The sequence below is a fragment of the Oryzias latipes genome, chromosome 9 (assembly GCF_002234675.1).
Source record: "Oryzias latipes chromosome 9, ASM223467v1".
NCBI lineage: Eukaryota > Metazoa > Chordata > Actinopteri > Beloniformes > Adrianichthyidae > Oryzias > Oryzias latipes.
Genome location: NC_019867.2, coordinates 7,190,137 through 7,311,218, shown reverse-complemented (window position 1 = coordinate 7,311,218; position 121,082 = coordinate 7,190,137). Strand labels below are relative to the sequence as shown.

Here is a 121,082-nt window from a genome sequence, read left to right as displayed (position 1 = left end):
TCTCCAAGGCATTAATGCACTCCTTTTGTGTTAGCGCTGTCATCAAGTAATGATTATTTTTGCCCAGGGCACTGCAACATCCCTACACTATGACAGAGCCTGACGCTTTTTCCTTTTCTTTTGCTGCATCTAAATAATCTCTCCAAGCCTAATGCCTGACCTGCGACCCAAATAGAGGTGGCAACATTGACTAAAAACTGCTGAGGATTCTGTCAAGAAGCACAAAGAAAGCCCCATTATGTCCAAATACTAAACTTAGATGTAAAGGTAGTCATGTTCTTTTTCTGTTTTGTATCCTTTTTGTTGCAGCTTTCTTTTAGTTCTAAACAGAGTTATGAGTGGAAAACTTTTCCTAGTGCTGCTTTTCTTAACACTCGCGCATTGGTACAGCTTCTTTTACTGCTTTCATCTGCAGGAGAGAGGCGGGAGGCGAAATGTGAAATGTCAAAAGCACAGGAAATTGCATGTTACAAAAAAATGATGCCATATACCTGAGAAAGGTAATTGCAATATGTTCAGGGTCTTTTCGGGCCAGAACATGGCTGGGAATAGCTTGTAAGACATCACAGAAGCTGGCGGAGTGAGCTGAGGGTTTCTGTAACGTTGGGAAAAGAAAAGTTTATACCAAGTTCTGGAGGTTAGAGAGAAGACAGGCTAGTATGTGAGCAGCAGTCGTTTAGTCAGGAAAAAAGCCTGGATAAGAACTCAACTGAATCCCTGAAGAATTGCTGTGTTATGCCTGCTGTGTGTCCATGTCTGGGCTGTGACGGTTGCTTCATTTCAACCTCTTCCACTGAGTCTTAATGCGCCTGGGACAACTTTAGCAAGATAAGTGAGATAAGCCACGACACGAGCATATTTCCAGAGTTCAAACTAACTGGGTTGCATTTTGCACACCACTGAGCCGGAACTACGACCCTGCATGCCGCCCACAATGCAAAGCAGTTTTACTGCAGGAATGTTTGTAAGAGCAATGAAGAGTAAATATCTGCAAATACAATAAAAAATAAAAATCAAACAAAACACATTTTTTGTTGTAGAAGTGTGGCACGGTTCATGGTAAGTAAACACTGACTGCCTTTGAAACAATGCTGTATTAAACATGTCAAAATTTAGAGAGCATAATTTTAACTGTAAGTAAATTGCCTTAAAATTCAGACAGAGAAAATGTCTAAAATCAATAACTGATCAATAAATTAATCTATAATTGTTAAATTAAATAAAGCACAAGAATTAATGTTAGTAGTTTGTATTGGCAGCTGTAAAACAGTGACTCATCAGTAATTCTTATTCTCTACTATCCATGATGTATAAATATTTTGCTTTTTGATAGAATTTCGGGATGTTTAAGATTTCAGAACAATTTCTAAACATGCTAATTACTGAAAAGATAAGAAAAAAACACAAACTTCAAAAGGAAAACAAAAGAGTCTGAATCACGAAATGACCTGTAAATGTTCTGGCAGTGAAATGACAACCTCCAAAAAAAAGCAACAGCGTTGTTTTTGTGAATGGTATCAGACATCAGATGCCCGAACTGACAAAAGAGACACTGACATTTTTTGTTTTGGTGTGCCTGTCAATAAATTGTTTCAATAAAATGTTACATATTGTTACAATTTTCAATGATTTCCCTGTGAAGATGAATGTCAGACTTTTCTGAGTCAACGTTCATTCCCAACCAAACCCAACATGACCTAGAAGAAAATCTGATGATTTTGCTCAGTATTATGGAAATTTAAAATAAAGCTCACTCAACCTTTGATTCATTCTGTGCCCAAACACATTTTGTACTTCAAAGACCCCCTCCAAGGAAAATTATGTTTTTCATATGTTTTTGTGACATTTATTTTTGATGATGGGAAACATTTATAAAGAAAATTCAGATTTAAATTTCATTTCTGGGTATTTTTTCATTCAAATTGTTGTGAATTAAAAGCAATTGGAAAAAAAACGCAGCTTAACTTCAAATCGACTCGTTACGTAGAAAATACGCTTGGCGGGCCAAAAGCTCCCTGCTCCCTAATGCATCCACTGTAAAGGACTTGATCCATGTTATTCTCTTACTCATTCTTGCAGTGAATAGGGTCATTTACTTTTTCATTGTTTTTTTCCTCGTTTTTTTCTCCTTTTTAAAAAAAAGGTTTTTGGAGCTTTGGTCTTACACTTTCAAGAGGGATTGTTTGCCTAAAATATATTCCAAATTTGAACAGAAAAAAAAGAAAAAAATTGTTTGTGGTGTGATGCTTTCTTCTTTACCATGAGCGTCTATGAGCTTTGCTTTGTTGAGAGAAGTGTTGAAAGGTGGGAGTAGGTTAATAAATTTTGAACAACCACTAGCCTAACTGTGGACTCTTATGGCTTTGTTCTGCAGAGGTAGCAATTTACCACAGTGCAGCAGTACAAGACAGCAACAGAACCCTCTTCTTAGGAGCACAATTACATCCAAGCCCACCCCTGTAAGCACTTACATACACCTGATTATGACTGATAATAATATAGTGAGCCCTAACATGTGATTTAAGAAGCCCATGTGCTGGCAGTGAAACAGCCTGTTGTGTGGTTGCATATCGGAAATCATGTGCAACTGCTACGCTGTGTTAAGTTGGGGAACTCTGCTGTTGTGTTGTTTTGGCTTGTTTGGCTGTGAAAAAGACACAAAGTACGTGGAGCATGCATCACTGACATCAGTTCACATGTGCCAATAATTTCAGCAACAACTTTTTGAACTTTTTCAAATGTTTTCAGAGTTCAGCTGTTGGACCAGATGGTGGGAGGAAGACCAAATAAAATAAAGGCTCATTTCAAAATTCCTACAAAAGGCTAAACGTTTCTGTGCCGTGCGCGCCATCCCGGGACTAGAAGGGACCACCAGGGAGGAGAGGGCGCACAGGAGGACCCGTTGCGCATCCAGGTTACATCGGTGCATGAGGGTTAGCGCGAAAGACCCGCCTCTTCAGCGACCCTATGTTCACTGTAACACTTCAAAAGCCAACAAAGCATTTTGTTTGAATTCCAAGAAACGTGTTATGCCGCGAAACGACTCTTATAACATCACATTTTATTCGTTTTTCCCCCTTTCCGACGTGCATTCTTTTGACATGCCGCAGCGTAAAAATAGTAAGTCAGTTGTACATAACTGGATCCATTGACACAATAGCTCCTGTTCCACATAGCTCCTCCCTGCATGTGTGAGCGTGTATGTGTGTGTGTGTCGGCTGGGTGACAGCTGGTCTCGCTGCGCTCCGCTCCAGTCTGGTAAGAAGCTTCATCTCCAAATAGGATGACCGTCGGCTTTTGTGGAAGTGACTACGCACAGCTCCGTAGCTTCCCGTTGGTTTCCGAGTGTTTAGTTGACCTGAGAGGAATCTAAGAACTGAAACATCGCCTTTTCTCTGTCCCAGTGTGGATTTCCGATGGATATTCCGATTTGATGAGGTGTGATTTAAGCGCGGCATGTGACAAAAAAGCGCAAAGAGAAAAGTATCGCTCGCATTGTTTTTCCAGTACGAGCACTTGACTCAACTGATTTCAGGACAAGATCTAATGGATTACTAAAACGCTGACTCAAAGAATCACTTCAAGGCGTATCCATTCATGAGCTGAAGGTAAGATTTCTTTGTTTATCTTAAACTTCACGCGCGTGTGTCTCTGTACCAGTCTGTCTCCAGCACCAGGCGGCTTAGATCCATGCAGCCAGCCAGGCTCAGGCGACAAGTGCACACAAGCTTCACGGCGCCTACTTTGTTGGCTTAACGCTCTTTTTTACGCATTTTGAGGACTTTGTAAAACTTGCAAATAGCTGGCATTTTCCACTGAATTCTCCGTCGTGCGTAATCCTTTTTTTTTTGTTTGTTTACTCGCATGGAGCACATACGTGCTGGTCTCCCAGGAGAGGTTCTGGATCACATTGATATCAAGCCTTCTCAAAAATGTGGTCATCATTTCAGAATCACGCATACATTTGGTAAACTGTACAGTTAAAGGAACTTTAACGAGATACACTGAATGGACTGTGAATAACAGTGATGTATGAATGAAGTGTTTTGTGTTCATACGAACTCTGAAACATCAGAAATCAGCCCCGCATTTGACCAGTTATTAATACGTAATTACGACTAATACGACTAAATACGACTAATTAATGCATTATTTAGTTTGAAAGTGAGCAACACATAATCATAGTAAATGTTATGAGCACCCCCCACCCCCCCCAAAAAAAGACATTTTCTTGATAGGGCTTATGATGCTGCTCACTAAAGTAGGTGTAGTGTTTTGTATATTTTTATTTATTCACAAATTCCAATTATTTTTATATATTTTTTAATGGACTCATAGTTTTACCCTCTCTGCTCACGCACTCTCGAGTCTAGGGTGTGTTCTGGGGGTCTTAAGCCACCAGGGGGTGGTGGTCGTGGTGGTGGTGGTGGTGGAGGGGGTCAGAATTGCTCACAGAGCCAAAAAAAAAAAAAAGATCAATGAAATGTTTGGACCAGGTACTCTAGCTTTTAGTAAAAGGTTTGTCATTCTAAAAAAAATTGCTCCTGAATGTTTTTTTTTTTTTTTTACAAGCAAGAGAACATGCAGAGGCCTCACAAACCATTTTAGCAGCCCCACTGCCAACACCCACTCCATGGTTCCTCTCTTCTCACAATATGCGAAAAAAATGGATTAGGAAACTCTAAATATAAGTTACAGATTATGAAATGTGCAAAGGAGACAATAGAAATCTGTAGCAAATGACAGGTGCTTGTCTTTTTCTAAACCAAATATGTTTAAATATGCATAAAAGACAAAGACGTGTAGTTTTTCACAACAACTTTTAAAGAAAGGGCAGCCACTCTTTTGTTCTTCTTGCTTAATAAAGCTGAAGTGTTTGGTCCTCCTGTGCACATGCACCTCATGCATCTATGCAGGCTGTGCGGGGAAGAATAAGGAAGAAGGATAAAACAGTGTGGCTGACTTAAAAAAAAAAAACACTTTGCCATTATTCTCTCTGTACTCTCCATCTGAACCCCAAAGTTTCATTAAGGCTACAAACCAGAGGGGATTCATACAATCAACACCTGAGATCTTATGGGCTGATACAGCGCAATTACCTTTGCCACAACAGCCTGCCTGATGTTCTCCTGGCGAAGCAGAACACAGAACTACGACCTGACTTGATGCTTGTATTTGGAGCAATGCTCCGCGGAGCGTTTGATCCGCCGATCCCCTAACAGCAGCAATGGGAACGCCAGTGTGTGTGACTGATGAGAATTTGTCACACTGTGTGTGTATGCATGTACAAGTGTGAGGGACGGAGAAGAATAAAAAGAAGCCGAGGGATTTCATATTTACCTTTTCCATTTAACGTCACATGTCTGAATAATTGATAAATGGTTTTGCTGCTGTTTAAATGAATTGGCCCTCTATTTTAAACAATGAGACCATTCGAACCAATCTGTTAACCACTGCTCCTCATTCAGTCAGTGTCAATACCCAGCATTCAGCGCTGTGTATTTATGCATAATTTATAAAAGCCATGTTTAATTGATGCGTGTCCCTGGTGTGTGGGTTGTTTTTGAGACAATTATAGTACAAAAAACATCAAACGCTTCTTACTCATCTGTCTGTGATTTATTGATGTTTAACCTGCTTTCCAGTTTCCGTATCTCTGTAAATTACTTCTTCTTCAGTTATGCTGCCTTAATGCAAAATGACAAACCTCCTCTTCAGGCAAAGAAATGATAGTCATGACTCTTTATATAGGATTTAGCACACATTTGTCATGTGGAAATACAGGTTAGCCTATCAGAAACTAAACTTTCCCTTTAAGGGCGTTAGCTCATTTGTTTCGCTTAGTTTTGTTTCATTTGGCAGAGATTTCTTTTCTTTTAAAAAAACAGTGTTTTGATTCAGAACGTGAAAAAAGAAACAGGAAGGTATTCTAACCTACTTTCAACCATGACGTAACTCCCCTTCTGCGCAGACATTTTTCCATTTAACCTTCTGCTGCTTTCTCCATCTCATTCATTTAATGCGACTATGAGTTCTAATGGCCTCTAATGCTGAGCTAATATTTTGATGAATTATTTTCATTTAAATCTTCCTAATAATAACATTACGGAGATGAGAGAAGACCAGTCATTGGTAGATTTAGAGTTTTCTTTGAATAGTGTATATTTTCTCCTCCATCCTCCTTACTTAAACTGGACCTTTTTGTTCACTGTCCATAGATATTGGCAACCAATGTATCATAAAGCAGAAGAGTTTAGCATGCTGTATCCACAGCATGGCTCATTGAGAGTGTAATCAGTCTTTAATCACTTGCTTTGACTTGTTGTACCTGTTCTTCCGTGCACACACACACACAAACACAGCCATGGATATTCAGTGCAGTTTTTCCCATGTTTCCAAGTGTTTCTACTCTTTCCTACTTAGCCTTAACTCTTATGAGCCCATGAAATGACTGTTTATTGAATCACCCTTTCATGTCTTCAGCTCTCTTCATTCTTAATAGATTAGCATAATTGATTTAGTTTTTTTTTTTAAATGTGTTTGCCAGAAAAACCCACAGCATTAGGAATCAAGAGAGCTGTTGTTGATTCTTGGCAAGCCTTTGTTGTTAGAAATTAAGTAAATTAAAAAGTGGTAGCCAGTACATCTCTGCTGTAGGAGTGGACGAGAGAAAAACACACTTTTTCTGCACGCCAAACAAACCGTATATACAATCAGATTATACCGCAGTTGAAGTCCTTTATTTCTTTCCATTTATTGAACATTAGCATCTGGTAATACCTTTGTCACAGCTCACTTTGGTGGCCTGTCATTACTCAAATGGAAAGCAAATGCATTTGAGGGGATAATCCAAAAGCAGCAGGGCTTTGTGAAAATGCCCGAGAAATGGATGAATGACTGGCCTTAAAAAGACCCCGTTTTTGCACACCACATCAGATGATGTAAATCACAGCGCACTGTGTTAAAATATGATGTCCCAGTTCTCCGTCCTGCTGTTGCTTTGCTTTTACAGGTGCAGACTTGAGCTGTGAGTCACAGGAACAGGCACTTTGTGCGTGGACTCATGAGCGCCAGATCCGCTTCTGTGTCTGTGGTTACTTTTTATATGTTGGAGACCAGTGCGAGGATGAACGCGCTGTTGATGTTTAGCGTCAAACTACCGCCGTGACATTTGGCTCTTAAGCCATGACACTGCTGATAACGTCAGACCTCTTCCTTTTTTCTGTGTGTACGGTACCACAAAGCATGGAGGGTGGCTAATGGTGGGGGAGGAAAGAGTGTGTGCGTGTGTGAAGTGACTGTGTGTTCTTTCTGCGATGATGTGTGCGTGTTTGTGTGGCGTTGTTTGAGTGCATCTGTCCCTCCTCCCAGGCCCCAGCGATTGGCACTGCATCTCTCATCTATTAATCATAGAGAGAGCTTGCTCTCTCATTCTGTTGCCATAGTTTCAGGACCTGAGACTGTGTTGGGGTGCCTCGCTGGTTACAGTGAGGAATAGTGACGGGAGGCATAGGTGGAAAGGAAAAGAAATGAGGGAAACTGTGGAGGAACTGTAACTGCAGAGACAGGGAGGAAAAAGCTATGAAGAAGTGTTGGGCGCAGTTAAGTGAAGGAAAGAGGGGAAGTGAATGACAGAGAAAAGGCAGCCAAACACACTGTGCAGGTTCTCACACTGAGGATTTGAGTGATTCAAGAACCAAAATGGATTCCATTTTTATCTCAGCATTGAATCTTGTTGCTCCTCCTGAGAGTGCATCTTATCAATTTTTCCCTCACACACTAGTGTGTGAACCATTTCCATTTTCCTGCTCTTTGCTTCCTAAAGAGAAGAGAAGAATATTTTCACAGTGGGTATCGTTTTGAGACATGGGTTTGGTGCATCTTGGGTTTTCACAGGACATTGAATTGCTGTTATTTCGCCTTACATTAAAATTGAAATGTTTTCCCTGAGCTGAAATGGAAGATTGGGCTCGGGCCTCCTGTTTCATGCTCAGTTGGAGGGTTTGATGGTAATGCATGGTGAATTAGGCATTATTGTACTGCAATTCACTGATAGATTACAGTACTTAAATAAAAAATTCCAGAGGCAGAATCTTGAGAAAACAAAAACACCTGCATCTCTGTTTTATTTTCTCCACATGCAGATTTTTTGTTCAGTTAAAATAATGGAAAATTAAGCCTTATGATCAGAGAAATGCTTCTTGTTATGGCTGCAGACTTGGTACCTCCCATATGACCTCATAATCTCATTTGGGTCTTTTAGTGGCCAACCTTGCACTAATGTGGTGGTGGTATTATCGCCTTGTCTTTTCACATCATACCCAGCCTGTAAGTATTTCCAGCGGGAGCTTTTGCAGTGCAGGCGGCTGTAATCATGGGCTCCTCAGTAGACACAGCCACCTTTCACTCAATCGAGAGTACACAAATAGACTCACTCAAACACACATCCAAAACATTTTTAAGTGCACTCAAATTCAAGCAGGAGGGCACTTTCTTTCATGTCAGTAAGATTAAAGAGGAATAAGAAAGCTTGTCATTTTTACTGTGATGCGTGCAATGGGCGCCACTGGGCAGAAACCAAAGAATTACCTGATTGTGGAGTACACAGTGTAATTCTCCCCTCTCTGTGCTTGGACTTTCTGCAGGGGAATTGCCGTTATGAGACAGAGGGACAAAGGGAAAAGTGAGAGGGTGCGTTTGTGCTCTCTGCTGATGGACATGAAGTGCTTTTGTGCCTTTGAAGTGATGGGATTGCGGGTGACATCATGGGGGCAGCATTCTCAGGTGCAGCAGGTGAATTAATCCAGGTGGAGGATGGGGGGGTAATAGTGCATGTGTGTGAGTCCAAATCTGTAATGCTCTTGAGTATCTATGGAGGCAGGAATGCATGTGTGTGGGGTGTGTGTCAGTCATCAAAGCGGAGGAAAGCCTGTGTGTGTAAGGTGATCTGTATGCTCATGAAGGAGCAGCAGTCATCTGCTCCCAGAGGCTATAAGCTTCACTGAATGTGGAAGAAGCAGCTTCTTCTCCTAAGCTTTGCTGCTGGTTTCAATCTTGAAGCCAAAAGAGGCCAGACAGATTTATGACCTAGTTTCTAGATTTTCTCCACAGCCAAGTTTCTATTATCTTTCTGGGGGATAAAGTATCACATAATCTAATATTGCTTCCTACATCATGATAGAGACGTCTATGAGCTGCCCCTAAGGACAGTCGGGCAAGCTTAGCTCAAACACTGGCCAACCGATATCCTGGAGACAACGGGCAATTATTGAAGCATGCATTTGTAGCTCTTCTGATGATGATGATCAGTTTTGTAATTGGCCTAAGGTGAATATTGATTATTTCCATTTAACCTAATGCTTTAAAGTCCCACTCCAATCATCTTTTGACCTATTTTAAAAGAGTTTCCAGTGGTCTTTTAATCATGATTATACATTTTTTAGGCAAAATCAAAAAGCTTGTGTTATTTTTTAGGACATAGTTTCTGCAGAACGGCTGTAGTTCATTAGAAATTCGCCTCTGAGTTGTGGGATTGTTGGCGCAGAGTAAGGCCACCCCCATCCTCATCATCTATCTGTTTACATCTTCTTCTGCTAGCGCACAGCCCTTCACAGCCCAACTAACATTACCGGTGAAGCATAAATGGAGACTAATATCAGAGTTAGCCGTATAGCTTTGGCCCAGTGCCGGCTCAAATACATAACTACACAGACATTTAACAAAGACTATAGAGACAAGACTAAATACAAAACTTGGTCTCTTGGTGGAAAAGAAAAATCATCAAAAGTGGAACAAAATGAATAATGACCAATAAAAGCAAAACAAATAAACATTAAATAAGTCCATTGGTTTCTCCCTTTGGAGGCTTCTATAGATGGCGCCTGCCCAATTGCCTGACTGGAGCATTGAAAGGCTGTGAAGACTTGACTTCCTCTTTTGCCAGTCCCGACAGCACAGCTCCAGGAGCAGAACCTCAGCCACAGCCGTAGCAACCAGTAGCACCCTCAGCACTGGCAACATTTTGTTTGTGGGTGTGGCAGGGTTTGCTGGCATCACAGTCAGAAACACAATTTTAACCTTCATTTTCTTTATATGTGCCCCCCATCATGAGAAAAATGCCACTAGAACATGATATAATAACACCAAAACCACATCTTTCATTGGAGTAGGTCTTAAAAAGCACATTAACACCAAATTAATTAAAGTTTCTATTCAAAGTGGAAAGCAAAAAATAAAGAATAACCATGCTTCGGTTGGTTTTCCCCCAGTCCTTGTTAAGAAATTCTCCCGGTCACAGTGGCTGGCAGACTACAAGTGATTCCCCGGAGGGTCCTCTATTTCACAATCCAATCAGGCAGAACTCTGAACAATATTACTTCTGTGTGTGTGTGTACATTTATTACAAAGCTAATGAACAAATTGCAGCCATGTGGCATGGTCTGGTGGCACGGCTGTTGAAAAAACGGAACGCACACATGCATACACGCACCCCGGTCCCCAGCCGCTGCCTTCCTTCTTCTCTTTTTTTACCACAATGCACACACACACATACACACACACATGCCCAACCACAAGGCTCCCAGTGTTCCTGGCCTGTCTGTCCATCAGCTCATGCAGAGCGCTGGGCTGGGAGTGCTTATCATCACTCTGCTGAGTGGAGGCCTCACAAAGGCCCACTCACATCACACATGCGCGCACACACACACACACACACACACACACATGCATGCTCACAGTCCAGTCAGCGCAGGGACACCGCTCACAGTAGCTGATTAAATGTATGAATGTGCAGGGTGACAGCAGTCTGAGCTTACACTGAGAGGAAGAAAGCCCTGTATGCAAATTTGGAGGCATTCTACATGAAAAAAGAAAAATTTTGAGATACTTGGAATGCACTTCTGGTATGTACTCAGTTTCACAAACTTGGCAGACTGCATAAAAAGGCACAGAGATAAAGTAAAGGTTAAGACACAAACATTAACTATTCGGTAGTTAACGTGTAACAAGCACAAGGAAACCATAAAACTTTATGAACTTGCCTCTGTCGGTCAGTTAAATTAAATTTTTGCTATTCAACTTGTTGAAAATAAGTAAGAGAATGTCCTTTTTAAATACCAACTCCAATGAAAATCGTGTTTTTGGTGTTTTTAACGTGTTATTATGGCATTTTTACTAACGATAGAGTATATATTTTTTAAGATTGTTAAGCCTAAAATTGCGTTTCTGAGTATTTCTTTATCCACTTCAGGGTGAATCAGGAGCAGACAAGTAATGTAGTTGGAAAAAGCTTGTAGCAGAGATGTAGGTGCTCTCCATTTAATTTTTTGCACTGGTAATGTTAGGTTGGGGTCGTGAGGTGCTGCAAGCTAGCAGGAGAACGTGTGAACAGATGGAAGACGGGAAATGGGGGCAGGCTTACTCCCTGCTAACAGTCACTCCCACAACTCAAGTGTGTTTTTAATAAACTCCTGCCACTCTGCAGAAACTATGTCCCAGAAAACTACACAGGTTTTTAGATTTTGCTAAAAACGATGTAATGGTAATAAAAAGACCACTGGGATCATTTTTAAAATAGATTAAAAAAAATGATTGGAGTGGGTCTTTAAATGTTTTGGGGAAAGGCTTCTAACTGATGTCTTTTGCTACCAGCAAGTCTTTTGAAGAACTAATATTTCATTGAAATAAAAAAATATACTAAAATTAGAATAAAATATGCTGAGAACAGAGGGAAATTCCTGGAAGGATATAACTGGCAAGTCACTTGGTTATTTCTGACATGCGTGCTGGGATTGAGTAGGTTAAAGCCGTAGAGAAATGTCCAGCCTCACAGAGTTAACTAGGATATTTAATAAGACATGCAGAGCAAACAGCCTGCAGAGAGGCTGGTAAAAAAGGGAGAAGACAGGCAAGACAGCTTTGAATTTCACAGCAAAAATAAAGTAAATTCATTTTGTTTCCAAAAGGACAGGGAAACGATTTTCTTTGCTTTATTCGTCTTGCTTTAATTGGGACTAAAGGTGCTCTGTATGTGGGCAGATAATCAGGCAAGCAGGTTGATAGGTAAGAAGACAGACAATCTGAGAGACAGGAAGAGTGGGGTTGTGCCCCGCATGATAATGTAGTTGTTCACAGTGACTCTGATCGAGTTCACAGCATGCTTGAGTTGATTCATTCATCTCAGCCTACTGGGGGCCTTTTTTCCCGTTATTTTTTAAAAAGGCTTGCTACTTTTCTAAACCTACTTAGTTTTGCTCACTGAATTATTCCAGCCTTCTTGTAGATTTCTAAATGTGTGCCTTGTTTATGTGGATTACATGGGAGCAAAGAAGCTGGGAAATTTTAACTGTTGGTCTGTTTGGTTAAATTTAACTGTGGTGCGGACACACGCTGTCTTTTCATCTTCCCTACTTAACAACTCTCATAAAATTCCGAGGCGTGTTTATTCTGTTTGTATCCATGTTTAATTTTAGTCCAATAATACAACAAATAGCGGTTATTGATTGTAGAATTACAGAGGAATAAAACCCCTGATTAATAAATTGAATTTAGAATCTGAGCGAGGAAGCCTGGCTGTTCGCCCATCTCCTCCGAAGGCAGTTTAATGAGTCAAAACTGCTCAGACATCATCACAGTACATTAGCCTTGTTATTCGGATGTGTCTGTTTTCCCACCATCAAATCCTGTTTGCACAAAGGCTTTAAAACCGCTATCCAACAGGTAGGAAAAGTAGAGGCGAGCCAATCCATTAGTCCCCAGTCTCAATTCCTCCCTTCCTGCTCGTCATTCCCTTCTCTGAGGCTTTGTGTCATCCTGATGCGCAGGTCAGCTACCTCTGTGTGCATGAGATCCACTAGTCTGGTAACCAGATAAGAACATTGAATTGTATCTGAATCTCTCTGAGCCCTTTAATCATTTACATGTCACAGTTTTACTCTGACACTATATCTCTTTTTACAACACGGTACTACTCATTTTAATTGGAAAACAGTTTCAGTGTAGACTGTCTCAACATTTACAGACCAACTCCAATGAGAATTGTGTTTTTAACATGTCCTTGTGGCATTATTCTGATAATGCAGGACATATGTAAAGAAAATTAAGCTTAAAATTGCATTTCTGACTATTTCTGTATTCAAATAATTGTGAATCAGGAGCAGAAAAAAACAATGCCATTGAAAAAAGCTTCTAGCAGTGACGTAGATGCTGCAATCGGCAGGTCACAGCTCCCTACTCTGCTGTTTTCCAATGCATTCACTCGCAGATTAATAGATCCATCTACGTCTGTTTTCCTCATCTGAGATGGCTTCTGGCCTTACAGCTGGATAGCTATTTCTGTTTCACCAGTAATGTTATGTTAGGGTTGTGAGGGGCTGTAAGCTAGAGGAGAAAGTGGAAAGGGATGAAAGGGAATGTGGGAGGACTAAATCCACACCAACCAAGAGGTGAGTTTCTGATGAACTACTGCCGCTCTGCAGAAACGATGTCCTAGAAAAAGACAAAGTTTTGGATTTTGGCTAAACATGGCATACTGGTAAAAAAAAAAGATCACTAGGAACGCTTTTTTACTATAGTTCAAAAGATTATCGGAGTAGCACTTTAAGTTGGTTTTAACTGTGATTTCAGAGATTAAATAAAATTATGTTCTTAACATTCTTTTCAGAGTGTGAGGATGCTACAGAACCTGGTCTCCATCTTGAGTTTACACTGCAAAATTACAGTACATTACATCAGCAAACACCGCAACAAAGACATCAAGTAGCAAGCAAAAGAGGTGGGATAACTGTTTGGAGGTTCAGCTCTGACCTAGATAAGACTGGGAGTTTGGAGCATTAAGCTGATCCTGTGGTGTAGGCCTATTGTTGTCATTCAGCCTGTAACTGGCTTTGATCTTCATCTTTCCTGTATGCTGGGCTGAACTTGCTTTTCTGTGCAGTCATCTTGGTCCAGCCAAATTCCCCTAAGAAAACTGGTTGATTGTGGCAGACTCTGTGTAGAACAAAAAGCCTTTCATGGAGCTGGCTGATAAGATGGGACACGGTGGTGCGCGGAGTCTGGCGCCACTGCAGCAGTCATTTGTTTCACACATTAACAGGTAAAGGACTTTGCAAGCGTGTTGGTCTTTGCATGAGTGCTTTGTGCAATTCTTGGTGACTCAGAGTGCCATAAATGAGCAGTCACAGTCAAAACAAAAGACAAAAGATGTCTGGTTGACACGGAAAAGAATGAGGACGTGGTTGTTGGCAGCAGATCTTTTTTACAAAGATCCACCTGTCTTCACACCTCAACATGCCTCATAGCTCATGCATTTTAGCAGGAGTGTACAAATACTTGATTTAAAAATACATGACTTTACGCCGAAAGCCTGTGACAAAGCAACCTTTTTTAACCCATGTATAAGACTTCATGAGTTGCACGTTTACGAAAATGTTACATTTAAAGTCCCATGTTGATCTTCTTTTGATCTGTTGCAAAACCGTTCCCAGTGGTCTTTCAATTATGGTCATGCCGTTTGTAGCAAAAATCAAGAAACCACTGTCATTTTCTAGAACAGTTTCTGCAGAACAGCAGTTTTTCTTTAGAAATTAGACCCTGAGTTGTGAGTAGGACTGTTGGCATGGAATAAGCTCGCCCCCTTCCCATTTTCCATCTTTCTACCTAACATTAGCGGTGTGCAAAAAAAATGGCGAGCAATGGAGCTACCCAGTTCTGATCCAGATGCCAGCTAAAACGAGGAAACTGAAGACATACATGGATCTAGTCGTCAACAAGAGGATGCATCAGAATGGAGCAGAGCAAGGAGCTTGTGGCCCGCCCTGTGTGTTTTCTAAGTCACAAAATGCTTTTGATTTTTATTTTTCTGCTCTTGATTCACAAAAATCTGGATAAAGAAATACTCAGAAACTCAATTTTCTTTAGATATGACTTCCATCATAAGAAATACAGCACAAGAACATGTTAAAAACAACACCAAAAACATCATTTTCTTTGTAATGAGTCTTTAGCCTCTATAACCCTTCATGCGTCGACTTACTAAAACTTTGACGCAATAAATGCTATTTTAGAGCTATTGGTGTCACGGGGAGCGGATGAGGGAGTACCCAGGTGCAGAGAAGGAGAGGAGGCAGGAGGTTGCAGGGGAACGGGGGCTTTAATAAACAAAACTAAAGACACAAAACCAAAACCACTGCATACGGCAGGCTAGAAACTTGAAACACTAAACACTCGAAAGACTCGAAACAGGGAGAGCAGACTTACATACTATGGACCAGCCCAGGAGGAAGGGAATGACAAGACTTAAATACATACAGACAAACGAGACACAGGTGGAAACACTCAGGAAGGATGGGGACCAAAGTAAAACTCAAAACTACAACAAACCAGGAAACACTACAAAATAAAACAGGAAGTTAAACTCAAAACATCACAGAACAAAAAGGAAACTAGGCACAAGGGCAAAGAAACAGAAACCGTTACATTTGGTGTATTTCATGCTTACTCCATCTCACAATTGAGCTTTAGGCTTCATGTCACTTTAGTCTCATGTATATGAATTGAAAGCAGGGGCTATATGGCTATAATTATCTGCTGAAGACCTAACTGTAATAAGCTGTGACTTTCTGTTTCACTGCTTGTCCCTCCCTGGGGGCAGTCAGATAGTTCCTCCCTCATCACGGTGATTTTCATACTTGTAACACTGAGCTAATTACTACAGTAAATAGTGTCTGGGCTGTGACAGCATCAACTAAATGGAAAGGATGGGCTTACAGGAGATGCTTTAATTAATTAATTGCTATTTGGAATCCCTTATTGGAGTTAGTGTGACGCAACAGACAGCTGGTTGCTATTTTTATTCTCTTTTTTCTTTTGTGTCTGAGTCGCTGTGGACTAGTTTCTGCTGTGCAGCCTGTGGATAAGATGTAGTGGCCTAGCTTTAGTTAATTTAGGTGGCAATAAATAAATTGAAAGTGCTTGTCTACACTGACTGGGTAATTTTTCATCTGCTTTTTTTCTTTAATCCCTTGTACTACCATATTAAGATTAAAGTAAGATTGTGGTTGGGGGAAATATTGATTTTAGTGGCTAGAATGTTAGCTGATTCTCAAGAGCTTTTTATAGCCATTTGGAATGGTAATTCATTCCCTTGGATGCCTTGTGTTACATCTAAGGAGGTCGCACAAGCTGATGGTGAGATTGTGATCAATAGAAGCATTAATGCTCTCTTTTCCTCTCTTTCTCCCTTGTTTTCAAAGATCACTGGTGTCTTCCTCTTTTACGGGAAAAAAACTGCTCCTGTCATGAGTTCAGCTCATGGTTCTGATCTGCATGAAAATAATCATATGATGTGGTCATAAGAGTGCGGCCGAAAAACCGTGCTGGGAAGTTTGCTGACTACAGTGAGCCTGCCATATGGTTCAAGTAAACAGAGCTAAGGGAGACATTATTCACTGTGGGATTTAATGCAGAGAAAAAAGGGGAGGGAGTGATTAGGAAAGAGGTTTTAGTTACCCTTTTAACTGATAGCTATCTCTCAAACGGACAGAAAGAGAGGCGCACCTGTACTGCAGCCATTTGACAGAGAACAAATAGTGGATTTTATTACCTTGCAGTTGATGGAACTTTATCCAGCTCCAAGGGGTTTTATGGTTGTGCATAATGGACAATTATGTCTATGAGATAAAAAGCTGCTGGCAGAAGTACCGAAGATTGAACGTTACACATTCCAGATGTATTAAATCAAATTCTACATGCAGTCAAGTGTGTTGGTGAGTGAACAGAGGAAAACAACTTGTGGATAAAATCACTCAGAAGCACAAGTTTCCTGAGTTTGAAGACATCCTATGGGTTTTGTATGGACTCCACACTGGTGTCTGCTGTTACGGATTTGGGCTGAATTCTGTGTATCAAGTATCGGTGAGTCGGACATGTGCTGGGAGTCAGATGACTTTGTGGTGAGATGAAGATCTGATCCGTGAGAAGCCGGATTCTCTGACTCAGGTTTTCTTTGTTTTGCAGACGTCGGGTACCTGCTGGACAACATGGTTTAATGAGGGGTCAGCTGGGATCTATGGACAAGGACTGAAGTAATTAATGATTTAATTTGGTGGGTGACCCACTCAAATTTAATTAATACGTTTCTTGTTTAATTTATTGAGTCATTCCAGCCAAAAAGAAATTTGTTGGATAAAGAAAAACAGAAATTTAAGGGTTCTTTTGTCTGATGCACTTTGGCTCGATTGATACCTATTTTTAAACTAGGAAAAATAAAACAAGTGTTGTTACAATTCATAAATAAATCACTTTGTAACCCCATAAGCTTTCATTTAAAATGTTTGTAAAAATCTGAGTGTTGAGTCACGTTTTTTTTTTCAATTTGAGAATTCCCCCTTTTATGATATTAAAATAAAGCCCAGAACTAAACGAAATTGCTTTGTTTCACTAAGTGAGGCTTAGAGCTATGTCAAGTCAGATTGTTTTCCCACATGTTTCACAGGCCAAGGATGAAAGCATGAGCAACAGTTGTTCACATAGAGCCGGTTGAACAAACATCCCCTAACAAACAGATCAAACGTAAAGATAAGACAAACAAACTTAAGTTAGGCGCCTGATGAAATCAGGCGATACTTCCTGCTTTTGTGTTTTGAGTCAGCTCGGCAGCAAGGTTGTTTTTCAAGGTATAAGGACATGGATAGTCAAGTCACAAGAGAAGCGGATATATCAGTCAGGTTTTAGAATTTGAGGATTACAGCCATGGCTTGAACTTATGCTTGACAGGTGAACTTGGTGACTAAAGTTTTCTAAGGAAAGTAGTAAACTATATTCACTTTCCTTCCCAGACCTGCTCTTTTTGTAACTGCAAAGAGTTTCTAAGCTGGTTCATACTTGAGAAAATCAACGAAAATGTTCTTGTAGGCAATACTGCAAGAACAAAGAACATGTTGCACTTTAAATGAAGTTTGAACTTCAGAAAAGTCCTACAAGGGCTCTTCAACAAAATGCCACTGGTACAGCAACACTTCATCGCTGAGATGCGAGAAGAAGAATCCCTAGTTTGAAGCAGACGACAGTTTTTGCTTGATGGATGAGAAATGGATGATCTATCAAGAGCAAGTTTGAAGAACCAAAATAGTGTCATTTTGTATATATATATGCACAATTCTGGCTCCACATTTCTTTTTTTCTGCAACCGATTTTGGGCTCTACATACACAATTTGCGTCCAATCAGGGTCTCAGCTTTGGTAGTGACATTTGGATGGCGTCCCTTTTAATTCACGGAAGTGTCAACTGTTTGAAAATTGATCATGGAGAAGAAATAAATGTATGCAGTTTGTGCCTGAATTATAGGACACCATATCAGAAAAGAGATGTGGAAGAAAACGCCTGGAGCAAGATTTGCGGGGGATTTGTACTGCTTTGACATTTCACATCAAGCCTCTTCCTGTTGGTGGTGGACATGCTCTGGTATTGGGCAGCGACAGTCCAGTGAGAACAATGCGTGTTCAAGTGTGAATGATGGATTAGAGGTTTCTATTGCTGACATGTTTGAAACACTGAAGTATTTTTGAGAAGAAGTTATGTATGCAGATATGAGAAACGCTGTTGATGTATCCTCAGCAGTTGACCTCTCAGCAACACAGCAGGGTGTCGTTATAGTTCAAAGTGTATGCGTGTTTTCTCAGTAAAAATCTCTGCACATCAAAGTTTTTGCTTGATACTTTTTTTTTTCTCTGTGGCAATGCCCACCCATGCTGTGAGCTTGTACACACATGCCTAGAAATGTGTCTGTGTAGATATGTTGACCTCTCATAAAGTGAACCTTGCAAGGCTGGGAAAGCAGATCATGCTGGAAGCAGCCATGCAAACCTCTTCTTTATAACACATTAATAACATAGGGCAGCCTGAGGCCAAAGAAGGTCTCTCAAGGTAGTTCATCGCGCTTTAGGAAGTGGGTCGTTGATATGGTAATAGTTGCTGAAGCAGGTTTCCTCAAAGCCCATTTGTTTTACTGACGTTGTATTCACTCGCTGAAGGTGGCTGGATGGAATGTGACAGGGTGCACTGCTGTTAGGTTACTGTAGCTTAATTGACCCTGAGAAAGCTGAGTTAAGGTGGGAGGAGGGTTAGAGCTGAAGGGAGTGGAGAACAAAACTAGGCTGGAAGAAACATCCTTTGCAGCAGGGGGGGAAACTATAAAAGAAAACACACAGAGAAACAATAAAAAGGGAGGATGCTTAACTTTTCCACTCTGTGGGATCTGTATAGTCTTCTTGATGATTACCGGTACTCTGCACAATGAGATTGAGGTTCCTCAAAAGTTCTCCTTCTAATGAGCTGGGTTGTCAGGAATCATCATCGTTGCAATTATTTACTTTACTTCTATTTAAGGTTGCATTTTTAGTTTCCCTGTTTACTTAATGCTAATGCGCTGATTTATTTTATGGGTCAAGGAATCGCTGAGTCTTTTCTTATCAAGCTGCCTCTATATAATATTTAAAAACATGTTGTGACTAGAAATCCTTTTTTCTTTTTTCATTGTTTGCAAAAATCAGTATTTTTTTCACTTTTATGTTTTGATGTTCTATATATAGTCAGGTAGGAAGAACGTCAGCATCCTCCTGGGACGTTTTGGTTTAGAGAAGACAATCAATAATGGCAAAGAGAAGAATGCAGCAACGAATAAAACACAGCTTTAGATTCAGAAATGATGTTTTGAGGAAAGGTAGATGCACTGATGCAGGGAAGAACCTAAACAGCTTTTTTCAAAAAATCTTTCTCATCTGAGAAAAAAAAAAGAAATGTTTAGGTCAATCCACAAAATAACTCCATATGGTAAATTTGGCATTGACAAATGCTGGATAAGCATTTGGTTAACTGGTGAAAAAATCACTGCTAAATTGCCACTTCTGATATCATTTTCAACTGTTTGTGTCCCTTCTGATGTTATTCAACAAACATCAATGATGGATGTTGGTACCTGTCAGTCAAATCCTGTTAAAAACCCAGATACATCTCATTTTTTCAAAAGAGATAATGTCACATGCTTCTGCCATGCTCAAAGAAATTACCTGTCAGACCACACGAAGGAAACAATATGAGATACGATATTGTTTTATCTGCTGCATTATTTCTTTCTATGAAACACAAGTCTGATCATTCTTCACCGGTCAAAGGTTTTGAGGTGATTTCTTCTTGTAGAGCAGAAAGTTTTAAGTGGACAGTGATGTATGTCTGTGTGGGCAGGTTTGTGAGTGTTTGACTGGCTCACATTCCCCAGAAGCCATTACTTGTTTGCTCTAAACTGACAGGTTTGATGGATGACACTGATGTGCCACACGCTCTCTATACACATCCCTGGATTTTTTTTGTGGGTGCTTGTGCCACCTTAAACCCTGATCTCTTCTTAAGATCAGGAGTTCACATCAGTCTAGCAAGGTGGCAGGTAGAGACAGGGTGAGCCATCTCTCAGTTTTCTGTCTTCTCAGTCTGAAAACCCTTTTTTGTTTGTGCTCCCTCTGACAGGACCAGAGTTATTACAAAAGGATGACACAGAAGTAGACCTCGGTGAGTCTCGCTATTATTTTGGTTAAAGATGTGCTGCAACTGGAGGAGCTATTTTAAGACCCCAGCTGCTGCTTTCCCTGTATGTTCTATATCTCTCCACGGGAACTGAGAGTCATTGATCTATTGCCTAGCAGCACCTCATCCTCCCCCCCGTCACATACAGATACACACCTCCACAGCACTGAAAAAGGCAAAAACCATCAGAACCCTGCAGGTTTCACCTTAAGATGGCATACCATCGCTATCACAAGATTAAAAAAAGATGCTTCAATAAAAGAAGATCATTTAGAAATGCTTTCAGTGACACCCTGGCAGGGGGATGACCTACATCAGGGGTGTTTGCTTTCTACCAGGTGGTTAGCTGTAGTTCATGGATTACAAACCTGGAGACCCCTCGCCCCCTCGTAACATTTTGGAATTGAAAAGTTTTACTCAGGTATGTGGAGTGAAACAAAGATAAAAGGTGGCCCAACGCTCCAGTCAAGCGTTAAATAGCTTGTTGGAGTTGTATTTTGTTGATGGTGAAAAAAAAGCCTATGTGCTTCTCTTGGGAAGACGATCATTTTTGAAAATGTTTCCTTGCAATGCTGCCTATGGGAGGTCTCAATTCTTTATTTTGAAAAACAAAAGTAGATTATTCAACTTAAGAGTGACTTTACAGAAACGTATTGTCCCACTCCAATCATCCTTTGATCTGTTTTAAAATAGTTACCAGTGTTCTTTTAATTATGATTATGCCATTTTTAGGCAAAATCCAAAAACCTGTCATATTCTAGGACATAGTTTCTGCAGAGCGAGTCAGAAATTCACCTCTGAGTTGTGGGCGGGACTGTAGTGGGGGCGTAAGCCTGTTTACATTTCCCATCATCCCTTTGTTTACACCCTCCCTGCTATCTTACAGCCCGTCACAAGCCCAACATAACATTAGCTGTCTGCAAGTGGATGCATCAGAATGGAGCAGACCAGGAAGCTTGTGGCCTGCTGATCATTGCTTGTATGAAACCACTACAAGCTTTATCCAACTACAGTTTTTTGTTTGATCCTGATTCACAATGATTTCAGCAAACAAATACTCAGGAATGCAGTTTTAATCTTAATTTTCTTTATATGTGTCCTTCATCATGTGAAAAATCCAACAAGAACATGTTAAAAAACACCATCTTCATTGGAGGGGGTATTTAATGATAAGCTCACCTGTATACTTTACACTTTTTGTTGATTTATGGCTAATTTTTTAATTCAGGTTCATTCGTTTAACCGTGTAAACGTCAGGTTAGTTTTTGAGTAGAAAGCTCAAATCTTTGCATTTTAAAGGAAAGGTTAGGTGTGAAATTTAAATGAATTAATAAATGAAATTGGTGTAATGTCCTGTAAAGTTGCTTGTGTGTTTGTATTAATTAAAGTTTCCAAATGTCAATAGAAACTCAAAGGATTTTTCCAAGAGACAAGAAGACAACACAAATATTTAAGCCTGAGAGTGTTAGGACAAGAAATTCATTCTTAAGTCTGAATCAAGATGTAATGACTGTGTATAATTTTGAGTCATGAAAGCGAAATAGGCGCCGAGACAAATTAGCCTTCATTTCAGGTATTGGAATGAATATTATGAGACTGCTTTTAAAAGCTCATTTCCGTCTCTCAATATCTAGTGCCTATTGACAGCAGAGAAGAGGGGCTGGTTTTGGTAATAATACAACTATTGAGACGTCTCGTCACTTTGACATGTGTTTCGGTTCACTAGCAATCGGGTTCTTTATTCAATAGATCCCCCAGCGTCTGTTCAATCCCCACTTTAGTTTACATAGGCTGTCCCTCCGTCTTGAGTTCGTGCCGCAGACTCTCCTGCTATGTCTTTGTTTATTTTGGTAATGGATTCCAAGTTGCTATTGTTGCTTGTGTCATTTGGTGATTGATGGGAAAAACTCAACTTCTCCCAAGCCCGCTCTCCTCCCCTCCCAAAGCCACAGTTGAACACAGCTTGGAGAAACAAGTACCATCCTCTTCTTTTGACAAAGTGACTCACTGGCATCCGGATGCTCATTTTTTGGACCAACGGGCCGTGCCTTTAAATCAAGGAGACTTTGGTGAAAACAAGGTTGGATCTGTGTGCCTATGACTCCAAAAAGGGAGGCTGAGATTACATGCGTGGACGGTTTGGGGGTCCCTCTATTCATCGGCCATGTCGCCCCATGGGGGAGGACTAATTGGTGGCCCCAAAGAGCCCCCTGTTTTGTGCTCATCCCTCACAAAGCATTGGGGTGCGGTTGCGTATAGGATGGGGGTGAAGCAATTGGCATTGGTGATGAGCAGGTTTCCCATAGAATGGCTGGCTGGGATCAACTCTAACTTGGGGGGGGGGTCTTGCCTTTAGGTTGCAATGGAACATGACACACTCATTCTCTCATCCACTCACTCATTCACAAGCTTGCCCATATACACACATTTAGTGGGGGATTCTGGTGTCGGTTGCTGGCCTCCTCCTATACAAATGATCCAAAGCTGACCCATATAGTCAGCCATGTGTGAGGCTTCCCTTTATCCCTGGAGCCCGTTTGAAACGTTGAGTTATGGGTGTTCGCTGGTGCTCCCTGCCTTCACGGCTGAAACTGCACAGGGGCCTCATGTGGGGCGACATTGTTCACTGCGACCCAAGGACAATGACGTTTTTTGGCTTGATGAGGAGAAAGGGAAGGGAAAAGATGGACAGGGCAGAAATGGAATGGGACGGGAAGAGTAAATGATTGAGAAAGTATGGAATGTTTTTGGAACGAAATATGACATTTGAAACTGTTGATAACAAAAGTGAGGTTCAAATGAGAAAATGATGTAAGGATAAAGGACAAAAAAAGAAGGAATAAGAGATTAAAAAGCAAAAGGCAGAAAGACAGCAGGCAAAAGGCTGAGCCATTTTAAGTCAGTATTGATTTCTGTGTGTGCTGGGTGTCTTCAGCTGTCTTAGCTGGATTCAGATTGAGGTCGTTAGTGTCTGTGAAGCATGGAGCCACAGACATTACTGGCTCTTTAACAAACTCTGTATTGATTAGGATTTAGAAGGAAACTTGCATGTTTTCTAAGAGATAATGTCCTGATGTAATTAGCACCATGGCTCTGATGATGACGTTGCACAGGACGAAAGAGTTGGACCGAAGGTGGAAACGATCATTTCTGATAACAGAAATGTTTCCCCTTTTCTGTGCTCTTTAAATCAAAAGCTTCATTTTTTTCTCAGCAGTTTTTATGAGCCTTTTAGCCTTTATGACCTCACCAATACTAAATCTTCAATCGGTAGCCGAAGAGGCTAAAATGAATAGTTTATCTTAAAGACATAAAGAACATAAACCATACAACTGAGACAGCAAAGGTCTTAGAAAACCTCTTCTCTCTCCATTTCCCCCTCACCGCTTGGTCAAGATAAGTGGCTAGTTTGCCTTCTCAAAGAGACTAATTTAATTGACAAAATTACGCCAAAGCTCATCAAGTGATTGCAGTGTTAATGACTAGGAGAGTGTGTTGTCTAAAAGGCAATCGTGGACCCAGTGCACACAAGTATAGGGTGCTTATTTTTGAGGCAAGTGCTATTTGGTTGGAAAATCCAGGTTTAGCGAAGCACATATTCATGCACGCCTACTAACATGCTGACAGCCGCGCATACTTGCAGGATAAGATTACCCAGGACAAACAAATTCATCTGCCTCATCCTGGAAGTAGTCTTTCAATTTGTTTTGACATTGGGATCTATACAGTAGATTCAGATGAAAGATGCTGTTTAATCAAATGATGAAAGCTTCTTAGAGCGGTTCAGATGTGTTGTTTTTCTGGGAGAGTTGAAAAACTGTAGAAACCATATCTTTGAAAAAACTTTGCCATAAAAGACTGCAAGTTATTTATTAGATCGCCAAATTGTAATTCCTTAATAGTTTTGTGTGTGTGTGTTTTTTTGTCTATGGGGAATATTTTATGTGCTTTTTCATTTAGGTTATTTCAGTTTCAGCTGTTCTTTCTGCTTCTCACAGCGTATCAACACCAAGAACTTTTTCATTCTGGCTAAAACTGTATTTCCAAGCACTCATAAAGCTCCCCACAGAAAACCAGCAGAGCCCTGTCAGAAGCTGAGATGTGAGAGTTGATGTCGGGGCAGAACTGGCTTCTGGAACTCATTTCAGAGAGGGATGAAACCACAAAAGAAGAAGGTCTACCCCCTATCTTTGAACCCATTCCTCATTCACTGTTTTTTTTTATATCCCTTCGCCTCTTAAGAAGATTGGACAACTTTACTAGATCGTATAATCAGAGAAGTGAACCACAGATGAAAATGCTTCGCCAAATATATTTTGAAGGCTCCAAAAGGAGGGAGACATATGCAGGTCATTATGCTTTTTCCTCAAAGACAGCTGCTGCAGCTGGATCTCAGGACTTGCTGAAAGTCACTGACATAAATGGAAGGTAATTACCATATCAGAGATCAAGACTCTGGGTTCTGACACCACTTTTTCAATTACTCAGGAAGGTGGTTAAGATGCAAATTCAACAAAATGGCTCAAACCCCTGGAGAAGGATAACGTTTCACACCGAAAGCTGCTTCTTAAGTTTCTTTGCTCATCACATTCTGACAAAGAGTGAGGGAGAGGTGGAGGTTGGGTAGGATGATGCAGGTAATCTATAATTCAGTCTATTCATCAGCATGACAACCCATGCAGCATCCCTTCTAAGAACAAACTCCCCTCCCCTAGCATGGTTCTGGAAGTAAATTTTCATCTGAAATAGCCCTATTCACCAGGGATTCAGCTGTAATTTGGACTGACATCTTGCACAGAGGTCTCAATCCTAAATCATGAACCCTTACTTTCTTTTAGAAAAGATAATGCTTTTTCATTAAATATTGAGTATCTTTAGCTTTTCCTCAAAGGTTTTTTTTTTTAAAGACGCCTCTAACAATGTTTCCCTACCGCAGAGCACAGTGTCATCACATTTGAGCTTCACTTCTTTTTTAATAAGAACTAATGTTGGTTTTCTTTGTTGTTATCTCATAAAGATTAATTATTCAGCAGCAGAAATAAAGATGTTCTTGCCATAGTTCTGCAAATCTGTGTTTATGCTTGTAGCACAGACAAAAGAGAGGATCACTGATAGAAAAACAAGTCATTCGCTTCATTGTATGCTTTTACTTTGGTGAACATTGCGCAACAATAAAATACAATTAATGCATTTTTAAACATTCATTGTCAAGATTTTATTTTATTTTTTTGGCGTCAGACAGACTTTTGAGGTACAAACATCCTGGAGTTAAGACTGCACAGATGATCAAATGTTATGCTGTAAACCAAGGTCCTTGCAAAAAGGGAGGGCTGCCCTATCTCTACAGTGTTTTAAAATACACTGTTTTAGCTTTAGTGGCTCTTTCTTCCAAAATGATGACACAGTTTGTGAGCTTTTAGCTCAGAAGCAGCATTTGACCCATGCACCTTTGTGTGCTGTTTCCTCTGCAATCTAACTTCCTCTTCTTTGATCCAGAATGACTATATTTTTACTCACTCAAATCAACATGGAGTTCAGTCTTTTTTCTCCCCTACATTATTTAATTACTAAGAATCTAATTTGAAGCTTACTTAGCATCAAGAGGAGTCAAAGTACCTTGTGGTTTAATCACAGCATGAGTTTTTTGTTATCAATTTGTACTTCCTTTTGATTAAATCCTTATTTAGATACACCTTTTAAAAGTTTATTTGAGGTTACAAATGTTTTTCATCTGTAGAATAATATTAATAAATGACTAAGATAAACTTAGATATTTTCACTGTAGTGAAATGCTCACAAGAACATGTGGAGTGAAGTGGAGCATCATCCATTCATTGGAAATTATCTTTTGTTTTGTGGAAAAAAACAAAGAAAATGATTTTCCAAAACCAGCCTATTCGATTTTCTTTGTGTTGCCTCTGTTATAGAGCTGCTACTAAGTTTGTCAATTTGCAACTTTTAGTTGTAAAGTTTGACAATCTAGTTGGTATAAGACAAGTAACTTTCTGTGCATTTCTGAAACTTGTTTAATTTTGTTTTACGGGACATTAACTTGGGGTGCATGGTGGCGCAGTGGTTAGCACACTCGCTTTACAGTGAAATGGCTGTAGTTCAAATGCCAGCTGGGACCTTTCTGTGTGGAGTTTACATGTTCTCTGTAAAACACAAAAACAAAGCCCACCTTGATTTAACACTACTTACATGAAGTATTTCTGTGAACACATATTGTTTTAAGACTTTAGCAAGAAAACTAGTGAAAACAACCTGACTCCTATTTTAGAAAAAACTAAATGATAAAAAATGATGACAGCTCGCTTTAGACCATTTTTACAGTTTGTTACCTTTTCTTCCAGCTGTAAATGATAGTGCTTTGTTTTAATTTGTTAAACAGTGAAACATCATGTGCTTGTGAGATGATTCCCCCATCCCATGTCTGTGCACAGATCTGAACAGAAACTGTAAAGCAGGAGATAAGGGAAGAAAATCCACCGAGTGATGAGGAGGAGCAGTGTGGGTTAGCTGGTGCCAGGAACGCTGGGAACAGGGGGTGTGCGTGTCAGTATGAGTGCCTGGGTCTGGTGAAGGGGAGTCTCTCTGAGGTCATGCCACACAGGCCTTTCTTATGGGGACCACACAGCCTTGCAGCCAACAGCACACATTTACTGGGGCCTGCGCCAGATAGAGCGCTGAGGAGACTGAGTGACTCCGCTCCATGAATAGCTGTCTCTCAACTGTGCATCCCTCATCAAGATGGCCTCACTATGATGCAGCTGAATTGTTTTGGGTTGAATGTGTGTGTGAAAGGGAATAAGAAAGAAAGTGACAGGCAGAGTGACATGACGGCCCTCATGTGTGCTCATGTAAACATGTGTGGCATTCAGCGTATGTCTGTATAATCAGGGCTTACGCTTTTTTTTTACCGGACTGCGGAATAGTGGATGAGAAGGATGCTTTCTCTGTGACTCTGCGGTCCTGCAATGCGTTGCAGAAGAGACCGACTCCCCCGCAGTTTCTAGGAAAGTGCTAAGGGGCTCATGAAATATTTCATTAGAACTCCAGATTACACACATACACACAAAGTTTGCTTTCCTTCCATTGTTGCTTTCAAGCCTCATTTTCCCCCTTGATGGTCTATGCAGAGAATTCATGCATAATGCAAATCTCACAAGAGGACCAGTTTACTGTGTAAGAGAAGAAAGGGAAGTAGGACTCTGTGGTGAATTAGGATAATACCAACACAACACACTTTTACACACTCACAGGGTAAAGAGAAATATAATGATCGGAGTGTAGTGTGTTTTTAACTTCTCCCTCGTCTCCTTCAATGCATCTCAGGCAGTATCTTGGAGTTCATAAAAACACTTTGGTGACCACAGGGAATTTATTAGCATTTCTATGCCCTGCCTTTTCTCTGCCACACTTTCTTTGTTTTTTTTGGTAAAGATGCATGTGTCCCGAATGTAGAAGTTTCTCTTACCTCACCACTATCTTTTATTTTCTATTAGTAAAATACCCATTAAAACTTTTTAAAAAAATATACACATAGTTCTCAAGCTTTGTTTGTGTACAACTCTGATCATCTATCTGCCTTTTGTGGTGAACCCAAATGCACTATTTGAATCATCGAAACTGAAAAAGGATATATCGGATGCCATGTATGTCAGTAAGGCCTTCAGTGAATCAGGGCAGCTCTGCATTGTTGAGGAGCTATTTTAACAACACCTGACCTCCCTTGACTTTAGACTTCAAGAGTTTTAAGTCATGTGACATGGCGATGTTGTAAAAACAAACATCTAGTACATTTGTACAGAAACTCTGCATGCAAAGTCAGATTTATAAATCTCACTTTAAATTCTGAGTTAATTTAAAGATTCAATATAATGTAAAATCTCTAACATGAGTAGACACATACATTTTACTGGGATTTGTTCCAAAATCCACAATCATTTTTGCTTTTTCAAGGTAAAAGGGTTTGCCATGCAGCATGCAAAACCTACCAAGAATTCATGCAGTCTGGCCTTCACTAAATAAACTATTCATGCATTTGCTACAAAGACTGTTACGCATGAGACATATTACCACAGAGCTTCAGTATTTACAGCGATCTGTTGCACAAGTTACATGTTAAGTTTTTGAATGTAAAAAAAGTACAGAATAGAACCTACAGTAACATGGAAGTACCTGTTTAATGTCTTGTGTTGTTTGTTACAAAAACATTACAAAACTCTGCAATTATCACTACCTGGGTTTTTTTAGGATGCTATTTCTGCTCTTTCTTCCCCTTAGAAGCAACCTCATCTGGTAGTGGTTGCGTATATCGCTCACATCTCTTCACTTTGCTGCTCCTTGTGGACAGAACCACCACGGCCTCGTTTCCTCCATTCACTCATTGGTGCCATTTCTGCAACACCATAATAACCAACGGCAGTCCTCCCAGTATACCCTGTGTTTTCATTACAGCCTCAGCTCAGTTCCCCAAACAGACATCACTGATTGTTGCCGGAGCAGCTCCTTATGAGATTGTGTTGGTCCCCTGTTGGGGGAAAAAGACAAAAGCGACTGCAGATCTGTGAAGAGGAGGACTGAGGTGGGAAAGATGAAGAGAGCACTCAACCGAAGATAAATTTGTTCAGGGAAGTGCTGAGACAGAGAGATAAACAATTAGAAGTAGAAACGTGATCTCACACTGAGCTTAAAAGCACCAACTGGCTTTCAGAGCGAGCCAGCGATAGACGTCACCTCTGCTTTTAAAATAGTTAATCTGTTCCTGGAGGGACAATGACTGCTTTAAGTCCCTGTCCCCTCTCCCTCTCTCTTCTAAGTCCCTCCCCCTCAGCTAAACCCCACTGAGGCGCATTGCTGGGATTAGCCTGAGTTGTTGTTGCATCCATACATCTCTTCAGCACGGGCTCTAGTTGCTCATATAAGTCATTCAGTATCATGTAAGATGCTTATCTGTGCGTGGAGTTGGAGAGGGGTGGGACATGTGTAATCTGATGATGAGTTGCACACAGCAGAAAGGCTCTACCGATTCAATATATGTTTATGTATTATTGTGTATTATTACCATGTTTATTCTTTCTTTTCGTACTTGTAAAGAACAACAGGAAAATTGCAGCTGCGATTCATTTTGTGGATTTATCTCACTTAAATCTGTGAAGCTCTCTGAATGAGCAAGTTCCCTTTTAGTATTTGGCTAAAACGGAAAAGTCAAAATGAAAAATGTTCATTGCTCTTGTTTACTTGGTTGTCATTCAAATAACTGAAAATGCTTGGAAATAATGGATCAACTTGTTCTGATAGATGTCAAACTGTATCTGATGATTATCTCATCCGTTTTTTTTGGATAAACATTAAACACTTAGAGGATTTTAATGATCCTGACATTCACTTATCAGATTGCATGAAGGGATGTTGCAGGAACCATACGGGTAGGGCTAAACTTAATTGGTCCTCAGACGTCCTTGTCATTTACAAATTACATGTACAAACAGCTAATTTGTTTTCCAAGTACAAAGCAAGGTAATTGCTGAATGGATTATGGTCCTAGGCATGTATCCCTGTTGACAATGCCCCCATATACTTCAAAAACAAGAAGAAATTGCTCTGAAATGTTGTTTTAATGAAAAAAAGCAATATATAAATTCACTTCATGTGGGACTTTCTCTGCTGCACTTTACTATAAACCTGTCACTCATTATCTCTGACCCCATCCGGCTATTCTCCACTTTGTTTGCCCTCGTGGTACACTCTGATGCTGAAGCTTGAAGGGATTAGCTGCTGCTGTCTTCTGCTGTTGCCCTGTCCACTCTCTTTAACCAGCAAACAAACACTAGAAACACAACTGTGCATTTGTTGTGAAGCAATCCAAAAGTGCGGTTTTACTCAGCGCTTTAGCTTTGACAGCACTTCAGCTGTCATCCAGCGTTTTAACAGCAGTAGGAAAGCAGTCAACATGTCGGATACTCAGTTCAACAGAACTGACTTGGATTTAACATGAAACTGTCATTTAGTGCTCTGCAAAGAAAACAGGGACTTCTGGCTGCAAAAATGTTTCACTCACCATAATTTCTGATTAAGTTTATCTTTTACTTTAATCACAAAACCCTTGCATGAAATATGCTTTTTGGAAAATATTTGATTTTAGTGCTCCCAGCCAATCCTGTTGTTTCACATTCACTTATTTAAATTCACATTAATGTGCCCCAGTGATCTGGAGCTTTGGCGTATCATTTCACAGATGGCTTGGAGAAGAATGGAAAGGAAAATGTTCAAGGCGCTGATCTGCCAGATACATGAGACTAAAAATTACCATCCTGAGCTAAGAAAAGAAAAAAACGCAATGACAATCAGACGTGGAGTTTATAAATGTGATTTACATCTGCTGTTCTACTTCATTTGCTGCAGTTACAGATCATATTGCTCATAAAAAGAGAAAGCTATTAAATTATGTACATTTCTAGTTAAGGGAGCCTTAGTTTTGCTAGTTTAATTGTAGGATCTGCTCTTGTATACATGATGGGTTAAATACAGATTTCAGCCCATTTAGGAGGTTGACATTTTATTTTTAATATTGAATGCACAACTCTTGACCAGTAAACAAAGCATTTACTTTTTTGTTTTAATGCACTGACTTCTGAGGTGGAAATCTGGAGGATTTGAGCTTTTCTTTGTTTTTTAAACTTCAGCAAACCAGGTCATAGCAGTAATGTATATTGCTCTGGTGCCTGGTCTGTTTCATTTTTAGGTAGTTGGACACAAATGAACTTCAAGGTCCAATATTATCCGGATGGTACTCCATTTTAACAGCAGGTTGGCTTTAGCGTTAATGCGAATCAGTGTGTAGATTGGTAATTGTCCCAAGAGGCATTATCCTTCCTTTATAGATTTAGCATCATTTAAGTTTTAAGGCAATCAACAATAATCCGCCTTAAAAGGTGCATCCGGACAACTGAGCTCTATCTGTTAAGCTAACCGTATGAGAAAAATGAAGTTTGTTTTCACGTTGGAGGCCGACTCTTGTGTTTTGACTTTGGGGAAAAAAGGTTTATGTTGTTTAAGTATCCTCTGCTAGTATTCTTGTATTCCAGCTCGACTGGGCTCTTAAGCTCCTTCACTGATTGAGGAGATAACTGCTTTGCGATGTTTCCCTTCATGAATTTCCTGTCACTTGCAATCAAAAGCACAAACAGTTACATGGTTCAGTTGCCGGATGAGCAACTTTATCCTCTTATGTCTTTATGGTTGCTAACTTTGCCAAAAAAAACAAAACAACCCAGCTTTTATTGTTGCAGACTCCAGCCTGTTGTGTTGCAGGATTTCTCAGAGATTGGGTGCAGGTGAAGGTGCCTTGCACCAGCGTGGGCTTGTTGTATAAAGCTAGAAGCTTTGTCCTTGGATTAGAGATGGAGGTGCTGCTGGTGGTAATAGTCTGGATGGGATCCTATCTGGGTGGATGAAAGGAGAATTTGATTGAGCGATGGATGAAAGGGAGGGGCAGGCTACTCTAGGGACTCATCATAGGAAGACAGAATGAGGGAAACAAGAAGAAAGAAAAAGCACATGGCCTATTATTTTTCTCCTCCCTGAGTGTGGCAGCACCTGAGGTCTGCTTATTGTTGCTGATTTTCAGCTGAATTAATGTTTGAACCCTGGACAGCCATGTCCCTATCCTCATCAGCTTCTTCACTCCTGCTTCTCTTCACTCTTTTATTTTGGGTCTCCTAATCTATTAAGTTGATTTATTCAGACAAACTCATTAATCACAGTCCCCTCTGGACATAATCTGCTTGTGAATTTGAACCCAGGCAAGGCTAATAAGGGGAAAATACAAAAAAATGCTTTGGTATAAAAAAAGAAGCACACAATTTGTTTATGACTGAACAGCCAGTGCAGCTAACCGCTTTCTGCTCATCTTTATAGATATATTGTCTTAGTGAGGAAAACCAAGATAGTATTTATCCCAAGAGCCACACGGAGAGAAGGAGTGAGGAGCTCAGAAGGGAGAGGAAAAAACACACACACTTGGGAACGCCAGAAAATTAAGAATAAAGAGACAAACTAAAAACAAAAAGAAGGAGATGTGGTGTTGAGGGAGGCTCCGGTCACAGCCTTTTAGCTGATGATGATGAATTACTTTGACAGAGACAATCAGGATGAAACGTTAAGGTGAGCGTGCCAGCGGGCACAGACACAGCCGGGCCAAGTCCTCCTAAGGAAATGAGATGGTTAGTATGTATGCTGTAGCTGTATGTTGCTGCAGCTGCTGCAAGGAATATAATATATATAAAAGTGTGGCACTCCTAAAATTTGCTGACATGTTGGAGAGGGTTTGTTGGGATGTTTGCATTTGGCACTTTTAGGATTTAAAAAAACACTGCAAAGTTGTTCATGTACGTTATCTTTTGTTATTATTCATGTTAGATAGAAAAAAAGTATTTGTAAAGTCTCCTGCAGTTTTAACAAATAAACAAAGGGATTAAACTAAACCTTGTCTCAGCTCACTCAACAAACTTCCATTCATAGTTATCTATAGTTTAAAATACTTTCATTTGCAGATAAAAATGTGTGTTTCTAACAATTTTAGTTTACAGACCCACTCCGATCATCTATTGATTTTTTGAAAGAGTTCCCAGTGATCTTTTAATTATGATTATGCCGTTTTTAGCCAAAATCAAAATACCTGTGTTGTTGACATTGTTTGTGTAGAGCAGCAGTAGTATATTAGAAATCCACCTCTAAGTTGTAAGCGGGACTGTTGGTGAAGAGCAACCCCACGCCCTCTTCCCGTCACCCATGACTGAACTATGTGTTAACACGCTCTCGCGTGTACCTACAGTCCCTCATACCTGCCCCTGTGGCCTGCCCGTGATTTTTCTATGTCGCTAAAACACTCTTTTTCGTGTGTTCCTGTTCACGACCTGAAAAAAGAAATACTCAGAAATGCAACCCTCAAAGCACAAATTCTGATGATAACAAACTGATCTTTTAGTCTAATTAGGCTTAAACTTAATGCTCACATTTACTTATAAATCCTCCATTTAATATCAATGAATATTGTGTCCCACATGTTGGGTTGAAAAAAGGAGTTTAAGAATGCATTAGGAGGAGGAGAGGAATAACCATGAAAAGTAGAGTGGAAATTTTGATGGAAATGAATTCATTTTTCCAAGGTTAATATTAGTTTTAATGGGCTTGCAAAGACTCATAATGTCCTCAAACAGTTCACATCACAATCTGAAAATGTGAGTACTTCCAGATCCAGCAGAAACCCTACAGCCATTCAACTTTTGTGTCTACAGTTACATTTTGTGACAAATGTAAAAAATATTTTTGAAGACTAAAATTTATAGTGTATTTGACCTTAAGAGTGATAAACATTAGAATTTTAATTGTTTAGTTGTTTGTTTGTCTCATGGAGCATGCTTGTTTACTTAGTGGGCCACTAAAAAACACAATTTAAATTCAATTTAAAGAAAATAATTTGTCATGGAGCCTAAGTAACTTTCCTTTGCAATAAAATCTAAAAAACTCGTTCAATTTTTTTAAATACACCAGACTGTCAGTCACAAAGTACATTTTTGAGATTGACTGAGGCATCTGAGATACTGCTGAAGGCGTGTAGCGATGAATCTGAATCTCAGTCATTCAGAATTCATAGTGCATTGTTGTTCTTTTGTCTCTCATTCCTCTTGATTCATTGAACCTCAGTGAAAAGAGGATTGATGTGGAAGATGTGCCTTTTTTCCTCGTTCTTTTTGTCCTTCCCAACAATCCAGCATCTGCAAACTTCTGCTGAAACGTTTCACTTCCGTCTGCAGGTCCTGAATGTGTAAAATTAACAGAAACAGCTTCATCAGACAGAGATTTGTTTGCTGGCAGGCACTCAGGCAGACAGAGCTGCAGACAAAGAGAGTAGGCAGACAATGAAGCAGCTAGATGTTTTCATAGTACTGATTGAAAGGAGGCAGTAATCTTGGCATTAGCTTAACATAACAGTGGGCAGGCTTGTCTGCTCCAGGTTCCCTGTAATTCTACAGGTAGGTGCACGCCCACCATCTGACAGACTGTAACACAACACCTCCAAACACAGAACCACGCTGCACATGCTCTTGCAGCAGCCCATCATTATGGTCTCACTCCACAGTCTCTTCACACTCCATCCTTCATTATCACTCAAACTGAGAACAATAGTTCAAGGTTGCGGCTTTCACCACTTTCAGGCTGGTTCAAATCGCTTTATTTCCCTTCTTGTCTGCCCTTACGATAGGAGGAAGTCATAAATGCAGATCCTTAGATGTCGCCCCACTGGGGCAATGGAAGAGGTTAGAAGGTTATAGATGAAAGGCGGGTAATCGTTTGAGGTTTTCAGGCAAAGTCCGACTCAAAGTCACAGCATTTTTATGTAGACTCTGTCTGCTGAAGGTTCTAATAGTGAGCTGTTCAAATAGTTCAAATATAGAGTGTAAACTTAGTAAAAATAATGTGGTAAAAACAAAGAAATATAATATTACTGAAGTTGTATCATTTTCAGATGATAACATTTCAGGAAATATATAAATCTGCTTGAGGTCCTGGTCCAGCTCACTGCACACACGCAGCTTTTATACTCTTGATAAAGGGCCCCAGCCTGGACATTAATGCAATATATCCATTAGAAAATTTCTTGACACAGCTGATATAATATGTTCGTGATCACGCAGGCACTGTGACATTGCATGGAAGATTGCTCATTGGAGAACCGTCATTTGTGTTTTGTGAAACCTGTAATGGACAGAACAAACAACTCATGTAATGTGCTTGTCCCACAGCAAAGACAGAGGTGCTGAAAGAGCTTCTCTTTCTCATCACTCTGATAAAAATTGTGTTTTTGGTGTTTGTAGTATGTTCTTGCAGCTTTTGTCTTTGTTGTGATTCAGGGACAGACAAAGAATGGAGTATGAAAAAGATTGTATTTGTGATGTAGAAAATACAGTGGGCAGGGGACATGCTCCCTGCTCCTCACAGCACCCACAACTCAGAGGCAAATTTCTACTGCTACCCTGCAGAAACTACGATTTAGAAAACCACAGTTTAAAAGATATACATATTTTTAATTATTAACTGCATAATCATAATTTAAAAAAACACTGGGAATTGATTTTGAAAATAGTTTAAAGGATGATCTGAGTGGGCCTTTAAAGGCAGTTACTCGGTCTATGGGCTTTTGCATTATAAGTTTAGTCATTTTAAAGTGTGCAGTAATAGTGTTCATTTTTCCATGGGCTGTTATTACTACACTAGATAATTTTAGACAAGAAACAATGAACAGATTTTTTTAAATGACCCAATTGTAGATTACCATCCAAAATGTGTTCTAATTTTCACCTTTTTTATGAGCTATTTCTTAATATTGCTGTAAAAAGTAATGCCAGCTTCTCTTTATTAATTATTGGGTGTTTGTGGGAAGAGTGCACTTTTGGCTTCATTACGTGAATTGCGTATTCGGTGTTTATTAATTCTGCTCTCTGAGCATGATAAAAAGTGTTAATTGTCATTACGTGGCATCTCTAATGCTGGAGCAGTAAAGGGCACATAAGAGTTAACTGAGGTTAATCAATAGTCTGATGCACAGTTTGTGTGCAAACCTTAAGGGATCTAGTGTGCAGGCGTGCTGATTCTGTGGACACAGTCTGAGCCGTCTGTTGTTTACTCAAAAAGTAAAATGTGTTATTTAAACCATTTTTGACACAGGTTCAATGTGACAAGAATGACATTTAACTGGTCAGCACATAAGAATTAATTAATTTTATAAGTGCTGTTTCTAATATGCTTGTCTGTTCGTGCTGCCTTTAAGTGCGTCCTCCAGAAAACATGTTTGAGCACACCACTCTGTGGCACTACAGGGTACACTGACACACTAATTGCGATGATCGGCTTGCCACTAATCATGTTTAGTGACAGAGACACTAGTTTCCTGGCAGCCAAGGTCCTTTAATCACTTCTCTTTGAATGCTCTGTTTTTAAGCTGCCCTATTTTTGAGTTTTCATTCTTTTCCACAGCAGTTTGTTGTGAGACAAAGAAGAACCAGACTTTAAATGTCTCTTCCATGTCAGGGCAAATCACTGCACTTATTGTATTGTGTTACCTCATCCCATGACATAATAATGTAATGACATTCAGCAGCACCCTACTTCAAACTGACAACATGCAATTTGCAGTGCATTGTGTATCAGGTTTTCTTTCCATGCATCCTCCTCTGCATACTGATTTTGATGACGGCTTTTTAGCTGTCTTGTCATTCATTCATTCCGAGGTGTCTGCGAGCTGCATTGCTGCTTCAATGTGGGATTTAGCGATAACAACATTCAGATTGCAGCGCTCATTCTGCACAATGGCAGTACAGCTGTGGTACAGTGTGTTTTCTTGTAGTGACTTTGGCTTTGTGTTGCAGCGGGATTGAATGTCGTACTTTATCTCAGATGATTCATGAAGCTATTGGAAATGATGCACTAACAGAAAACAAGATACTCTGTTATCACTATCACGATATCACAGGCCAACACAGACCGTAATTGTGTTGAGTTTATTCCATTCTCCAATTTAAACTATGCTTCCTGTCACGGGGAGAAAACCCAGTCTGTGGGATGAGGTTTTCTTTGAAGATGTAATCCCCGTTCATGAGCAAACAAATGCAATAGAGCTGAGAAAAGGAGGCTAAAATGTAGTGAAGAGAGACTCTTAAGTGAAAAGGCAGCAGAGAGAAAAGCGAACACGGTCTATGCAGTCCCATGGCCACCTTAACAGAGCTTAGCATCATGCTAAGTCAGATCTGATGGGTCTGTTGCTGAGGAACAGAAGGCCAGTTAGCCAGTTATCAGTGAGGACACAGGCTCAGTCACTTAGCATAATGGACGCTACATCAAATAAACTGAGAGCTCCAACAAAAAAGGAGCCATTAATTGAGTTAAAATGATTTTCTCTGACCAGCAAATTTAATCAGGGTGACTTTGCAGTCTTGCTGACTAAAACAGTTGCATCTGATGTGACTAAGTGGATAGTTTTCCACCTAAAATCATTTTTGCTTTTTTTGTGTACCAAACCAGGATTTTTTTTTGCTTTTTTTGACAAAAAATCCCCAAATTCTCCAGAGAATGCTGAAAAACAACAATGATAATTGCATTAAAACACGATGAGGCACAGAAAGAGGTTGAATCACACCTTGCGCGACTCCAAAGCACACCTTTTATGTAGAAACAGGAGGCTTGGAGATGTGAAAACTGCACCAGATGGATACAACAACAAAAGCATCACACCTCCCTGCATGTCACCTGCTTTTATCTTATATCCTGTTTCTGCTTTTCCAGCTTTGCTTCAGGGAGAGGAAAAGAACAAACCAAAAACATCTGCAGCTGAGTGTTAAAACAGATTAGATTAGGACTTTAGCTTTGTCTTGGCACACTAGCACTTTTTTTTACTTCTCATTTTATCTTTGGTTATGTTGAAGTTCAAGGTTTAGTAAAACTGCCAGACTTAGACGCCCTTAACTTTCACAGTATTAAAGTGCATTGAGGTTTTTCTTTAAGTCTTGTCATGACCAATGCAATTTTATTTATTGCTCCACTAAAGTCCAATAAGGACAAAAACCCATATCTTCTCCAAATCTCCTTCAGCTTTTCATATCAACTCAAAACTGTAAACATTTAGTTCTTGGTCTAGAAATACTGAAAGAATTTTATGGACAAATTGTTGCATTTTATGTATGGGAAAACCTACAAAATCTGAGGATCAAAACATCTTTCAGCTTGTCCCTTAAACCAAGAATCCTTTCTGCCTTTAGCGTAAAAACTTTCTGGAGATTGTTTTGGTTTCTCCTGTCCTAGTTGGTGAACCATATTTATTCCTTTTATGACATTTCATGCACAAAATAGGTTCAGTGCTCATGCATTTTTGATGAAATACGTTAGTGGAGACCCACAGAAGTAGATTTGTCCATCATACTTTCTTGCTGTTGGCTTCAGTGGTTTTACCACAAACCGGAGGGCAGAGACTGGATTTTGGACAGATTTTCCTGAACATATTGTCATTTTTTTTTTAGCCGCAGGCAGCTTAGATTGAAGTATTACTCTACTCACCACCCTTACAGGCTGGAGCTCCCTGGTCCACATCATGACTAAGCATAGCATGAAATTGCGCAGGACTGCCTGAAGGCGTCCTGCAGTTGGCTTTAAAGTGAGTTTCCACATGTAAAATGTGCCGTTTGCTGTGTGACAGTCTCAGCGCTCCCATTGCTGCTCCATGGGGCGCTGCTTCAGTCATGTCAGCGTCTGTTTCTGTGGAGTTAATGATCCGTTTATCTTAGTCACATTTAGACATTTTTTCCTATATTTCAGGAGCTGCAAAGTTTGAACTTGAAATGCTTAAATGTTTTTGATTTAGTTGGAAGGGAAAAGTTGGTGATTCGCACCACACACAAGAGACATGAACTTTACTGTAAATAACCGACTAGTAAATCAAGTTTGCCCTGATATGTAGAGAGTGAAGGGGCTATATGACAATCAGAGTTGAGTCAGACTTGAGAGATAACTGGATCAAAAGGCAGACAGGGAAGGCCGTGTGCCATCAAACATGTCCTTATCGGTGGTAATTTTCTCCGCTTTGCCAACAGCGCTCTGTATCAGCAGCGTCCAGATTGATTGAGCTGCTAATACCATCACAGGCAGTGACTGGCAGCCCTGGAAAAGGTTCTGGTATTTGAATGTGCAAGCCTATCCTTTTTATGTCTTTTGGGGTCAATCTCTTAATCATTAGTTTTTTTGTGTTGGGCTGTATGTGTGTCATGGGTGGGGGGGCTTGTTTTGATTCATAAAGGCTTTTCCCAGACAAAGCAAACAGGAACCAGCATCACATTTACCTTTTTTTCTGACCTAACTTTCTAACAAAGATGAAAAGACACCAAAAGGATAACAGATTGAAGAGATAAGGATGGTTTAAACAGGAAAAGCTGTTGTAAAACCCCATTGGTGCCTCATTTTATTTAAAAAAAACACCGGTAAGCCTGAAAAAGTGTGTTTTCCTGTTAGTTATTTTATCAATTTGTCTTTTTGTTTTGTGTCCTGCATCATGTCACACTTTGGTCTTTTCTTAGACTTGATATCAATTTAACAGTGAGCAACTGAAAGATTCCCACCCACCAGGCACAAGATGTCTATTAGATAACTGATATAAATCTATTGTAGATTCCTACTGAACATCTCAGATAACTGCTCTTTTAGAAACCTACTAATAGTGTTCTGAAAGATATCTAACTATAGTCCACCTATACTCCTACACAATTGCACAATAGTACAATTAGTTTAATTTGAGATTTTGTTCACAGAGAACTACTAATCACAAAATTCTACATTCCAAGAAGTAGCAAACATCCTGTCTTCTGTTGCATTATTTCATTCATTCATTATCTATACCGTTTTTTTCCCTTTCGGGGTCACGGGGCTGCCGGAGCCTATCCCGGCCACTTGTGGGCGAAGGCAGGGGACACCCTGGACGGGTCGCCAGTCTGTCGCAGCTGTTGGATTATTGAAAGTTGAAAGATGGCCTCTAAAGCTCTTAAAACAACCACTAATGCAACTTCTAGATGATCGTTTATATTATTTAATAACCCTAACCTCCTCAAGGAAAAGATTCAAGATTCAAAATGTTCATTGTCATATGCAACGGTACAAGGAAATTCTTACTTTGTCATCTACACTATGCTGATGTATATAAATAAATGCACAAAGAACACAAGTAAAAGAAAAAGAAAAAGAAAAGTAAAAATACACAAAATCGAGTATAAAAAACAATAAATGGGATACATTAAAATGCAAAATAGAATACAAGCAGAACAAGTAAATCTGGTGTTTTAAAGTGTCTGATTGTTTTCAATATGCAAGGCCTGATGAGACCACGATGCAATTAGGTATGGGAAAGTTGTCTGTAAGACATCATTACGGTGATGTGCAATAGGCCTCTATGAATCGATGTCCATCGGATGCAAAATGCATATCTATAGCTTTGCGCTAGGAGATAGCAGTGATACTGTACCTAGTAGGCATGTGAAAAGCACCCTTGTGAAACAGCAAAGAAGCACTTCCTTTTGTGTCTCCATAACTTTTTCCATGTCTGCATTCATCATTGGCATCACCAGCATTTTGTAGACCTGATTTCTGTCCATATGTGTGCCTGAAAATCCTAAACACTCAAAACTGAAAGAAAACCCAAATGTAGTTCTGGGTCTCAGAGAATGTTGGTAGCCCACGCTGTGCTGCACCAGTGAATGCACATTTAAAAAAAAGACAGGACGTTGGGGGAGAAGGGTGTGAAAGGACTGAGAACATACACAGATGGCAGAAAAGTTGGAAAGAGAAAAAAATGCAGAATGTTCGTTTATGCAGTGATTCCTGTTAACCACTGAAGACTAAGCAATTTCATGAGATGTTATCATCATTGTACCAGAAATTTGGTTTTCAACTATTTAGTATTCACCAGCAGTAGTTCTAAATGTGTGGAGATTTTGAACAATGTGTCAACTTTTCATATTGTTTTGTTAAACAACAGACATCTAAATCTAGGCTTTTTAAGTGAGGATTTTTCCCTGTTGTGCTTTCATGGTTTCAACCTAATTTAAATGCCTAGCTCATAGATTTAGGAGCATTTTTGTGAACAAATGTCTGCATCAACTACACTCCTGACCTACTTTTAAACACTATGTAGGGTGTTGAGTTATTAGCCCTCATCCTTTGAATTTTCCTTGCTGGTGAGGTTGGTAAAAATTACTTTACCTTGGATCTTTCTGAGACTGCGGAAAAAAAAGAGAGGCTTTTTCTCCCCTTTGGATTTCAGAATATATTTTGCTCATTTTGATACTTGTGTGAATTTGCTATACAGAGTCTAGTCATTCCTTCCTGAAAAAAGATATATAATACATTACACCGGGTAATTCCCTTTAATGACTAAGAATCACAGAGGCATGTCCAGGCTTAATGGTTTTTAGATCACAGAAACAGTATTATAAAGATAGCTTATCATCAGTCTTAGAATGTCTTCGTTAGGTTGCTGTTGTTCCAAGTTGGCGCTTTGCCATTATTCCCTTGATGTTCTTGTGTCTTTCTTCTCCCTTTTTTGTCTTCTTCTTTTTGCCTTCATTGTTGTTGGCCTGCCTCCAGAATCAATCCGTCAACTCTCGTACTTCGGCTTCTGATTCAGTAACTGGCCTGCATCGACGGGGTGCCTCATTCATGTCCACTTCCTTGTCTTTTAATAATCAAACCATGATGGATTGCCTGCACCCAGATATTCAATTGAAAGCAACATCTGAGTGCTGAAAATCAGGGAAAGAAAAGGAAACACACATGCACACTTCTCGTGAACTGGAGGCGGGGTCTTTTTTCGGCTGGTCTCCCTGTTTCTTCTTCTTATCATGGCTTCACATGTTCAAGGCAGACAGCTCCTCCTGCCTTTTCTCTTGATTTATCAGGCCAGAACTGACAAGTTTAAACACCTGCCAGGCTAACCTCCCCCATTTGGGAGCTGTAGGTGGTTGGATGTGGCCCATTTTCTATCCCCTTTTGATGGATTCGGTACATTATTCTCACCTTGACTTTGTCTCTTCAGCCTTTTCTGTGTGGTCTAATTCTCTTTTACTTTCACAAATCAGTCCAAGCATGTTTTCCTTCAACAAGTGTCATAAGTGAGGGTGGACACAGGTCCTGTAGCTGCATGGCTTTTGTAGCTGTGACAGATGCTGTTTTGGTTAGGAATGTATTCATATCTTTGTGTGTTTGTGTTAAATGTGACTGCTTTAATTGTGAAGCTGTTATTCAGCCACTTCTTTGTAAGTATAGCATCTGTGAAAAGTACAAACTATTCATCTCTGTTATACAGACAATTTAGAGGATCACTTTCAGTACTTGAGAACTCACATCTGTTTGATCTCAGTTTTGGATTCGGTTTTTTCTTCCTCCGTCTAAAATTTGCAGAGAATGACAAGCTAAAAATTGAATAACTCAAATGTTTTAAGGACACTTTCCAAAAAGTTGTTCTTTTCTGTTTTACAGAGCAACAAATTATATACCTGTTTTATCAAATTCCAGTACACAGATTGCAGAACTTCTTTGCAAACCACAGATCAAGGCCATTAAGCTGCTCCATCTCTGCCACTTCCTGTAAAACCCCTTTCACAAATCTACCCAGAATAATGCTTTCACATTAAAACTTTTTAGAGGTTTAGGCTTTTACAAATGGTGTTGCTTTAAAATAAAATATAAATGGCTTCTTCTAGATTTCACCAGGATCCAAACGGATACAAAAATTTAAGTAATGACAGTCAACCTTGTGGCCCATCTGTAAAGTCATGTTTGTAAAGTCACCATTATAGTGGTTCAAAAACATGCCAAGTTTCTACTTACCACACGAAGAGATCTTAAAACCTGTCATGAGGTCATGTCATGACAAAAACAAATTATAATGTATTCGTTCTTGATTCATTCATATTTTTTTACTTGCTTGATTCTGATCTGAGTGTCTGCTGCATCCTGACTTCAGTGTCATTAAGTAGGAGGCAGGAGCTTCACTGCAGGGCCTCACACATGTGCACACACGCACACACACCTAAGGAGAAAATGAATGTCCTAAGTTGCATGTTTTTGACTGTAGGAGGTTTTACCACCTAATTAAAAAATAAAGGAAAAAATGACGTAACTGTTTGTGTAGAACCAGTTTGGAAAAGGACTATCCATCATCAGCCTCTTTATTTGCAGGTGATCAAGTGACCGTCTTTCACTTGTAGCACTGGAAGAGCGGAGGCTTAAAAATTCAACTGGAACGTTCTCAAAATGTTTTTTCCTGGTTTGTTTTTGCTTTTCCCTAAACTGTCGGAGAACATTTCCTCACCTGAAGGCCTCTGGGTTAAGCTGGAGGTCATAATGTATGTGTGGCATCATAAGTATGTTGAAGCTCCAAGCGCTCTTAACTAAGGTGTTGATGCAAGAGCAGCAATAACATCATTAGGCCAACCAATGTGTTTATTGTTAGAGCTAATGTAACTTGGCACTGCTGACCCCCAGGGTGCTCTATGTGCAGCTCTGTGTGTTTGTGATAAATGCTTGTAGCTTCAAATCACACATGCTTTGGGAATGCTGCTGAGAGCAATTTTGAGTTGATTTAGAATGTATAGGTGTTCGTATGTGGGTGTGGTTTGCGGATGGATCTTAGGGTGGGTGTAGTGTTTATGACTAAAGGTAGGCCGCTCTGCCAGCCTTATTAGGTTCTCTTTTACCTTCTTTTCTGGATTTCTACTTTTTCACTTGGATTGCGTGGGAGGTGTTATGAAATAGCACTTAATGTTCTCAAAAATAGTATTGTCTGTCAAAAGGCTGTGCAGCAGGTACAAAGATCTACTTTTTATGTTCTTTTTTGGATGGTTTTCTATCTCAAAAAGAAGATTTCCTCATATTTTCAAGTGTTCATTGGTCCTCTGTGGTAGCAAGTAATTTTATCCTGAACTATATTTCAACTTTGAGCTCCAAGCTTGTGTGTTTAAACAGTATTGTACAGAATTTTAGATGAGAGTTTAACATACTCATTCATGCTCTCTCACACACACAGAAACAATTTGCTCCTCCATCCAAAGGCTGTAATTCTGTTAGGGCCGACTGTGTCTTTCTCTATGCTCTTACTCATGCGTGGCAGCTGGTAATGAAAGGGCCACAGCAAGGCTCATGGGTTTCACTTAAGTCCTTTGGTGTTGAATGTATTTTGCGTATCACAGGTGGCAGAAAGAGATGGCTTTTAGTATCCATTTAAAAGCCTGCAGATGTAAATGAAAGATGTGCTTCACCTCCAGCCCCCACTGGGTAGAAGCACCTGACATTCAATTTAAACCATGAAAATAAATGCCAAAAAGTGAGACAACCTGTCAAAATATACTCTGAATTTGGTGTCGTTACAAACAAAAAGATAGTGTCTAAAAAGTACAGTTTGAGAAAGTCCTTCTGGCTAAGTCAGATATTGCTCCATTGGTCAGAACGGTCTCTATCCATCAATCACCATTTTCCTTTGCTTCCGGGCAAACCTCTCTTATTCTGCTGCCTTCTCATCCATCAGTCTATTATGGCAGAATTTCTGGGTCAAGGTTCAGATCAGAAACAAAATGTAACCCTCCATAGCAAAGAGGTTTACACTACCATATGGGAAAATTCAATAACCTTTTAACATTCTGACAAGCTTTAGCATTCGGTTGAGCTCAGTGAACCGTTGAAGTGGGATAGAGAGTAATATGGATAAGGAAAACCTATTTTTGTGTATTTTCCTACAGACCATACAGTAGAATGTGGTACAAAGAAGACAAAATATAGAGTAAGAGGCCAAGGAGTGAGAAAGAAGGAAGAGGATGCGAGAAGCTTTTGAGATCAAGGTCGTATCCAGGCTTTGGTATTGGTATTCTCCTCAGTGGTAAAATGAATCTACTAGTGAATAGTGTTTTCATTCCACTCCTGAATGAGATTCACAGAAGCATGGAGAGAAAAAGAAGGAGGGGGGAAGAGAGAAACATGACAGAGAAAAGAGAAAAGTAACCTCCCCTCCTCCCGAGTCCTTCTTGTTGGTTCTCTCCTCGGATATACAATGGAGGGAAAATACAGCGTGGGATAAACAACTTTTATCATAGTGGAGCAAATAAAATTCACTATTCAATTCCTCAACCCTTAAATATCCCCTGCTCTATACCCGCCTAGCTACATTTCATCCTTACAGCTTCAGCAGAAAAAAGAGAAGCTTCTTGATGCAAATTAAATGCTTTATTTGATTAGATTAGAGATGCAATAATTGTGGAGGATGATTTATGGTGGCTGGAAACTGCAGTGGGAAAAGTTCATTTGCCGTGGTTTGTGTTATGAAAACAGTAAGTTAATGTAGTGCTCAAAAGTCCATTACTACATGGAAGGTGCCATTAGCAAATTAGATGTTTGACCACTATTATAATTAAAAATACAGTTTTTAAAGATTATTGGATACTCCAAGCACAAGCTAAGCTTTTTTTATGTTTAGATTTTAAAATTGTGTGGATTGATCACTTGGTTTGGATTTTTAGTGAGGTTTCCTTAGTTCTTGACATGTGTTAGAAGTTGACCATTCTTACCAGGTTATTGTTGATTATCCACAGCTGTTTTCATTTAGTTAATTACCCCTTGTGTATAAGTGTCTGCTTTTGTCATGTCATCAGCTTTGTCAAATCTTTTCTTTTTTCATGGAATTTTTTGTTTTGGTCTACTGTACATTGGGCGCAACGCCGCCACTCCCTGACAAAAATTTCTTCTATGATTTTATGAAACCCTTTTCTTACCTTCAGTTTGTACCCATCATACTTTGCTGTTTTGTTTTTTATTTTCATTTCAAACTATGACAAACTATCAATTTTAGACTGATATCATCCGTAGATTGTGGATAAAAATAACATAATTACTGAAAAACAGTAAAAACATGTTTGTATCGACAGTGTTCAGTGACCAGTTCATAAAAGGATATTAATTTAATGTGAGAACTTTTTGCTTTATCTCCTTAAAGACGAGTTAAAGATAAATGTGCTCTTATTTTCATTCCTCTATGGTGCAAATTTTCAAGAATGTGTTGAATGGGGGATTTTTTATGATCCTTTCTTATGTAATGTTCACACAGGTCTGTCACCACCCAATACTAGTGCATGTACGCACAGTTTGAAGAGACTTTGTGGGAAATGTACAGGTTTTTTTCTTTCACTGCTCTATTTTGGTAAATGAAAGACTTGGTGTCATAATTCTGTCTGGGCACCAATCGCAAATATTAGTTTATTTTTCACGATTCATTTCCAAAGGTATTGAAAAGGATGCCAGCCATACGTCACTACTAAAGCCGGGCCCCTGATTGGTCAAAGTTGAAGTGGTTTAATCTTCAATAGCCGCTCGTTTTGTACGTATAGCCTGCAAGCTAACTTAAAAACGTTGGAGTTTTTGAACACGGATATCCAAAATGTGCGTGTGCACATGTTTACATAGACTTTTTATTGAAGGCCGGGTGTGAACGTAACTTTAGAATGAAAATGAAGGTTGGGAGACCTTGTTTTGAAGGTAGACGAAATTAATGAATGCAGATCGTCTTGACATTTTGCAGCTTTGTCATGTTTACTGGGGAACAATGAGTCGGTGCAAAGACACCAGAAGATAAGACCTTAAGGTGTCTCCTCAATCACTGTTGGGGTTTTGACTTGTGGTCTTGACTTGTGTTCTGCTTTTGCCAGTGTTTGTCACTCATTTGTATGTGTTTGACAACAAGATTACTATTCTTTTAAGAGAATTCCCTAGACAGCAGTAGGGAACCTACTGTGCAATCTATCCCTATCTCCGATCACCACTGATACTCAACAGCCAGTTAATCTCAGAAAAGCCCTCCTACTTCTCTAAGACCTTGTCACACACTGACATAGAGGGCCAGAGAGAAGCTTTTCAGCCTGACATCGATCTATGACGCATATTACAACCCTAATCCAATTAATTCTGCTCTGGGTCCACTGTGGCTTACTTGAGTCATCGAAAATGCATGTAAATATATCTCTGACAAAGAAACAGGTTGTACAAAATGCATAAACAACTAATACAGGTGGAATTATATAGCATCTCCCTGGTTGTATTTCAGAAATGCAGGAATTCGTGTTGTAAAAAACTAATTGTTAAATCTAATTTTCCAATTTTCTGTCTTTGTGTCCACAGGTTGAGTAAACTTTGTAGCAGAGGACCAGCAGCAGCAGCGGCAGCAGTGTTGGTGCGACCATGAGGTCGGAGGCCTTGTTACTCTACTTTACGCTTCTGCAAATAGCCGGGGCGGGTTTCCCCGAAGACAGCGAGCCTATAAGCATCTCACACGGCAACTGTAAGTATATCATTTTTAAATGTCTCCACTTGTGTGAACACTCCTTTTTTCCTGAGCACTGAGTCTCGTCTTTGTCCTTTACAATAAAAGTTATCTTTGCAGTATTCCTTTCACGTCTTTTATCCTTTTTCCCCTCTATGTCCTCTTATAATTATGCAACCCTCACTTTTCCGAAACTGAACCCGTTCTGAAGGAAAGGAGTGCAAATTGGTGTCCAAGGATAGGTTCTCCACACAGCCTAAAACGAAAGACTTAAGGCAGCATTTGAAAGCTGAGCCCACCTCACATCAAAGGGATAATCCCTTATTTTTCTGTCAAGTTCCTAATGCTGTTGGTGATGGAGTAAGAGCTTTGAAAAGCTCCAAGGATACGGTCATTGTGTTCTTTGGTTTTACCTGCTTCTACCTTTGTCGTGCTCTGGTGTCTGTGGGTGTACTGCTGTACGTTTTGGCCTCCAGAGCAGAGGAACAAGCCAGTCTCAAGTAAACCTGTGCTCCTCTATAGGGTCGTTTATTCAAACCGAGTGCTTTCATCTAAAGCCTCTGACAAAGAGACAATTGCATGGTGCTGTGCAGCATATTTATAGCCAACAATTTATGGTTGCAGTGGGAGCCTAACCCACAATTGTGGAAATGTCTCCTCATCTCACCAGGAAACACAGGTCGAAATTAAACTTAAACCAGAAAGACGCCAATGAAATTTACTGCTGCCTGATGTCAGGATTTTTCTCCTTATAGATACAAAACAGTATCCAGCATTTGTGGGCCATAAACCTGGAAGAAACAACACGCAGAGGCACAAACTGGACATCCAGCTCATCTTGATCATGAACAGGACGTTATACGTTGCTGCCAGGTTAGTGTTGATTTTTTTTAGTCTGACATTTTTTTCTCTTCTCTACATTATTATCTTTAAAAACTCAAATTTTTGATTTAATCATCACATTTTTCAACACTAGCTCTGATCTTACAGCTACTTTTTGAATGTGTCACATTTTTAAAAAAGGTACTAGCTGAAAGCTGTGAAACCAACAGCAGTCCAGCTTGGAGTCTGAACTTCAGAGACCTGATGTGCTCTCCTTTTTCTCCTTTGGTAAAACTAGAGACTAATGAGGGAAACTCCAAGACTTTGTGGTGTGAACTGCTCCTTTCACTACCTTCCAGTTGTTTTCTGTTATGTGCTTGCTGTCTGCCAAGTATCCTTTTACTTTGCAGTGTCCCTGAAGACTTTACTTTTTCATCAGGATTTAAGCAGACATAGAACTCACTCAGAATAAAATTGAAGATTAAACAAAATACCAAAGTTAAGAATTTCCGGTTTGTTATCAGGTCTCGGTTCATCCTCTATGGTCTCTTTTTTTTCAAATTCTATGTTGTCAATAAGCCTACAACTAAACAGAGATGTGTTTCAGTTTATTTTGACAGCACTCTCAATTGATTTTGTTCCCCTCTATTTCCTAGCTTAGATCTATTTTTCTCTGTCTGGCACCTGTCTTTATTGCTTCCTGCCTTTCTGTCATTGTGTTTTCACCTGCGCGTCTTTATTTTTGTGAGACTTGTCCTTTGAGAGTAGATAGCTCAATTGCACCATCAGGAGCCTTGGAGAAAATCCATGGTGATTTTCTTCCTCTATTGTCATAACCATCTCAAAAATGGTTATTTTTCATCCAGCCGCAAAGCAAACGTAGAAAAAAACTGTCATGTTCTGTTTCAAAGCATCAACAGGCCGGTCATTCATTTGCGATTTGAATGTGTGCTGTGCTGACTGGAATGTCTTAAAAAAAAGAAACCTTATGTCTGTGAGGTATGTGGCTAAGTGAGTGGCGGGCTTGATTGGAGGCACAAATACAGGCCTGTCTTTGTTTCATCTGAAGCATGTCAAATTAAAAGCAGTGGAGGGAGGCAACTGCCTTAATTGCAGAACTTTTTAACTTATCTGCGGTCATTAAGAGGAGGTGTGTGAAAGTGAGAGGAAACACATGGGAAGGGGGAAGTGTGTGTGCTGTCAGAGACTTAGCCCTGTCTGTTTACCACCTGCTCTTTTTGGGGCCTGGAGGGTCAAAAAAGGAAATGAGACACACCGGGTTTATTGGAGTGGTGTGTGTGGGATAAGGGTGTGTGGCAGACAGGGAAAGCAGGGGGGTTTAGATTGCAGAACAGTTGTCTCGTTGATCTAAATGCAGCCTCTCAGGCCACATGTGTGGATATACATTTAGGATGCTGGGTCCTGGTGGGTGTAGGAGCCACAGCCTGCAGCCCTGTCTGCATGCATGTGTGAATGTGAGCATGTCCCAGCTGGTCCCCTGCTTGTGTCCTCACTGAGAGCAGACAGGAATTCTGACACATGGCCTTGTTGGTATGTGACCCCCTGCATCAAGAGGAACGGTTGCCTGAGATTAAATCAAGTCGGATGACCACAGTTGATCCAGGGTGGAGCTTGAGAGTCGCTTGCCTGAACGCACAAAAGACAGCCGTGGCGCAAACATCGACTGGCTCTGACAAAATATCGATGAAGACATGCAAAAGTTAAATGACAGTGTTGGGGAAACAGCAGTGACAATTACCACTTTAGAAATCAATGTGACAGTAAGCCAACAGTCGGCAAGACTCAAGCTAGGAGACAACACACAATGTGACGGGGAAAAAACGAGTAACATCAATTGCTGCTTTTATAAAAATTGCCCAGTTAAATGGCTTGTTTATTCTGGGGCCAGCATCACACTGCTCTGCCATCATGCCTCCAGACCACTGCGCCTCAGTTCTTGGTGCGCAGCAGCTTGCAGATGGCCTCTGTGATCACAGTCCAAAGCCCAGCACTGCTTTAGCCTGTGTCTGAATGACTGCTCAGTGTGTTAAATCTACTGGCCTCTGTTTTGGCATCAGCAGAAGAAAGAAAAGACTTTTAAGGGTGTAATGTGTACAAAGATTTAAAATGATGACATTGTCACAGGACAAAGAGTAGATACGGAGGGAGTGAGTCGAGTCTGGCAGCAGAAGAGCTCAGCAACAGATGCAGTGATTGATCATTTATCCTTCGTTTTTCAGCTTTGAATAAAATGTATTTTCCTGGCAGTTTTGTTTCAGTCTTTTTATGCAGACAAGTAATGAAGAAAATGGCTTCGTCTGATGAGGTGATATGACTTTTCCAATATTCATAAAATACCATTAGCCTTTTTAGACTCACATATATTGAATGTTGATTAGGAATTCATCTCATGCTGGGGTTTAGTTCTTTAATATTCTGCATCTTATTCCATGGCTCAGTTTCCATCAAGTGTTTTATCCAGCGGGACACTAAAGCTTGATAGGAGACCAGACTCCAGTCTCTACATGCACAGGCTGTTTTAAAGCCCTGTTGTTTGTTCACATTTAAGAAAACTCACACTGGATTATCGCCCATTATGTTTCTCTCTATGCTTTTTATAGCTGCTCTTCACAAATTCAAATAGATGTCAAACAGATTTCCTGCCAAAAGTCCCACTTTAATAAAAATACTCAGGGAAATAAAATCTAGCTTTTGGCATAATCAGACATTAGGGACTTTATTAGTTTGTTAAATTGTCAAAATTACTGTCATGCTTTGAGATTTCTCTCACTGGTGGTGTTGAAAACAGGATAAAAGAATTTCAGATATCTTTTAACAAGGATTTGATTTCAGTTACGTAGAGGAGTTTAATTGTTTTTGGGGTAAAAATGATCTTTTACTCCACTATTCTCTTTGCTACCTGCTGTTTGAGTGTGTATAAACACAAAGGCTGCAAACAGACTAACAACATTAAAGTCCTACTCCAATCATCTTTTGATCTATTTTCAAAGCATTTCCTGTGGTCTTTAAATTATGAATTTGCCATTTTTAGCTCAAATAAAAAAAATAAACGGTCATTTTCCTGGACATATTTTTCGTAGAAAGGCAGGAGTTCATTAGAAATCTACCTATGACTTAATGTGGAGTAAGCCTTCCCTGACTTCCCAGCATCTCTATGTTTACTCCCTCTCCCACTAGACCCTCACAACCCCAAGCTAAGATTAGTGTAGCAACGAAAATGGCAAGCAATATCGGAGCTATCCAGCCGTACAGTTTTGAGTCAGATGGTAGCTCAGACAAGGAAATGGATGTATTTGACTGCAAGTGGATGCATTGGAATGGAGCAGAGCATTTAGCTTGTGGCCTACCTTATGTAGTTTGTGCAAAGCAATTATAAGCTTTCCTCATTCACTACCTTTTGAATAAAGACATACTCAATCACGTTGACACTCAAACACAATTTTAAAGTTAATTTCTTTATATATGTCCTACAAGAAGATGTGTAAAACACAATTGTCATTGGAGTGGGTCTTTAAAAATTGTTTTCTTCCACTTCTGTTGGCTTGCATGATGCAGAAATATTCACAACCACTACATTTATTATAGCTAACTTGTTAGTACTGGAAATGTCGCCGGTGACCATTAAATAACACACTCTTTGACATATCGTTACTCTTTGAGCGATTACGGTGAGTCAGCTGATTCTGACGCGGAGCGACTTTTCACATCAGCTTTTCCCTGATATGTAACACATAAACAATTTAAAGTTTTGCATAATAACGCAAAACTAATTGTCTCTGCTAATTTACGAAAATTGTTCATATATATGTTTTTTTCTTATTATTATGTTTTGTTGGAATAACCCTACCTTTTTGATAACATTCTAATGCAAACCAATCTTTGTTGAGACCACATGTGGAAAAAGTTAAAATGATAAACATGGGTCCAACTGTGCATAAAAAGGCTGTTTAATATTTATTTTCATTGCAGATACCAGTCATGCATTTCCCATAGAGTAAATATGAGTACAGATGATAACCATAAAAACTTCTTCATATCTAAGGTCTGGGGGTTTATTCTTGTCTTCCGTCATGTGAGCTTCAGCCGTTCGGCAGCAAAGTAACGTTTAAGAAGGGCAATAAACTGTTTAGTGAGGGATGGACTCAGCCCATCCCAGAGGTCCATATTTCACGGGGAGGGGACGCAGTGTGCAGCATGTACAGGGAATTTATTGCAGCTCAGAGGCAGATTTATCATTTTGATTTTTGTGGAAAATATCTGCTTGTGTCTCAGGGTTGTATGTGTGAAGAAAGCTGGTCCTTAAAGAGTGAATATTCACAGTGTTTGCAAAAAAAAATCATTTGATTGAGGCCAGTGTAGCAGTCATTAATAATGAAAGGTGAAGCATTCCCCTCCTTTTTTTTTGTAATGGGAATGCCAAGCTTCTTCAATCTCCTCATTTAACAGTATACAAAACAGCATGAATCAGTAATTCTTGATTAGTGATCATAAACTGTAGTCATTCATTTAAGTGCATAGAATGACTGTTTTGAAGTCATTTGAAGTTTGAAGTGGGGTTGAATGTCTTTTATTAGTTTAAAAAATGTTTTGCAATTAAAAAACGAAAGCAAGAACCAGAACATAAGTTCTGACCAAAAGGTTAAATGTAACCCTAAACATTGCCTTGGATATCATATTTAATCTCTACATTGTCAAAAAGTTAACAAATATGACTCAAAATTACAGAAATTATGAATTTTAGTTTCATTTAGAAGTTTAGTTTAAAAGTCAGTGTATTATTTAAGAGCTGAGTGAGACAACCTGAGCCTGAGCCTGCATTCGTTAATGTGTTACTGTATATGCATGCACGCCAAGGGTCTCTCCACATGAAGGGCATTGTCGCCATTCTTGGGCTGCAGTCTGTCTTTGCCATGGTAACACCAACCACACTTTGTTTACACCCCTCTGTGAGGCTGGGAAGCATGGGAATTAGAGAGAGAATGTGTCTGTGTGTGTGTGATGGAATGACCGAAAGAGAGACCTCAGACAGAATGATCGGTGTGAGAGAGCGGTAACTGAAGGAGCAAAATTTGTGGCTACCATTTGCAGTCACACAGAGACAAACACTGGCTCTCAAAAATCCAGATTACCTTCTCTGAGTTGAGTCCACTAACACAGTTGTGCCGCTGTGGACGCTCTTGCTCCCTGTTGGGTCTCTTTGGTTCTCGTACTGGAGGCCACTAGAGTTTCCATTATTGTAGCACCACCAAATCCTGTTAAAGCCCACTAATGACTGGGATTACACAGTTGCCTCTTCTCTCTCTAGTCGCAGCATCAACGACACACAGCCATGTTCATGCTCTGAAACAAAGCTCATGGCTCCGGAAATAACAATTGCCTAAAGTGAAAATTAGGACAAGTTTTTTTTTTTTTTTTAAACACCTCCAGCTTGTTCAATCTGTCTGTTTGCCGCAGCTCCTTTAATAAAAACATATGAATTCTGTTTGTACAATTTGTGTGATTGTAATATTACAGCAGGAAAGGAGTCAGAGTACACAGTAGCTAACCAGTTTGACGTGTTACTACAGAGGACCGTCTAAATTAGCTAAAAGGAGGTAAAAAGTCAAATGTTGCTTTAAAAAAATGACTTTTTAACTTTTTACAAAACTACAATGTCATTTTACCATGACATACGAAAGTTTGGTCAAAACCCCCCACAAGGGTGATCCGTTAAGCCTGAAAAAGCAACAAATTGCTAAATAAACTGAAAAAAACCCTGAAAAGTGAAGTGTCGTGTTAACAAGAGCAGTCATGTTGTCTGGTGTTTAGGACCCAATTTTACAACAACGTCAACTAAATTCTCTTATTTGGCTAAACATGCACTCAGACATCAAATTATGAGTAGATCTGTGACTGTAAAGACATGTATAATGACTGTAATTATGTTTTTTTTTAAAGCACAGAAACTTTTAATATATGTTTATTCTAATTAAGAGTATTTTAACCTAAATCTTTACCCATTTTCTTTGTAAGACAACTGTTTGTTTTGATGCCTAAACCTAAAAATATGTATTTTAAATAGCTTAAAAAATAGTAATAAACACAGTGCACTATGTTTTAAAAATTTAACACATAAATGATTTAAAAAAAACACTTAACCAATCAACTTTTATATATAGAAGTTTTATTTTAATAAGATCTTATGGAACAACAGGGTAAGATAAACACACTGGCTGAGATTGACGTGATTTCAAAATTATTCAGGAAAATACCTCATGGGATGTTAATGCTTCTAATCAAAAAGTCCTTCTCTGCATAAACCTCCACACTGACATTCTGTCTTCTCTTCTAAAGTACAAAAATGTGCTAAAGTACCATTTGAATCAGTACATTTTCCATGCATACCACTGTCTTCCACCAATTCCGTAACTTAATAAGTTAACGGAGGTACGCCTGGTCATTTCTGAAAATGTTTAATTCCGAAGCACATCTTTTATGCTGCTGCATACCAGACTAATGACAATTTTTGCAATTAATGGTTTTGCTTTTACAGCATGCCATGAATATCTTGAATATAACATTTTCTCCTGTGAGCTAGAAAATCTTTCGGCTGACATAGATGATGAAATAAGACTGCAAATGATTGATTCAAAGTAAAAACTGCATGTTGAGAACGCAGTAATTCCTTGTGGGAAAATTTGGGCAGTACTTTGACACAAAACAAAAAGAATGTCACGTCTTTTATGCAGTTATTTTTCATGCTTGCACAATTGCATGCTCACAACATGCCCCTCACCCTATCCAAGCAACCTCACACAAAAATGTGCACACAAAGACAACTGAGTGGAGAATGTAAAAACCCATAATGAGAATCTTAACCTTCAAAAAGAACAACCTGCCTCGGCTTGGGGGTGGGTGAACCCTGGCTTGTCGCATTTCATGGCACCTCATCACTGAGGGCCTCTCCGTGCCCTCAGCTCATTCAGAACTTCAACAACTCCCTTCAACAGCCCCAAAGGTGGTTGCTGGCTTCTCCAGTCCCCTCCCATCCACTTTGTAAAGAGTATTTGAACCAATGAGAGCCAAAACAATGCACAATGGGCTCTCCTTTACCACCCATGATCCGGTTATGAAGAGACAGGAATATGGGGGAAGAAGGGGGATGAGAGTGGGAGATGGAGAGGAGGGTGGACGTGCAGGCATTTCGTTTGCATAAAAGTGGGATGGTGGCTTAAGGTGTGGGATGCATGTTAATCATATTCTCCTCCTTTCTGCGGCTGAATTGAGAGATAGTTTGACAAAGACCTGGCAGATGGACCAGTCTGGCCTGCAGTCACCCTCGAAGGAATGTGTCGTTGTGAAAACGACATTCTTCCTCACAAAGAGCCTGTGTTTTCATATTCAGAACCTCTATGTCACTCTGCCAGCACAGATTTGACACCACGGCCCATGCCCAGCTGTTTTGCTGTCTTGTCTTAATACTTTCCCTTCTTTCACACTGCCTCCATGTTTGTGGCGAACTGAACATTTGCATACTTTCCACCATACTCACTCATATTTGTCACAGAGTTTTGGGAAATGTAAAGCCTACGCCAAGTGATTCACATTGAAACCCAATGTTCTGCACTTACTCTGTGTCAATGGGCTCTGTCATTTCATTTTCTGCAGAAATTCCTGTGTTTTCAGATTTCCTCTTGGGCACCGGAGCCTCTTGATCTTTATGTTTCTTGCATCAGCAGTGTACCACCGGCTCACAGACATATTTGATTTAATAAAATCTGAAAGGCCTGGAGATATTTAACATCCTGGCTGAACTGAAATTGACCTTGGCGATGTGACACAAATCTAAAATAGCAAGGTGCACTCATTCAGAGGCCTGCTGAAGTACAGATGTCACCCTTTGGTGAAGTACCACTCATGCACACTTGTGTTGCAGTTTAGCTCATCAAATGTATGCAATTCGCATTTCCTTCGAATGGAAATTTCTCTAATACCCATGATAACTTAACAAAAAAGAAGCTAACAAAACCAAAGTGCATATAAATTCAGGTAACTACCATATTTTCACACAATAAGGCGCACTTAAAAGCCTTAATTAAAAAAAAAAAAAAAAGACGGTGTGCCATATTTTAGGGACCGGAGCGCCTTATATGTGGATTAAATCTGGTTGCGTTTACTGACGTCGAAGCAATTTTGAGAGATACCCAGCTCTCTGTCAAAAGTCTATTTTTTTCCAAGCTGCAAACAAGGTGTTTTTGTTGGACTTTTGTTTTTCTTTGTTACCAACAAGATTGGGTGTTAGCACATTATCAGTCTGTTTTTTTCTGTGTTGCAAACAAGGTAGGCTCTTTTGGCTCACCTGACCCGCCTTATACCTTATATATGAGATAAGTTCCAAAATAGACCATTCATTGATAATCATAAGCGGTGTGCCCTATAGGTTGCCCTTTCAGTGTTCTCAGCTTCGCTTATGTTTTGAAATGTTTTTTTTTAGCGCAGAGTTTTACATTCATGTATTCTGGTACCTAAGCGGCTGGATGGCATAGTTGGCTGCGTGTTGGACTTGGGCATGGCAAACCAGGGTTCATTTCCCATGGGCCGCAGTGAGCTTCATCCAGTGTGGGTCCTTGAGCAAGACCCTTTATCTTATTGCCTAACTTTCTAGCCTCAAGGGGGCCCAATTCTGGGTCCTCCCTGTGCCGGTCCCTAGCCTGAAAAAAACAACAGGATTGTGTCAGGAAGGGCTTCGGCCATTAAAACAAATCTCTGCCAAACCACATGTGTGAATCAGTGGAAGCTGATTCACCTTAGCGACCCCTGATTGGATATGCTGAAAGGTGAACAAACATGTATTCTGGTAATTGTCCATAAGGGAGGATAAAACAGTCTTGCAAACTTCTCCTTTGCTTTAACCAAACCTTTAGCTCATTACCAGTCTCATTCCAGCTGTTTAGGACCATCGCTATATCCAACCAAAGTATGAGACACTTGCAGTTCTAACAAACTCAGCTGGAGTCACAGCACCCCTATAGTAAGAAAAGGTGTGAAGCACCATCCATGTCTGAAAGCGTTAAGAATAAATGTGCCAATCGTCCGTTTATATTTTAGAGTTTCTTTTAAAGTTGGTACAAAACAAAAAAAAAAGACTTGACTTCTTGTGAGATTAAAATTCCTTGATTCAAAGTAAGATTTTCACAGAATTAAAATAGTAAGAGGAGATAAAAATCAAACCAAGCCAAAAAATTGCACAGGTCAGTGACATTTGTTCTAATTACACACAGGAAAACCATCAAAACCTCCACTTTTGGAATGTTCCAAGGAATGTTGAATATGCATAAAAACAGGCTGTCACAAGAAATTAAGTCTTCAGACTAACATTTGGCATTTTTTAAACTGTGCAGGGTTCACTCGCAGCACGTTGCTCAGTTTTGGTTGTGCTCAAGAGGAAATCCCTTTTTTCACTTTGAATCCACTGGTCAGCAGAACAAAGCACTGTTCACACCATTAAAACATTTTCACAGCCCAGCAGAAATGTCCCTTTTTTGCAGCTTGGTTAAATGTCTGCTCAGTGTTTTATACAATACATGATTGTTTAATGTGTTTTTGAAGCAAAACTATACAATATTATTTTTCACATAAGTGTACTTTTAAGTTGGAGGCAACATAGTTTACATTTTAGAGGTTCCTATTTTTGTAAAATGTTACTTTTTCTTTTATCTTTTTTTTATGTTGGTCAAGTTAAACTATCTTAAACAGGCAAAGGAAGAGAATGTGCAACAATATGAGTTCAGCTGCAGTGCTAAGAGAGGCTGTGTGGTCACGCTGGGGTAAAACCAGAGGGGTGCTGGGGGGGCAGCCGTTGCTACACATGGATGTGTTTGGGGAGCTGCTGTTGACACAGACACAGCCACCCTATTGTCCTTCTCCATCCCCTGTCAGGATGTTTGAGGGACGCCTCACGGCTCGCCTCCCTCTAATCTCTGCTGGAACCAAAAACCCTGCAGCTGGAGGACCTTGCCCTTCAAGGACGCCGTCAGCCCCACAAAAGAGGAGCAGGGAAAGTTACTGTTGAAAATCATGAAGCAGCCAATTACGGATTTCTCATGAGTGGTTTTAGGATTGCAGGCACTGGAATAACCCAGGGGATTGCACTAACTCCATCAAGTAATCCTTTAATTTAATAGCTTTTGATTTAGTTTCGTCTTTTTTTTTTTTAGTTTCAGTTTAAAAGTGCTTTTAGAACACGTTTTACAGCTTTTCTTTCGCTGGTTTTTAAAAAATTATCCTACATTTCTTGTAATTTAGAACTATTTGATGAAATAATTAAAGAAAATAAATCCAAGATGACAAAAAAATCGTAGAAATAATTTAGGAAATAAAGTCTAAAAGTAGTGGTAGTTGAGAATAGTTGAAAAGTTCTTATTATTTTACTTTTAAAGAAAAGTCTTCATAAAGTCTCCAAGAAAGACACTTACTTTAAAAAATCTCCATGCTAACTTTCAGGATGAAAACAAAAAATATTTACTTGCTTTTAAACATGTAATTTAGAGTTGGAACTGACTAGTCACTCTTAAACTAAAAAAAGAAATTGCCACTTTGTTTTGGACCTCATAAGTTAAAAAGGGTGCCAATCTGCGAAACCTAACAACTTTGCAAAAAAAAGCGTTTTTTACAGCAGCTTTTCTAGAATTTATAGTGTGTTGCTTCGCAGCGTAGTTTAGAGTGGATTTATCCAGACTTCCCATCTGTTTTTGATCAACCACAAAGTTCAGCTTGAAGCTGCATTAGTTGTCTTTCAGAGATGGAAACTCCAGATTAATTTGTCTGATGCTTTAAAAAGGGCAAATGTTCTCTAAAGAAAAATATGGGAGTGTAACCCTTGTGCTATCTTAGACACTTTAACATTGGGAGTTGGGTCATCTAGACCCACTAGACAGTGCGCTGAGCCTTTTTTCTTCAGTGATTTGTGAACCTCACTGGTGTCCATGGATTGCATGAAATCTTTCCACCTTTATCCACCTGGTCTAGAAAAATGTAAGAACAAAAATAATCTGAGTAGTTAAATAACTTTATTTAATATATTTCATGGCAATGTCTGTCTGTCTGTGTGTCTGTCTGTCTAGAACCAACATTTTTTTGTTTTTCTTTTGAAAAGAGAAGAAGCTTACAGCACTAGTGTCAGCTTTTGGTAAATCAGTGTCTGTGAGTGTCTGTCAGAAATATTTCATTTTATTGTAAAGACAAAAATCCAATTCCTAAACAAATTTTACCCACAATTTATTCTGAAATTTCTCTTTATCTGTGAAGAAAGCAGAACTCCTTTATTCATCAAAAGGTGATTTCTTCTGGATGAGCTTTGTGGCAGTTTACAAACAAGTAACAGGGTTTTGTCCTTGAGGACATGGCAGCGGCCCCCCAGGACAGCAATATAAGTGGATTCATTTCAAGGTGCCTCTTTCGCCAAAGACTTTATTAGATTTGGTTAATGAGAGAATGAGGCATGCTGGTAGACTGAGCCCAGGTTAGGGAGCTGGAACGTAATTAATCCTGGGTTCTGACGATGCCACTGTTGCACACACTTTGATTAGAACCACACTCGGCAGCTAATCTACACCAAATTAGAGCACCGTTTGGTCACTTTTGATTCTCACTTCAAACAAGACAAGTCAGCCTTTCTTTCTATGACTTCCGTTCACACCACCTCCACACCCTCTAGTTGTCTGCACAATAACTTTTCATGGTTAGTGGCGACATGCATGTTTAACCAGCCGGTCCATCTGTCTGAGATCTAGTTAACCCTTTTGCGTTTTATGTCTTCCATATGCCCTGCTGGGGCTTTTATGGCTGGTCTGCGTAATACAGGAGACGCCTGTATATTTCCAGGCCAGCACACATAAGTCTTCTTGTCTGAGCTGTAATGAGTGTTAGTATAGATTTCCTGTGGCTCAAACACAAGACTTAATTGACCCGAACAGCTCTGAGTGACTTGGCACCTCTCGCCTCAACCTCCCCCCCTCCCCAACCCCCTATCAGGACCTTTTTGAGGGACAAAGGGGCTTTTGTCGCCAGGCCTGTGCCACAGTGCTCTAAACCTTTGTTGACTGTTTCTGTCTAGCAGAGCAAATACTTCTGACCTCCTTTTGTTTATTGTCATTTTTGAAGTTTAAACAACGTTTATTCAAAGCTCCATTTTCTGATGTAGCCTCCAGGGCAAAATATAGAAGCAGGGGGAAACATGGTTGGATTATTGGTTGATTTTTAATCTTTTTTCATTTTTTTTAGTGCTGCTGTCTGACCTCTTATATTTTCTGTCTCTTTTGCCTTCCTTTCATCTCTTGCAGGGATCACATCTACACTGTGGATACGGACACTGCTCACAGTGACGAGATCTTTTTCAATAAGGTGAGTGGGATGTCAGACTCATTGAGTGACCCCAAATATCTCTGTTTCTGTGTGTTTACATGTTTGCATCCACGTGCCTGTTAGTACGCACGCACCTGCTCGCTGGTGTCAGCCCTCCGTGCTTGCCCCCATTAAGATGATTATCCAATCAATCAGTTATCAAACTGCCTGCTTCATCCACACTCCTCCGTGGGACAGCGAAAGGTCTTATGGATATGAAGCGGAAGCTGAAAGACGGGATGGATGGATAAGAAGAGGAATTTGAGGCAGGGAGGGGGAAATAAAAAAGGATAGCAGAAGTGGGGAGAGGATAATGACCCCTGCTTAGATTCAGATTATGAGAAAGTGTCAAAACCCCACTCTACTTTATTATACCCAGCCTTGTGTGGCATCATTTGTCCTTATTGCAACCAAACCTCCCCCCTCCCCACAACACTTCCCTGCCCACTTCATCCACTTCAATGTCAAAGCCCAGAGAGTGGGTCTTAATGAGAGCGGGCTGTAGATGAAAGGCTGGTGTGAGAGGCACAGATTGATTGATGACTGAGGTCTTTAATCAGTGGTTGAGCTCTAAACATGTTGAACAACAGCAGTGGTTACGCAGCAGTCTGGACCTGTGGCTCCACACTGACCCCCAGACCACACAAGGAGGGGGCCAGATTGGTGCAGGAGCCTAGATGTGTGTGCGAGGCTTAGCAATGATTGATAAGTGTAGGTTGGGGTAGGACCCGTCCCTGGGCAGACTCCTCTCTGGTTCTGCTCCAGAGGTCAGTGTCATGTTTCTCCTCTTTGACTGACATGTTGAAGGAGGTAAGCTGATCCTTAGCTCATGACACACAGGTGCTCCATGAGGACAATCAGGGATGATTGTGTAGTGGATAATGGCTATTGATCAACGCATTGATAAGTTATTGAACTGCATAGAGCTGCTTTTTCCCTCTTTTAAAGGAGTTTCAGGGTTGTTTTTTTTTATTCGGCCTGTTATCAAGCCTCATTCATAACTGCACTTCTTTAGTAAAAGTGTACTCGCAGTCAGTGTTTTGTTGAGAAAATGAACAAACAATTAAGTATTTTAAATAATCCATGTGACTTTAAAAAACTGTGTTCCAAATACAAGCTTTATATCTGCATCTGCATTCAAGTTACTTCTATGTTTGGTTTATTATTCATCACATTTTAAGACATGAAACAAACGTAAAGTTCAAGGCTATCAAAGGTGTTCTGATGAAAAGATCACCTCTAAATACAAAAAAATTCTTTGTCATAAAAAAAAACTAAAATCGGAAGAAATGTTTGTTTATCAGTTATTTCATATGATCCAAATGTTGTTCCTTCAAGTTATACTTCTTTTTAAGCACTACATAGAAACAGAATGGGAATAATAAAGATGTCATCGGCAATGTTCTCATTTTTTTTGAAAACATGAAAGAAACCATCAGCTGTCCTTTGTGCAAAATTAGTGGTAACTTGAGAACTTAAAAAGATATAGTTGACTTAAAAGTAAAATATTTGTCTTTTTAAGCTAGTAAAGCTTAAATAATTAAACCTCTTAAAGGAAAAAGATTAAGTAGATTTTGGAGAATTTTCAGTTTGTATTTTGGGGTAAAAAAATGAAAAGTCCTTTAATGTTTTGTTTAGTGGCTCTCTCTTTTTGGCATCTTTCCTTATTTTAATTGGCATTTTTTTGTGTCCATCTCTTCTTTACAGAAAATGACATGGAAGTCCAGACAGGCAGATGTGGACACCTGCAGAATGAAAGGGAAACACAAGGTAGAGAAAGCAACACACAGACTCAAACACCTCCTATCTGCTCTTACACCCTAACTTCAATAATAGAACAAATGTCACCTCATGCTCCACCAAACACCTCCAAAGTCAGTCTCGCTTTATCAAATGAAAATTAAATTAAGAGCTTGCAATGTTTCTGCTATCTCTAACACAATGTGCACACATTTGGAAAAATGCAATAAAACACCCTTAGAGTTTATGTAAGCTTTGTTCGTGTACTTATTGGAACACATGTTTATATTTACTAAATTGAAAAAGATACATTAACTTATAAATATGCTTCATGATTACTTCTCACACATTCTTAGATTGTTCCTGAACACAAAATGCCCTGATTTATGAATAATGCTCTTGTACCAGCTGTGCTTCAAAACAGGCGAAGAAAACCCTTCTTTTTCTTAAACCTCATGTGTAAAAAATTAAAAGACACAAATGTCACTGCAGACATCTTTTTTTTTTCTTTTAAAAAAAGGATGAGTGTCACAACTTCATCAAAGTCCTCCTGCAGCAAAATGAAGACACCTTGTTTGTGTGCGGAACAAACGCTTTCAACCCCTCCTGTCGGACCTACAAGGTAAGCAGGCACCCAAATTCAAGAGCTCAAACACCTTGATGACAGGCATTTGACATGCACACTGTAGATATATTACCCTTCAAGAATCCTCCCCTCCCTGCCTTTCTTACTCTGCCATGCTCCAAGACACTTGAAGGTATTTTTGGACTCCAGCTGTGTGAGTTTAGAGAAGGCAAACTAAAGCTGCGTGAATGTAGATGGATGAGTCTCAAAAATCAGCAGGACTCCTCCTAAAGCTGTATTCCTGGGTTGACACACTGAGTTTAGAAGCACAGAAGCCCAACAACCTGCATTCTTTCCTACAACTGTGAAATGCAGGCAAGGGCACAGTCCTGAAATCCTATTCAACCATGTCCTAGGAGCTCTTCCTTGGTCATATTCTCCCAGGTGTTCCTTTAATATTTCAGGGTTTCTTCAGAAAAGGGAAACTGTGTGAAGAAACAATGCTTTTTATTGTTATTGGCATAGAAAAGGAGGACAAAGAAGATGATTTGGCGAAGAAAAGGTAGACAAACAGTAAATTATTAGAAGAGAAAATATTTGGTTTAAAATCCACTATGATGAAAATAGTGTTTTTGGTGTTTTTAACATGTACTTGTGCCATTTTTTTGATTTTGGATGACTAAGAAATTTAAGGTCAGAACTGAATTTCTGAGTATTTCTTTATTCGAATTGTTGTAAATCAGCCTTTTTTGTAGAAGTAATATTAGGTTGGGAGTGTGAGGGGCTGTAAGCCAGCAGGACAGCAAGTAAACAGAGAGCTCTCAGCAACGGGTGGTGGGGTTGCTGTGCACCAACAATCTCACCCAAAACTCAGAGTTGAATTTCTAATGAATTATTGCCCGACACAGGTTTTCTGATTTTGGCTAAAAATTGCATCATCACAATTAATAGATCATTGGGAACCCTGGGTCTTTAAAGGAAAAAACAAATGACCAACACAGATGGATGGCATAATAATAATAATACATTAAATATATTCTACACGTTGTTTGGAGGTAATACGTTTGAGTTTCATTTTTTACGACTGTTGTCATTATGAGAATGACAGTCACTTTAGAGCAGGAGTCCTTGAAAAGATGAAAATAGACATGCAGACCAACCAAGTGCATGACCCTGTGAACCTCTGTTTTGGCAGGATAGTTGTAAAATGTTGATAAGGTGTAACTCAGGTGCTAAACAGTTGTAGAGATTTCTCAGCTTTTAACAACAACATTAACGTGGTTATTAGGTTATAAGTGTTAGTTTTTAATTTTTTTTTTACAAAAAAACATACACACCTGTTGATTTCTGACTTTGTTCAAAGTTCGGTAAGAAGCTTCTCTGCAAATATATTATTGTTAAGTTGGAAATGTTTTTTACTATAGTTTTGCGGTTCATGTCTTTTTATATTTCAATCACAGCTCCTCTTTTCAGTTTTGTGGGATCTGATTTGTTTCGGATCCTTGCGGTGCAGCGGATATAAAAACGGTTTAGGACTCCCCCCAAACACACACAAAGACAAGGATGAGAGCGGAGTGAATCTCTGATTAGTTTCCCCTACAAAAATTAGGATGTGCCTAAATGTGCCATGTTAATCTGCGCTTGTGACTTTATTTCCCCAAAATAAGATATAAAAAAAAAAAATAACAACTGTGGGGACCCACTGTCACAATTTGTCTGAGTGAAATGATTAAGTCTACAGCTACTATAAAAACAAATGTCAAAGTTAATTCTGAATTTAACCAACAGTTGATGTAACTTTGTCCTAAATTTGTTTTTCCTCAGGAATAAACCATGAATAGTTTGTCGAGAATAAAATGAACAGGAGAACGCTCAGTCAGAGGAGCAGAAGGACAGAGGGGATTGTGCAGCAGCTCCGTGCTGACAAACGTTATTGTTTGCTTTGTTAGGATGTGATGCGACAGCAACAGCACACATAGATGCTATCTGTGTAGCCTGTGGGGAACACTCTCCTGCTTTGGTCCACTAGATCTGTTTATCAGAGTAGCAAGACATTTCTGCTCCGTTGGTTTTTGTGGTTCAGCATGCTAAGCACACAGAGTGGACATCTTTCAATTCACAGACTCGTCCTGCAGGGCAGGGAAAGTGGAATTTATGCTGCTGCATTTATCAGGGGTGGTTAGTTTTTACAGCGCCTCTGGATACAGATTGGAGATTTGTTTGAGCTTTTACAGCACTGATATTGCTGCTAGACTGCTGGAGTTAAAGGGGCGTGCTGTAAAAAACAGAGATATGCTAAATAAATGTATAGTGAGCAGACTAAACATGACAAAACTGAAACACAAAACCTGTTATTTTGATTAAAAACACACATTTTGCTGTGTGCATACCTGTGTCCTCTAAAACCCTTTGGGTGACAAATGTGACACTGCTGAAATAGGATTTAGTTCCAATGCTAACATCTTTTTTTCCCTAAGTTTCTTACAAAAGCATGCACTTCATGAACCTGTTAAAAAAGTGTCCCCTTTTGTCGAATCATGCACACCCGTAAGAGAGGCATCACACACGCACAAACCTTTCTGCTGGCAGGCCGGCAGACTCTGGGCAGATCCCAGGCCTTTGATGGCCCGCGGTGCTCTTCCAGGCTGCTTGGTCAAACCTGCTGAGTGTGTGTGTGTGTGTGTGTGTTTGTGGCTAAATCCACCTTGGCCACAGTTTGCCTCTCCATCTCCCCAGTGTGACAGCCCTGAAAAGGACCTCTGTTTGGAGCTCAGAGTCATCCCACATTAATCAACAGCAATGCGAGGGCAAGCGAGAGGGAATAGAGGCATAGAGGGGGAGAATGGGTGATGGGAGGGGCGAAGAAGCTGAGAGGGTGCCAGCCAAACCAGCAACATCTCATGTTTTCTTCTCTGACACCTTCTCTGTAATGCTACCTCCTCATTGTCACCCACTTTCGAAGTTTGTCTTCTTTTAGACACCTGTGAAGTTCCTCCGTCTTTTCTATAAATCTGTTTAAAGAAAAATGCTCATAAACACATTGACTGCTTCACATAGTCTCCTCCTTTAGCACCACAAAGCGCCCATCTTCCTTTTTTTCTTACGCACCCTCCCACCTCGGCTCTCCTTTCTTCTTATGCCAACCTCAACCCCCCTCCATGACTCCCGCCGCCATGCCATCTTTCCCTCTGTTGCTTTCTCCCACTGTCACTCCCTTGCTGTGTTGAAATAATAAACACCCAGTCCAGCTGTGTTGATATATGAATGGAGTCAGTTACCAAGCGTGTTGCCAGGTGAAGCAGGGCGATCAGTGGGGAGTCCTGGAAACTCCCAGGTGATGGACCCTCATTTGTTACAGCTTAATTGTCTTTTTTTGTAATGAAGTATAACAGTCACACTCACCTCTCTTCATTTTGATTTGATTTACATTTAGATTTTTTTATTTTAACATCAGTTTGAAAATAAAAACCCATACATTGTGAGAAGGAAAAAAGCTAAATGATCTTTTATGAATGGGCTTCTTATTCTGTCAAAGCTCCTAGTTTTTTTTTTCAGCAGCTGGAAGACTTCATTTTTCCAGCTGTGATGTATAACAGGATGATGGAAGCTTTCATCTTTCAGCACTCAGAAACAAGGAAAGGAGAAATGGGCCGTGGAGATTAATCTCCAAAGGAGATTTGTCTTTTTTGAAGTTTACACAACTTTATGTGTGTGAACTTGAGCGCTTGACCTTTATGGAAGTTGCAGGTGGAAAATATGGATTGTATTTGAGCACATGTGCTGGAACTCAATCCAGATGGAAGTTCCAGGTCAACGATCTGTTACTCAGACAACTTAGACCAAATCATAAATTACTCAAAAATACAAGGGTGTATGGACAAATACCTTTGTTCTTCTGAGGGAAAAAAATACATAATTTATATTTTTATATACATACCCTTTTGCATAAAAGAATAAAAAAAATGTCCTTATTTGTTTCAACCTTTGGTTCAAGGTCTTCAAATTAGTAGATGAAAGAAAATGAAACCAACAATTATTACATTATTTTATAAACGCGTATAATTGTGAAATCCTTATTCTTACTAGCTTATAGTAGCAGGTGGGATATTATCAGTCTTACATGGGAAACATCATGTCTTGTTGATCTGTGTTGCATGAGATAAATGCCACTTTGACCTCGACATGATCACTTGATATCTGACTGGAGCCCAAAGTGTCCGGCACACGCATCAAAAAGTGCTGTCCATGATTTCCTCATTATGGCTTGTGTGTGTTTTTGGCAAAACGTGCCAGTATTACAGTAATGCACAGCCTCACATCTTCCCTAAGAGTTGTGTCAGTTCGAGGGCTTGGAGTGTCGGTGCCATGGCAGCAGACTTGGCAGGTTAGAGTGCTGTCAGATCTTAGACTGAGGAAAAGTCTGATTTTGTGCATGAGGAAGCAAGTAATATTAATGTCTGAGTATGTAGAGCTGCTCATGTCAACAAACTAATGCACATTCAAACATCTGTCACAAAAAAGGCCATACAGGACAGGTTAGATATGCCATCAGGAAAGATTTTTGTTGCAATACTGTAAACTAACTGACTCTTCAATCGTTAAAATTTGGTGTTTCTGCCCAAAAACTGAATTCATTTGATTAGTTGGCAAATTTGAGTTGATTCCAGACTCAACAGAAGTTCATCAAATATTGATGTATTGGCCAAACTTTTATTCTTAAACCAACCTTTTTTGGATTTTGGGAAAGAATAACAGTTTTCATATAAATAGCTATTTAAAGTAAACAATAGTTGAACTTGTTTACCAACAGAAATACATCAAATTCAATTGATTCATCTATTTAACATTTTATTATTGCATTTATTAAAGTAACAATTTATTTGATTAATCAATGTTTTTAAGTCCATCTCTTTGTTAAGAATATTACATGATATGTTTTTGTTTTCCCCATTTCCCTAAATACAATAGCTTTTTAACATTTTATTTGTCATGAAGATTTTTTATACATCTCCACGGCACAAAGGGAACACAGTTTTAAGGATTTTGTTTTAATTTTTAGTCCCACCTAAACATTTTTCATGTTTAGCCAGACAACTATCACAGTTACATCCTCAAACCCGAGAATAAGAGTCAACATATGACGGTTTATTTAAAATCACAATTTTTCCATTTATCAAAATAAAACTTTTGATTTCACTAAGTGAAAAATAAACGTTCAAAAACTAGAAAAACAGGGAAAATGATAAGAATTTAAAAACAGCAAAAACAGATTCTTTTTTTTTTTTTTTTTTACAAATTTGATGTTTAAATAAACAAAAACTAAACAAAAAAAAACAAAAACAGCAAAAACACCATGACTCACCCTCAGGGTCAAAATAAACCAACAAGACATATCAGCTACTTTTGTTCTACTCTTGTGGTTTTAAGCAATAACCACACAGACATGCAGTTTCTTAATGAATGTAGATGTGACCTGCAGTGAACTCTGGCCACAATGGCTGCAGACAGGTTGGGGACATGCAGGCCTCCAGAGAGGAGCAGCACAAAACAGCATCCATATTAAGCAAGGAATCCAAAAAATCACAACACAGCAAACAGCAATGCGTTTTCCCACTAATCCCTCTCATGCTGATCATTTGTGGTGTTACTTTTGAGTGATTTACCGGAACGCACTCTATTTTGAGTTGGACACACATGATAGTGCTAAGCCCACGGAATGCAGTTTGGTAGCAAAGGCAGGGGGCACGGGGGGTTGTCTGGGAAAAAAAATACGTGTAGCACAAGTCTGTACATAACTATTAATTGCCAAATTACATCCAGAAATTAGTTGTCGTATGGCTAAAATTGCCAAAGTTTAAGAGGAGCTGGAATTTTTCAATTACCAATAATGTGAACCAACATTAGGGGATTTTTTGTGTCTGTGTGTGCAATAAAAATGTGTCTGCGGTTTGAACAATAACAATGTAAAAACAAGCATATGGTATAGGAAAACACAAGAAAATATGATAAATACTAGCATCTATAAAGATGATTATGTGGACATTACGAATATTGGCCAAAGATTGTAATAGTAAACATGGGTAGTGATATGTGTAAATGTTACTGTTACTATTATAATTGCTATTATTTAGACTGAAAAGGCTAAAAACTAATGTGATTTTTAAACTATAATCATAATTAAATTATAGTATTATCTTCTGCTCCTGCCTTCTCCTTTTCAAAAATGTGTTCTTACTATTATTATTGTTATTATCTCTGAGTTTATATCATATAGATTGTATTCTAATCATCAACATGTTGAAACAAAAATAGTTAAAAAAATATCCTCAGACAGGCTTGCTTTGCTGACCTGTGTGAAAATCATCAGACGCAGTGGAATCAGCTGTAATATTCCTGATGTCCATATCATTCTTCCACATTCTCTTTTTATTGATCTGTTACGATGCAGAATCATAAAAAAACATGTGAATAATTTGCTGGTGTTTTTCATCCGTTTAGACTGAACCTCAAACCAGGGCTGGAGGGCATTCAGTCATCTTTGATGCAGAGTAGGAGCAAATTATTGAGGCAGTGCAGGTGACAGCGCAGCACTTCTCCAATTGTTTGGACACTGCGAAAAGGATGCACTTCTTTATTTGTTGCAGCTATTAGAGTTGACAGCATAATGGTGCTTGCCTTGTAAACAACAGAAAAAAAATGCACATAGTGGTTTAGACATGAATATTTATTTTTGGCAGATATAAAGATCTGTCAGCATATATACATTTTTAAAAACTAAAAATTGCTTTTGACGGGTCTAATGTCATGGAAGGAAGCAGAAGGGTGTCTCTGCAGGCACGCCAGCCCTACAGGAGGCTGGAGCCATGCGCATATCTGTGGCAGGGCTGGGAGTGCCTTCCCCTGCTCAAACGGCAGGAACAGATTAGTGACAGGCAGCCAAGCCCAGCAGACAGAGGTCACCACCTTGGTGAAATCAAGTGAAGAGATGGCAGGGGCGGAGGCAGCGGCGGTGGTGTGACAGATTTCCGAGCGTATGTTTATGTCATGCTGACGAGGACAGGAGTATTTGTTTTGCGTTCATGACTTGTTAAGCTCAACTGGTTTGCCATGTATACAGAAACTTTCAGAGCTGATCCTAAACCACCTGTGTCGACTGTGATGAACCCAGCGCAATCTATATTTACAATATTTTCCCTATGTGAGGAGTCTGCCTCTATTTATCATTTCATTTAGCTTTCTGGGAGGACAGAAGGAAGAAAGAATCACTGCTGCTGCTGGTTATGTGTTTGTTCTGAAAGGTCACTTGTGATTTTCTCTGCCAAATCATCCTCAACAATTTCTTTGGCAAGCTTCTCCAGCATTGCGCCGGAGTGTGTGACCTTTATAGTGGGCAGATGATGGCCGTTTCCGCTGAGATAGGAGCAGAAAACAAAACGACCTGCTTAGAGACCAGAAAAAGTATGTGTAAGCAGTTAGAAGCCTTGCCGAACTGCACTTCCCTTTGTCGAGAGAACGGAGGAAAAAAAGCAAGACGATATACAGTCAGAAACTGAAGAAAGCATGAACTCCGCAGTCAAACTGTGTTTTGTAATCTTTCTTCAACACAGCCACTGGTCTGTAAGTGTATGGCTGTTTTTTCCTCTTTTGTGGTACACTCATGTGTGAGTGTGCCCCTGGTCTTCAGCCAGGCTAAGCGAGTGTCCTGAGGCATGCTGGGGAAGACAAGTCTGCCCATGGAGGGATGATGGTGACCCTTCACCCACATCAGACTGTTGGCCATGCTCTGCCAACCGCATCACAACCAGTCTGAGCTCGAAACAAGGACAACTTGTCTAAATTCTGGTTTGCACATACTCCACTGAGATTGAATCTAGTGGCTCTAAGACAGTGATTATGCAGAAATGAGACATTAAGAAATACTGAGCGCCTGAACCAAACTGTGCAAATTCGATTTCTTGTGGCATTAAAAGTAATAATTTTGATCTCCTGGGTGTTAACTAAAAATTAGGACCTCTACAGAAATGCACCAAATGAGATAAAAAGTCCTGCAGAACAGAGTTGAAAGTCACGACTACTAAATTTTACTAAGATGATCACTTCTGTATCTTTTACTATTTTAAAAGTGCAATGGAGAGAGTTTCTTTCATTCTGCACTCAGGGCTGTGTGCCTTTTTTTTCTTTGAGCTAAAGCTTTAGAAACCAGGGCAGAGGAAAGCGCTGCATTAAATGGGTTTGAGAAATCAGAGCCTTGTAGAAATGTCTTTAACATCAGTGCAGTTAGGAGATAAAAGATTTCAGGGGAAAGCAAACATATACACCCAAAGTGTAAAAATGTGGAAAATGTTTTATTTATTTATTTATTTATTTTTATCCGTCTCCATGACAGTTTTCCAGATATTCCCAGATATGAGGCTTTGACTTCGGAGGAATGATAAAGCGGCCTCTCAGGGTCATTATGAGGTTAAAGGTGTCCACCTTTTGGGGCTTTTTATTCTTGACCTGTAACCATATTTTACCAATTTAACCCTTTTTTAAACACATTTTAATTCATCCATGAACCCCTAATCTGCTATGTTGATTTCTCTTGACCTCCTTCCCCATTTTCATCCTAGACGGAGACCCTGGATGCAGTGGGAGAAGAGATCAGTGGGATGGCACGCTGTCCTTACGATGCCAAGCACGCCAATGTGGCCCTTTTTGCTGGTACGTTTAAACATTTCTCTTAATTCGAACACGACTACCTTTGTTCTATTCAGATCTTTGTTCCCTTTCCTTTTGGTTTGTTACTAACCCATTTAAAACCTGATGCAATATATGGCTAATGCAGTTCCAGTGCTTAGAGAGCAGCTCAGGTCTAAATGAGATAAAGACAGGACTCTATGAAAAAAAAGTACATTAGGGTTGTTTGATAGTTTCTGCTACAAGCTGATTTCCATGATGCAAAAACATTAATCATAATTTTCTGCTGTGTGCAGAAGTCATTTGACAGTATTTATCAGTATTTGGCATTGTTTTAATCCATGATAAAAGTGTTTAGAAACATGTTTAACCCCTGTGCAATCCTATGACCCCACCTTTACATTGACGTGTTATTCCCACCATGACAAAGGTGGATAAAGGCGAAGAGGATTTCATGTAATCCATGGACACCAGTGAAGATCACAAATCATTGAAGAAAAAAGGTTCAGCGTACTGTCTTGTGGGGTCTAGATGACCTCACCCCCAATGTTAAGGTGCCTAGGATAGCACAAGGGTTTCCAGGTATTGGAGCAAACAATCCCACCTTGTCAGTCATTGCGGCCGTGGTGCAGCGGTAGGGCGGTCGACCCATGATCGTAATATTGCAGGTTCGACTCCCGCCTTGCACGCCCATGTGTCTACGTGTCCTTGGGCAAGACACTGAACCCCACTTTGCCCCTTGTGGTAGGTTGGCGCCAGTGTTCGGCGGCGGAGCCGCCATGTGTGTGTGAATGTGTGTGTGCATGGGTGAATGGGACTGTGACTGTAAAGCACTTTGGGCCTTTGAAAGAGGCTAGAAAGCGCTATATAAGTATACTCCATTTACCATTGCAAATGTATGAGTAGTAACAGTCCCTCAAAAAACAGCCCTCTGTTTCTGATTCAGTTTAACATGTTCAGTTTCAGGGCTGATGGGAGAAGAATGAGTCAGCGCTGTGCTGGCCGGGTGCGAAAGAGGCTGCTAAAGACATTCAGTCCTCATTCATATTAATCGTGAAACGATTTATGGCAGTATTGATGAACTGTCTGTGCTGTTTTGAAGCGGATGACGAGAGTAAATGCCAAGCATGAGCAGTTAATGTGAAGCAGAGCTGCGTGGATGGAGCTGGAAGCTCTGAGTAATCAAGAGGGTTCCTCCGCTATCCTTTCAATTACGTCGTTTGAGTTTCCACTGTGGTCACAGACGAGCCGGCTGAGCTCAGTCTGGCAGTGCATTGTGTTTGTGAAGGATGTGTGTGTATACCAAAGTGCAGGGACTTGTTTGACTTTCTTAGTGGAGCATAAGACAAAATGAGAGTTCATGGCTTTGGTGTTTGTTATGCTGGGTAATCACGAATGCACAACATGCTCAAGAGAGTGCACAGTCTATTTGTTGTCCATCAAAGAATCCCTTTGGTTTTTGTGATTCACTCATTACCCAGAACTGAGTCATATGAAGTATGTTTGTGCTTTTTTAGATGTATAAAAATCCTTCAGTAGCTATTGTTTTAGAAAAAAGGCTCTCATCTCCATTTTTTTCATCTTTTGGTGCCTCTTCATCTCCATATTTCCTCCTCATTTTGCTTTCTGCCTTTGTGTTTCCTGTCCAGATGGCAAGCTGTACTCAGCCACTGTAACAGACTTTCTAGCGATCGATGCAGTCATCTACCGTAGCCTTGGCGACAGTCCGACTCTGCGCACTGTCAAACACGACTCCAAATGGCTCAAAGGTGAGTTAGGGACACTCTAAAGCAAAAGTTTCTGTGGGGAGGCAGCGCCAAGTTCACTGACACAACATCAGACTACCTGAGCTGGGTCGTGTGATTTATGATGTTCGTGCAAGACTGTCTAAACACACTTTTGGTCCACAATATATTAGGAAGGTGGGAAACTAATTGTGTTAGATGCTGCATGCTTTGCTTTTGCAGATTTATTTAGCCACATTGACATGGATGAAAGTGCTCTGCCCCCCAGGTAAAAGGAGCACAAGTTTAGTCTTTCCAAATAGAACACAAAGATCTGTCTTTTCATGTTTACTTGGTTTAACTGATGATAAGTTGAGGCTACTAAAGCTCGCTTAGTCCTTTTTTGTATAATATAAGTGATAATTTAAATGCTTATGTACAAAAACAGTAGTAAAACTACTTGTACCTTTTTTTGTTCTTACTTGCAGAGCCCTACTTTGTTCAGGCAGTTAATTATGGGGACTTCATCTATTTCTTCTTTCGGGAAATTGCTATGGAGTACAATACAATGGGAAAGGTAAGAAGAGACCCTATTGTCCTTCCATTGTTTGATCTCTAATCAGAGGTGACTTCCTATTTACCTAGAGGATCAGGAAGTGCCTGGGGAAGCTAACAGGATATGGGTGTATCACATAATGAGAATGAGGCTTTCAGGAGTTGTTAAGTTGCCAAAAACAGTTTTCAGCAACACTAAGCAGGATGCTGAACCCAAACTAGACTCAAAACAGAATCTATTATTGTCTGGAGGTCCCATTTTGAGTCTTAATATAGCCATTGTGCTCCTGTTTGACCTATCATCTGAATTTTTCTGGAGAAAAAAATCACCTCTCTACGAAAGAAGACATTGCAATCAAAGAGGCGAGCTTTTGAAAAGAGTTACTTTACGTAGGAAATTTTAAATTAATCTCATCAGTCTCATATTGTGGGGATGTCAGAAATGAATACGTACTTTGTAGAATAAATTAGGAGACACGCACACAATATGTGGGATGGCGTGAGAACAAAGTTGAGGTAACACAAACACAGAAATAATGGATTTGCTGCCAGAAGTGACTGCCATGTGTTATACAGAGCATGAATACAGATCAGGCCTCTCAATCTGCCCGGTGTTTTGAAAGTAATGTCAGTGTAATTATGCATGTGGTGGGAGAACTGATGAAGCACAGAGCAATTTAACATTTAGTGAATGATATCTCTTCATTATTGCACAGCAGAATGGCCTTCCCTGAAAATGTAAACAGCCATCCATGCTTCCATAGTGAAATATCTGCCAAAAGTCTATTTGTGTATCCCTTTGTTTAAAAGGGAGGCTGTGGTTTAAAAAAAAACAAAACAATGGATAAATCTGTTTTCAAAAATGTAAATAGGTGTTTGCTGAGGTATTTATACAGTATAAGTCCTATTTATGTGAATATTTTCACTAGTTTTGCAGACACAAACTGTATTTTCTGAGAAAAAGAAAACAAGTACAGGTAAAACTGACTTAGCCTCACCTTTAACTAAGAAGAATCCCCTATAATGCAAAACAATTTTACAATAATCTTGCACAGAGCTGCACAGGACCTTATGACATTTCTGCAAAGTCGATTTTGAAATGATAGATTGTGTTGTGTGTGTCTGGTATTGGTAAAGATGTGTGTGTTTGTAGATCTGCAGTTAAATGCATGTTTGCTTCCATCTGCACTATCAATTTCAGGTTGATGCTGGAGTTAAAGCTGTAAAGTATAGTTTGACAACAACTAATTACAACACTACCAACAAGATTTCAAGGCGAGGCTGTAATTACACCACTGGCTCCAATTTGAAGCTGAAACTTTCTGTTGCCAGGTGCTGACTCTCAAACAGCACATCAGCAATTGCTCTTCTGACTTTAATTTACAATAAGGGGATGTAACACGAAATCTGTGACTTGAAGCAGTAACAAAGGCTGTTAAAGTAGACTGTCAGTTCACTAGTTGTTTAATTTGAGAAGTATGAGCACACCTCACATTTCTATTCTGTGATATTTCAGTTAAAAAACCCACACCTTGTGATGATTCATCATAAAATCTGTACAAATTAACCTTAAACATACAGTGGTGAATAGTTTAATTAGCCAACATTGCGGTTTTCACTTCTTCTACATTTTAAGGCTATTTTGTAAACGTTATCTTGTACAAAGTTTTTTTTTGGACCATTTTACTGTCAACTTCAAATACATCTTTTGATTGTGGACTGACTCGAGAGGTTTAAGGAAAATGCAATAAATTGCCTAAAGTGACGTCACATGATGTATTCTTTGCACTGCAACATCGGTAGTGATCTCGCTGATAACGCTGCCTGACAGTCTGACAGTGCTGCAGGGTGCAGTGCTAAATTCGTGCAGTTCCCTTTTTGACAGGCGCCACAGATTGACACATGTCATCTGATTTAGAACTATTAAAGCAAAGCCTTTCAATCTGTGCATGACTCGAACAGGTGGTGTTTCCTCGGGTTGCGAGGGTCTGTAAGAACGACCGCGGCGGCTCGCCCCGTGTTCTGGAGAAGCAGTGGACATCCTTTCTGAAGTCCCGCCTGAACTGCTCCATCCCCGGCGACTCCCACTTCTACTTCAACATCCTGCAGGCCGTGACAGAAGTCATTCATGTTAACGGGAGGGATGTGGTATTGGCGACTTTCTCCACCCCTTACAACAGGTATTCTGTGGCAAAACACAACTGTGCAGAATTTCCTTTATCCTTATTTCAAATGAGTTTAAGCTCTTCAAAGTTGTTTTGAACGTTCCCTTTATTATCTGGATTAACTGCCTCAGTTTGAAATACCTTCTAAAATGCCCTCATCAACAGTATGACCTTTGTTAATACTGGCAGTGTTGGCCCCTGCTGTGGCTCTAGGTGACATGTAATTTATGAGCATTACAGGGTCAACATTTACCTCTTCTGTCAAAACAGTTTAGCTGCTTTCCCGACATGCAGTGGTTCACCCCTACTTTTCTGTCCATAATCCTTTTTCGGATGTGTTCTCACTGTCAGTGGGAGTTCTTATCTAAATTGAAAATTACCACAAAACCATGGAGCAGGTCTGATAGTCTGCACATATGGCAATTTTCTATTTTATGGCTGCTTTTTAGCAGATAAGACAATTGCTTGTGACAAAGCAATTGAGCGTGGTTAATAGACATTAAAATCCAATAAAGCAGCATCTCAGAACATTTCTGTGGGCTCCCGTTCTGATCAAAGTGTTAGTATTTTCGTTTTATACTGGAGGATTGAAATTAGAGGAATCATGCAGAGAATGCAGATGACATTCAGAGTTTTGTGTAAAAAAATGTCTGTCTGAAGGAGCAGCCAAGTGGACATGCCACTTATTAACATGCTCAATCTGCCTCATTAAAAACGTCAAATAAACTGAAATATTTCTGTCTACATTTATATATATTCAACACAGACTGTAATTACCGTAATGGAGTAGTTGAGCCAGAAACTAACAGCTCTCTGACATTGCTATCTGCAATGCTGCCCTGGTGTTTTGGTCTCCTCAATGACAGATTTAACCCATGATGCAATAGCATGAAAATCCTGGCAGCAAAGAGAGAGAATGGTGTTTTTCATCTTGTAAACAGCTCACTTCTGAAATCAGATGCACAGTAAATAGAGAAGTGACTCAATAATCAGCTATGCATTGATTTCACATGTAGAGAAGGATGCAGCTGTAACAAGATAATGTGTTTTCCATTTCTGGAACCCAACATTGTCCTTGGGATGAACTTTAAGGCCACAAGACTCATGGGGAAACCCAGTTTGGATGAAAGGGAGTGTGTGTCCTCATGAGGATCTCTCACTGAGGACTTTGTTCGTCAACTCTGCAGTTCAGGGAGAAATATTAATCCTCAAAACATGAAATTTCAAATTACAATTTGAAGCAAATCATGCCTTTTAAATAGTGTCACAAATGATTTTGTCCTAGTTTTGGTGATGTTCCAGAAACTGAATTAAGATTAATCAAAATTTTCCATCAGCAGATTGCACATTTAGTTTTCTTGTGTTTCTCTGTCATGGCAGTATTCCCGGTTCGGCGGTGTGTGCTTATGACATGGCTGAAGTGGCCAAGACGTTTACGGGACGTTTCAAAGAGCAGAAATCCCCAGACTCCACTTGGACGCCTTTTCCTGAGGAAAAGGTTCCCAAACCAAGGTACAACCTGCACACAAGGACACAGACACATACATGCCTCCAAAATATAATCTAGTGTGTGTTGTACGTTTTGGTAATAATTTTGGCTTTTTTTTTTATTCATTTGGACTTATTTAAGTCAGCAATTGAACTTCTTACCTTATTGTTCCTTACCTGCATACTGTAAAAACAATCACCTAGGGCGCTCAGCTTTTTCCCACGCAGAGCTGCCCGGGCATCAATAAATGAAGCGTGTGATCACCTCAGGGCCTGGTTCATTTCACACTTGTACCAACCTGATCAATCTTCCATTTGTTACTCACTAATTACAGCTTGAAGAGCCTTTTTTTAGTACCTTTAAGGAAAAAAAACAAAAGACTTACCGCTAAGATCAGGGCTCCGATAATTGGTGGAACAGTGTGTGTTTGTGTTTGTTCAAAGAAGTATCACTTAGGGATGTGACTGCTCGCCAACTGAGAACCTCTACTGTATTTATCCGAATGCTTTGTGCAAATGAGTAAGTTTACCTCCTTACCTCAATTAGCATGTGGTAACTGGTTTATGTTCAGCAAGGTCAGGCATTTCAAGGAGCAGACGTGGCCCCTGTTTTTCTCTTGTTTTTCTTTGTGGTAATGAATATGATTGATTTCATTTGCATCCCCAGGCATGTTCAGTCCTTTTTATCTGCAGGCAAGCAGACAGAGAGTTGTATCAATGCCACCAAGGTCTGGTCTTGCAGCAGACTGCTCCTCCATGTGCTCGTTCTAAATTATTTGCAGATTTTCGTATTTCAGAGATGCCTGGTCCCGTTCTGCTGTCCATATGTGCAAATGCATAAACAGTATACTGACGGTAGCAGTTTGGATGTTGTCTTTGCTTTAGCAATAATCAAAATAAATGAATCTGTAAATCTGAAATTTAACAGCTGCTTAAAAAGTCATTGAGGATGGTTTTTCTTTTTGAGTTTATACCACATTTTGTGCCATGCTGATGTGGGTTTCTGATGTGAGCCACATTGCACTCTGGGGCTTTTCGTGATTGCTGACTTGCCTTCATGCCTAACTTTGATTTGCTGCATTGGAAAATTAATTAAAATGATTAAATTAATTAAAAACAACATAATAACTGTGTGATGCTTGCAGCAGTAAACTTGTGGATGTTTCTGTGCCGTGAAAGGGTATCAAAGACCTGGCTGTAAAGGGGTTTTATAGGCTTGAGGTGACATGCCTGCAATTGAGGATGTGCTATCAAAAGCAGCTCCTCTTTTTATAGGAAACTCTCTAGCTCCCTATAAAAGAATCAGATAGAGGGAGTGTCACAGAGCCTCACCGCTAATCTAGAGAAAAGAGGACATTGTGTGCTCTCCTGTTTGACCAGAGCCTCTTGAAATTAGAGTTCAGTCATTTACGGCTTCACTTTCATCGATTTTAAGAAAGTGAGACTGCCTGTTATCCTAGCCTCTTATCGTCAAGTGTTTTGTTCAATTGGTCTCTTTTCTCCATCTACCACTCTTTTTTAATCCTCTCCCATTATCTCTCCACTTCCTCTTCACTTGCAGACCTGGCAGCTGTGCTGGTAGTCCATCCATGGAGAAGTATAAGATATCTAATGAGTTCCCTGACGACACACTCAACTTCATCAAGATGCATCCTCTGATGGACGAGGCCGTGCCTTCCATCGCCAACAGGCCCTGGTTTCTCAAGACCATGGTTCGGTAAGCATCTCACCCTCCAAAAGCTGCTGGCATCAGAGAGTCTGTGAGCGTTTCAGCCCAGGACGGTAATTATTTCAAGTGTTACTCAGAGATTCAAAGTCATTAAATGACAGTAGGACTCCATTACAAACAGCCAGTGACCTACTTTCATGTTTAAGTGCAGGGAGCACACATTCCCAACTTACTATAATTCTCCCTGAATGACTATGCAGTAATGAAAGTGCACTCATTCTGTTTATTTTTATATTGAATCTCTCCTTTTTCAATTCCCCAGGCTTTGTTCATAAGATGCTCTTTCAAAATCAAGATACTTGAGTTCAAACTCTGTTGTTTTTCTAGTGGGGTTTGCTTTTTCTTCCGGTTTAACTCAGTCAGATAACATAACAGGTAGATAACATAATTCCAGCTTCCTGGCAAAATCCTACAGGACAATACCTCCATTCCTCCACAATCAAACAAAAAGTTGAAAATTGTATTACTTTGGATCTGGGTCTAAACAGGCACAGTGCACAGGGTTAAAGGTTGCCGCTTCTTTCTGAATCCTTGACAAGCAATAGCCTCTTCTTAACTTTCAGCTGCGACGAAACTCCCCTAGAGATCTGCAGGTATTTTCCATGATAACACATATTTTAGGCGGGATATCTCTCATGGGTTCAGTTTGGTCTGCTGCTTTCACTGATGTCAACTAGAAATGAAATCTGAACTACGATCAGATATCTCTGCTCTCCAGAGAGGATGCCCCCAATATCAAGCACATGTTTATTTCTCAGTAAAACAAAACGTTCTGTCTGCAGACTCCCTGTGCAGAGGCAGGGACCTCAGCTGGCAAACAATCACTAAACACCCCTTTCTGCTGTTATATCTCAAATATGAAAAGACTGTGTCTAGCTTGGTGGAATTGAATTGATTTCATGACACCACACTGATTCTGTCCTTGGAACTCCTGGTAAAGACAGCTAGAACACAAAATTAAGAACATTTAAAGTCATTTGGACATAGGTGTCCAGCAAACAATAATGAGGATATGAGTGGACTTGCTAGATTTTCAGATGAGATCCATGTCTAATCTTTAAATCTCATCTCCTTCTGTTAACTGCAAAAACCATAAGCTGTTTATTGAAACTCCCGTCTAAAAGCATTTTTTGATGCAGTCAGTGTCATCACCACATCTCTGAGGCTACAAAGAGTTTAGAAATATATCATCAGCATCGATACACACCAATGCAGGACAGCAGTCCTTGAAAATCTATTCATCCATTTTCTTAACCTGCTTTATCCCTTTTGGGGTCACAGGGCTGCCAGAGCCTTACCTGGCTACTGTTGGTGAAGGCGGGGTACACACTGGAGAGATCTCCAGTGTGTCACAAGGCCACACAATTACACACCCATGCACACACACACAGAGTCACACCTAGGGACACTTTATAGCAATTAAGCAACCTATGAAGCATGTTTTTGGATGTGGGAGGAAGCTGGAGTGCCATGAGAAAACTCACACATGCACGGGAAGAGCATGCAAGATCCACACGGAAAGGTCCCAGCCGGGATTTGAAACGAGGCCTTCTCACTGTGAGGCGAGAGCATTAACCATTACGCCCCCCATTTGAAAATATTTTGGCATTTTTCTGTTTTAGTGAACAAATGTGTACAAATATTTGTCTGGAGAAAAAAAAACCTTCAATTTAATAGTGATGCTCGTTTTTTTCAAAGTTTCACAGCCAGATTTTTATGAAAATGAATAGTAAACTGAGGCTACATCCATTCTAATGACACGTTTTCAAAGCAGCCTCTTCACAGAACTTGTATTTGCTAAACAGTGTGACAATCTTATGTCACACACATTTACTCAGGAAGATTAAGTGAAGTAGATAAGAAAGTAGATAAACACGAATAAATCCATGAATATAATGCCTTCAAATAAAACTGGCTTTATTTGATAATCATTATTTTTAATTAGTCTAGTGAAGAACTGCAATTACGTCTATTTATGATTAAAAGTAATTACACTGTCAAGAAGATGGCATCATCTTCTTAAATATCTGAAATGGGTTTGATGTCAACTTGTTTTGTTTTTTTGTACTATTCCATTTTAATGCTTGAAATCAACCAATATATTAAATCAAATCAAATCAATGATTACATAATTCCTATTATCTGATCAGTTGTAATCAGTATGAAGAAAATGTAAAAATCCTTGTCTCCATCGTGTCGTACTATAAAGTTTCAGTGTGCAGCTATCAGCTAGTGTCAGTGAGAAAAAAACATTTCTGTTTGTTGTTTGTTATTTGAGAAACTTGGCTGCAATGATTTTTAAACAGGCAGCTAAAAAGGCTTTTTATCAATCTGATGATGAACTGAAAATCGATGAATGAAATCGTCCCCCTGTCGTCATCTTCAGACATCCGACCTACACAATGGATATCACATTATCTGACTGACTGATTGTTGGTGTAATTATGATCACGACAATGACATTTAGAAGTGGATGTGCTGTTCTGGAGTTTACAACGATGCGTGCTTGTGATGTGCGTCTCCATCTGCTGCTCTCTCAGAGAGCTATCCCGTTTCTCTGCTGGCAGACAAACTGACTAATTAATGAAGCAATTGACTGATTAGTTTTTCCTGGTATTCCTTTTTCCAGGTATCGCTTGACACGCATTGTGGTGGACAACGAAGCAGGTCCCCATAGAAACAATACTGTGGTATTCCTGGGATCTGAAAAAGGGATCATCCTCAAATTCCTGGCCAAGATGAACAATGGCTTCCTAAATAACAGCCTGTTTCTAGAGGAGGTCAACGTCTACAACCCTGACAAGTACGTAGCTGTTATTTGTACAACGCGAGGATACAGTTGCTATGAGGACACAAAACCCAGTTGATGCATATGTGCCTGTTCTGGAGTAAAACTGTGTTTAATTGTGTGTTTTCCGCAATCTATCAACATAGCCAACCCACCAGCCTCATCTCTGCAGTCAGACCCCCTGACAAAAGCTCTGTAGTGAAGCCAGTCAACCAGATGGCTACTCTATCATTTAAGGAGTTTTATCAGGTTACACTTTGCCTAACCGCAGCTCTTAAATTAAAGTCAGAGACACTAAGGCTCTGGATATAACGGAGCAGCAGGGTTCCCGACCGCAATGGAGCCCTGGTCCACCATAATGTTGGCTGATTAAAGGAAACACACTCCTGCTCACGCTGGGGTCTGTGTTTATCTTCAGTGCCTATTTAGGATTGTTGTTAATACATTATTCACATGTTGGGCTGCAATGGTTGCAAGATTTTGTGTGTGGATGTGAAGAGGAGAGCATCTTTAAGCATGGGCAATGAGCAAAGGTCACCCGCAGAAGGTTCTGCCAAAGCAAGTGTGTGTTGGTTGGTAGTGGCTGAAAGAGAACACATGTTATCACAGACTCAGGAGGGAGAGAAAACAATTACAGAGATCATAGAGGACAGCTTGGAAGCAAGAAAGAACATGAAAAGGAGTTGATAGGAGATCTTTGAGGTTTACAGTGCAACATACTGTAGCCATGTGATGAGCTTCACGCAGAGGAAAGGAGTGCAGGGTCATCTCTATTCCTTTACTCGGTTACTCGCTGGATCTCATTGCCTCTTCTCAGCATTTTCCTTTGTTTCCTCCCTTGTTGAGCGTTCATCTGCTTTTGGCCATCTGGCTCTAGTTGCTTACAGTAAGTGACTTTTTGCCTCCTCGGCTGGTTGGCTGACTGGATCATGCCCGATTGCAGTGCATTACCGTGTGTAGATGGACTCTAAGCCCTAATTGAGAGCGTTAATGCAGGACCAGAGCTCTGGAGACGGGCGATTAAATCCCAGGAGCTGGATGGCAGAAAGAAGAGACGAGTGGAGGGGAGATAAGGGATAGAATGAGGCTTGGCACGCCCCCGGATTAGTGCGCCCCTGTGGGGACAAAGGCAACTAGCAGGGATGGCGTTGTGGTGAAATACGGGATCCTGGTATGCATTTAGGTGCTGCTGACTTCTCAGAGGGCCCATCTGTCTGTTTATCTGTTGTATCTGTATCACCCCTTCCTTTATCTTGATTTATCTCCCACTCAGTTCCTGACCCTGTTTGCTCTCGTCTAGAATTGGCAGTGTTTCTGCTGACCTCACTTTGTCTTTGTGTGATATCCTAATCTCCATCCTTTGCTCTTTAAATGAACGTTGGAATCACTGGGAAATCTCTCAACACATTCCAAGTTTTATGATCTTTTTTTTTTTTTGCTCCCCAGGTGCAGCATAGATGGAGTAGAGGACAAGCGCATCATTGGCATGCAGATTGATGGCAAGAACCACGCTATGTGGGTTGCTTTCACCTCGTGTGTGGTCAAAGTACCACTGTCTCGATGCGAAAGACACGGACGCTGCAAGAAGTAAGTGTGATGCATGCTTGCAAATCCTGAAGGTAGTTTTCTGGCGCATAAAGCAATGGTGTTTGTGATTCTCCTCCAGGTCCTGCATAGCTTCCAGAGATCCTTATTGCGGTTGGGTGTCAGAGGGGGCCTGCAGACAGGTGGTTGGGAAGACCAAGTAAGTAAATACAGATGTAATCCCAAGAGAGCTGAAATGTGGAAAAAAATGGAACCAATTATCCAATCAAAACCTTACTTCATCTTTTTAGAAATTGTATCCAGCATTTTGTGATTAAAACTTATAATAAATCATAGTTAAAAGAAAAACAACTAAGTGAGCATTAAAAAGTTGACCATCTTTTTTAAAGTTGCAGAATACTGGTGGGTGGTTGAAATAAGGAGCATGTAAACATAAAAGCAAAATGCTACTTTGACTTCCACCACACCACAGAATCTGTTCAAACTGCACATGTTCTGGTTTCCCCAAACATCTGCTGCCACTTAATGCGTTTCCCCTCAAAAGGTGAACGAGGTCGTGCAACAGGTTTCTCTTTAGCCACCATCATTCACAGAGCAGCAGAGAACACTTTTATGAAAATGCCTTTATGAAGATAGGATCAGTGACTGAAAAGCTCAGGTGTAATAAACCAAAGGTGTTGGAGGGTGACATAGCCGAATGATTTGAACCTCCATAACTGATCTAGGAGGACAAACCGAACTGCCTTTGGACTCCAAAAATTGAAAAAATAATATTGGTTTAAATGAACATTTTCATAATTTGCATGTCACAGAGATGTTTGTAATTACAGTTTCCGAATAAAATGTTCTTTAAACTTGTAATGGATTTTAAAAAAGCATATTTAGGCTCTTACTTTTCTGAGGAAGAATGTAAGGGGTTTCAGGCTATTGCTTACCAAAGGAGAATCCTGCTGTCCACTGACACTGAAACAGAAATAAACAGTGAAGTTAAAAAGCAAGCAAACCGGGTTGAAACAGCTGGCCTGCTTTAAAACGTAAATAGCAGTTTAGGTTATCCAGTTTCTAGTGCATGGATTAGAAATGGGCTTTTTTAATGTACATTCAAGATGTATAACTTTCTCTTACTCATCTCTTTCCACAATTATCATGTTTTTTGTGTTTTGGTTTCTTCAAAACCAAAACACAAACAACTGGAAAATGGAAATGAGCGTAGAATTGATTGAATTGAAGAACCAGTAAAAACATTGGAAAATTCCTCTTAGAAGATCATTTTATGTGTGCACTGTTATTCCCATGACAATACACAGACCATGCATATTTATCACTGGCTAATTGTGACGGAGAACATAATGTGATGATTGCAATGTTCTAAAATGCAGATAATGTTAATTATTTGCCCTCACCAAGTAGAAAATGTAAAAACTGTATTTGAATGTTTTGTATTTATTGATCCTCTCAAAAGAGACTCCCAGCTAAATACCATTGATGAGAATTTTACAGTTTACTGTCTGAAATGTTCAAAAATGTGTCAGTATATAGTCAATAGGTTTTCCTCCCAAAAAAATTATTGTAAATGTCCTTTTACACAAGTTATTAGTTAGAAATGTGAGTAATTCAGTGATACGTTGGGAGCCTGATGACAAAAACAACATTCTTCATGAATAAAGTTGTATGAATGACAAAGGGTAAAATGAATTTTTATTATCTTCCCCACATTTCCAAAGTCATGCATATGCATGCTTCTCTTTCATAACTCTCATTCATCATGGAACTTTACATTTGTGCACAAGCCTGATTTCCACTCCCATTTTGAGCCATGAATGGAGGAAACTCCCATTTTTAAGCAATTTGCATAGGAAAAGCATAGTTTGCATTACAATTGAGCGAATAAACTCATCATTTAGATCAGGGGTCGGGAACCTTTTTGGCCAAGAGAGCCATAAATGCCACATATTTTGAAATGTAATTTCGAAAGAGCCATACAATAATGTAGTGTCCCTTCCCCACACTGAGGCACGGAGACTTAACCTCTTTTAAAGTTCTTTATTCCGATTACTGCAGACCGCAACAAACGCCGTTAAATTAATTCAGCAACTCCTGAATCTCTCCCGCCGAGACGAGAGAGAGCGCTTCTCCCAACTTTATATTCTCTCACTGCCGCATCAGCCCTCCTATTTCTCTTATTCGGCCCATAGCTGAACCCCATTGGTCCAAACTACCTAACAACAGGCTGAGCGACAGAACTGAGAGCCAATCAGATCTCTGCTTGACGCGTTCAATGAGCTCCAGAACTTTTAACGCGGCCCAACAGCCATCCAACTCAGTCCGCGACAATTTGTTTAAAACTAAATATACAAATGAATGTGTGCATTTGATTTAATTTCAACATTTTTAAAGTACAATAAGTCTGTGGATTCTTTTTCAATAACATTGTCATTCTGTTGCTAATAAATTAGTATTTCTCGTGGTAGTTTTGCTGATGGTCTAGTCTGGTTGATACGTGGTGAGTTTCTGCTTCGTTCAGGCGTTGAGACTTTAAACGTGATCTTAGGTCTGAATGTTCTGTAGATGTGAGACAGACTGCTCACATGCAGACGGGGAGCCAAACACACACTCACACGCTGCAGTGAGTGACGGGCAGCTTTTTTACAATCCCTGCGCGGTTCACCTGCCGGTCCCCACAACACCTCAGCCCCACCCTCTGCTTTCTCCCTCACACATCCCGTCCCCGCATCTGCGCGCTCTCTCTCAGAGATGGGAGCGCGCAGTTTTAGGCACGTCAATTCACAAGTTTCCAGCTGGTACAAACTCTGTGAAATAATAGATAATAGTAACTGATAGCGCTGGCGCAGATTTCTCTCTCTAAGCACTGCTACTACTGCGCGCCTCTGGCATCGCATCGCGCCCGAGAAGGACTGGTCTAATGAAAAAAAAAAAACTATAATTAAAGATTTGTCTGCGAGCCACATGTGACCATCAAAAGAGCCATATATGGCTCGCGAGCCATAGGTTCCCGACCCCTGATTTAGATGGAACTCATCAGTAAAGAAGAGAAAAAGCAAGAGTTCTCTATATTTATTTCTTATGTTTGTACAACACATAAAGGCTCCCTAAAAAAATCCATTATGTTAAGAAGTAAGAAGTAATTAAGTAAACCACAATAATATTTATTTTATAATATAGATTTTTATTGTTTAAATCTTCTAGTTTAGATTTGGTAAAACTAGACAAATTCCCATTACAGCAAACTTTTTTGTGCCATCTCAATTTAAAAGTTTAGATGAGTGTTTCAAGCCTAAAAAAATCTAAATCTTTGGAAACACTTTGAAACCCTGAAGAGAGTTAAACTTTACTAAACAGTGCAAAAAATTTAAAAAAGTTAAAGTCAGATCTGCTTCATTATGCTGCTATAAAACTTTCTTGATTTTTCCTATTTTTCTTGACAAATAAAAAAGAAAACATATTTTCTAAATACTATTTTTTTTTATTTCTTAAGATTGATTTTTTGCTTTGCATTACAGCAGGACTACAAAGCATAAATTACAGATTTTATGTTTAGATTTTCTTTATTATGTTGGTGAAGGTACTCATTAATCCAGGGGACATTGTCTTGAAGTTTGTTTTGTTTTCAAAGCTAAACTTTGTCTTTTATTTTTCCATCTGCACTTTATCACATCATCAAATACCTGTAAACATGGGTATGGATGTCATTCAGAATGGATGAGGTTCACACAGGCTCACTGGACAATCTCCTTTTCTAAAAACCATGTGGAATAAAGCACGCACATGATGTTTTGTTTTTGTTTTTTGAGTGCATCCATCTGGCCTCTGGACTTGGTTAAACTTAACAAGCAAATCGGTATTCCGCCCTTCTCTAAAACATAGTTCCATTTTTCTCTGAAGCTTTATAATTTTATGGTGTTTAAGTGCAGTCACCTCAAGCTGAAGGGGCTCTTGGAAGGATGGATGGAAGAAAAGAGCTGTTTGCTCCAGGCTTTGGGTTGGATATGCAGAGCTTGGCCACGACAACTATAATATTGTGGCTGCAGTTATGACACAGAACCAGGTCATGCTTTCTGAACAAACTGCAGATGGAGTTTTGTGGTGGGAAAAACATTTTACAGATGAAATCATGACAAAATGACCACTGCATCACCAGCTATTTAAGGATGAATGATCCCCCCGCCGCAAAGTGACTGGTTTGGTATGCAAATGCTCCACATAAACATAAGCAGCAAAGGAGCAGACTCCTCTTTTATGATTCTGAAGCTGTGGACAGCTCTGACAGAGCATCTACTTAGGAGCAAAAAAGCAGAAGGACTAAAAGATGGAATAATATTTTTAAGGTTAGAAATAATAGAAGGAACCGCAGAACAATCTGCTAGTTGATGTTTTGATCCATATTTATGTCTCCATCTTTCCTCTGTCATACTCTTGCTCTCTTGCCAGCCTCTTGTTCTTTCTTCTTCCATCTGGCCCTGATGCTAGTGTGCCAGTTTTTCCCATGTGGAGTTATGCCTCTTATACCTACTGCCTAAAAACAGCTTGCACTCTGCTCTTCTGCAATATGCTCCACTGTCAACACCCCTTTCATGCATATAATTGCATATGATTTTGAATGGTTGTTATTTAGTAAAACACATACAAAGTTGTGTTGCCATAATCTGCACATCAAATGAGGATAAAATGTGGCCATATGCTGATTTGTGACCTACTAGGAATCAACTCCAAATCAAAGTGGAGGACATATTTGCATATGTGTTCAGCAGCATGTACAGTATATTCTTTCCTTTTTCAGTTCACTTCTGATATGAATAATTAACACTATTATGTCTGACCCACAAGTCAGCAACCAAATCCCCTCCGTGCAACATCACATCTCTTAATAATCACATCTGATGCAAGATAATATAAAACAGATTTCGGTTCCCTCCAGTCCTGTACAGTGCGGCTTAAATCAGCTTTAAATATGTATGCAGTAGCAGTGGGATCCTAACCCTGAACTGAGCGTCTGTAGTACTACATTCAAACACATCTCACATCTGTTGCTAGAATGTAGTAAAGGACCGAACCCCTGAACCAATACAGCATTTACTCTATGGTTCATTTATTCTTCATCTGTCCCGGAAGTCCCTGACCCATCACATGTAGTGCAAATGCTTGTTGTTGATACATCTCAAAGCCGGTGGGATTTAAAAGCTTCCAATCTTCTTCTTACCAAGTCTGGAAATCATGACGACAAGACTGTCACACACAAAAAAAAAGCAAATCAGCTTTTGGCCCTGTTGGGTGTGGCGATAATGTCTGGAGGGAATACCCCGCAGACATCAGGCTCATTTTTGCCACTCTGCATCTTTGTGATTATATCTGTGAATGATAAGCAAATCAGATAAGCCGATTAACTGAACCCCCAGATATTAAAGGGAGCACGCTGCTCTTGTTGCTGGGTGACTGTTGTGCATGATTTCGAAGGGAAATGTCCTATGAAGGGATTACAGTCACCCTTTTTTTTATCTGTCTTTTTGAGATTCTGCAATCCTGAGAGGTATCGGTTTGATCTACAACTACACTTTGATGGGTCATACTTGTCAAAGGATCCACATAAAGCACTAAATCTCCCATAATAGCAATTTGGCCCATCTTTTTACTTTTAACTGTTGTTTTATCATTCTGATTTATGACTGATGAAGGATGGATTTTGATTTTAATTCTGGAAATAAAAAACAAAAACAAGGGTGGCTGAATATGATCCAAACACCTGTTCATGTGAGGTCTGTATTTTCACCCTGATCGGAGCATAAAACATGAGTGATAGCGTCTTGGAAAATGATTCTTCTTCAATCAATTGCTGTGGCCAGTGGAGGATGAGGAAGATGAGAAGTGGGTGGGCAGGCAGAGGAGGAGAAGTAGTGAGCAGGCCCTGTGAAAAGCTGCTGTGATTGTTATAGCGGCTGACAGTTGGGCCGCTTTGTTTCACTGATCTCCTTACAGCTTGCTTGGTTGTGGTTCAAGAAAAAGCAGCTCTCAGTGCAGAACGCGTCAGAAAAAAAAAAATCTACAAAACTATTTTCCTTTGAGTCATATGACGACCCTCAGGCATGGTTATCATCATTGCTCTGTTCTCGGCCCATGTGATTGTAACTGCGTGTCTGTTTCCAAGCTACATGGAGTGTGAAAGGAGAAAAAGACTGCATGTCATGAGGTTCCTATAAAAATAAAGTGGTTTCTTGCTAAGAATTCAGCAGATTGACCCTTGTAGTCACGTCTTCAGAGTGAGTTTGAAGTTGGAGATAGCAGCAAGGTGGTTGTTGAGGCCAAAAGACGAGCCGTCTGGTTAAAATTACCACAAGCACGTAGAAATACCTTATACGGAGCTGCAATGAAGAGGTTGCTGTTGTTTTCCAAAAAATAAAAGCAGGGTGCATTTTACAAAATAAATAATTACATAAAAGTTGTAACTTTTTAAACAAATGTTGAGCTCAATTTTATATTTGATTTCATTTTTGTGGATCCTGGCGAAAGAGATTTTGCCTTTAGTTTTAAAAAAAAAAACAAAGACAAGCGGGTAGTTACAGAATATCTTCTTGTACTAAACTGGTTTTTGATTCAGCTTGACGTATAGCCAACCCTTTTTGAGGTTTTAATATTATGCTATAATTGTAACGAGAAATAATATTTTAAAGATTAAAAAATACAACTTTTTAATTCCACTTCACACAAAACCAATCTATGTTTGCCAACATTTCTGGCAGAAAGCCCAGCACCTGCTATGGGTTTACTTGCCTGCCAGCATCCCATACATCCATAAGGTTAGATCTGCGGTTTTCATGCGTTTCCTTTGATTCTATTCCAAAACAAGGCTTTTTGCTCTTTACACTGTATTGTAGCACAGCCATGTGTTTTTGTCTTGTTACTCTTCTAGGTGTGGCAAGTTTTTTCACTGCTGACCGTGTCCTCTCTGTTCCCTGCAGATTAGCCTTTGAGCAGGACGTGGAGCATGGTAACACAGATGGTCTGGGAGACTGCCAAAGTAAGCAGGGCCTCTTCACTCTTATCTTTCCGACTCCTCTTCTCTTCTCTTCTCCTTCCCCCCATCACCACTCTTTCTCCTTGTCCACTCATTTCCTTCTTCACCTTTTTCTCTCCCGTCTGTTCTCCCGTACATGCCTGTCTCTCAGCCTATTCCATCCATCTGCTCCTTTCAGCTCTTGTCCTCTCCTGTCCTTTTCCGGCTGTTTCTGTGGTTTTTCCACTTCCCAGTGTTGTGCTCTACTGGGTAAAGACATCCTTTTAAAAAGGTTCTCATCAGGAACGTAGACATTTAGTGACAGATAGGAACTAGTTTTTGTGTGTGAGATGCAACAGATTTCAAAACACTATTCATTAGAAATGTCTGGGTTTAAACCAGTGATAAACTGTTGGTATTCTCCCAAGCTGCTCGAGTTTTCTTACAGAAATAAAGAAGATAAAACACTTCAAAGCAATCAGTAATTGGGTAAATAAAGGCCATGAATTTTCCTTCAAAGTGCATGTTTAGCCAAAGAAACTCAGACTCCCAGACTTTCATCTTCTGATTAGATTCCTGCTGATTAAAACTGAAAAGAAGAGAGTGAGTCATTCTCAAATGACTCTAAAAATCATGGCTTTTTTTATTGCTCTAAAGCATATAAGCCCCTATGGCTGCACACAGTAACAAGGTTCGTTATTCTTTTTCTTGCAGATACTTTTGTGGCTCTGAATGGTAAGTGTCCCACACACGCTGCACAAGGCAATCAAATGAGAAATAGAAGCTGAGTCGCTTTTTCCCCTCAATCAAACTGTAGCCACACCTCTTCATCTACTCAGTTCAATCTTCCCCTTTCAAGTAAATGAAAACTCCTCCCATGTGTGTAAAGACAGGTTATTAATGACTCAAGGTTTTAATCGAATTGATTTCATTCCCTCTTTTTGATAGATATTCCATCTGGTTATGAAGGTAATGAAAGCAACGAAAGTTACTTTTCCCTCTCATTGTGTTCATCCTCATGTAGCACCTTTAGTTTTTAGAATAAAGGAAGTAAAAGTAGAGAGAAGCACCAATTCTGTTTTGCCCCGATGTAGTTTTGTTGGACCCTTTTTCCTGCCTTTTTAGTGTCCATCGTCTCTGTGCTTCTATTGACTAGACTTCATCTTTGCATTCTTATTTAGAAGAGCCTAGGCATTAGTCTAAAGGTTTTTTCTTATTTAGTTTTGTGAATGATCCATGTCTTTCTTTTAGCCTGTAATAAATCTAAATAAACAAGAGTTTAAGTAAAAAAGAGGGATTTTAACAGGGAAACTAAAGGAACAGCTACCGAGAAAGGTGCCTTGAGACAATTAACAAGCATTGGTTAAATCCTATGAAATAAATATCTACATAAAAAACTTCTGCATGGGTTTCCAAAAAGACTGGATCAGTTTAAAGACCGATTCCAAAGAAAATTGTGCTTTTTGGTGTTTTTAACATGTTCTTGTGGCATTTTTCTCATAATGGAAAACATGTATTAAGAAAATTAAGATTAAAATTCCATTTCTGAATATATTTTATTCGAATTGTTGTGAATCAGCAGCATCCCCTTTGAAAAAATCTCATGTGTTACAAAAAGAATACGCTGGGTGAGCAACAAGCCCCCCCTGCTCCGCTTTATTCGGATGCATCCATCGACCATACGACCATATTTGTCTTAATTTTCCTTGTTGGCATCTGTGTTCCTCGCCATCTGGCTCAAAACTATTTGGCTGCTTAGCTTTCCTAAAAAAAAATTACACCGTTTTTTTTTATTTCTGCCGAAAACGACATAATCATAATAAAAAAAAAAAACATTGGGAACCCTTTTAAATAAGATCATAAGATGGTCAGAGTGGTACTTTAACTACTTTATTTTGTGTTTAATAAACCTGATGGCATGTAGCAGAAAATGTGTTGCAACACAGATGTTCTGAGGTCATTTTTGATTTTTTTTTTTATTGTTTTTTCACTAATTTCTACCAAAAAAAGAGAGAAGAAAGTTTCGCACATTAAATATTTTTTGTTCTTGAAACTAAGTGCTTTTGTTTACAAAAGGTGAAACACAGACTACTCATAAGTACGTCACACAGTATCACACCATCCTGCAGGGTGTTAAGTACAGTTTTTTCAAAAATAATCGACAGATGTGATTAGCCTGCGGCAAAGTTATCCATAGCACCGACACCTACACTCACATCCACCTTTTTGGTTTATCTGATCGAAGTTTGGGTTTTTTGACGAATCGCTCTGCTGTGTCTCACTTTCTCTGACATACATACTTCCAGATCAAACCAGATCCATACAGAGTGAGAGAAATAGAAAATTTGAAGTCTGTCCAGAAAGTGTTCTCTTTATGAACCCTTCTGTGGCTTTTTCCTCCCGCTGTGATTTTCCTCCTGTAAGATCCAGGGTCATCGTGAAAGCATCTGTGTTTCTGTGCTCCCCTGTTGTGCAGAATGTGACGATTCTGTGCATTTTCAAGCACAGAAGCTTACACAGGCAACACCCTCTTTACAACACCACCCCCAAAGTCTCAGTTATTATTTTAAACTCTATGTTATCTGATATTGCTTCAGTCTTTTCTCCCCAGACCAGAAATCCTCGCCACTCTTTTAATCTGTAGAAAAAGAGGGACGTGCATCCTGCAGTTTAAGATCTGAGGAGGAGCTGGGAGACTCTGAGGTCTCTCTATGTGTGTCATCTGCCTGCACTGCATTTCCCCTGGCTTTGGGGGAATGAATTATAAAATAGGCCTGTCACACTAATCTCTCAGCCTTGGGCCAATAGTTAAATAAATCATTTTAATGATTGCCACGCCACACAGAGAAGGAGGAGGCTTTGGGTGCTGTTGTGAGTGGGTGTCTGTATGCGTACTAGTGACTCCCCTCCATCTCCAGACACAAGCATAAACACATATTGGACTAGAACGCACACATCCCCAAAACCGACACACACTCACATGCTGTCACCTCCTCCACAGAGAGAGCCTGTCAGAATGCTAACTGGAGGTTGAGCTCCACAAGAGGCAGTTGATAAAAGTGTTGTCACTCTTTATGTCATAAAGCCTGTGTGTTCTTTAAAGCACACAAATGCATTATATCAAATTTAATGTATTGCTTTGCTAAAATTGTGTAGGGTGGCTCAACTGTAAGCATGTAGAAAAATAATGAGATTATCATGGTTAAAAAAATAAAGCAGTAAGACAAAGCTCCCGCAAAAACTCTGCTTATGGGAGAAAATGCAAACTAAGGCGGCAAGCGGGGAAGAAAGTGATTGTGTGAGCGATGAGCAAATGCAGAAGGAGAGGAGAAAGCGTGATCCATCACCCACACATTGACAATTGATTCATTCAGCAGAGGAAAGACTCATCTGCTTTATTTAGGAGGTTGAACGGTTGTTTTTGGAGGAACGTTACTGATTTGATACCCAACTTAAACTGGAGCTGTGGTGCCTTTTTGGAATGTTCATGGTTTAAATGAATGTATTAATAAAATGTGAATAAAAATAGACCATTGTCCAAATCAGAATTAACCCATAAGAACACAGACCCATTTATCTTAAAATAAAAATTATGTGGGATATACCACAGACCAAGTGGACCACAGAGCACATTTCAGGTGTTTTCCTGTTAAACTGATGTGGCCGTTTGGATTAAAAGATGTCACAAAAAGTGTAAAGGAATTCCCTAAATTTGGGAGCCAATATGAAAAAGGATTGTAATGACAGCTCAGCTTCTTCTATTTTAGTATTTTCTTTCTCCACTCAAGTCAACGTTGGGCATTAAACCTTTAATTCCGGAGACGTTGCCGGCGACACCTAAATAACATACGCTCTTAAATAGATACCGTAACTTTTCGACCATCTATGTGATCAATGTCACCTGGTTCTGACACGGAAAAAGCAGCTTTTCACTTCGACTTTGCACCAATGTGCAACACATTACATGCCTAAAGTGTTGCATAACGGCACAAAACCGCTATTCCTCGCGACAGAATCGAGAGAGATCTGGCCGCAGATAAGATGGCGACTGACATCATCACCTGGAAGCGGAAATTAAACAACTTACACAACCCTAACATAAAAAGGTTCAGAATTGTAAAAATTAAAACTTAAAACAGAATAGACCCCTGCTGTTGTTATTCTCAAACACACTGGGCTTGTATGACATGTTGAAGAAATCATGGTCGATTTTCACTGGTTGGCACTTCTGTGTTTTGAAAAGGACCCTACACATACGTAACTACCATATCTGAGTTCCTGATTGGTCAGAGTTCCACTAACTTTTGACATGCTCAATTGTCGCTTATTCTGTATGTAGAGCTTGGAATTGGACCTAAGAACTTTCTTAACGTGAGAGTTCTGAAAGCGTGTCTATATATGCAAGCGCGTTTCCGAGCCCGGTGTGAACGTTGCTTTAGGGTCGCCAGTTAAAATAAAGGGTTTTGTTTTAGCAATATGGGGGACTTTGGGTTCTGGCTGTTGATGTCTGCCACCAGGTCCTCTTGACAGAATCAGCTGATTGACGTTGATAATATAAGCACTTCACTACTGTAAAGTGTTGCATATTGTGCTGCTTTTTCTGCTTCAGAATCCGCTTGAATGACTTAAATTGCATAAACGTTTGATAAGTTAAGGTAGTGTAAAGAATGCCAACATTGGAGCTAAAGCTTCGGTCTTAAAGGGTTAAAGTTAGGAAAGGCATTTGCTGGCATCATGCTCAGTGGAAATAGGCTGCAAATTGATGACACTTTTTTTTTTTTAAACTTTAAGTAGAATGTGGGAAGAAGAAGAACAGAGTTGGAGCTGCTTTGAAGCAGAGAAAAAGTCTGTCCCCATCAGGGGCGATGGGGAGAAAGTTAGATTTTTGTCCCACATATGACAGACAGGCACCCTGTGGTTAGTGTGGAGGAAAACAATTGCACTGTAGGCTGACAGGCCCAGCAGAGCGCTGACGTGACAGTCAAAACAGGAGGAGGGACAGCGAGGACGACAGAGACAAAAAATGACAGAAAAGGAAACACATCAATCCTGGGAAACTCACTAACATTGCCTAATGAGTTGCTGAGGGTCACAGAGGGAATACTGGAGCTCACACAGCTCAGCAGCTGTCCTTGTATGTGTTTATGTGTGCTTGAGCATCAAAGGAGGAGTCGATGTGTGTGCAGCCTAGCTTCCCTGCTCTGCCGTGGGCGCAAGTTAACCTGTGTTGTGTCCAGCAGGCCACCATCACCACCACCATCACCACTCTCTCTCAATTCCCACCCCGGCCCTTCCAAAGGCCGCTGAGGGCCCCCTAGGGCGGGGCCGCATGGTGGAGCGGAAGGATCCCCCCATGAGTTCAGACAAAGGGGAGGACCCCTACTTGGCCGTGCCCTCTCAGACTCAATCCGAAGCCAATGGTAAGCCTTGGAACACAGCGGCGAGCAATCGCTTTTGTCCATTGTCACCTGTGGCAAGGGAGCAAGGGAGGGTTGGGGTTGGGGGGGGGGTGTTAGTGGAAAGGAGAGCTTCATGTAATTGAGATTTACAGCTGCTTGACTGCTTCCAGCTGACAAGGTGTAGAAACGGCGGATAGCTTTCTCTCAGGGGGACAAATTGCCTCATGCTGTGCTTGGAAACCTCAACAGCAATGTGACAAACACAAATGCACCACACACGCGTGAATCCGCACACGCATTCAACATTAGGGATGCATGTATGCGCGCAAACACATACATGCACGTTATTGGGTGGATTTATTATTCTCGGACTGTAATGTCCCACGGGAGATGTAATATCCAGACCATTACACTCCGCAAAGGAGGATGGCAATGTATTTATTTCCTCAAGTAGATGGCCCGGTCCCTTGGTTTGTCATACTTTGCAACACAGTGACACGACATTGAACGCCCTTTTCTCCTGTGTTAACAACCTGCCTAATGCTGCGCCGCCTCAAGGACGGCTCACTGGATAAATGAGTCAGAGAGAAAAGGATAGAAGGGGAGGAGACGACGGGAGGCCGTAAGAGGGACAACGCACACTGGAGGGGTTGGAGAATAAACGTTTTTGTGATGCTGCCAATTCGTTAAAATCAGACCCCATTAGAAGTAAATGTAACATGTCCCTTTTTTGCTTATTTTTTCTTTCAATTAAAAGCAGTATAACATCTGCTTTAGGAAAATAAGGAATTAAACTAAATGAATTTTTGTATCAGTTGATGTTTTTCTACAGACTCAATACATGAAACACGCAGAAAAAGCTGCTCAGCTTTGAGTTATTTTGTCACTTAAGTTGATTTGCAAAAAGAAAAATTTCTTCTTGCCACCTGGGGAGTAAAAACAGCCAGAAAAGAGAACACACAGAATTTCTCCTCATTCACACGGGCTGAAGAGTCTCTGAACAACTTTAGTGCTGACAAGTTAGACTGAAGGGTTGATTCTACCTGTGCTAAATAAATAAATTCAAAGGATTTCAGAAGTACTTTGTGATAGGACTGAGCCTGTGGTAGGGCTACCACATGAGAGCCATAAAGTGGGGCTCCATAAAACCCAAATATTGCTCATTCTGAAAGGTTGGTTCCAGTCTTTAGCGATGCATTTTCACTATCTCCTGTTTGTGAAAGGAACAGAGGAAGAGTAGTGACTGCAATGTCAGCTGGAAGCAGTAAAGCACCACTGGGTAAATCCAAACACAATGGTAGCAGAGACTTCAGACAGCATGCCTACAGCCAGCATCACAACGTGCTGCCGTTACCTGAGAAGGTGTAAAATTACTCCAACCTCACAAAGAATGGTTGAAAACATTTCTGGGTTAAATTTCTCCATAAAACATTCTTTTCTCAAATGCTTTTTTATTGAATTTGATTGAAATTGGTAATGCTCAGGTAACTGCAACAGGGCTTCACTTTTTTGTTTTCTAAAAAAAAAGCTTCTTGCTGTTTTTCTTTCTGTATGATTATTGTTATTTTTATCACTTTTTATTGGGCACATATTCAGCTTGTTCTGAAGATCAAGTTTGATTTTTATTTCCTCAGACAGTCTGCTCTGATGAGGTCTTTTTCTTTGCTTTTTTCTTTATTTCTTGTGAGAATTTCTTGATATGTTGCATGGCTTGGTTTAATACTATATCTTGTTTTTTTCACCTTTTTTTGCTATTTTAAATGTCTTTTTTTCCCTCTGTTGATTGCTTTGATGGTATTAAGCACAGTTTTGCCTCCATACAGCTTAATGCTTTTGAGCATGGCATATTGAGCACTACAGCCAGCACCACTCATTTCCCGCTCCACCCATCCTCTTTCCCCTTCCTTCCTGTGCCCCCCCCCCAGTGTTATTGGCTTCAGGTGTCAACTGTACTGTGAAAACTTTGCAAACCAAGTGCATAAGTGGATATATTATATACGTATTGAGAAATTGTTTTGGAATGTTAAATCAGTTATTTGCATTTTTATAGCAATGATAAGTTTCTGCACTTATGCAATAACTGATAAAGATTTTACCAGATGATCAATCTTCAGTTTATGCTTAAGAAAAAATAAATATCATCTTGCATCCAAAGTTGTTTTGCCAACCTGTTAGCGACTTGAAGGGAATTAAAATTACCCACCAACTTTTTCATTTGCAGTCAAGAACTGCTGGAATCTTATCTGCTAATGAATATTACAGTGCTGGAAATATGTATTAGCCCCACACCACCAGAGTAATTAGAAAATGCTGTCAAGTGATGATATTCAGCATCTGCATCAGCAGCAGCATTGTCTGGCATTCCAGTGGGAACATCGCAGTAAACAGCAGGTTGCTCGTGTTTCACAGTACATTTGAGCGGGGTCCGTCTGGCCCTCATCTGTCTCTGCTATCGTTTCACCTACTTCATGATGGACCTCCCCCCTTCTCCTCCCATGGCTTACCCTGTCCCTCCCCTCCGCCTAAAACCACCATCTGCTGCCATTGTGATCAGTCTCCCTTCCACAGGACCCCTCATCTGACCGGGGTGGCACGTTCCAAGGCTGTACCTTACCTGGTGCAAATGAGTCCCTAAACCAATTTATAGGACCTCCTCCCCCTGGTTCTCTCCTCCTTTCTTCTTTCTCCATTTCCATCTTCCGGGTTCATCCCCTCATAGTGTGTCTGTTCTCTGGCTGGAGCCATATCTCCAGGGAAAGATTCCTCCTCTGCACTCGCAGCTCCTCTTTTTTCCCCCCCTTTTCCTACCTGTCTTCCTTTCTGTCAATTTCTGCCCCCCCCCCCCCCCCCAACCCTACCCCTACATCCACCCTCCCCCAACCCCGACCTGTAGATACTGCTGTGTTGCTCCAATTTATAGGTTCATTACAGCTGCTATTCAGGGAGAAGGAACAGGGGGAGGTGAAGGAGAGGAGGGACGGAGAGAAGCTACAGGGAAGGAGACACAGGGGATGAGTGAATACACGGCCACATGATAAAGATTTATTAAAAAGAGCGGAACAATAATGTAGCAAGGAAGGTTATACCAAAGATAAAAGATGGGAGATGGAAAAAGCTGCTGAGAGATATGAAAAAAACGAGATGGTGAGGAGGAGAATTCGATTGGATTTAAGATGCACCGAGGTGCTGCAGAAGGACAGATTTAACAACTGTTCATCCCTCCATAAGAGTGCACATTCTATATTTTATCTATATTACTCTCACATTTAAAAAGTCAAAAAAATAAATCGTATGTTGCAGCATCAACAGGAGCAGCTCCTTATTTTGAGTAACAATGGGAATAATGCATTTATCACTACAATAGTGGAATATTTTAGTTTAGTTAATTCAGTCACACTAAATTCTTAAACAACCAATCAGTCACAAAAGTAAAAAAGGATCATTTTAATGTAACTCAAGAGTTCCAGGACTGGGTTATAAAAGCCACCTACTGTGAAAAACTCAATCACAAGTCAGAAAATATATGATCTACAGATTTTCACATTGCATTTGTGAATCTCAAAACACAAGGGAACATAATTAGCTTTATAACCTTCCTGACACACGTCCTTTTGGATTGACTTTGTGAAACAGAAAAACCATGCAGTCACCATATGGATGAACATGTGATTTTGCTTTAAACATAAATTGCATTATCCTTTAAAAGACACACATCACTACAATGTTCCGGCTGTGGATATACTATAATTTACCTACATGGGGTGAATCATTTCCCCCTTTTTTTTCAGACATTTTCCTCTCAAGGCTGAACTTATCTTTACACATAATAAATGTTTAATTTTTGTAGTACCAGTAGCTGTAATCAAATATGTGATATTAAAAATGCTTAAAAACAATTAGGAAAAAAACTCAATCATAACCTTAGTGAAAGTGTACAAGCTATTTTGACTCAACCAAACATTTAGTAACACATTTCCACTGAAATGAACCATCCTAACTCTGGGAATGCAAGCAAAAGTATCTGCCCAAATACAACACACTTGAACATATGCATTAATATTATCCCTCTAGGACATGTTTTCATAAAGAAATTTGTTTCTGCATGACACTACTCACCATTTTCATTACATTGATATATTCCCCTTTTTAATCTGTGTAGAAAAATAGTGATCAATCATAACAGAACTGATACATTACTTTGTCCCCTCCCAAAGTTGCTGTGACTGAATAGATTTTATTATAGTTTGAAAAGAACATAGATGTTACACATGTACTGTTTCTTTTAAAAAAAAGACATATGTTTCATCTCACCCACATTATCGTTCTTCCGATTCGAAATGTATATAGATTCTTGGAAGTTCCCTATGGCGTTTCAAACAGAAAGTACCTGGTGGTTTCAAGAGGCCCAATACGTTTCTATTGAGAAATAAACAGCCATTACTCAGTCATTGTATTTGTCAGAATAACTTTTTTTTTCAAACATGTTTCTACTAATTCTTTTTTTATTATTATATTTGTTCCTGTCGTGCAAGTTATTCAAGTTGCCTATATAAACTAGTCAATAAGGTGCCTCAAAAAAACATGTGGTCTCACATCAAATCTCTGAAGCGTTTGATTGACGGATTCTCCCAGAGCCCGCTTTCAAGTGGCAGGGACTTGGCCTTCCAACAAGCTAAGCCCTGAGTGGCCAGAGTGGTTGCCATAGAAACATTGACTCAGACAGATATTGACCAATAACTGCTTACAGATGATTTCTGGTTCCAACATGTCGACATCCATATCACCAAAAAAAAAGAAAAGAAAAAAAAGGTGACTGAAGTTCTCATATACAGTCAATGGGTAGCACTAATACATGTTTAGGATGACATATCAATACATGGCAAAAATGTAGAATGAAACTTCATGAACTAATCAAAAAATTAGGCTATTTTACTATCCCTGACTTTTCTTTATACTAGAGAACATTCTCAAGAAATGATTTAATAAATATACAGTTTGGCTACTATGACATTTTCTTTCCATGATCCACTAAAGAAAACATTTTTTTTTACACTCTTAACTTCCCAGGTGACGTGGTTAGTTTGTAGATATGTTTTTTTTTTCATCATGTCATTTATTTGAGTTCAACCTGAAGGAAAATAAAATGGATATCACATGTTTGAGGTTTATAGAGGGAGAAAAAGGAAATTATCCACCATAACTGTTATGACAAAAAAGCCGCTATAATTATCTGTACTTAAAAAAATTGCTTCCATTTGATTATTATCATAGTTACACCATCTGATGTAACTGACAGCTCCTCTGCGACAGGTACCTTTGGGGAGGCTCTATGAAGGAAAGAGTGTAAAAAAAAACAGAGACTTCAAGTTTTTTTTTCTTTTCTCAGAAAAAGGTCAATAGATATAATGTGACACTGTTTGATTTGGAAGGTTGAGGTTAACCACAAAATATATCCACACATTAGCTCTGCAACTGGAGCCACAGCAACACAACAGTGCCAAGCAGCACAAATCGTTCTCCTTTGGCGGCGAGCCCTCACCATCTGAGGTAACAGAGGCTCAGGTTCACTTTACTGCACACTGCTGTCAAACTGAGCATATGACTGGTGAAGTTTTAAGAAGCCTAAAAGCCTGAGCTCGCTGGGAAATTTAATGGTGGTAGTTTCGTTTGTCCTTGCAGCTGAATGATTGGATTTGGGTTAATCCTGTAAGAGAAAGGATGATAGGATTTAGGTTAAAGGTTGGTGTAATGGCCCTTTAAGGCATGTCAAAGCAATGCAATGAAGAAAAAAGAACTAATTACACTTTCTTACTGTATGACCCATATTCCTGTCATTCTAACACCCTAAAATTAAACAAAGGATTCTGGTTTTGTGTTCCTCACTGGCCTGAGATTGAGACAGCTGAATTATTTTGCGCTCAATTGTTAGTCATAATAAAAAAACTCTGACTGGATGTTTTCCCAGCATTGCACGCTCCCTTGACTGACGTCAAGACACAAGCCATCATTTCCTCCACTGATTAGCTTATTGTTCTCCAAGACAGCCTTTGTTTTCCATGCACATTTGCCACTCACTCCTCCATTTTTTTGTGTTTTTGGTTATGCGTCTCAGCAAGAACCCCCTCACCACTGATAGCCTGCACAAAAGCTGTGATTTGTCTTTGGGCCATGTGAGACGGAATCTCGTATCATGACGGCTCATCCGTTGGTGCTTTCAAAGCTTTTTCTCATCCCTCATTATTCAATTTTATGTCATGTTAATGGTGATCGTCAGGGAACCACTCATGAAGAAAATAAAAGCCCAGTCTTTGTTTGTTAGTGTTTCTGTGTTAAAATCTTCTGAAGCTGCTTTCAGACTGAACGCGATTAGCATGTCAGACGCGACCAGAGGTCTTGCAATGCAATTAAAACAGTTGTTTTTTCAACTTGTCATAGTTTTTTCATCATATGGTGGTTCTAATAGGCACCGCAAATTCTGTATACAGTGGTCCATGTTTATCATGGGAGTTACATCCTAAAAATAACCTGCAATAGTTGAAATCAAGTTAAACACTACAGTTTGCATGTAGGGATTTTGCTTTGGGTTAATGTTTCAGTGTTAATACCTGAGGTTCAAAATGATATAATTAGGGTTTTAATTTCCTTATCCAGCTCATCAGTATTCAGTATACCGACTGACAGCTTGGCGATGGCTTTAATATTGAATAATACCATTAACACAAGTGGCTCTTGAACACAAACATACACAATGCTTAATGGGATGATATCCAAAGTAGAGCTTAAATAGAACCTAATGAATTGGTGACATGTAAGCACCAATGTTCTCTCTGTGAGCGAAAAAGCTAATAAAAAAGGAGGAAGCATCCACTGTGTCGCATTCGAGGTCTGGTGCCTTCTCGTCTTAACATCGGTGAGTGCGGTTAAGTTTGATGAAGATTTGTCTCCTTTCTCCTGACAATGCTTGGTTAATGGCTGGAGGTTAGAGGTTAGGAGGCCTTTCTGTAACCCCTCTGTGATGTTTAACTGCCTTTGAAGTTTCCCCAACACAAAGAAATGCTCTGAGCGCTTAAATTCATGATGCCTGTGAGCAGATTAGAAGAGAATTTGAGTGTCTGAGTGTCAGACAGATAGAAGGAGAGCTTCCACAGTCCAGTCACAGCACATTAGTTTTGATGATTTCAGGTAAAAGTTGCCAACCCAGTTTGTTTTGATGGGAACAAACAGCTTAGTATCAAAGCCTGAGGCTGGGAGAAATTAAAAATGATTAAAATGCCCAACAATGGGGTGAGGAAGACCTGAAACCAAAAGACTAGATGTCAGTACAATCCAACAGAACCAGCCTGAAGCTGCACATCTTTGTGCTTCAAAAACGTTTTCATAATTTCCATGGAATGACCTTAGAACTGTAGCCAAAGATCGTAAACCTCCATCAGAAAAGTGAATGGCGTTTTCATCTTGATTTAAAAGCCTAAAGTCCTATGATTTGACCGAGACAGCTGAGGTATCCTCTGTGGCAACTTTCACTCCCTTTGATGTCAGATGAACAATCCCTCTAAAAGGGAGAAGTCGTCAAAGCTCTTCCCTTTTCCCATCGTCTGCATTATACCTGTGGCCTTGGGCTAGACACCCTCTAAAAGTCAAAGTCTGTGTTTGAGAAAAGTGAGTGATGGACAGAAGAGAAGAAACAAAGCGAAGATCCAGTTTCTCTTGTCAATCAAAAAAAAAAGTCCTAAACCCAATTGGCTAGAAAAAAACAAATCACCTCTAAGAATTTCCCAACAACCCAACATAGTTCATGTTCTTATACAGCACAACGGGAAGATTTGAGGAAAACTAAACTTCTCAAATTTCCTGCTCTCACAACAAAAACAGGCCTCCTAGAAATAAGTTTAAAAAAAATTAAATTTGAAATAATTTCTTTAAATAAGCAAAAAAAAAAGAAAATCTGCCAAGAAAAAAAATTCTAGTCACCAAGACATGTTTCTCAAGGTAATTTTTTTTTCTTTAGAAAAAAACTTTCTTAAAAGGAATATTTTTCTTGCAAGACAGAAAATAAGACACTTTTTCTTGAAATAAAACACGTTTTGCTTTCTTACGATACTGTTTTTACAATGTGGGAATTTGCTTTTTGGAGATCTTAAGGGTTCCTCGTGTCAAGTCAACCTGAACCCCACCCCTCCACCCCATTCTTTTTTGTTTGCTGAAATGTTTAGACCAAAAAGTTTCAAAAGGCACTCGCCTTTACTGATGTTTCTGCCAGAAGACAATAACTCAAAGACCAGGAGGTTGTAATTACAGCTTTCCCAGTTTCCACAGAATAGAATAGATCACTTGTAGTGGCTGGGCGGTGCGAGAGAAAAACACTTTGAAACATGAGAAAAGTCGCTGAGTGGCAGAACATGAGAGGAAAAGTAATCAAAGTGAAAGATAACGGCAAAGAAAAGTATCTCTCATTTGGAGAAGTTAATGGATGAGACAGGAAGTAGATGTGTCACCAGGAAGGCAGAGCATTTAGTTACATGACTTTAGTGCGTCACGTTTTTCTGCAGTCACACAATACTAATCCCTCTCACAACAGCCCTATGACTGGACACATTTTTGGTTATGAAATATTCTGACCAGAATTTATTTTTCTCCATATGGTGTGGTTATTTTCCTTCATGCTGTCTCTACTCTCCCACAAAGAAAAGTTAACTTTTGTTTTTACAGTTACATTAGATTATTTGCACACAGATTGATCTCAGAAATCTATAAAGATTCTATCGTGCTTCATTTTTGCTCAGAAAGAGATTTTATAGTAAACATTGGCTGAAAAAAGATGATTTCTGATCATTAAAAAGACATTTTTGTTTTTAATCAGGGTTAGAGGATTCAACTGGATGTTTTAAGCAAAAAAGTTCACACAAAAAAGCAGAAAAAAAAGCAATAATCTTAAATAGTAAAAACGTATCAAATGCTAAAATGATTTAACAAATTATCAATGAAATTAACGTGATATACTTAAATATAAAAGGAACTAAAAGATCCAAAAAAGCCACTGTGATAAGTAACAAACGAAAATCAGGTTGGAAAAAAAGGTGACACTGACAAAAGTAATGTCAGTGCTGTCTATGTTCAGACAAAAATAATGTTGTCTGTGTTCAGACCTTTTATTGAAAAACATGAGGAGAGCATTTTCTCTCAATAGTAAACCATAAAAACTGTTCCTTAATGATTTGCCTGAGAGTAAATAACATTTAGCAAGTCAGGTCAACAAACCTTTAGCGGAGTTACTAGAAATAGGAATTGGTTGATTCAATTTAAAAACTTCTGGTGTTTCTTTTGTTGTTTGCAAGAAGAACAGAAGCTCATGATTCTGACATAAAAGGGGATTCTGCATAAAAATCTCAGTTTAGGACAAATGATGACTGATTTTCTTTCATCAAGTCTGGGTTTCCCTATGCCGGTCCCCAGCTTGGATGAAAATACAGGATTTTTTTAGGGCAGGAAGGGCATCCAGTGTAAAAATCTCTGCCAAACCATCTCTGGGAATCAGTGACAGCTGAGGCAACCATTGAAAAGATTTGCCGAAAGGTGAACAACATGTTTGCTGCAAAAAAAGAGGGATTTCACAGGATGTATTTTGTACTTTTTTTGGAACTAATGAACCTTTAATATCAAATAATAGTAAAATAATTTTTTTACAATGTTGTATTTAATTTTATTTCACTAAAGTAAGTCAAAACAAGTCCTATTTATAAGAAGAAACAAACAGTGACTGTATTTTTCAGTTCATGGTAGTTTCACTTTAATACAACTATTGCTCATAAAAAGATGTTAAAGGACTTGCATGTATATTGTACTTGTTCCAGACTCCCTCAAAAAATTCTTTAGACTGGCTGACATTTCCATTTGTTTTTTTTTTTTTACTTTTCAAGTAGTTTTTGTTAGCTAAGACAAGAAGCATGGCCTTTAGAATTTCAGAAATCTTTCATATGTGAGCACTCTTCAGTTTGTAATATATCTTGCGTTATGAGATGAGTGTGGTGCATGCATGCATCAAAACCAGTCGTGCTCACAGAGGTTCTTTCATGTGATCAAGTCCACCTGCCTAATCCTGTCTGTGGTAGCCGATGTGTTGGACGTGGGTCATGAGGGAATAATAAATCAGTTTTGCTGTGGACTGGTCTCTTTAAGCTTCAGTACAGCATGCTCTCTCAGATGTCTACATCCTCCAAAAGGCTGTAGGTCATTATCCGTAAATAAAATCTGCACATCCACATTTCCATTCATGGTGACCCTATTTTTTCACACACAATTTCTTACTCTGACCCCCCAACCCAGCCCTTTAAATACTTTGCAGCTGCTGTTATTGAATTATCTTTGATTTGCTATATCATGGTGCCTCTCTGGCTTTATTTAAATAAGACATGCTTTCACATGACAGTGATGATACAGCTCATTGGATTTAGCACCTAATCAGAGGCTTTTTCATGTGTTCTCTGGGATTCACGAGATTGAATCCAAGCATTATGAAAATTCTAACATTTGCATCCATAAGAAGAAAGGGTATTGCAGTCTTCTTTATCTGAGCTCTCATCTCTTTCATTCCAGGCGACGGTTTTATCTGGGATTTAAAATGAGAATTCTAATCACCCCTCCAAAACATTTACAGCCCATGATTGGATTCACTGAAAAAAAAATCCCATTTGTTACTTCAAGCTAATATTTATCTTTTTGAGTATCAGCTCTTTATTATGAAATAAATCCTTTTTCCCATTTACATTCATGAAAAAAGACGTTAAAATCTAATATTTTTAGTCAGAATATGTCTTTTATTCTTTACAGCTAACTCCTGTTCTCTCCACTTTGATTTGTCATATACTGTCTTGGGTAACAGATCTTTTTTTGTCTCCAACACAAGGTTCTGCAAAGTGTCCTTGTGTTTAAGGGCTCAATTCCTTTTGTGATTGTGTCTCCTTAGGCGTGATCCGTGAGAGCTACCAGAAGGGTCGTGACCAGCTGGTTCCCGTGACCCTGCTGGCCATAGCTGTCATCCTGGCATTTGCCATGGGCGCCTTCTTCTCAGGCCTAATTGTCTACTGCGTCTGCGACCACCGGCGGCGAGACATCGACCTGGCAGGCCGCAAGGAAAAGGACAACCTGCACCTGCACTCCCGACGAGGATCAATGAACAGTGTGACCAAGCTTACTGGTCTGTTTGAGATGCAGGGAAAAGAGGGTCGCCCGGAGGCGATTCTCACCCCTCTCATACACAATGGGCGACTGACGCCAAATGGGAAGATGCTGATAAAAGCGGAGCAGCACCACCTGGACTTTGCTGCTCTGCCAACACCTGAATCCACGCCCATGCAGCCACGCCGTAAGACCAGCCGGGGAAGTCGTGAGTGGGAAAGAAATCAAAATATCATCAACGCTTGCACCAAGGACATGCCTTCCATGGGCTCTCCAGTCATCTCCACAGACTTACCCCTGAGGGCATCGCCAGGACACATCCCCAGTGTGGTGGTGTTGCCCCTTCCGCAGCATCAGCACCAGCTTCAGCCTCATCTGCAGCAGTCCTACCAGCATGAATATGTAGAGCAACCTCATCATAGTGATCTAAATGTGGCCCACAGCATTATGGATGACCAGGGAGCCACTCTTGAGTACAAGACAGTAAAGAATCCCTGTCACAACCTAAACGTTGATCCAGATGGGATGCTGCCACCTCGTGTGCCACAGCGAGAAGCTTCTCTCACCATCCCCCCTGCTGTCCCACAGATGGGCAAACGCTTGGAGGTCCACTCATCAGTCTATGGCCTCCGGAAAGGATCTGCATCTGCTGCTTCCGGGTCCTCTGCCCTCAAGAAGCACAACACCAACTCATCTAATTCCTCCCATTTGGCAAGACATCACAGCTTCCGTGTGGAGACCCCACCACCTGCACCCCAGAGGGTGGACTCAATACAAATGACAGCACAGGGCGTTTCGCTGTCAAGGCAGCCCGGAATGAGCTCCTATGGTTCACTGCCTCGAACAGGTGTCAAACACCTCAGGCCTGACGTCCCTCCTAAACCCTCTGTAGTCTCACTCTCAACAAAAGTCAAGTCCAGTGAATCTGGCACATAGTCAGCTTGTTATTCTATCAGTCCAATGTGAACAGACAGCACTGAAAGTTGTTTTCTGAAAGAAGGAAAGAAAATAACAGGGAATACTGTACAACATATATCTCCTCTTTCGTGCTTTGGCTTGTTTGTTTTTGGTGTACAGTACAGTGGAAAAGTTTTTTTTTTTCTAAGAAAACACTTTCTTTTTATATAAATATGTACATATAAAATGGTTGTTGTCTGTTAATGCCATCATTGAGCTCATGCTCTGGCTGGTGCCCAGTTCCACTGAAAACACATACGGGAATGTGTGCTACTGAAGAAAAGTGGACGCCTGTCCCTGAAACTGTTGGCACTGTGTAGCATTTGAGGCGGTGGCTGTCTTGTGCGCCTTGTCTTTGGTCACCGCGACTTCTTAAACGTGCCAATAAAAGCACACAAGACGAAAGCACGCTGGAGAATAATTGCTGTACAGTACAATGACAACTGGAGAATCTATGGGAGCAAGAACTAAGAAAGATGGACTTCAAAGACACTCAGCTGCTTGAGTTCTGTTGGAAACTGTGAAACGCCTCTCAGTGTTACAGCAATCAAGCCTGCCTGGGTTTGACCTAAAGCCTGGCCGGAGGAATCCTTTACTGTACTGGTTACTGAATAACACGTGACTGTTAATAGTAATAGCCTGTTGTATTTATTTTTAATAAGTGCTTTAAAAAAAAAGGAAAATGAAAAAAAAAGACTTTCCAGGCTCGTTCAGGAACAAGGCAAAGAAGAGATGTTTTAATATTGATTAAACAAATGAGAAACATATTTAAAGTCATTAAACTGGAGCCAGTAGAACTTTCTTGTTGACTGAAGGTCAACCAGGTCTTACTGCGTGCTCAGTGGGACCTACAACTTGAGGTATACGTGACTTCTGCAGCAAGGAGGAGATATTTATTTAAACTGTGCCAGACCAGGACTTTCACCTTTAAGGACCAGAGTTTCCATTGTTGAGACCAATCAGAAAAGACGACCTTTCACTCCTCCAATGAGCATCCCCCCCTCCCAATTAGCACTGTGGTTGAGTTGGAGTCAGGAACATTTTCCCTGATGCTGCTCCTCAGTTCCAGCCCAATGTTGCATCCTGCGTATATATTTATTAGTACATTTAGAAACAAATATATATATATGCGGTTATGCAAAATTACTGGAAGGTCTACAGACACCAAATTGAAGCTGTGCACGAATCATCCATGGTGTCACACAGGTGAGCAGATGAAAATGAAAACAACAGAACATCTGTATCTCCTGCTTCTTTTTCCACATGTAAATTTGTGCCTTACACCCTAAAGTAGTGACAATGTGTTTTTTTAATAGCTGTTAACTTTGTCTACTTGTTGTACTTTTTTTAATTTTATTTTTCTTACATTATATTTTCCTGGTTTGATAAAAATGCAATTCAAGAATGTAGGTGTTATTATTGTCATACCGGTCCTTAGACATAACACACGGACGATCCAGAGGATGGAGTGGAAGGGGTTGTCCCTACCTCCATCTGCTTCTTCTCTCCTACAGATTAAAACACTTGCACTCACACAGACACACGCACAAACATGCACACTAATCTTTGTGGTTCTTTTCTGATTGTGCCATTAAAGGCTTAAAGCAAGCATTTTTGTTGTGCTGGCAGTTTCGATGAAGACGTTGTGAGCGTTTCCGATTTTCAGTTTTCTACAAGCTAAAAGTCCTAGTATTGTTTTTTTTTTTTTTTTTTGTTGGTTTTTGGCTGTCTGTCTGTTTGGAGTGATGGTGAACTGATTGACTGATGGAACATTCGTTTTTCATTAAAAAGGCAAACGTGTCTGCCTGGTGCACTGCAATAAAAATGCGACAACAGCACCGCAGCATCATACATTTGGAGACACGTGTTTGGCCCCAGTGTACTAACAGACTTCACAGCTACTTCTGTGCAGTCATTCCTTAGGCAGGTGTATGAACAGGCTGGTTCCTGTGATGAAAGTTGACATCAAATCAACAGTAGTGAAACGCGTACCCTAATTAACCCCTTTTTTGTAAGAAAAAACAATCTGAGGACATTTTTTTTATGTCGCTTCACTAACTCTCATTATCAAGGCCTTAGGAGTTGCTGAGAGTTTGGCTAGTAATATTTTTGTTTGTATTGTTCATTGACTCTGGGATTTTTATTGATCACCCCACTGTCACTATAACACTTCAAAACCAGAGAAGCACTCCCTAGTTGTATGTGTAGATAGGTCAAAGTTTTTCTTGTTTTTCTCAATGGAAGAAAGCCAACAATGTCTCCATCCACAGCTAAAACAAGGACATGTAGGATCTGTTACTGGATTTGCATGTGTGCAGAAACGCTTAAGAGTTTGGTTGCAACTGGAAAAACAGGTCAAAAGCACGGGCCAAAGCCAAGGTGCTGTGTTTGGATCAGTCTGGGTGGGCAGCTAAGACAGTTATCCCAGCAATTCAGTAAACCTTCAAAATACATGTGGCCCGAGATTAGCCATTAAAGTGCTTTCACTTCAGAAACATTCACAGCTTTTTTCACCCTCCAGTGCATTCAGTGTGTGAACCACTGACTTCCCAGCTCTTAAAAAGCTCCAAACTAAATATTTCTGTTTTAAAAATATTTAGTTTAGAGAGTCGGGGGGGGGGGGGGGGGATTCACATATCCTCACAGAATGTGAGCAATGCGACCTCTCTCTGTGTGAAGGTTGAAGGTTCCATTCCTGTAGGGACAAGTGAACCAAGTAATGAGAGCATCAAGCGTTTTGATATCAGAGGAAGGTTTAAAGACTTTTAAAGATGGTTTTAGGACTGATGTGTGAAGCCTGCTGTGGACAGTGAGGTTCTTTAGTGTGTGCCTTTTTGTCTCTCACCTTTGTTATAATACACTGCTACTAGACGCAAACCAACTCTACTGTCAACCTTTCAAACTTTTGAACTTTGTAAGCTTGTAAAGTATTGTGATGTCACAAAGTTTTTTGCCCTGTTCTCTCCACTTCCTTAACATCTGATTCACAGCTTAATGTATGTTGTAAAGAAATGGAAAAAAACCTCTTTAATTTAATGCAAAATGTAATAAAAAAAAAAAAAGAAAATAAAATTCTTGTCATGAAACCTGTGATATGGCCTTGACTTTTTCACTTGTTCTTTGCCTGAGGCTGTCTTCATCTTTGCAGCCAAAACTTCTCTAAACTTCTGTGCAACGTTTAAGTACTTGTTATACACAAGAGCTCCAGAATCTTTAAAAGGAAATATTTCTCTTTTTCTGAAGAAGACTGCAGTACTTTTGTGACCTCCAGTTCTTTTGTGCTTTTAAAACTACCAGCATTCCCTTAAGATGATAAATAATTTCTCTGAACTGAAATTCTACATTTAACATAAGGCTTGTCTGTGTTAATCCCAGAGCTTTTCATCAATCTATTTATCTTCCTAAGTTAAAAAGAAATAAAAAGGTATTCATCATTCATTCATTCATCTTCTAAACCCATTTTGTTTCTTTTGGGATCACAGGGATGCCTGAGCCTATCACAGCCACTTGTGGGCGAAGGCAGGGGACACCCTGCACAGTCTGTCGCAGGGCCACAAATCACACACCCATGCACACTCACATTCACATCTATATGGACAATTTAGAGTAACCTATTTACCTATGAAACATGTTTATGAAAAAGCTTCACAACTTGAAATAGATGCTTAGAACTGAATTATGGCAACTGTATTAAAAGATTTAAGTCAATAAAAGTTCAGTGAAACACAAATAGGGGTGGGGTTACACAAATTTGTTTTTCCCATTCCTTTTCAAGCAATAATCAAACTTTATTTGAAAACTCAAACTCAGTAATTATGAGTAATTATAACGCAGGGTTCTCTTCTATTTATTTTCTAATCAAATTCATGAATTATTATCACAACTAGATCCGTAGGAGTATTTTTATTTATTCATTGTCTTTATTTCCATTGTTATTTTTCTTTAATTGCATGAAATAAGCCAAATAATTAATCAAAACGTTTTGAAGCGAAGGAAGATGTTTTTTTAATGAATACTCTTGAATAATTTAATGGTATTTGTGTAGAAAACTAGTTTTAAACAGATAAGTGAAACACTAGACAAAAAATGATATAGATAACTGAATATTAAAATGATCATCGATGTTAATTGGCATTTTAATCTTAATTGAGGGACTATGTTTTATATTGAATAGGACAGATGAACTACATTTTGCATACTTTGTATTACTACTAGAGCAAATGATTTGAAAACAAACCATTTTCCTAAAATGAGGAAAGGGGAAGTCTTTACATTTTGTGCGAGATATGTGCAAAGATGATTTCACCTTCAAGGTGAAAAAAGACTGCTGTTCACACAGCAGGTCATCAAAGTCAGTCTGAAGTTTCCCCGAGAACATTTGAAACATGGGAATGACGATGAGACCAAAGCTGAGCTGCTGATGCACAGATGCTGCTTTTAGGTGTAAAAAAGCCCTTTCAAAGACCAACATTTTGGCAGTTTCCTGCTCTGTGCAAAATTGAAAAAAAGAATATTTGAAAAATCCAAGAGGCTAAAGCAAACTCCCAAAAGTCAAGAAAAAAGTTAAATATGTAGATTTTTCATTGAGGTTGCATTCAAACACATTTTAATACCAGGAAAGCTCAGACAGTGACACCTTTGTGATAAAAATGTTAGCACATCACTAAAGGAGATCTCATCTCCTGCACATAATCATTGCAGACTGTCCCTTGTTATGAAGGTTTCAAACAACTGTCTCCAGTTTCTATTGTTAGCACCTCTCTGGCACCTCATTGTCATGAGCCGTGGCTTTGGCAGGAAGTTTGACACACCTGCCTTTGATTCTGAGGGGAGTCATGAGGTCCAACCGTTGGCACAAGTCAGGCTGAATGGAGATCAGATAACCAGGTTGTGGTGCAGCTAATGAGGCGTGTCGCTGCTTCCACAAAGCTGCATTGTGCTCTTTCAATCCAGGCACCCTTGTGTTGTTTTGCTGGTCACAGATCCAGATTCAGATTCAGATAGCTCTCCTTTAACATGACAGGAGCACAATGGTATCTAATGAGGAGCTGAATGAGTCACAGATCACATGTTTAAAGGTTTAATGCATATGTCAATAAATATGTAAAATAAAAATGTGTTTAACCTAGAATATTTCAATGCTAATAACAGCAGTTCGCTCTGTTTTCCCATTCAAATGTCAGGAACAATTGGGTTTCCTATACGGCTAAAAGAGGAAATAGAGGCCACTGACACAACACAATGGAAGCTTCTTCCAATTCTTGGAGGGTTTCACCCCAAATCCAACACCCTGACTGTACAGTAAGCAGAAGGAAAGAGATTGATTATGTGTAAGCGCCAGATCTATTACCCAAGATGAAACAAAAATCCAATGTTACATCAGAAATGTGGCTTCAAGTGTTGATGTGCTTAGTGGATACTTCAAGCAGCAGAAACTGGAGGAAGAAGAGCAGTAATCATCATGGAAGGACAAATCCCTACTCTGTATCTATCTACCACCAGCAAATAGAACAGACAGAACTGGACTCAAAAACAGTACATTGAACATGTTATCACAGGAGTGGACTGTAAGTACAAGAGAGATCAGGATCTACTACAGGGAGCAGGACTCCATGTACAGGCTGAGCAAAGATGCATCTGTGACAATCCAGCATATAACAGCAGGGTGTAAGATTCTAGCAGGTAGGGCATACCTGGAAGAACACATTAGCAGAGAGGCATTAACATCTGTGTTGAGTATAAGTTGGAAGTCCCCACGTCGAGATGGGAAACACCTCTAAAGCAGTTGACAGCAATCAAGCTAAGATCTTGTGGGACTTCCAGATGGACAAAATAGAATTGGCCAACAGACAAGACATAGTCCAGAGAAGAAGAGGAAGAAGGCCATGTTGATAGATGTAGCAATCCCAAAAGAAAGTAACATCAGGGAGAAGGAATGTGACAAGATTGAGAAATACCAAGGGATGAGATGAGATCAGCATAAGAGTGGAAAGTGAAGGCAACAGTGGTCCCTCATGTAGCTAGAACATGCTGGAACAGATTCCATGAACAAAATCTGAGATCTCTGTAGAGGAATGAAGTCTCACGGAACAGCTAAGAAACTCTGCTGTACCCTCAAGCTCCCAGGCCTCTGTTAGAAGACCTGAACTCGAAGGTTTCATGGAGCGAGTGGAGAATTTTCTTTTTATAGCTCATTCAGTTAGAGACTATGTTTACTTCTGTTTACTATGTTTTCCCAACTTCAGTATTTACCCCTTTTTTATTCTCAGGTTGGTCTTAAACAAAAACAAAAAAACTGAGAAAATAATCAGTAAGGCTGGGATTCCTTAAAATCAGGTTGTAGCTGATAACTTGAGTTTTGATTAAAAGAAAATGTCAATTATTTTATAATTGTGAAAACTCACATTAGTACTTATATGTTATAAACTTAAGTGTGTCGTAAAAACAATAATTTAACTTTGATCATTTTTGGGGTTATCTGGTGTTAAAATTGTAAATACTTCACTACTGGAGCTCTGATTTTCAGCATGACAGTTTGTTGGACCATCAGTCATGATTGGTACAGTAAATTATAAAGTATTACAAATGGAGAAGAACCTGTTTAGTATTTGCTTGTTTTGAGATCTGCCTAAATAAATCGCTGAACTGTGATTCTGAAGAGGCTCACCCTGACCTCATGCTGATTTCCAATGAAGCATTTTGAAATATCGCTGTTTGAAATGTGCATTTCAGCCCTTCTAAAGAGCTTTCCTGAAAAACTAGGATGTCAGAGTACTATTACCTTTTAATAGTACTGTGACATTTCATCATTTACTTCCAGTGCAAAGTCTAAGTGCAATACTCAATAGATTTTGTTGCCCTTTATAGCAGCATGGGCACTATTTTATTTGTAACCAAAAAAAATTGACAAAAATAGCTTTTTTTTTTCTTTTTACTTATTTTCTTTCAGGTTTTGTTTTATTTCAATTATTATTTTGGTTTTTTGAATGTCACACATTTTGTCTCAGCGCAGACACATTTCCCAGCACTGTGTCAAACTATAATCATGAAATGGAAAGTTGGAATTTCATAAATAATATTAGTGTCATGAAAATGTTCCTGCTGGTTTTATTTGCCAAGCGCTCTGGCTGGCACATTTTGAAGTGCTGCTTAAGTACAGTTGCTGTAAATGTAGCGTGTCCATCTGTTCTAAAGCCGCAGCAAAAAAACAATCAAACATGGCTCATGATCCCACATTATGACCTGTCAATCCCAAAGCTTGATGGTTCTTTTCTGTTTTAAAGCGGTCAACCAACCAGGATGAAGCCGCTGAGCAGAGATAACCTCACATAAACCATCAGGACCCATTCCACACCAGTCCCTCATTACGTTAATCCAACTGGACTGGCCATAGTCTGCCTGTGCTCATTTTAAGTGCCTCCACAATCTGTGGCTGAAACCATCTAAACTGCACTCTAATCCATGTTGTTGCACCCAGCAGTCAGTCATTATCCACTCAGAGAGGCTGTCTGTGTCAGTTGCTGCTTCAAGTGGAAAGCATCCTGTTGTTTATTTCACTTTTTTCTGCCTGAATAAAATTTCACAGATAAACTGACTGAGAGGCAAAAAGCAAGACTGAAGGTGAAAAAGACAGAGGCGATTATTTACGAGAAAAAAGAAAAACACCAGGTCAACATGCAGATAAAGGCAGCCCCATAAAAACCAGCTCCATCTGTCTGTCCCACACACAAACACAAATGGATCCTAAGTGATGTGTCACTGGGGATTCAGTATGATCTGCTGTAAGAATCATTAATGAGAGTCAATTGGCCCCCTAACAGCCGTTCTCCATGTTGGGCGGCTCCTCATTAACCTGCCGGGGCATGATACATATGAGTGTAAGTATGCAAGTCATTTCCATGACGACACTCAGAATCTGTTCACTGAAACAATTAATTTGAAGGAAGCAAGTAAAACATTTTCAATCAACAGTAAAACATTTTTAAAAACGCAGAGAATTAATCTAAAAGGTAATCTTGTGCTTTTAGATGATTGGGTTACGTTTATACGCTCACATAAAGCTGCTATTTTTCTTGGCTTGTTTTGGTCAGTTACATTTTCTGTTTCTAAAATGGGAATTGGACAGAAGCAAATCCCTACAAATAACCCTGCATTTTAAACATGTTACAGTAAAATATGGATGTAGAAAAAAAGGTTCTTGACCACTTGATGCCTGAATTTATTTCCAGCTATAAAACAATTTCACTTCAAGTTTTGCTTTAATGTAGCTGCTAAATTAAGGTAGTTTTGGAGCCAAAGTGGTTTGATGCACAATTTGCATAAATAAGCATCAATGTGTTGAAACCAGCCTTTTTGTATTATTTAAAAATTTTTTAAATTGTTATTATCTTTATAACATAAACTCCCTGAAAAAAATCAACCACCTAGGTGGCTCATGAATATCCACAATGCTACGTTTTTTTTCCCACATTCAGATATGAACCCTTTCTCAGACTCTGTTTTTTACAGGTTTGTTTTGCACTTTGAGGAAAGCATCTTGCATCTTCTGCACCGAGAAAGAGCCACTTTGCTTGCCAGACCTTACTGCAAAAAGCAGGCATTACGTCTATTAAAAGCATTCTGGTCACATTTTATCATTGTTAAATGACCGTGAATATATTTCAGACACTTGAACAGCAATGCGATATCCACTAAGTGCCCTGTTTGTGAAGCAAGAAAAATTGCAAATGAGTGAACGAAAAGAGCTAAGATACCTTATAACCTAAGAGAGAAACCAGGAAAACTGCTGAGAAACGATCTGGTAAGCAACCAAATTGTTTTCTGATGCATATGAAAGTAAACCAGTGTTACTTTTTTTATATCCAGTGTCTTATGCTAACCAAATAATATCTGGTTCGCAAGAGAAACCAGTACTTTATTAATTTTTACTTCTACGTCCCTTTACGGGCTTCATAGAAAACCTACTAAATAAATATAGGAAATAAAATATTTTAACTCAACGTATTAAATAATGAAGTTAATTACTGTATAATGAATGTCAAGTCTTTTTGATTACTCATCTAGGTTTTTAGATCACTTCCTAACTTCCTCTTCTTTTTTTTTTTTTTTACATCAGATGCCCATCCTGTATTTATCCGAGCAAGATGGGCCCAATGACACCATGGCTTGGGCCGCCTCGTGGTTACGTTTCTACCTCCTAAACTTTAAAATTACATTTCAGAATTCCAGAAAAATTAAGCCAACATTCGCCTAATGAAATTTGACTAGGAAGCCATTAAAGTCCCCAAATGCATTTTTTAAGTAATGAGTCCGAATAGGCAGTGGGCTGAACTCTGACTTGCAATAATAGTATATTCTTGTAAACTTCCAGCGTATTGAAGCATGCATCATTCAGCTTAAAATTTCCAAACCTAAAAAACAATCCCGCAGAATATTTTCAGAAAAGGTTCGCAGGAAGGAGGGCAAGAGCAACTGTCTCTCGCTCTTTGAAAAAAGCCTGAGGCTGTAAAGAAGCAGTAAGAGGAGTATACCTCAGGGACTTCTGATGGCAGAGTGAGCAGGGAAAACAGCCAAGCCTTGTTCTCCCTTCATAAGCCTTGCACTGCACACGCTGACAAGCATGCAGGGGAGAAATTGGCAGTGGGAATAAGGGCAAGGCGGTGTAAATTTGGATCACAGAAGGCTTCAGGGTGCACTGTGCGTTCATCGCTGTTGCCCTGCGCATATGCAAACTGGGCAAGGAGCTTAACAGGGAGCTGTGGATGGGGATAAAAACAAAGCCCATGGGTGATGTTGAAGGGGAGCTCAGGGAATGGGATTGAAGTCTGCTCCTCAACCATCAGCCTTATGCACATTTAGATGTGCACAAAACTGACACATCCATTATAGGCACTAAGTCTAAGGACACAATGAGCATCAGAAAGAAGAGATAAACCAAAGAGGAGACGGCACCAGCTTAAAGAACATAGCATGAGGTTCAAACTGGGCAATTATTCTAAAAGTTCAGGGTAATTCTGTAAAACTTGAAGAAACTTTTTTACAGTGACCCAAGAAAAGCGCCTCCAAAAAATGTGTGAGCTGGCGGTCAATCAGTGTTACTTTGTAAAACTCTGTGACCTGGTTTCCAAATTCTGTCATCAATGAGGGGACCAAATAATGTGACCACACACAGCTCTTTTCCAAATATCCCAGAACACACCTGGTGTTTTCATAATCAAATCCCAGAATCAGGTTTAATCACAACAGCATATGTTATGCAAAGAGTGCAACAGAAAGCATGAGTCGCATGAGACCTTTTAATTCATTGTTGCAGGTGCAGAGAGTGGCATGTGGTCATAAATGAAACAGAATTTAAAAAAAAAAGTCAGAATTGTTGACTGTTCAGTTCCTATAATAGGTGCTTCTCGGTGATGGGCCAAAACAACCGTGACAAAGACAGAAATGAAAAATGCCACCTGATTTATTGCTTTGTATAGGTTTTTCATTTTCCCGAGGAAAGTGTAAACAAGTCGCTCTAACGCTGTAAAACTGCAGGAGCGCGACTGTCGGAAACAAGCAAACTCCCTGTCTCTTTTTCTGTATTGTTGATGTCAGATTTAGCTGCATTTGTCTACTCTCTGATATACCTGTTACACGTGTTTGAAAAACAAATTGTAAACTGAGGTTATATTCAGAGATCTAAATCAAATCCATTACATGATCGTCTGTTCATTGTTGCTACAAGTGTACTCCCACACATACTTTCAGTGTCTGAGGGTGAAGAGCCTTGTTGATTTGTTTAGATTTTTCCAACTTGTTCTGAATTACTACTAGCTGTTTGGTTCTGACATGTCATGTCTTTATTTCCTTGGATGAACTTTTGCAATGACTGATCAAGCAAACCTTGGTTAATCTGAAAGGTGATCAATGGCGTTAATCTTTAAGTATTTTAACCCATATATCCATTTTATATACCTGCTTATTTAGAGTCATGGGGTTCCTGGAGCCTGCCCAGCAGTGGTTTGGCAAAGGTGAAGTACACCCTGAACAGTTTGCCAGTCCATTACGAGACCACACGGAGACAGACAACACGCACTGACAATTAAAGTTACCAAATAACCTATGAAGCATGGCTTTGGACTGTAGGAGGAAGCTGGAAAGAAATAAACAAAAACAGGAGAACATGCAAATGCCAAACAAAAAGGACCCATTCAGGGTTCGAACTAGGGTCTTTCAGCTGTGAGGTGAGGGTGCAAACCACTAAACCAGTATTTAAATAATAAAACAAAATAAACCTGTTTCAAATATAAATATATATGTATTAATAACATCTTTTTTTATCTAAAACCACTCTGAGATTGACAGGTGTTACTAATGAAAAACAGAAGAAATGGCAGTCACATACAGTACATTATAACTAAAGGGCAAATAAGAAAACAGAATGATTTATCTCTCTCTGAAAAACAAATCAACAGTCAGACAACATTTACATTTACAGAGAGGTGCTCCAACTTCAGTGATATTTACAACTTCTTTCAAATTACCAAGTGATTCTTTACTTTTTAGAAATATTTTGAAAACTTGACTATGCAGGAAATTACAATAGAAAAAAATGCTTCTTAATGCACCTTTTGGTTTCTTTGGGAACAGAGGGTATATATCGATTAGACCAATGGATTGATTTTTAAGCTCTGAATGGATGCCCCTGATTTCCATTAGAGGTTTCTTTTTAAAACTAATAATGGGGTTGCACCACTTATATTTAAGTGAATCTGACTCTTTGGTTTAGCCATTTATGCAGAAGAAAACTAAAAGGGACAATTCTAAAACATGAACCAAATAAAAAAGATGAATCAGACAGAAAACTAAAACCAAGGTGGTATAAATAATGAGATCTTTATTTACTAAATATTTTTAATTGCAACAGGCTAGGCTGCTCGGTGAAAGGTTGAATAACCAGAACCATTTTATCCTCCAATGCTTCTGTTGTTATAGTGTTTATGGATGCTTGTGGTGGGCTCACGGTGCAGCGGTACAATCCTACAATTTAGATAAAAGAAGCTTACCCTGCTGTCATCAATCGCACTGCTGAGTTTTGTTGTTATTAGTTACTGTACTGTCTTTGTTCCTCTGAATTCCAAGTGTCATGGACTGACACTTTAAAAAGAAAACACACCACAGCATCCTATTATAGTTTGTCATCATTCAAGCATGTGATGTGCTGGTCGTTCATCCAACACCTTATTGAGACGATATGGTGCCTGATAGTTGCTGTCAGTGGGAAGTGTCTGGGCTTGTCTGGCACAAAAGTGAAAAGAAGCTGATTCTTGTGACTGAGCTTCACTTTCAGCACCAATTCTAAAAAACACACCAAAAATCTACTTGACAACACAAAGTTGTAAGCTTGCTTTAACCCATAAGAACCCATTTTTTCTTAAAAATAAAATCATGTGTATTTTACCACAAACCAAGTGGATAACAGAATCTATTTCTGATATTTTTCTGTTATACTGATGTCCCCATGGGTTCTCATGGGTTAAATTCAATTTCCCCTGAGTCTAAAGGTTGGATCTCTGAGCTAAGGAGAAACTGTTATCCTCCTTTGGCAGTTTCGTTATGTTTGTTTCAATAAAGATCAGGAGCATCTTGATAACATTTCAGCTGGCTAATGCTTAGGAGCCATCTGAACACATTTCAGCCAAAGTCCGTAAAGATTTACCTGCTTATTTTAGGTTCAGACAGGAAGAAAAAAGGTTTGGAGTAAGACACTTTTCTTTCTGTTCGTCTACCTCAAAATGGAAAGCCTTGGTACCAAGGAGAGGTTATGAAAGTTTTTTGAAAATTAAAACCTGGATACTCTTCAGGTTTATTGTAATAAGCAGGAATAG

The 121,082-nt window shown here is 39.7% G+C and overlaps 1 protein-coding gene across 9 annotated transcripts; it reads left to right on the top strand.

Annotated features, from left to right (window-relative positions):
- Nucleotides 1-3,207: 3,207 nt before the first annotated feature.
- Nucleotides 3,208-111,278, top strand: sema6a (semaphorin 6A). Of its 9 annotated transcripts, none has more exons than XM_023958296.1 (22): nucleotides 3,208-3,608; nucleotides 17,014-17,081; nucleotides 20,519-20,560; nucleotides 47,336-47,495; nucleotides 48,233-48,350; nucleotides 60,641-60,701; nucleotides 62,409-62,471; nucleotides 62,962-63,063; nucleotides 71,619-71,709; nucleotides 73,335-73,454; nucleotides 73,898-73,986; nucleotides 75,927-76,144; nucleotides 77,510-77,641; nucleotides 79,179-79,334; nucleotides 81,976-82,149; nucleotides 83,581-83,721; nucleotides 83,801-83,878; nucleotides 90,651-90,709; nucleotides 91,400-91,420; nucleotides 91,634-91,654; nucleotides 95,926-96,105; nucleotides 107,048-111,278. In XM_023958296.1, the coding sequence occupies exons 4-22, from the start codon at nucleotides 47,396-47,398 to the stop codon at nucleotides 108,193-108,195; spliced, it is 3,072 nt and encodes a 1,023-aa protein (XP_023814064.1). In that variant the 5' UTR covers nucleotides 3,208-3,608; nucleotides 17,014-17,081; nucleotides 20,519-20,560; nucleotides 47,336-47,395; the 3' UTR covers nucleotides 108,196-111,278. The 9 variants fall into 9 exon arrangements, with proteins under 9 accessions (XP_023814064.1, XP_011477239.1, XP_023814065.1 ...); XM_011478937.3 differs by having other exon boundaries at nucleotides 17,014-17,101; XM_023958297.1 differs by lacking the exon at nucleotides 17,014-17,081.
- Nucleotides 111,279-121,082: the final 9,804 nt, after the last annotated feature.

What these genes read in the sequence shown, in the direction of transcription:
- sema6a (XM_023958294.1), top strand. Translation starts at nt 47,396, where the DNA reads ATGAGGTCGGAGGCCTTGTTACTCTACTTTACGCTTCTGCAAATAGCC. An exon ending in GAATGAAAGGGAAACACAAG is followed by an intron (nt 62,472 to 62,961) that starts GTAGAGAAAGCA and finishes TTTTAAAAAAAG; the next exon opens with GATGAGTGTCACAACTTCAT. An exon ending in TACTTTTGTGGCTCTGAATG is followed by an intron (nt 91,421 to 91,633) that starts GTAAGTGTCCCA and finishes TCTTTTTGATAG; the next exon opens with ATATTCCATCTGGTTATGAA.